The sequence below is a fragment of the Oncorhynchus nerka genome, linkage group LG22 (genome assembly GCF_034236695.1).
Source record: "Oncorhynchus nerka isolate Pitt River linkage group LG22, Oner_Uvic_2.0, whole genome shotgun sequence".
In the NCBI taxonomy this organism is placed as follows: Eukaryota; Metazoa; Chordata; class Actinopteri; order Salmoniformes; family Salmonidae; genus Oncorhynchus; species Oncorhynchus nerka.
The window spans coordinates 92968390-93088241 of NC_088417.1; the positions used below are offsets into that span (position 1 = coordinate 92968390).

Below are 119852 nucleotides of genomic sequence, written 5' to 3' on the forward strand. Positions count from 1 at the left end.
CAGCAGCAGTACCGCTACCTCCGCATTTGTGCAAGGAGGAGCAGGAGGAGCACTGCCAGAGCCCTGTAAAATGACCTCCAGCAGGCCACAAATGTGCATGTGTCTGCTCAAACAGTCAGAAACAGACTCCATGAGGGTGGTATGAGATCCCGACATTTGCCAGAGAACACCAAGATTGGCAAATTCGCCACTGGCGCCCTGTGCTCTTCACAGATGAAAGCAGGTTCACACTGAGCACATGTGACAGACGTGACAGAGTCTGGAGACAGCGTGGAGAACGTTCTGCTGCCTGCAACATCCTCCAGCATGACCGGTTTGGCGATGGGTCAGTCATGGTGTGGGGTGGCATTTCTTTGGGGGGCCGCACAGCCCTCCATGTGCTCGCCAGAGGTAGCCTGACTGCCATTAGGTACCGAGATGAGATCCTCAGACCTCTTGTTAGACCATATGCTGGTGCGGTTGGCCCTGGGTTCCTCCTAATGCAAGACAATGCTAGACCGCATGTGGCTGGAGTGTGTCAGCAGTTCCTGCAAGAGGAAGGCATTGATGCTATGGACTGGCCCGCCCGTTCCCCAGACCTGAATCCAATTGAGCACATCTGGGACATCATGTCTCGCTCCATCCACCAACGCCACGTTGCACCACAGACTGTCCAGGACCTGTCGGATGCTTTAGTCCAGGTCTGGGAGGAGATCCCTCATGAGACCATCCGCCACCTCATCAGGAGCATGCCCAGGCATTGTAGGGAGGTCATACAGGCACGTGGAGGCCACACACACTACTGAGCCTAATTTTGACTTGTTTTAAGGACATTACATCAAAGTTGGATCAGCCTGTAGTGTGGTTTTCCACTTTAATTTTGAGTGTGACTCCAAATCCAGACCAAATCCAAATTTGATTTCCATTGATAATTTTTGTGTGATTTTGTTGTCAGCACATTCAACTATGTAAAGAAAAAAGTATTTAATAGGAATATTTCATTCATTCAGATCTAGGATGTGTTATTTTAGTGTTCCCTTTATTTTTTTGAGCAGTGTATATCTTCTTCACTTTAATAGATTTAGTAAATATTTTCATAACTCTATTGCTTGAACTGCATTGTTGGTTAAGGGCTTGTAAGTAAGCATTTCACGGTAAGGTCTACACCTGTTATATTCGGCGCATGTGACAAATAACATTTGATTTGAAGCCGGAATCCTTCCAACCTGCTCAAAAAGGAACATCAATTACTGTAAATTATACTGTAGGAAGTATTATTCAGCATATTCATATGGTCATTTTTTTAAATAACATAAACCACTAATGATTCATGTTCATCTTTAGCCGGCAGGTTTGGAATAGGGAACAACAGGAGGGAAATATTCCACATTTGTAACTACCCCATAGGTGTTTATCACATGTCTGTGTAGCCTGTTTTATTCCCACTATACTCTGTCTTACTTGAAGCTCTTTTTTAAAAGGCCCTGACAGCAAAATGGATTAAATGGGGTTTGCAGACGGAATACATATCAAATCTGCGGCGTGCATTTGTGGCTCCATTCATTTGCAAGGCTTATGACATGCGCTGAAGCTTTGGATCAATCACACCTTTCCCCTCTCTTCTCCTCTGCCTCATGGATGGAGGGAGGGAGGGAGAGAGCGAGAGGGGAAGAGAGAGAGAAAGAAAGAGAGAGGGTGGGAGAGGGAGAAGGAGAGAGAAATATATATATAGAGAGAGAGAGGGTGGGAGTGGGAGGGAGAGAGAGAGGCGGATGGAGAGAGAAAGCTCTTGATCACCTGCTTTGTCTGAAGTGAGTCACCTTGCAAATATATGAATAGCAAATGTTCTAGAATGTAATCTGGTGGCTGACTGCTACTCCCTCCTATTTGCATACCTGCCAGCCCCTGTTGTTACCTACCGCATCTCAAGCCCCAGACCCCAGAATACGCAATGACATGCATATATTTCTCTCGTCTCCTCTCCTCTCCCCTCAGCCCTTCTCCTCTCAGACAGACGTCAGGGGAGAGATGTGTTTTTTCGGGCAGGATGCATGACAGGAGAGCAGGTGGAACGAAGAGCAAATTACACATCTCTCACTGTCCTGCCAGAGGCCCCCTCTCCTCGCCTCTCCTCGCTTCTCCGCTTGCTCTCCTCTCCCGCTCTCCCGCTCCTCCTCTCCTTTCCTCTCCTCTTGCTGTCCGCACTTCCTCCTCTTCTCTCCTTCCCTGCTCCCTGCTCCTCTCACGGACCCCCCTGGCACATTGATATTCAAATCTACACAGCATTCCATCCTGAGCCACCACACAAAGGGCTCTTCTGGCTGCTGCATACCTACGGAGGGGCAGGCAGGGTTAAATAATCCTCCTCTCTCTGATTCCTACCCTTCACAAAGCTCCCTACAGAGGTGGTACAGGGGAGGGACAGGGGAGGGCTCAGTCTGATCTGACAAGGAAAGCGTATCCTTTGAACTGGAATAAGTCCTCTGGTAATCTGGCATGTTGTTTTGCTGTCTGTCACCACCAGATTTGACGAACAACAAGTTTTTTTTTTTTTACCATTATTGCGTTTATTGATTTTTAATCATATACTCTCCCCAAGGTAAAAGAACTTTGTGGTGACAGAGTGTCACTGGAATGTTCTGGGATGTTCTGGAATGTTCTGTAGTTTTAGAACATACTGTCTTCACTGTCCTTTTCTATTGAGCTTCCCTTCTTGGCCAGGTCTACCTTGAGGAAGAGGTAAACCTCCTGGTTTAATAAGTGTTAAATACAACAAAAACACACAGTAAAATAAAGTTATTACTGTCATATTATTCATGGTCTGATTGTCTGGTAATGATTAGACCACATTCAAATGTGGCAATACGTTATAATGGTGTTTTACATGTTTCCTAAGGGCACTGCAACCCCATCAGCATCTTGTTAAAGCCTGTTATATTGCTCCTGGTAATGAGTGTAGGTTAATGAATGATTAATCCAAAGAAACAAGAGAGTTGAGAGACCATACAACAACAAACACAACTATGAAATTAGAACAAAACACACCAACCCCACTCACCTCTTGACTGTGAAACATGCTTGGTGGTGGTGCGAGGGGAGGGGGGGTAAGAAAGAGAGAGAGAGAGAGAGAGAGAGAGAGAGAGAGAGAGAGAGAGAGAGAGATATAGAGAGAGAGAGAGAGAGAGAGAATATAGAGAGAGAGAGAGAGAGAGAGAGAGAGAGAGAGAGAGAGATAGAGAAAGTTCACATCGTTACAACACTGTACATAGCCAATAATATAACATTTGAAATGTCTATATGCTTTGAAAACTTTTGTGAGTGTAATGTTTACTGATTGTTTATTTCCCTTGTTTATTTCCATTTTGTTTATTGTCTATTCCATTTGCTTTGGCAATGTAAACACATGTTTCCCATGCCAATAAAGCCCTGTGAATATAATTGAATTGAGAGTGAAAGACAGCGAGAGAGAGAAAAAGACAGAGAAAGACAGAGAAAGACAGAGAAAGACAGAGAAAGAGGGAGAAGAAGAAGAAGAAGAAGAAGAAGAAGAAGAAGAAAAGAAGAAGAAGAAGAATGAGAGAGGAGAATGGCCATGTTGTTGTTGACAGGGTCCCCCTGGAGCAGACCAATGGAGCAAATGTCTCACTCACACCGTCTATCACACGAGGCCACGAGCTATCATTATTTTTGTCTTCCTTCTCTGAAGAATTTGCCCTGGTCCTGGAATCTGCTGCCAGGGAGGAGCTAGCTGTGTTTAATGTGCTCTCTCTCAGCCATGGTTCTGCATCTCAAATTGCACCCTATTCATGGGCCTTGGTAAAAGATAGTTCAGTATATAGGCCATGGGTCCTGGTCAAAAGTAGCGCACTATTATAGGGAATAGGGTGCCATTTGGGATGCAACCAAGGTCCTCTCGGCAGAAGCCTCTTACAAACCCATTTAAGCAGGGTCTATGGATTTCATGGCTCCCAAGGCACTTTCTCCTATTTCAATAAGGTAAAGTCCAAGGCTTTTTCCATCCGTCAATAGAGCAGGGGAAGCAGTGGATGCAGCTGTTTTTAATCCTCAGAGCGCATGGCGCAGGTGGTGTCCACTGTCCTATATGGTCCGTTGGTTGTTCACTGATTGGTGGTCTTTGCTCATCTTCTCTCATCTTCATCTTTCTCCCTGAAGGATCACGTTTATCCTACCACACAGATCTAAGACCGCTGATCTAAGACCGCTGAAGTCGGCTCCTCTCCTTGTTTGGGCGGCGTTCGCAGGTCGACGTCACTGGCTTTCTAGTCATCGCCGCTCCATTTTTCATGTATCCATTTGTTTTGTCTTGTTCCCTGTACGCCTGGTTTTCATTCCCCAATCAATCTACATGTATTTATTCCTCTGTTCCCCATCATGTCTTTGTGTGAGATTGTTTGTGTTCGTGTGTTGTTGTGTTGACGCACCAGACTGGCTTGTTTTTTCCGTGTTATTTTCACAAATATGTTTATTGTTAAACATAATTATTGTGGCTGTTTTGCACTTTTGCACTTTTGCCTAAATAAAGTGTGCGCCTGTTCACAAATCTCTGCTCTCTTGCACCTGACTTCGCTACCAGTATGCACACATATGACAACCAGGCTAGTTTATCCTACTGCACAGATCTGGGACCAGGCTAGTTTATCTTCTCATGGGCAGGTGGGACGGTAGCGTCCCACCTGGCCTTCATCCGGTGAAATTGCAGAGAGACAAATTCAAACTACAGACTTATAAATATTTCACTTTCATAAAATCATAAGTGTAATACATCAAAATAAAGCTTACCTTCTTGTTAATCCAGCCGCTGTGTAAGATTTCAAAAAAGCTTTACGGCAAAAGCACACCATGCGATTTTCTGAGGACAGCGCCCCGCATACAAAAGCATGAAAAACATAGTTCAACCAGGCAGGTGCGCCATGAAAGTCAGAAATACCGATATAATAAATGCCTTACCTTTGATGATCTTCTTCTGTTGGCACTCTAAAAGGTCCCAGGTACATCACAAATGGTCCTTTTGTTCGATAATGTCCTTCTTTATACCCATAAAAACTCAGTTTAGCTGGTGCGCTTCAGTCAATAATTCACCCAGTTTCCCTCCATCAAAATGCATACAAAATGAATCCCAAACGTTACTTATAAACTTTTCCAAACAAGTCAAACAAAGTTTGTAATCAAACCCTAGGTACCCTAATACATAAATCAACAATACAATTTAAGACGGAGAATCTTTACATTTAAGTCATTTAGCATTTAAGTAATTTAGCAGACGCTCTTATCCAGAGCGACTTACAAATTGGTGCATTCACCTTATTTACATTTACATTACATTTAAGTCATTTAGCAGACGCTCTTATCCAGAGCGACTTACAAATTGGTGCTTTCACCTTATGACATCCAGTGGAACAGCCACTTTACAATAGTGCATCTAGGTCTTTTAAGGGGGGAGGGGGGGGGGTGAGAAGGATTACTTTATCCTATCCTAGGTATTCCTTAAAGAGGTGGGGTTTCAGGTGTCTCCGGAAGGTGGTGATTGACTCCGCTGTCCTGGCGTCGTGAGGGAGTTTGTTCCACCATTGGGGGGCCAGAGCAGCGAACAGTTTTGACTGGGCTGAGCGGGAACTGTACTTCCTCAGTGGTAGGGAGGCGAGCAGGCCAGAGGTGGATGAACGCAGTGCCCATGATTGGGTGTAGGGCCTGATCAGAGCCTGGAGGTACTGAGGTGCCGTTCCCCTCACAGCTCCGTAGGCAAGCACCATGGTCTTGTAGCGGATGCGAGCTTCAACTGGAAGCCAGTGGAGAGAGCGGAGGAGCGGGGTGACGTGAGAGAACTTGGGAAGGTTGAACACCAGACGGGCTGCGGCGTTCTGGATGAGTTGTAGGGGTTTAATGGCACAGGCAGGGAGCCCAGCCAACAGCGAGTTGCAGTAATCCAGACGGGAGATGACAAGTGCCTGGATTAGGACCTGCGCCGCTTCCTGTGTGAGGCAGGGTCGTACTCTGCGGATGTTGTAGAGCATGAACCTACAGGAACGGGCCACCGCCTTGATGTTATTTGAGAACGACAGGGTGTTGTCCAGGATCACGCCAAGGTTCTTAGCGCTCTGGGACGAGGACACAATGGAGTTGTCAACCGTGATGGCGAGATCATGGAACGGGCAGTCCTTCCCGGGAGGAAGAGCAGCTCCGTCTTGCCGAGGTTCAGCTTGAGGTGATGATCCGTCATCCACACTGATATGTCTGCCAGACATGCAGAGATGCGATTCGCCACCTGGTCGTCAGAAGGGGGAAAGGAGAAGATTAATTGTGTGTCGTCTGCATAGCAATGATAGGAGAGACCATGTGAGGTTATGACAGAGCCAAGTGACTTGGTGTATAGCGAGAATAGGAGAGGGCCTAGAACAGAGCCCTGGGGGACACCAGTGGTGAGAGCACGTGGTGAGGAGACGGATTCTCGCCACGCCACCTGGTAGGAGCGACCTGTCAGGTAGGACGCAATCCAAGCGTGGGCCGCGCCGGGAGATGCCCAACTCGGAGAGGGTGGAGAGGAGGATCTGATGGTTCACAGTATCGAAGGCAGCCGATAGGTCTAGAAGGATGAGAGCAGAGGAGAGAGAGTTAGCTTTAGCAGTGCGGAGCGCCTCCGTGATACAGAGAAGAGCAGTCTCAGTTGAATGACTAGTCTTGAAACCTGACTGATTTGGATCAAGAAGGTCATTCTGAGAGAGATAGCGGGAGAGCTGGCCAAGGACGGCACGTTCAAGAGTTTTGGAGAGAAAAGAAAGAAGGGATACTGGTCTGTAGTTGTTGACATCGGAGGGATCGAGTGTAGGTTTTTTCAGAAGGGGTGCAACTCTCGCTCTCTTGAAGACGGGAGGGACGTAGCCAGCGGTCAGGGATGAGTTGATGAGCGAGGTGAGGTAAGGGAGAAGGTCACCGGAGATGGTCTGGAGAAGAGAGGAGGGGATAGGGTCAAGCGGGCAGGTTGTTGGGCGGCCGGCCGTCACAAGACGCGAGATGTCATCTGGAGAGAGAGGGGAGAAAGAGGGTAGAGCACAGGGTAGGGCAGTGTGAGCAGAACCAGCGGTGTCGTTTGACTTAGCAAACGAGGATCGGATGTCGTCGACCTTCTTTTCAAAATGGTTGACGAAGTCATCTGCAGAGAGGGAGGAGGGGGAGGGGAGGAGGATTCAAGAGGGAGGAGAAGGTGGCAAAGAGCTTCCTAGGGTTAGAGGCAGATGCTTGGAATTTAGAGTGGTAGAAAGTGGCTTTAGCAGCAGAGACAGAGGAGGAAAATGTAGAGAGGAGGGAGTGAAAGGATGCCAGGTCCGCAGGGAGGCGAGTTTTCCTCCATTTCCGCTCGGCTGCCCGGAGCCCTGTTCTGTGAGCTCGCAATGAGTCGTCGAGCCACGGAGCGGGGGGAGGACCGAGCCGGCCTGGAGGATAGGGGACATAGAGAGTCAAAGGATGCAGAAAGGGAGGAGAGGAGGGTTGAGGAGGCAGAATCAGGAGATAGGTTGGAGAAGGTTTGAGCAGAGGGAAGAGATGATAGGATGGAAGAGGAGAGAGTAGCGGGGGAGAGAGAGCGAAGGTTGGGACGGCGCGATACCATCCGAGTAGGGGCAGTGTGGGAAGTGTTGGATGAGAGCGAGAGGGAAAAGGATACAAGGTAGTGGTCGGAGACTTGGAGGGGAGTTGCAATGAGGTTAGTGGAGGAACAGCATCTAGTAAAGATGAGGTCAAGCGTATTGCCTGCCTTGTGAGTAGGGGGAAGGTGAGAGGGTGAGGTCAAAAGAGGAGAGGAGTGGAAAGAAGGAGGCAGAGAGGAATGAGTCAAAGGTAGACGTGGGGAGGTTAAAGTCGCCCAGAACTGTGAGAGGTGAGCCGTCCTCAGGAAAGGAGCTTATCAAGGCATCAAGCTCATTGATGAACTCTCCGAGGGAACCTGGAGGGCGATAAATGATAAGGATGTTAAGCTTGAAAGGGCTGGTAACTGTGACAGCATGGAATTCAAAGGAGGCGATAGACAGATGGGTAAGGGGAGAAAGAGAGAATGACCACTTGGGAGAGATGAGGATCCCGGTGCCACCACCCCGCTGACCAGAAGCTCTCGGGGTGTGCGAGAGCACGTGGGCGGACGAAGAGAGAGCAGTAGGAGTAGCGGTGTTGTCTGTGGTGATCCATGTTTCCGTCAGAGCCAAGAAGTCGAGGACTGGAGGGAGGCATAGGCTGAGATGAACTCTGCCTTGTTGGCCGCAGATCGGCAGTTCCAGAGGCTACCGGAGACCTGGAACTCCACGTGGAGTCGTGCGCGCTGGTACCACCAGATTATGGTGGCCACCATAATCTGGTGGTACCAGCGCGCACGACCCACGTGGAGTTCCAGGTCTCCGGTAGCCTCTGGAACTGCCGATCTGCGGCCAACAAGGCAGAGTTCATCTCAGCCTATGCGGCCATGCGGTGTGGAGCGTTTGTATGGTCTGTGCAGAGAGGAGAGAACAGGGATAGACAGACACATAGTTGACAGGCTAGAGAAGAGGCTACGCTAATGCAGAGGAGATTGGAATGACAAGTGGACTACACGTCTCGAATGTTCAGAAAGTTAAGCTTACGTAGCAAGAATCTAATTGACTAAAATGATTAAAATGATACAGTACTGCTGAGGTAGGCTAGCTGCGTTGTTGACACTACCCTAATCAAGTCGTTCCGTTGAGTGTGAAGTTTCTACAATGCTGCTTTTCGGGGGCTAGCTGGCTAGCTAGCAGTGTTGGTTACGTTACGTTGCGTTAGGAGAACGACAATAGCTGGCTAGCTAACCTAGAAAATCGCTCTAGACTACACAATTATCTTTGAAACAAAGACGGCTATGTAGCTAGCTATGTAGCTAGCTACGATCAAACAAATCACACCGTTGGGACTGTAATGAAATGAAATGAAAATGTGATACTACCTGTGGAGCGAAGCGGAATGCGACCGGAATGCGAAAGTTCTATTCAGTAGACGTTGGCTGGCTATTGGCTAGCTAGGAGTGTCTCCTACGTTAAGGACGACAAAATAGCTAGCTAGCTAACCTCGGTAAATTAAGATAATCACTCTAAGACTACACACTCTAACTACACAATTATCTTGGATACGAAGACAGCAAAGACAACTATGTAGCTAGCTAATACTACACTAATCAAGTCGTTCAGTTGAGTGTGATAGTTACTACAGTGCTACGGTAGCCGGTGAACGTATGCTAGCTGGCTAGCTGCTAGGCAGATAGGAGGACGACGAAATACGATAATAACGCAATTATCACTCTAAGACTCCACACTCTAAACTACACAATTATCTTGGATACGAAGACAGCAAATACAACTATGTAGCTAGCTAACACTACACTAATCAAGTCGTTCAGTTGAGTGTGATAGTTACTACAGTGCTACGGTAGACGGTGAACGTGTTGGGCAGATAGGAGATGACGAAATACGATAATTACGCAATTATCTTTGATACAACGACGACTATGTAGCTAGCTAAGAAGAAATTGCAAAGATTAGACAAATCAGACCGTTGTACTATAATGAAATGTAATGAAATGTAATGAAAAAGTTATACAACCTGCAGACCGAAGCGCGGATGCGACCGGCTCGCTCCAACCCGGAAGTAGGAGCCGGTGGAGCAGCCACTTTACAATAGTGCATCTAAATCTTTTAAGGGGGGGGGGGGTGAGAAGGATTACTTTATCCTATCCTAGGTATTCCTTAAAGAGGTGGGGTTTCAGGTGTCTCCGGAAGGTGGTGATTGACTCCGCTGTCCTGGCGTCGTGAGGGAGTTTGTTCCACCATTGGGGGGCCAGAGCAGCGAACAGTTTTGACTGGGCTGAGCGGGAACTGTACTTCCTCAGTGGTAGGGAGGCGAGCAGGCCAGAGGTGGATGAACGCAGTGCCCTTGTTTGGGTGTAGGGCCTGATCAGAGCCTGGAGGTACTGAGGTGCCGTTCCCCTCACAGCTCCGTAGGCAAGCACCATGGTCTTGTAGCGGATGCGAGCTTCAACTGGAAGCCAGTGGAGAGAGCGGAGGAGCGGGGTGACGTGAGAGAACTTGGGAAGGTTGAACACCAGACGGGCTGCGGCGTTCTGGATGAGTTGTAGGGGTTTAATGGCACAGGCAGGGAGCCCAGCCAACAGCGAGTTGCAGTAATCCAGACGGGAGATGACAAGTGCCTGGATTAGGACCTGCGCCGCTTCCTGTGTGAGGCAGGGTCGTACTCTGCGGATGTTGTAGAGCATGAACCTACAGGAACGGGCCACCGCCTTGATGTTAGTTGAGAACGACAGGGTGTTGTCCAGGATCACGCCATGGTTCTTAGCGCTCTGGGAGGAGGACACAGTGGAGTTGTCAACCGTGATGGCGAGATCATGGAACGGGCAGTCCTTCCCCGGGAGGAAGAGCAGCTCCGTCTTGCCGAGGTTCAGCTTGAGGTGGTGATCCGTCATCCACACTGATATGTCTGCCAGACATGCAGAGATGCGATTCGCCAACTGGTCATCAGAAGGGGGAAAGGAGAATATTAATTGTGTGTCGTTTGCATAGCAATGATAGGAGAGACCATGTGAGGTTATGACAGAGCCAAGTGACTTGGTGTATAGCGAGAATAGGAGAGGGCCTAGAACAGAGCCCTGGGGGACACCAGTGGTGAGAGCACGTGGTGAGGAGACGGATTCTCGCCACGCCACCTGGTAGGAGCGACCTGTCAGGTAGGACGCAATCCAAGCGTGGGCCGCGCCGGAGATGCCCAACTCGGAGAGGGTGGAGAGGAGGATCTGATGGTTCACAGTATCGAAGGCAGCCGATAGGTCTAGAAGGATGAGAGCAGAGGAGAGAGAGTTAGCTTTAGCAGTGCGGAGCGCCTCCGTGATACAGAGAAGAGCAGTCTCAGTTGAATGACTAGTCTTGAAACCTGACTGATTTGGATCAAGAAGGTCATTCTGAGAGAGATAGCGGGAGAGCTGGCCAAGGACGGCACGTTCAAGGGTTTTGGAGAGAAAAGAAAGAAGGGATACTGGTCTGTAGTTGTTGACATCGGAGGGATCGAGTGTAGGTTTTTTCAGAAGGGGTGCAACTCTCGCTCTCTTGAAGACGGAAGGGACGTAGCCAGCGGTCAGGGATGAGTTGATGAGCGAGGTGAGGTAAGGGAGAAGGTCTCCGGAAATGGTCTGGAGAAGAGAGGAGGGGATAGGGTCAAGCGGGCAGGTTGTTGGGCGGCCGGCCGTCACAAGACGCGAGATTTCATCTGGAGAGAGAGGGAGAAAGAGGTCAGAGCACAGGGTAGGGCAGTGTGAGCAGAACCAGCGGTGTCGTTTGACTTAGCAAACGAGGATCGGATGTCGTCGACCTTCTTTTCAAAATGGTTGACGAAGTCATCTGCAGAGAGGGAGGAGGGGGAGGGGAGGGGGATTCAGGAGGGAGGAGAAGGTGGCAAAGAGCTTCCTAGGGTTAGAGGCAGATGCTTGGAATTTAGAGTGGTAGAAAGTGGCTTTAGCAGCAGCGACAGAAGAGGAAAATGTAGAGAGGAGGGAGTGAAAGGATGCCAGGTCCGCAGGGAGGCGAGTTTTCCTCCATTTCCGCTCGGCTGCCCGGAGCCCTGTTCTGTGAGCTCGCAATGAGTCGTCGAGCCACGGAGCGGGAGGGGAGGACCGAGCCGGCCTGGAGGATAGGGGACATAGAGAGTCAAAGGATGCAGAAAGGGAGGAGAGGAGGGTTGAGGAGGCAGAATCAGGAGATAGGTTGGAGAAGGTTTGAGCAGAGGGAAGAGATGATAGGATGGAAGAGGAGAGAGTAGCGGGGAGAGAGAGCGAAGGTTGGGACGGCGCGATACCATCCGAGTAGGGGCAGTGTGGGAAGTGTTGGATGAGAGCGAGAGGGAAAAGGATACAAGGTAGTGGTCGGAGACTTGGAGGGGTGTTGCAATGAGGTTAGTGGAAGAACAGCATCTAGTAAAGATGAGGTCGAGCGTATTGCCTGCCTTGTGAGTAGGGGGAAGGTGAGAGGGAGAGGTCAAAAGAGGAGAGGAGTGGAAAGAAGGAGGCAGAGAGGAATGAGTCAAAGGTAGACGTGGGGAGGTTAAAGTCGCCCAGAACTGTGAGAGGTGAGCCGTCCTCAGGAAAGGAGCTTATCAAGGCATCAAGCTCATTGATGAACTCTCCGAGGGAACCTGGAGGGTGATAAATGATAAGGATGTTAAGCTTGAAAGGGCTGGTAACTGTGACAGCATGGAATTCAAAGGAGGCGATAGACAGATGGGTAAGGGGAGAAAGAGAGAATGACCACTTGGGAGAGATGAGGATCCCGGTGCCACCACCCCGCTGACCAGAGGCTCTCGGGGTGTGCGAGAACACGTGGGCGGACGAAGAGAGAGCAGTAGGAGTAGCAGTGTTATCTGTGGTGATCCATGTTTCCGTCAGTGCCAAGAAGTCGAGGGACTGGAGGGTGGCATAGGCTGAGATGAACTCTGCCTTGTTGGCCGCAGATCGGCAGTTCCAGAGGCTACCGGAGACCTGGAACTCCACGTGGGTCGTGCGCGCTGGGACCACCAGATTAGGGTGGCCGCGGCCACGCGGTGTGGAGCGTTTGTATGGTCTGTGAAGAGAGGAGAGAACAGGGATAGACAGACACATAGTTGACAGGCTACAGAAGAGGCTACGCTAATGCAAAGGAGATTGGAATGACAAGTGGACTACACGTCTCGAATGTTCAGAAAGTTGAGCTTACGTAGCAAGAATCTTATTGACTAAAATGATTAAAAATGATACAGTACTGCTGAAGTAGGCTAGGTGGCAGTGGCTGCGTTGTTGACTTTGTAGGCTAGCTGGCAGTGGCTGCGTTGTTGATTACGTTACGTTGCGTTAAAAGAACGACAATAGCTGGCTAGGTAACCTAGAAAATCGCTCTAGACTACACAATTATCTTTGATACAGAGACAGCTATGTAGCTAGCTATGTAGATAGCTACGATCAAACAAATCAAACCGTTGTACTGTAATGAAATGAAATGAAAATGTGATACTACCTGTGGAGCGAGGCGGAATGCGACCGGGTTGTTGAGTTCTAATCGGTAGACGTTGGCTAGCTGTTAGCTAGCTAGCAGTGTCTCCTACGTTAAGGACGACAAATAGCTGGCTGCGTTGTTGATTCAGGGGCTAGCAGTGTTGATTACGTTACGTTGCGTTAAAAGAACGACAATAGCTGGCTAGGTAACCTAGAAAATCGCTCTAGACTACACAATTATCTACACAATTATCTTTGATACAGAGACGGCTATGTAGCTAGCTATGTAGACGGTGGGCGTTAGCTAGCTGGCTAGCTGCTGGGCAGATACGTTAGGACGACGAAATACGATAATTACGCAATTATCTTTGATACAAAGACGGCTATGTAGCTAGCTAAGAAGAAATTGCTAGGATTAGACAAATCAAACCGTTGTACTATAATGAAATGTAATGAAAAGTTATACTACCTGCAGACCGAAGTGCAGACCGAAGTGCGGATGCGACTGCTCGCTCCAACCCAGTGAGCAGGTGACATCTTTATTGTCTTTATCAGAGAAAAATACCAAAGAACTCGCTCTCTTCCATGCGCTTGGAAACACTACAGCCAAAATGGGAGCCACCTAGAAAAACTAAAATTTCTGGCTCATTTTTCCAAAACCCCGTATGAAACTCTTTCTAACGACTGTTGACATCTAGTGGAAGCCCTAGGAACTACAATCTGGGAGGATTTCTCCTTATAATAAAAGTGACAGCCATTGAAAACAGTGGTAGGCTGAACTTTTTTTTAGATGGTTTGTCCTCAGCGTTTCGCCTGCCATATCAGTTCTGTTATACTCACAGACATAATTTTTTAATAAGAGTCTTTTCTATCCGAATCTACCAATTATATGCATATCCTAGCTTCTGGGCCTGAGTAACAGGCAGTTTACTTTGGGCATGCTTTTCATCCGGACGTGAAAATACTGCCCCTACCCAAGAGAGGTTATCCTACCACACAAGATGGACCTGGAGATGGGATTCCGGAACCATCTCCTAGGCTTGCAGTGTCGATGTGGGAGGGATGCATTATGGTTCAATGCATAATATCAAACCATACTATTCCAAATTACCTAACATTTCTACATTCTCTGAGATCATCTAGACAGTTGCTAAATTTGGTTTCATTTTGGCTGGAGACAGAGTATGAGGAGATCATTTTGTTCTTTGGAATCATTCATATTCATCACATCACTCTAGAATCATTCATTTCTCCCCATCGACTGGCAGTATTGACCCAGTCACTGGTGGGAGAATAATGATCTACACTGTCTAACTGTGAAATATGTGTGTCATTGGTATGTCATCTCTGTACCTCAAAACCATAGACCATTGACATATCCATAAAAACATGAATTATACAGTATAGTGAAATGATTCAAATGCAACATACGTGACATCTTCTGGTCATCATTAGGTAACATTATGTGAAATTTGTATTTACAATACTAAGTCTAACATAATCAAATGGGTAAAATATTGATTTCGATATGTAGATTATAATATTGTCCTGGTACTGTAGGCTACATTTGCCATTGTCCTATAACCCAGACTAGGATCATAGATATTTTGAGGGCAAGAGAAGAGATATCTATTCTAATCCCATAAGTCTCTAAGAGCACAAGTCTTTAAGAGCACCAGTGCGTCAATCTAATTAGGGACAGTTTCGAAATTTACTAGGGTAGGGAGGATGGTCCAAAATAGGGGAGGATTGTCTAACTGAATTTTTGGGAAGGGTTGTGTGATTTTTTTATTGGGCACAGGGGAGGGTAGTGCATATGTGACTTGTTTCAGAAAACTAGACATATGTCGCTCAATATTTCACAGGAGAGCCATTTGAACACAATGCCATTTGAACAAATGCCTTCTAGAACATGTGAACTGTCTGTAAATACAAATAAAATTGTTATACGAGCCTAGTTGGTTTAGCCACGGAAAAGACAAGAACCTTCCGCTAGCCATGATTGGCTGAGATAATGGGTGAGCTGGACATGCCGAGAGATGAGTTCGGAATGGTCTGCCATGTAGCACGCTTCTGTCTATAACATGAGCTGCTCAGTATGTGTAGATAATCCTTTCTAACACAGCTTTTTTTTTTTAAGATATCACGTAGTAGAATTGCAAAAGTGATGCTCTCCAGTTTCTGGAGGACAGAGTTTTGTGGAATTAGAGTATGATAGGATATTCTGGAAGTTCTGGTGTTTTATTGCAAATATGCAGAGGGAGTCGAAAAGAGAACACACAGAAAGCTGTTGTATAAAACACCTGTCTCCAGATTACATCTTTAAACTAAGGGCAACCATGGCATCCGTGACAAAGAGGGAGAAGCGTCCATTCATGTATATGGGTAAGAGAGTCTAGCTAGCTACATTTCCAGATATGAAACATTTGTAATTTTGTCAGAAATCCGTTTTCACTGCATCGCAGTGCACGAGTCGTCACTACAGACCTGGGTTCGATCCCAGGCTGTCTCAGCCGGCCGCGCCCGGGTCACATAAAAACAGCCTAAGCAGTTCTGCTCTCATTTGTGTCTGGGAAGTAGTTAGCAAGTTAGCCAGTTAGCTGCGGTGCTTGACTGATGTTGTTAGGTCAGAACACAACATCAAACCTACTCCTTGGACAGAGTGTCCAGTGTGTCCGCTCTGAACGCCTCGAGGCTGAAACGTTCTGAATTTACGAATGGACAATCTAACAATGCTCTGAGTTTATGAATGCCCAGAGCGGACTCTGGCACTCCAGATTGAATTTACGAACACACCGGAAGCATAAACCAGCCTTTAGTCTTGAAATCTTTGATTGTTTAGTACATGGCCTCACATGTGAATCCTTAGAGATGGGTGGGGCTAAGGCTTAAGAGTGTGTGAACGATGCTGAATGGGTGTAGACAAAGAAGAGCTCTCCAGTACATTTACCAAAACATTTAAGGGCCATTTTCTCAAAAGTGAGGTTACAAGTTTATCAACTTTCAAAGCAGAATTACTTTCCCATTGTTCCTCAACTTTAGTGTACAATATACAATTTTCTAGCTCGGAGTCTCTACTTTTATCCAATGTAAAAAACACAATTTCAGTCACATTTTTTCCTTGGTTTACGTTCTCCATTTTGTATGTTTTACTATTGTATATAATGTCTTACTTAAAGCCACATTTTCTCATCTGCTTGCATGCTCCTCCCCTTTCAAGGTGTTTTGGTACTTCACTTCAGCACTACACTTTTCTGCATGCTATCCTGCCCTCTATGCATAGTGACAATGATAGTATGTTTGTCCAGAGCTACAGTAAGTTAACTAGCAATCATGCTGGTTATAAGATGACTACCATTATTCCTGTTCCCAAGAATTCTAAGGATTCATGCCACAATGACTACCACCCTGTAGCACTCACATCTGTAATCATGAAGTGCTTTGAGAGGCTGGTTATGGCACAGATTCACTCCACCATCCTAGACACCCTAGACCCACTCCAATTTGCATACCGCCCCAACACTATAGACACAAACTCAATTGCACGCCACACTGCCCTCACCCACCTAGATTAGAGGAATACCTATGTGAGAATGCTGTTCATTGACTAGAGATCAGTGTTCAGCACCATTACCCCTCCAAGCTCGTAATCGAACTTAGATTCCTGGGATCCACATCGAAGTAGCTGCAGTGGAACGGGTCAAGAGCTTCAGTTTCCTCTGTGTCCAAATCACTAAGGACTTCAAATGGTCCACACACACATGCGCAGCTGTGAAGAAGGCACGATAGTAGCCTTCTCCCCCTTTTATTTGTCCACTGTCTCTATGCGCAGTCACAGGGCCCTAGACACTCACAGGGCCCTAGACACTCACAGGGCCCTAGACACTCACAGTGCCCTAGACACTCACAGGGCCCTAGACACTCACAGGGCCCTAGACACTTACAGGGCCCTACACACTCACAGGGCCCTAGACACTCACATGGCCCTACACACTCACAGGGCCCTACACACTCACAGGGCCCTAGACACTCACAGGGCCCTACACACTCACAGGGCCCTACACACTCACAGGGCCCTAGACACTTACAGGGCCCTAGACACTCACAGGGCCCTACACACTCACAGGGCCCTACACACTCACAGGGCCCTAGACACTCACAGGGCCCTAGACACTCACAGGGCCCTAGACACTTACAGGGCCCTACACACTCACAGGGCCCTAGACACTCACATGGCCCTACACACTCACAGGGCCCTACACACTCACAGGGCCCTAGACACTCACAGGGCCCTACACACTCACAGGGCCCTACACACTCACAGGGCCCTAGACACTCACAGGGCCCTAGACACTCACAGGGCCCTACACACTCACAGGGCCCTACACACTCACAGGGCCCTAGACACTTACAGGGCCCTAGACACTCACAGGGCCCTAGACACTCACAGGGCCCTAGACACTCACAGGGCCCTAGACACTCACAGGGCCCTACACACTCACAGGGCCCTAGACACTCACAGGGCCCTAGACACTCACAGGGCCCTACACACTCACAGGGCCCTACACACTCACAGGGCCCTACACACTCACAGGGCCCTAGACACTCACAGGGCCCTAGACACTCACAGGGCCCTAGACACTCACAGGGCCCTAGACACTCACAGGGCCCTTCACACTCACAGGGCCCTAGACACTCACAGGGCCCTAGACACTCACATGGCCCTACACACTCACAGGGCCCTACACACTCACAGGGCCCTAGACACTCACAGGGCCCTACACACTCACAGGGCCCTACACACTCACTCACACTGACACTCCAGCACACACACAAACACTCACTCCATCATTTTCACACACACACAATATGAACATACATTTATACTGACTCTACAAGCAAGCTGCTGCTACTCTGTTCGTCATTCATCCCGATGCCTAGTCACCTTACCCCTATGCATATCTACATCTATCATTCCGGTACTCCTGCACATTGTAAATATGGTACTGGAACTGACTGACCCTGTATATAGCTTACTTACTTTACCTTATGTTATTTTTTAGTATTACACTGTTACAAGCATTTCACTACACCCACAATAACATCTGCTAAATATGTGTATGTGACCAATAAAATTAGATTAGATTTATTGATAACTGCATTGTTGGGTTGCAAGAAGAGCTTGCAAGAAAGGCATTTCTTGGAGGGTTCGGGTTCACGTTTTTTGGCTTGATGGTAGATTTGTCAACGTGCCCTTGAGCAGGGCATTGACCCTGGATGCTTCTGTGTGTCGCTCTGAATGGGAATCTGTTGGATGACTGGTATGATGTAGTTGTTGAGCGGCTTCACTGCAACTATATTGTATGTTTCGGATATTCAATAAAGAAATAAAGAAAAAATAATGGCATTTCACTGAATTGACATTCAAACTTAAAACTTGAAACATATCACATATAAAATAATACAAATCTGTACCAATTTTCAATATAACAAGAACATATAGGAACATCTGATAGGCAGCGGAGAGGCTGGTGGGTCATTGCGCATGAAAGAACAGTCAAGACATGAGACACGCAGCTCAAAAAAACTCTCCTATGGATCTTGTTCATACAAATTCTATTTAACGTATAACTGATTGCCCTCTCCAAATTTCTGAAAATAGTTGAACATTATATAAAATAGGGATTCATTTCATTTATATGAATCGATTCTTTTCAATTCAATCTTTTCAAATACCCTTGTAGTATTTGGGGTTTGGTAAAATTGCAGTGAATCAAATCATGGGAATCAAAATAATAATTTGTGAATAGCAAACAGTAAAAGGAAATAATTTAGCTCTAGCCTTCCTTTCGACTTGTGTCACTGTAAATCACATTTTGTAGATACTTTAATTTGATTTGGACACTTCTAAAGGTAACATATACAGTGCTTTCAGAAAGTATTCATACCCCTTGACTTATTCCACATTTTGTTGTGTTATAGCTTGAATTTAAAATATACTTTTTCTCGTACCCGATAATGACAAAGCGCAAATATGGTTTTAGAAATGTTTGCACATTTATTGAAAAGGAAATACACAAATATCAAATTTATTCACACCCCTGAGTAAATCAAACATGTTAGAATCACCTTTGGCAGCGATAACAGCTGTGAGTCTTTCTGGGTAAGTCTCTAAGAGCTTTGCACACTTGGATTGTACAATATTGCACAACTCTATCAAGTTGGTTGTTGATTATTGCTAGACAGCAATTTTCAGGTCTTGCCATAGATCTTGTGAATTTGTCTCTCAGTGTCTGTTGAAAAGCAGAATGAACCAGGTTTTCCTGAAGGACTTGGCCTGTGCTTAGCTCTATTCCATGTATTATATATATTTTTTTAAATGCACCTTTCAGCAGGACAAAAAACATAAGGCTAACTGTATACTGGAGCTGCTTAGCAAGATGACGTTGAATGTTCCTGAGTATCCTAGTTACAGTTTTGGCTTAAATCGTCTTGAAAATCTATGGCAAGACTTGAAAATGGATTGTCTATCAAAGATCAACAACCAACTGCCATTACAATGTGCCCATCCTCCTATAGCTCCTCCCACCAGCCTCCTCTGGGTGTAAGTGCTATGCAAATATGGAATGCATTCTGCGTGGCATCAGAAAAGGCAGGATCTGAGAAAGAGGATAGAGAGAGGGATCTTTTTTTAGCAGGTGCTACACAGTGTCTAACACCGATGCCGATGAGCTGATTCCAGGGAACTGGACATGTCTCTGCATGTGTTACTCAAATCTGTTTGCAAGGTGTTGGTGACGTGTAATCCCAGCGGGCAAAGATAGTTGAAAGGACCACTTCTGGTTGTTATGAGGTTGTACTGACATTATTTCAACCACCTTTCACACTAGGTTATGGGCGAGGTGACCACTGGTGCTCCTGCAACACCCTGGTTGATGTGGGGATTAGAGGGGGCTGGTGGAAGAAGATATAGTACACAGGGGTGGGCAATTCCAGTCCTCCAGGGCTTGATTGGTGTCACAGTTTTGCACCAGCCCCAACTAACACACCTGACTCCAATAATCACCTAATCATGATCAGGTCCCCGAGGACTGGAGTTGCTCACCCCTGCTATAGGAGGTCGGGCTCATTGTAATGGCTGGAAGGGAATGAATGAAGCCGGAGTCAAACGTGGTTTCCATATGTTTGATGTGTTTGGTACGTTCCAATCATTCCTTTCCAGCTATTACAATGAGCCCATTCTCCTATAGCTCCTCCCACCAGCCTCCTCTGCTGGGGAGTTCATGGCCTGATGAAAATAAGACCTGTGTTAAAAAAATAATATTCACAGGAATAGTTATTGATCTAGCTACAAATAATCTGTTTTATTTCATGTTCCTCCTAATTTCTTCTTGTCTTTGAGGAATGTGCTTCAAAATTCAAAAGAGCTATCTTTGTTTCAGGTGCATGGTAATAGTTGAATAAGATGAGAAAAAATAAGAAACCTGCACATTGCTCTGACGAAGGCCTTGAGACCGATACACAAAGCTTAATAAAGAGCAGTTATACTAGCAAGAGCAGTGTGCGGGTTTCTTATTTTTTTTCTCATCTTTGAGCAATGTGCTGAAAACGGAGTGTGATTTGCAAAAAATTCTTTATGTTTGCAGAGAAATAATTAGGGCACAGTGTTGAGGCCTTATCAGGTATATGCTTCGAGCCTGCATTTATCTACATTTACATGATAATATTTTCTGTTTAAAATTACCCTCGGTAGTCTGGTGCTTCCCTTGAAAAGTCATGTTGTTTTTTTTCACTTAAAATATTTCAAAATTGCATTCAAATTACACAGCAGGCACGGCGATTGTTCAGTTCATGGTTGCTTTTTTGTATTCATGCCTACTTGTCCCCAAAGCAGTTCCTCTAGTTTTGATTTGGGTAACAATTTGACTTGAAAATTACTTTCTGAAGACTCGAAACCCAATAAACGACTAGAGGCTTTGACAAACTCAACAAATCGCTCTCTAAGCTTTTTCAGACAAGACCAAGAACCTTGCAGACATTGTCAATCTTTGCACACATTTTGAACAAACTGTTTTCATTCTGTCTGTCTGTCTGTCTGTCTGTCTGTCTGTCTGTCTGTCTGTCTGTCTGTCTGTCTGTCTGTCTGTCTGTCTGTCTGTCTGTCTGTCTGTCTGTCTGTCTGTCTGTCTGTCTGTCTGTCTGTCTGTCTGTCTGTCTGTCTGTCTGTCTTAACAGCCCCAATGTTTTTTTGGGTAACAGTTCATTGAACCCTAGACACAGCCTGACATCAGCTTGAAACTGAGAGAAGAAATCAGACTTTGAGATGTGGATGTGATGGAACAGGTCGGGAGATAATGACAGACAGCTGAAGAACGTAGCTCCTTGAAAGGTGAACAATGTAAGCTGAGATTGTTGAATTGCTAATATATATAGTATTTCCTGTGTACTAATACCAACTACAAACATAAGATGGTTACTGGCACCCCACATAAGTTGTGTACACCCATAGTATTTATTTTAATAAGATTCACTTATTTAATCAATCTGTCTAATCACAATTGTGAATCCAATCATCCCCGTCAATAATACATGTACAATTATGATCCAGTATTGACCATTTATATATACAAGGAGGACCGTCTGAATATGGATCCATAAAGCTCTAGGTCATCTTGAATCTGTGCCTGTCCCCTCTCCTCTGTGCCTCACCCTCAGCCTCTCCTCCCCCTCCCCGTCCCCTCCCATCATTGGTTACTCAACCCTGCACCTTAGAGGCTGCTGCCCAATGTACACAGACATGGAATCACTGGTCCCTTTAATAATGTTTACATAGTGTTTTACTCATTTCATATGTATATACTGTATTCTAGTCAAGACCATCCTATTCAACTATTGATCTATATATACTATTCTATCCCATGTATTCTACAGATATACTAAATATTATATCCACATACTGACCATAATGTATATAATGTCTATACATCCCATCACATATATATATATTTATTTATTTTCTGGACCCCCGACATTGGTCATCCTAATATTTATATATTTCTTAATTCCATTCTTTTACTTTTAGATCTTTTACTTTTAGATCTGTGTGTATTGTTGTGAATTGTTAGATATTACTGCCCTGCTGGAGCTAGAAACACAAGCATTTCACTACACCCGCATTAACATCTGTCTAAATACATGTATCCGACCAATAACATTTGATTTGATTTTGATTTGACCTCCCACCCTCCCACAGTGGAACCATGTGAATCCGTGACGTCCGTCTGTCTGTTTTTAGCTGCCTGCGCTGGAGGAAGGCCTGGAGGCACAGAGGGGACATGGAAACGGTTGGTGTTTCCCGGTGCAGTCTGTCCTGAGTTACATCCCAAATAACAACCTATCCTTCATAGACAGTGCACTACCCTATGAGCCCTGGTTAAAAGTAGTGCACTGTATTAGAAATAGGTCACCATTTGGGACTCCGCCCACATTAACCAGATTTTCCTCAGCAGCCATATGTCGTATCAGCGTGATAGACCCAGCCACCTTTTCCAGCACCCCTGGGAATCACAACAAACTCTCAACCCTGGCCGCGGCTGTGTCTTTTACAAGGATCTCCTTACATATCGGAACACATTCCTACACTCCAAAGGCTATCTTAGGCCTACAACAAGGCTTGTGGATCTCTGTAATCTTCTCTGTGGTAAATGTGAAAAAGAAAAATAACTAAAGTCACAGAGGAGTGCTCAAAAGTGGTGAGGAGGTTGCCAAATTAGGATTACTCACTTTCACAACAACAATCTTGAAACCCTCATCAGTGCTTTTGACCATATGGATTCCTGGCCTACTGCGTAGGCTACAGGACGTTCACAGAGCTACACACGTCATCATGTTAGTAGGGATGAATTGTTTCTGTACACTACATGACCAAAAGGATGTGGACACCTGCTCGTCAAACATCTCATTCCAAAATCATGGCATTAATATGGAGTTGGTCCCCACTTTGCTGCTATAACAGCCACTCTTCTGGGAAGGCTTTCCAATAGATGTTGGAACATTGCTGCTGAGACTTGCTTCCATTCAGCCACAAGAGCAATAGTGAGGTCGGGAACTGATGCTGGGGGATTCGGTCTGGCTCGCAGTCAGTGTTCGAATTCATCACAAAGGAGTTCGATGGGGTTGAGGTCAGGGCTCTGTGCAGGCCAGTCAAGTTATTCCACACCAATCTCGACAAACCATTTCTGTATGGAACATGCTTTGTGCAAGGGAGCATTGTCTTGCTGAAACAGGAAAGGCTAGAATTGTCTAGAATGCTGAAGCGTTCGGGCCTTGCTCGAACCATGAATAACAGCCCCAGACCATTATTCCTCCTCCACCAAACTTAACAGTTGGCACTATACATTCAGGCAGGTAGCGTTCTCCTGGCATCTACCAAACCCAGATTTATCCGTTGGACTGCCAGAGGGTGAAGCGTGATTCATCACTCCAGAGAACGCATTTCCACTGCTCCAGAGTCCAATGGCATTGCGCATGGTGATCTTAGGCTTCTGCACAGCTGCTTGGCCATGGAAACCCATTTCATGAAGCTCCTGACGAACAGTTCTTGTGCTGACGTTGTATCCAGAGGCAGTTTGGAACCTGTAGTGAGTGTTGCAAACAAGGACAGATGATTTTTATGTGCTTCAGTGCTCCTACCACTTCGCGGCCAAGCCGTTGTTGCTCCTAGAGGTTTCCACCTCACAATAACAGCACTTACAGTTGACCAGGTCAGCTCTAGCAGGGCAGAAATTTGACGAACTGACTTGTTGGAAAGGTGGCATCCTATGACGGTGCCACGTTGAAAGACACTGAGCTCTTCAGTAAGGCCATTCTACTGACCATGTTTGTCTATGGAGATTGCATGGCTGTGTGCTTGATTTCATACACCTGTCAGCAACGGATGTGGCTGAAATAGCCAAAACCCACTCATTTGAAGGGGTGTCCACATACCATGTATATTTAGTGTATGTGTGATACTACAGTATGTATATAGTCATATCTGTTATCCCATCTGTGTGTGTATGTGTGTGATGATACAGTATGTTACTAGTCATATCTGTTATCCCATCTGTCCCTCTCTCTCTCTCTGTGTGTGTGTGTGTGTGTGTGTGTGTGTGTGTGTGTGTGTGTGTGTGTGTGTGTGTGTGTGTGTGATAATACATTATGTACTAGTCATATCTGTTATCCCATCATCATTCATCTGTAGTTATATAGACATATACAGTCAGGTCAATAATTATTAGCACCCTTGATAAAGCTTAGCAAAAAAAAGCTCTGTAAAACCAATAACACAAATACTGAGCTATATTGTATGCGCCAAAAAAATTGAAATGTTTATTATTTTATGCGAATACAATTGCTCAGAGAAAGATATTTTGTTTAAAAATTAATACAAAACATCTCTAAAAAGATATATTGTTAACAATTATTGTCACGTCTGTTTTCAATACTCTAGCATCGTCCCGCACTCTAGCACCCTCCCGAGGAAAACGACACGGACCCTTTCTCTAAAATGTTTTATGAGCTTGGAGAACACATTGGGAGAGCAAGGTTCCCCAACTGGTGGTTTATTTGCCCCCCCAAGTATTCTGAGCAACTATATATATATATATATATATATATATATATATATATATATATATATATATATATACTGTATATTATTTTTTAAATTTTCATTGTTGGCCATAATAAAAGCACCAGGAAATCAGCTTTTAATTTTGGAAATCTGTTCCCAAGTATTCTCACACATAATAGAGAGACACATGATCATATTCAAATTTAAGCACGATTTGAAATGATTATGTTTTAGTCAAATGTTATATCTGTTTGGTCTTCTTGCTGTCAATTTACAGCCTACAAAATATTTATAAATATGTTCCAGCCTCCTGACCATCCGCTCAATAATTATTTTTGTCCCCAGCTGATGATCCCGGTCTCAGACCATTCCTCCATACTAAATCTATCCAGATCCTTGATTTCCTTCATCTGCTCTTATGGACTGCCTTCTTCAATTCAAACCATAGGTTTTCAATGGGGTCAAGTCCGGAGACTGAGACGGCCATTGCAAAATGTTGATTTTGTGGTCAATAACCATTTCATTGTGGATTTTTATTAGTGGTTGGGGTTATTGTCTTGCTGGAAAAGCCTCTTATGGCCAGAACGGGGCACCCGGCTCCAAATCAAATGCAGTCAACGCTAACCCAGTTCACCCAGGGCATGCCTGGGGCATTATTGGAGTCCTCTCATTTCTGACCAAGATGGAGTCAAGATGGATCCTCCCATTTCATGACACACCTACTCCCTCTGGGAGATTCATAATTTGGCAAAAGTCCGTCCTCTCCTCGGCTCCTCCGTCCTCCTCTCCTCCTTGACCTGGAAACAAAAAAGTGGTCATGCGTCAAGGAGAGTATCAATTTGTTAGTTGGCGAATTATGAAGTGTCCTCCACTCCTCGATAGCCTCCTCTCGCCGAGGAGTCTCATGAATATCCTTTTGCTGGCGTGGAAGTGTTTTAAAATCAACCACATCCCACCTTTTGCCCTCAAAACAATCTCAATTCGTCGGGACACGGACTCTACAAGGTGTCGAAAGCGTTCCACAGGGATGCTGGCCCTTGCTGTGTCCAATTTTTTATTTTTATTGAACCTTTATTTAACTAGGCAAGTCAGTTAAGAATAAATTCTTACTCCAATGCTTCCCACAGTTGTCAAGTTGGCTGGATGTCCTTTGGGTGGTGCACCATACTTGATACAAATGAGAAACTGTTGAGTGTGAAAAACCCAACAGCGTTGCAGTTCAGTCCAAACCGGTGCGCCTGGTACCTACTACCATACCCTGTTCAAAGGCACAATTATTTGTCTTGCCCCTGAATGGCGCACATACATAATCCATGTCTCAATTGTCAAAAGGCTTCAAAATCCTTCTTTAACATGTCTCTTCCCCTTCATCTACACTATTTGAATTGGATTTAACACTTTCACTGGGGACATGTCCCCCCACATTCTGAAATTGCATTTTTGTTCCCCTTAGTTTTATCATTGGAATGTGATACAAAACGATGCAACGGTGTGCTTTAGGACCATGCGGACGCCTCCGGGCGGTTGGGTAGGCTGTTTGAAGTGTTTACCTGACAGGCTAAAAAAATATACAAATATATATATAAAAAGTTATGTCCCCCCCACTTCTATAACCAAAGTTGTTTATAATTCATGAATGACATGAAAACATTTCAAACAAAACATCATTAATCAATGTAGTATTTCTGTATCAGAAAGTCTCACAATTATCCATCATAAAATTATTATCATAACCAACATAACTCTATATACAATACTTATTACAATGTACTTAGAAGAATAATTACACGGTAATGAAAACACAACAGTAGAAAATGAGTCTAGACAATTGTTGTGGGTGTTAATTACATTGCTAAACAGCTTGCTACACTATAGGCTACCTGGACATTTATTATAGTCTCTGAGGGCTCTGGCAGAACTTAGAACGTGATGTTGTAACTCATCAGGAAATGTTTAACTCCTTCTATTTTGAGAGGTAGTTCATTCTTCTCTCTCTCACACACTCCACCAATACAGGATCAAAACAGGATGTCCTATTTTTTTACCTTTATTTAACTAGGCAAGTCAGTTGAGAACAAATTCTTATTTTCAATGACTGCCTATGAACAGTGGGTCCCTGATCTGCCTGGTCAGGGGCAGAACGACAGATTTTGTACCTTGTCAGCTCGGGGATATGAATTTACTAGTCCAACGCTCTAACCACTAGGCTACCCTGCCGCCCCTATTTGTTTCCCCTTGGTTAGCATCTTGATGGAAGAGCAACATTGACTACAGCAGCCAAGTGGATCATCATGGACTTTATTAGTCATATTTAAGCTACTGTGATTTTTTTAAAATGTGTCCTGAATCTATTTATAACATATACACATGCACTTTATTACACAATGGGAGACAAGGGTGGTGTGGAAGCCAATATGCTATTCTATTCTATACTACATTGTTCTATTATAGTCTCTTCAATTCTGTTATTTTCTGTCTGCTTGTCTGTCTGCCTAATCTAGTCTGTCTGTCTGCCTAATCTAGTATGTCTGTCTGTCTAATCTAGTCTGTCTGGCTGTCTGTCTGCCTGCCTGTCTGTCAGGTTGGATGTGGGATACAGTATACAGCATCATTACCCAGTTTCAGTCTGTGAACTGTTGATAACCCTCATGACGTGTGCATATGGATATAACTTCTATATTCATGCACTAGATTCCCTCTCGGGATGTTAACGACGCCCATTCGTGGCTGCCTGAGACTGGGGTTTAATTTGACTCGGTGAAGGATGAGTTGCTCAGAGGATACACGCGTTGTGACGAGTTGCTCAGAGGATACACACGTTGTGATGAGTTGCTCAGAGGATACACACTTTGACCATCATCCTGCTGCTGCTCCTTTCCTGTCGTCTCATCGCAAACTCTTGTGCACCCTCTGGTGCTTGCTAGTCTCCAAAACTTCTTTGTGTTGCCTGCTTTGCAGATTGTCTTCCTTGTCTCTGTGGTTGCTCATTATTCAGAGACAGGCGGATCTCAGGTCATCTGCAGCTGCAGCAAAGGAGAAGCAGGAAACATGGCGTTCATCCATTAGACCGGGCGAACGCATGAAATACAGGACAACTTTTATGTAGAAGATCGCTTCTCCACCAGAAGAAGACGTAACTGTGAGTGTATAATAAAATGTGCCAGTTTGTTCAAGATCACTGCTCGTTTGGGTTCATGGTTCACGAGTACGTCGTTGTTTGATAGATGGAATAATTTGGAGACAGAGAGAGCGCCTCGTGAATGACCTGGAAAGAGCTTATCTCCTTTCTTAGTTAGTGTAACACCAGACGTGGTGACTTGCTTGAGCCAGCCTGGGCGAGCGTGAATTAACGAGTGGACAAACGAATGCTCGAACTGGCTGGCGCTGGAAACCATGGTAGTCAAAGTCAACTAGCTTCTTCTACCAATATTCCACCAACCTTCCATTCGTGTAGCTATCTAGCTATCTATCGTTCGTGTTCTTGTCAAACTGGATAAGGAGGAAATAAGAAAGCCGAGGCTGCGCTAGGTCTGAAGAGTCAGGAGATTTAGCTGTCGGTCCCCCGGCTGTGTTGTGCGATTGCTCCAAGGAGAAGCCATTGCACGGACTGCTCTACCTCCTCTCCCACTCCCAGCCAGAGCAGAAAGAGAGAGCCCAGCCTCCATTAGCGACAGTCTGGTTGGCATAGCCGCTGGTACACGTCCAGACACTCCATGTCCACAATGTTATGCTGCCGATGGTTTATTCCTCCAATTACAATCTAATCTGATGTGGATTTAATATGGTTCTCCATATGATTGGAACTATCTAGCTACGAGTTTCTTGGATGAAATATCCGTATGATCAGTTTGACTTCTTTTTTAAACGTATTCTGAGTCTGATGTGTCGCTGTAAACAGAACTGTTAAGCAGAACTGTGTTGGATGTTATGCTGTCAGCCAAGGCTCTGAAGTCAGGTATGTCATTGGGGCTTCACCATAAAATGGAGGAAGGCAGATGAGTCTCAGAGGAGAGCCTGGAGTCAGACAGGAGCCTTCACGGAAGAACAAAGGTTGACTTTCTTCTCCTGTACAGCAGCCAATTCTGGGTTGTTACAGGGTTAATGTAGCTATAGTTTGGAGGTCTTTATGGATACCTCCAAGTATTGTTAGTTTTATTTATAGTGATTTATGAGAACAAGTCAAGGAGAAGATTATATTCTATTTTGGATTAATTTGATTAATTTCCTTTCCACCTGTTCTATGATTGTCATTGAGTTTAGGGGTAAATGTAGAGTACGTTAGGAGTGTTATTATGGGTCCCAGTGGTAGGTCTAGTCTGTGATGGTTTGGAGCTGTCAATGTGCTGGTGAGAGAAGGACAGTAGCAAACACACATGGATGAGATGGGAATTTTAATGCTTAATAATGTACTGGTTGTAGCTGCGGGTTGTTCATGCTCTACAAAGTGGTGGTCCCCAAACAGTACACACACACACACACACACACACAGAGGAGTGCAGTCTTACAAAGTTCTTGAGAGTAAAGTAGATAACTTTCAAAAGCTGTTTGCTACACTTCAACCGTCTCACCATGCAGGCTATGCCATATGGCTATTCGTCAATTTAGGCTACAGTAAATTAGATAGATAGAGCTATCCAAAAAGTGAAATTAACAATTTACATGTTTTATTTCACATTGTTTTGAGATTTAGAGTTTGAATAGTCGTTTGTTATTTATGTACTTATGTTCTCAGCATGTACAATACATCTAGTTCTCCTCAACCTCAGTTTAACTGGTGTGTACCGTATGGCTGAAGGAATGGCATTCCTTGTCATTCACTCAGTCAAGAGAAGGCAATGTGTGCCTGACTCTCCTGCAGACTCACTCACTCTGGCCACGGGGAAATCTTGCTGACAAGGAGACTGAACTATACACTCTGCGACAACTGTGGGCTAGGAGGCAATCAAAATGGTGGCGCTAGTCTCAGTCTCACATGTCAAGGGAAACAGGTTCTCAAGGAGGAGCTAGCTGGGATGTTTGGACTGAAAATATGTAGGCTAGATGGCTTCAGAGCAGGGCAGATTTAGGTATTTGCTGGGAAGTCATGCTGTAGTCTTGATCTTTTACAGATCAGTCATTCCTGTACAACGCAAATAGCTTCCACCTTGAAGAAGGATACTTACGACCCAAGTTAGCTGCATTATAGCCTACATATTATGCTATGATCACAATTGATCACTGATAGAACATCTCTGTGAACCTCATGTCTAGGCTATTTTTAGTCTCAACCAGTCTGGATGAAGTTAGCAGATCTCCAGCATTACACAGTAGCCCAATTCTGATGGATTGTCCAAGACCTCCAGAAGTTGTGTTTTGACACTCTGGGGTTTAAAGTGCATTTGCTTATCAAAGTAGTTTTGTTTTTCTTCAGCATTAATGCACAAATATTTAGTCTACTTCCTCATTGCACTGACTGACAATGCATTAGGCTATTACCGTGTTTATGTTTAAATATTTGTGCCCTGCTGTAGGAAGGATTAAGCCACCAAAAGCACCGCAGTCTTTCCAAATTAAACAAGGCGACTTTTACTCCTATACAAATATTGATATGAACCTAGATCATCTATACTCCACACACAGAGACGCATACAAGGCTCTCCCTCGACCTCCATTTGCCAAATCTGACCATAACTCTGATTCCTGCATACAAGCAAATTGGCAAACAGGAAGTACCAGAGACGCGCTTAATACGGAAGTGGTCCACTGAAGCAGATGTTAAACTACAGGACTGTTTCACTAGTACAGACTCCAATATGTTCAGGGATGCATCCAAAGACATTGAAGGGTTTACCACATCATTCACCGGCTTCATTAATAAGTGCATCGACGACGTCGTCCCCACAGTGACCGTACGTATCTCCACCAGAAGCCATGGATTACAGGCAACATTTGAACTGAGCTAAAGGCTAGAGCTGCCACTTTCAAGGAGCGGGACACTAATCCGGACGCTTGTAAGAAATCCCGCTATGCCCTCCGACGAACCATCAAACAGGCTAAGCGTCAATACAGGACTAAAATTGAATCCTACTACACCGGCTCTGAAGCCGATGTGGCAGGGATTGCAAACTATCACGGATTACAAAGCCGCAAACTGCCAAGTGACGCGAGCCTACCAGACAAGCTAAATGCTTTCTATGTTTGCTTCGAGGCTAGCAACACTGAACCATGCACAAGAGCACCAGTTGTTCCTGATCACGCTCTCTGTAGCCAATGTGACTAACACCATTTAACTTCTTATGGGCAGGTGGGACGGTAAGCAGAGCACGAAATTCAAAAATACGTAATTCAAATATTTAACCTTCTTGAAAATATAAGTGTTATACATCAAAATAAAGCTTAACTTCTTGTTAATCCAGCCGCTGTCAGATTTAAAAAATGCTTTACAGCGAAAGCAAATCATGCGGTTATCTGAGGACAGCGCCCCGCATACAAACACATGAAAATCATATTTCAACCAGGCAGGTGCGCCACAAAAGTCAGAAATAGCAATATAATTAATGTCTTACCTTTTGAAGATCTTCTTCTGTTGGCACTCTAAAATGTACCAGAAACATCACAAATGGTCCTTTTGTTCGATAATGTCCCAAAAATGTCAATTTATTTGGCGCGTTTGATTCAGAAATACACCAGTTTCAACTTGCCCAACATGCCTACAAAGTATCTAATAAGTTACCTGTAAACTTGGTCCAAACATTTCAAACAACGTTCCTAATCCAACCTCCGGTACCCTAAAATGTAAATAATCTATCAAATTTAAGACGGAATGAACTGTTTCTAATACCGGATAAAAACAACGTGAAGCGCGCTCCAGTTTACGTGCGCCAAAACAGTCCACCTGGAATGACACTTACAATAAATAGGACTACTTCTTAATTTCTCAAAAGAAAAACATCGAACAATTTCTAAAGACTGTTGACATCTAGTGGAAGCCATTGGAACCGCAACCAGGTTCCTAATAATAAGGGTATCCCATAGAAAACAATTGGCTCTATGCACTGGCTCTATGCACACTCACTGGACTCTACCGACACACTCACACATACTACACTGACACCCCAACACACACATACAAACACTACATACGCTAACACACACAAACATGAATATTGACACCACACACAGGCACTCCACACATACACACGCTTCACACTCTTCACATACTGTGCTGCTACTCTGTTTATTATCTATCCTGATTGCCGAGTCTCTTTGACTCCTAACGACATGTACATATAATCTGAATGACTTCAACTACCTCGTACCCCTGCACACTGATTCGGTACCGCTACTCTATGTCTATAATCTCCTTATTGTTATTTTATTGTGTTACTATTTCCTTTTGACATTTTTTGCACATTTTTCTTACTTTTTAACTCTGCATTTTTTGGGTAAGGGCTAATAAGTAAGCATTTCACATGCGCCGACTACAACTACACTTTGTTGTAGTCGACGAATGTGACAAATACAATTATATATAATTTAATGTTTTATACCCATTCTGTTGTAAGGGATTTACTGTTGTGAACATTAGTCAAGTTCTTATAATCATAAGAGACACTTTTATAAACATTTCATAACAGGATTTTAGCGAGGTATTTCAGTCTTCTGAAGAAAAGGGGAAGAATTAGACAACAGAATGAATGTGACCTCTTAGTTCAGTGACGGTTTGGACATATAGGAAGAATGAAGTGGAGCTCGGGCAGAGTGGCAGAGTGATGCACTCTAGTGTAGATACCTGGGGCCGTGGCAGGGACGAGAGAGAGAGGCACAAAAGCCAATTGAAATGGCCCAGTGAGTGCTTTCTTGACATGATGCATTGGCTCATAAGATGTAGGGCCTAGCCTACTGCAACGGTGAACACACTTTCTTTTAGTAGTTCATGCTATGGCCCTATTTCAGAATGGCTCCCTTTCTGTCAATATTGGATATTTTGAGTGTTTTTCTTTTGCCACCGCAAAACACAGCTGCTTTCTGATTAGCTTGCGTGTAAATCAAACCTAACCCACATTATAGTTCTTCTTGGCTTTATTTTGTATTTAGGTACAAGAGCACAGATCATGGTAGAATAAATTAAACTGTCAAAGGAAGTGATTTTCTTGTGGAAGTGACATTCTGGTTACTGTTGTCATGGTTCACAAATGGCATCTTCTCTCTATCTGTATACCAACTTTGGAAGGGGTTATGAAATAACATTACTTAACTGTTTTTTAATATTTTATAATATTGACTTTATATTACATAAGATGTTAGTGCCAGGGGTACATCCCTAGTAAGGTCAGCCTGTGTAAGGAGCTTCCTTGTTTGATCTGTAGTTGATCTGTAGAAACATCTTACACTATATACTGATGATATTTCTTTTTACTGCTCAGTATGTGACAGGGTGCACTTATATTTATATTTTTTGAAGCGATGAGGCACACAAAGTTAAGAATTTGTTCTTAACTGACTTGCCTAGTTAAATACATGTTGTTTTAAAACAGACACAGTGTCGATCATGAGACATGAGGCATCGTTGCACATGCATGCAGTCTCTGTGGACATCTAGGACTATTTTGAACTGAATTTAAGAAGCTCTATGTGCCTTTATGTGCCTTTAAGATATCTAGTAAACCATATTTAATCAGACCGATATAGGCTTAGCCCATAGGTTAGCAAGTCCGATCAGTCTCATCCACAATGCTTCATAAGTTTCTCAAACGAGACACAGTAAACCAACTCTGTCAGCCGAGTCGAGCTGAGCTGCGGTGGAAAAATGGTGAATTCTTTGGAGACGCCAGTTTGTGAGGCAGTCTAGTGGCAGGGGACAAGGCCCTCTTTGAGAGGGAACAGGAGTGGTCTTGTAAAGGGGATCCACTGGCCTCAGCCTACAGAGCAATGAAGCTGTCCAAGGCTGATTAAATATTTAAGGAGTTGGGAAGGAGGTCTCGCTGGTAAGTTAATATTAATGGGTCTTGTGTTGCTCTTCAAGAGGGTGGTTTGGCTCACCTGAAGAGGGACCTTAAGATACTTCTATACAAGTAGGAGAGACTAGCACACAGCGGAAACCGTTTCAAAACTGTTCCAAAATGTCACATCTAGAAAGTAATACTTCTGTTAGGCTTCCCTGTTTCCACCAGTGGGATCTGTATCTCTGTGCACTGTCTTTCTTCGTTCACTTCAAGACCTACCAGCTTGTAACCCCACCTTCACCCTGTAACTGGTATCTGCTATGTCAGGTAAAGGAAGACGACAGTAATGCTGAATGTTTTGGAAGACTTCCACAAAGAACGTCACTATGACAAATTTTGCTTACACCTCATAAAGAGAAATAATGTTTTAAGATCAGTCATGCTCTCGTTTATCTTTAAATTGAGCAGAATATATTCCAAATATGAAGAGAAAAAGATTAGGACACATTATTTACAGAGCTTTGAACTTAGATATAGATATAGATATAACAATAGAGGACGCCCAGTATGATGACCGTCACTGAAGCAAGGTAGAAAAACCACGTTCTTATGAAATGGTTTGATTCTGGAGATGAAAGCACTGAACGTAGTGGACAACCCCCAATGTGTGGAAAGAGAGAGAACTGATGTAATCTTGTAGTAGGCTAATCCTGTTACAACCGTGTTACAACCTATTCACAGCCTTTGTTTCACACCTATGTGGGTTTCTGTCATCAGTGACCAATAATAGTCATGCTTTCTGTAGGCCTGCAATGTGTGACCTCTCAGGGGAGAAATCCATGTGCCTCAAATCTATTTTGAATTGGACACATAGCATTGGCAGGTCGGCTCTGTTGGCCTAACTTTGGGAAATGGTGCCAAAGTCAAACAGAGATGGGTTATGGATTGCTTGGTTGTGTAGTGGAATGCTGAATGCATCATGGTTTGCTGAAGTTGGCCTTATTGTCTTTGTGGAAAAACACTTCCTGGTTATTCTCCAAGAATGTCCTTGGACATCCTTCTTCAGTTTTCTTTCTTTAACTCTACGTATTCATCCGTGACCCAGCACATTCCCTTTGGGAAATACAATCCAAGACGTTTTCAAAACAGAGCCACAGCTTGCGTTTTGCTTGAGTTTTGAGTTTGGGTTTGCTTGAGTTTTGCTTCAAACAGACGTTCTGGGCTTGTGGCTTTCCTATCCGCTGGTCACTACATCTAAGAACCTAATTTATGTAAGATATCATTACAGTGTTTACTAGTAGTAAAGAACTCAATAATTTCTTAATGGGCACATAGTAAATGTGGTTCAACTTGTTTGTATTTATGCAAAACTTTTTGGCTTTGTAATTGACCTTGAGAGAACTTTCGACAATCAGACCATTTTGATTGATTTTTGATTGAGATCTCTGGATTAGTCATTGTTCTGATTATTTCCACTGCCTTGTGAATGGCGAGCAGCAGTCAGCTGGGTAAGATAATGGAAATGTCAAATAGTGTGAGATGACTGTTTAATTATGTGGTGGTTTAACTGTTAGTGTGGGAGGCGGATATTATTATTGTTTCATATTGGCTGTGCCTCTGATGATGAATGATTGCTGAATGGTCGCTGAATGATTGCTGAATGAATGCTGAATGATTGATGAATAAATGCGGAATGATTGATGAATGAATGCTGAATGAATGCTGAATGATTGCTGAATGAATGCTGAATGATTGATGAATGATTGATTGATGAATAAATGCTGAATGATTGATGATTGATTGATGAATGATTGATTGATGAATAAATGTTGAATGATTGATGAATGATTGATGATTGATTGATGAATCAATGCTGAATGATTGATGAATGAATGCTGAATGATTGATGAATAAATGCTGAATGATTGATGAATGAATGCTGAATGATTGATGAATGATTGATTGATGAATAAATGCTGAATGAATGCTGAATGAATGCTGAATGATTGATGAATGATTGATTGATGAATAAATGCTGAATGAATGCTGAATGATTGCTGAATGATTGATGAATGATTGATTGATGAATAAATGCTGAATGAATGCTGAATGATTGCTGAATGATTGATGAATGATTGATTGATGAATAAATGCTGAATGAATGCTGAATGATTGATGAATGATTGATTGATGAATAAATGCTGAATGATTGATGAATGAATGCTGAATGATTGATGAATGATTGATTGATGAATAAATGCTGAATGAATGCTGAATGATTGCTGAATGATTGATGAATGATTGATTGATGAATGAATGCTGAATGATTGCTTCTTGAGGCCTTTGCAGTATGTTTTTTCTTCTTCTCAATACTACACAGATTTCCTTTACTATTAATGCATTTCTAGCAACTAATGTAGCCAGTAAGTGTGTTAATAAAAAATTATGATGAAACTCTTGACACGATGCCAAGCCAAGCACTGTGATGCAGTTTGAAAAAAGTATGAAAATGTATGCACTCACTACTGTAAATCACACTGGATAAGAGCATCTGCTAAATTACTAAAATGTAAAAATATAAAACTGTGATATGGCCTCAGGGATTAAATGACATGAATGGCATTTGAACAAAATAGGCTGTATAATTTGACACAGTGACACATTGACGGTGCTTACCTGAGCCTGTATGTATTCAGAATGTTTTACCTTGCGATTTAACACTCTAGACCAGGTGTTTTGAGCAGGAGCAATATCAAAGAGAAGTGAGGTTTGCGTCATTGGAGAAGTTGCTAAGGTACATGTATCAGCTCAGACCATGGAGAATACTCTAACCCAAAGGGCAGAGACACCAAGTGAGAAGTACCTCCACCGATTTAAAAAATAAATAATGTTTTTTTAAATAATTGTGCTGAAGGCTTGCAATTAGTTTGTGCACTTAATACTTTTTGGGGATGGCATATTTAATTAACCTTATTGCTGTGAGCCTAAAAGCCTGAGTTGTGTGGTTTTATCAGAAATAAAACCCAATTACCTAAATTTGAAAGCACTGCAAATGTATGTTTGTGTTTCATCGTGTTATCAGTAAACCCTTCTCACGGCCTTCTCTGGAAACCTTGGTTAACCTACAGCATGACTGCTATCTCAAAGGGAGATTAAGTTCCATATTTGGTGGTGGCTGAACTGTGATCCTCAAATCTCTTCTGTCTACCTGTCTTCTGAAGAAGACCTTGTGGTGACAAGGCAACCACCGAGCAGAGAGAACATTTCACTTCCCCTTTCTCTGGCAGTAGAAATCGAGAAAAGAAACTGGTCCAGGTCTGTGCTCCTAGCTAAACAGTCCCATCTGTGTAACAAGATAGCAGGGTATAGGCAGGCAGGGCAGGGAGGGGGACTGGGTTGCCCATGCAGACCTTGAGGATCACAAAATGGTGGATGACCGTCCAATGCCACTGAGCCACTGATTCTCTCTGTTTTGCTCTGCAGTGGGTGCTCTATGAAATGGAGTTCTCTGTGTCTGCGTAGCTAGCTCTGTTCACCCAATCTCTGCTCTGCTGGTCTCTCTGTGATGCAGAAGATAATTCTGTCAGGCCAGAGGGAGCAGCCAGCCAAGTGAGGTGACTCTGTTAAAGCAGGTTGAGCAATATTCTGATTAGACATTGAACCATAGCCATGCATGGCAAGAAGGATCCAGAGTGCTGAGACTTATCTAGCTTAGCTGCCTTCAAACCAAACCTAAATGGTTTTAAGGATTTAATAGGCTATGTTTTGTTGCTTTTGTTGATTGCTTTTCCTTTCGGTTTGAAGGTTTGAAGGTCACACAGTCAGATGGTGAAATAATAATGGCTGCACTTTTGATTAATCCAGAAATGTTTGTTATTGAATGTAACCTCTTGTATAAGGTACTCCCTGACGAAGGCCATTTCATTATATGAATAGTTCCTTGGTTCTCCTTTCTTTTTGAAAGCCAACTGTACTTTTGCTTCAGGAAATGTTAATGTTAGCAGAATATTAAACTAGCACATTGTATATGATTAGATCGTATCAGCCATGTTTGTGATGCTTTCTAACATGAGGAAATACCCAGCTTGCTAGATGACATTAGAGGGACAGCTATGGGAGAACATTCTTCTTGATCTGCAGTTCCATTGTCTCCTGCTTGTGCAAGAGGGGCCATTGTCTCCTGCTTGTGCAAGAGGGGCCATTATCTCCTGCTTGTGCAAGAGGGGCCATTGCTCTTGAGTGCTCTGTCACAACCACCCTTTTTAGAATCAGTGGAGCAACAATAGAAGCTTTCTATAAGAGACAAAGGCTACGCTATCCTCGGAGCAAGGTTGTACTGTGCCATGATGTGCTCTTTGATGGCTTTGATGGAAAGACAAAATGGGAAATAGTTTGGTCGGCAGGCAGGCAGTAGGCTTGGCTGGCCCCGTAAAGAAGAAGAAAGCGATGTGGTGATATTAAGTAATAATGCTAGATGAGCGTTAGCTAGCTCGGGTGACGTCAGGTAACCATCTGTCATCTGAGGCTGACTGGCGGTAAATTGATTTGTTTGTTATTACTCCAAGATCCATTCAAATGTTGTTGAACAAGAAGATTGAAGATAAATATTTCTGGGGACGGAGAGCTGTTGCTCCATAAACATAGGCGTGTATGTGAAATGGCGCCCTATTCCCTTTATAGTGCACCCTTATTAACTAGGGCCCATTCATACATTAGCTAAGGTCAGTCAAACAGTGAAATATCTACCCGTGTAGATTAGAAGCGGGGCTTCAGTTGGGTGTTCTCTGTCTGAGAAGCTTCGTGTTAGTTCGTTAATGGTTGACCTAGTTCAGCTCCATATGCCATATGCTTCCTGGAACACATTTCATCTAAAATAAAAGCCATTATGGTGGTGTTGGTGGTGGAGAAGATTACTGTAATATACAATCATCTAATTTAGTAATGTTTCAAGCCAAGGCATCATAATAAGAAAACACTTTGCAACTCATTTAGAAAATGATATTGAATTCTGATGATCCTGATCTATCCATAGTGGTTGATTGATTTATCATCCAGCCAAACGGTGGTTTTAACATTTAGCAAGTCCTTTTAATAGATGAATCACTAAATGGTTCATTTATGTCACCACGGTTCAGACTAGAGGAGACATCTCATACTCGAAACTATGTCACCTCCACCACAACTAGCAGCTGCCCCACCGGGTAGAGAGAGATTCACTGGGAGATGACTATGTCTGGCTGATGTTACCTCATATGGCCCATGATACCAGCAGTGCTGTGTCTGTAATGGCATACTATTCCCTATAGGGCACTACTGGTCAGTTTAGTGCACTACATAGGGAATAGGGTGCCATTTTGGACACACCCTAGTTGATATATGTTGAACGACATGGTGCTTTTTCTACTGAATATTTCCCCTGTTTTGAATATAATAATAGGGCCGGCTGCCTCATCGATCAGCCAGGTGGAATCAATGCTTCATGTCTGTGTGTTTTCAGACACTCCCTCCAATGAGCAGAGCCACATGATCAAATCCTTTAAGGAAGGTTTGTCCTCTTATGACGATGAGTGAATAGAACAGAGGGAATAGAATAAACAGTAATTGTTTTCCTCACCGTTGTGAACCGTGTACTGGCTAATCCACAGAAATGTGGAATATTGATAAATGGATATAGGAGAACAATTTGTGTATATTATGTTTTTTTCTTCTTCGGGTAAGTATTTTGTTTCAAAAAGGGTTCGCACAAGTTGCTTGATGTAGTTGAATTTGGAACTCTGAAATTCAAGTACTGGAATACCTTGAAAATCAGACATTTTCTCAAGTTGGTACTTTAAAAGTACTTGAATTAAAAAGAGAGAACAGAAAATTATCACATATGTTAATATGAAAAATAGTAGAAATGTATTGGTCTTGTAAAGCAGATGTCCTCACGTGTTTCGCACTCTGGTTTCCAGGCGAGCTTGCTCATTCCACCCACACTGCCACTCAGCCAGGTAGGTACAGAACTGACTGATTAGGCGCGCTCCAAACATCACATCGATAGCTAAAATTCCAGTCAAATGTAGATTCAATTTTGCCTGGCAGGATATTGACATTTATGAATGTTTTTTTCCAGATTCAACCAGGGATGTAGTGGAGGGTAAACACTGTTTACACAGCTTTTTATTTGTGAAATAGCATTTACTCACCTTTTTATTTAGTTGATTATCGTTTACCCAAATATTATTGCATTCCCAACGTTGATCAACGCCCAGAAGGCTTCTTGATCTGAGTTATAATCGTGCCGACCTCTGCGAACGAGTTGAATCATGAATGCTCGTTATGTTTGCCTGCTCCCCCTGGATTTGCCTTGTTAGCAGCACATTCACTCTTCACTCTGTCCAACGGGAAATTCCGCACACGACATAGGCCGAGAGGTGAAACAAACTACCTCAGCCCAGATCAGTGGCAAGTAGCAGAGACACCGCTGACAGTGGGAATTATTTTAACATCTCTCGACCTCTGCCGTGAAACACACTTCCCTTTTGTAAGTAGATATTTCAGTCAGATGTCTAGCTAGCTAGCTAGCTCAAGGGCTCTGGCTGTTAGCCAGGTAGCTAGCTATAACTAGCTGGCTAAAAGGATGACGTTAGAAGCTAATGTTGAACGGAGCTTGACCTCAGCAGGAGCAGTTGACTGAAATTAAGCTAGCTATAGTCAAAAAATGGACAACTATAAGTTCTCATAACAAAATACCTTTTCTTTATAGAGAGCAGTGAGACAGACAGTGGTGAGTCAGGCTGCAATGAAGAAGGCAAAGGAGATACACAAAGAGAGGAAAAATTGTAGCAAGCAGGGAGAGAAGTTATTAGTACAGTGGTTCCCAAACTTGGGATCCGGGACCCATGTGGGGTCCCCTAAAATTTAAATTGGGTCCCAAGAGGGAGTCTTTAATCTTATCAAACACATGAATAACTTGTTTATCTTCAAATGGGTATAGAATACAACATTTTAGAGTCAAGTAAGGGCCTTTGTCAGAATTCACTTTCATGTCATATCTTAGGACAGCCTGTGGGGCCTAAAATGTTGTGAAATTTAAAGACAATTTAACAAATTCAGCAAAAAAGAAACATCCCTTTTTCAGGACCCTGTCTTTCAAAGATCATTTGTAAAAATCAAAATAACTTCACATATCTTCATTGTAAAGGGTTTAATCACTGTTTCCCATGCTTGTTCAATGAACCATAAATAATTCATGAACACGCACCTGTGGAACGGTCGTTAAGACATTAACAGCTTAGAGACGGTAGGCGATTAAGGTCAGTTATGAAAACTTAGGACACTAAAGAAGCCGTTCTACTGACTCTGGAAAACACCAAATGAAAGATTCACAGGGTCCCTGGTCATCTGCGTGAACGTGCCTTAGGCATGCTGCAAGGAGGCATGAGGACTGCAGCTGTGGCCAGGGAAATCAATTGCAATGTTCGTACTGTGAGATGCCTAAGACAGCGCTACAGGCAGACAGGAGGACAGCTGATCGTCCTTGCAGTGGCAGACCACGTGTAACAACACCTGCACAGGATCGGTACATCCGAACATCACACCTGCGGGACAGATACAAGACGGCAACAACAACTGCCCGAGTTACACCAGGAACGTACAATCCCTCCATCAGTGGTCAGACTTTCCGCAATAGGCTGAGAGAGGCTGGACTTGTAGGCCTGTTGTACGTTCCTGGTGTATCACCGGCAACAACATCACCCATGGGAATAAACCCACCATCGCTGGACCAGACAGGACTGGCAAAAAGTGCTCTTCGGTGACAAGTCGTGGTTTTGTCTCACCAGGTGTGATGGTAGGATTTGCGTTTACCGTAGAAGGAATGAGCGTTATACCGAGGCCTGTACTCTGGAGCGGGATCGATTTGGAGGTGGAGGGTCCGTCATGGTCTGGGGCGGTGTGTCACAGCATCATCGGACTGAGCTTGTTGTCATTGCAGGCAATCTCAACGCTGTGCGTTACAGGAAAGACATCCTCCTCCCTCATGTGATACCCATCCTGCAGGCTCATCCTGACATGGCCCTCCAGCATGACAATGCTACCACGAGCAGTATGGCTGATTTCCTGCAAGACAGGAATATCAGTGTTCTGCCATGGCCAGCAAGAGCCCAGATCTCAACCCCATTGAGTACGTCTGGAACCTGTTGGATCGGAGGGTGAGGGCTAGGGCCATTCCCCCCAGAAATGTCTGGGAACTTGCAGGTGCCTTAGTGGAAGAGTGGGGTAACATCTCACAGCAAGAACTGGCAAGTCTGGTGCAGTCCATGAGGAGGAGATTCGCTGCAGTACTTAACCTCTGTGGGATATGTGGGACGGTAGCATCCCACTTGGCCAAAAGCCAGAGAAAATGCAGAGCGCCAAATTGAAATAAATTCCTATAAAAATCTAACTTTCATGAAATCACACATGTAAGATACCAAATTAAAGCTACACGTGTTGTGAATCCAGCCAACATGTCAGATTTCAAAAAGGCTTTTCGGTGAAAGCAAACAATGCTATTATCTGAGGATAGCACCTCCATAAACAAAAGAGAGAAAACATATTTCAACCCTGCAGGCGCGACACAAAACGCAGAAATAAAATATAAATCATGCCTTACCTTTGATGAGCTTCTTCTGTTGGCACTCCAATATGTCCCATAAACATCACAAATGGTCCTTTTGTTCGATTAATTCCGTCCATATGTATCCAAAATGTCCATTTATTTGGCACGTTTGATCCAGAAAAACACTGGTTCCAACTTGCGCAACTTGACTACAAAATATCTCAAAAGTTACCTGTAAACTTTGCCAAACATTTCAAACTACTTTTGTAATACAACTTTAGGTATTTAAAAAAAGTAAATAATCGATAAAATTGAAGACGGGATGATCTGTGTTCAATACAGGAAGAAAACAAACTGACGCATGCTTTCTGGTCATGTGCCTCTATCAAACAGTACACATGCAGTGACCCTCGTTCAAGATGGCCGTACTTCTTCATTACACAAAGGAATAACCTCAAACAATTTCTAAAGACTGGTGACATCCAGTGGAAGCGGTAGGAACTGCAAGCAAGTCCTTTAGAAATCTGGATTCCCATTGAAAAGAGTGACCTCAAAAAAACAAAACAAAATCTGAATGGTTTGTCCTCGGGGTTTCGCCTGCTACATAAGTTCTGTTATACTCACAGACATGATTCAAACAGTTTTAGAAACTTCAGAGTGTTTTCTATCCAAAACTACTACTAATATGCATATCTTATCTTCCGGGGATGAGTAGCAGGCAGTTGAATTTGGGCATGCTTTTCATCCAAAATTCCAAAAGCTGCCCCCTATCCTAGAGAAGTTAATGCAGCTGGTGGCCACACCAGATACTGACTGTTACTTTTGATTTTGATCCCCCCCCCTTTTTGTTCAGGGACACATTATTCCATTTATGTTAGTCACATGTCTGTGGAACTTGTTCAGTTTGTCTCAGTTGTTGAATCTTGTTATGTTCATACAAATATTTACACATGTTAAGTTTGCTGAAAATAAACACAGTTAACAGTGAGAGGATGTTTATTTTTTTGCTGAGTTTATTATGTACACTGAACAAAAATATAGACTCAACATGCAACAATTACAAAGATTTACTGAATTATTGTTCATATAAGGGGTGGCAGGCCAGCAGGTGGCCTATTGGTTAGAGCGTTGGGCCAGTAACCGAAAGGTTGCTAGATCGAATCCCGAACTGACAGGGTAAAAATCTGTCATTCTGCCCCTGAACAAGGCAGTTAACCCACTGTTCCTAGGCCGTCATTGTAAATAAGAATTTGTTCTTGACTTGCTTGCCTAGTTAAATAAAGGTTAAGTAAAACAATGAAATAAGGAAATCGGTCAACATCATCAGTCCTGACTTACCACTCATGTATATAGTAAATAAGTAGTGAAACATGTATTATTGAGTAGAACTTGTAAGGTAGTGATGAATAGTAAGTTAATTGGTTAGAGGTTTTGGTAATATATTGCTATATGTTGGTAACTAGAAACAATTGCATAATAGGAACTATTACAAATTGATGGTCCATGGAAATAAGTATTAACCCCTGTTCAAAGCGGTCTACTTCTCAACAATCCCAGAATGGACTTAGTATTAGTATTGGTATTAGTATGGATTTGGTATTAGTATGGGGTTAGTGTTATTATGGGTGTAGTATCAGTATGGGATTAGTATTAGTATGGGTTTAGTATCAGTAGGGGTTTAGTATTAGTATGGGTTTAGTATTAGTATCAGTATGGGTTTAGTATTAGTATCAATATGGGTTTAGTATTAGTATCAATATGGGTTTAGTATTAGTATCAATATGGGTTTAGTATTAGTATCAATATGGGTTTAGTATTAGTATCAATATGGGTTTAGTATTAGTATCAGTATGGGTTTAGTATTAGTATGGGTTAAGAATTAGAATGGGTTCAGTAGTAGTATAGTATTAGTATGGATTTAGTATCAATATGGATTTAGTATTGGTATGGATTTAGTATCAATATGGATTTAGTATTAGTATGTGTTTAGCATCAGTATGGATTTAGCATCATTATGGATTTAGCATCGGTATGGGTTTAGTATTAGTATGGATTTATCATCAGTATGGGTTTAGTATTAGTATGGATTTATCATCAGTATGGGTTTAGTATTAGTATGGATTTATCATCAGTATGGGTTTAGTATTAGTATGGATTTATCATCAGTATGGGTTTAGCATCATTGTGGATTTAGCATCGGTATGGGTTTAGCATCGGTATGGGTTTAGTATTAGTATGGATTTATCATCGGTATGGTTTAGTATTAGTATGGATTTATCATCGGTATGGGTTTAGTATTAGTATGGATTTATCATCAGTATGGGTTTAGTATTGTATGGATTTATCATCAGTATGGGTTTAGTATTAGTATGGATTTATCATCATTATGGATTTAGCATCGGTATGGGTTTAGCATCATTATGGATTTAGCATCGGTATGGGTTTAGTATTAGTATGGATTTAGCATCGGTATGGGTTTAGTATTAGTATGGATTTACCATCAGTATGGGTTTAGTATTAGTATGGATTTATCATCAGTATGGGTTTAGCATCGGTATGGGTTTAGTATTAGTATGGATTTATCATCGGTATGGGTTTAGTATTAGTATGGATTTATCATCGGTATGGGTTTAGTATTAGTATGGATTTATCATCAGTATGGGTTTAGTATTAGTATGGATTTATCATCAGTATGGGTTTAGTATTAGTATGGATTTATCATCAGTATGGGTTTAGCATCAGTATGGGTTTAGTATTAGTATGGATTTATCATCAGTATGGGTTTAGTATTAGTATGGATTTATCATCAGTATGGGTTTAGCATCGGTATGGGTTTAGTATTAGTGTGGATGTATCATCAGTATGGGTTTAGTATTAGTATGGATTTATCATCAGTATGGGTTTAGTATTAGTATGGATTTATCATCGGTATGGGTTTAGTATTAGTATGGATTTATCATCAGTATGGGTTTAGTATTGTATGGATTTATCATCAGTATAGGTTTAGTATTAGTATGGATTTATCATCAGTATGGGTTTAGTATTAGTATGGATTTATCATCAGTATGGGTTTAGCATCATTATGGATTTAGCATCTTTATGGGTTTAGCATCATTATGGATTTAGCATCGGTATGGGTTTAGTATTAGTATGGATTTAGCATCGGTATGAGTTTAGTATTAGTATGGATTTATCATCAGTATGGGTTTAGTATTAGTATGGATTTATCATCAGTATGGGTTTAGCATCGGTATGGGTTTAGTATTAGTATGGATTTATCATCAGTATGGGTTTAGTATTAGTATGGATTTATCATCAGTATGGGTTTAGTATTAGTATGGATTTATCATCAGTATGGGTTTAGCATCATTGTGGATTTAGCATCGGTATGGGTTTAGCATCGGTATGGGTTTAGTATTAGTATGGATTTATCATCGGTATGGGTTTAGTATTAGTATGGATTTATCATCGGTATGGGTTTAGTATTAGTATGGATTTATCATCAGTATGGGTTTAGTATTGTATGGATTTATCATCAGTATGGGTTTAGTATTAGTATGGATTTATCATCATTATGGATTTAGCATCGGTATGGGTTTAGCATCATTATGGATTTAGCATCGGTATGGGTTTAGTATTAGTATGGATTTAGCATCAGTATGGGTTTAGTATTAGTATGGATTTATCATCAGTATGGGTTTAGTATTAGTATGGATTTATCATCAGTATGGGTTTAGCATCGGTATGGGTTTAGTATTAGTATGGATTTATCATCGGTATGGGTTTAGTATTAGTATGGATTTATCAACGGTATGGGTTTAGTATTAGTATGGATTTATCATCGGTATGGGTTTAGTATTAGTATGGATTTATCATCAGTATGGGTTTAGTATTAGTATGGATTTATCATCAGTATGGGTTTAGTATTAGTATGGATTTATCATCAGTATGGGTTTAGTATTAGTGTGGATGTATCATCAGTATGGGTTTAGTATTAGTATGGATTTATCATCAGTATGGGTTTAATATTAGTATGGATTTATCATCGGTATGGGTTTAGTATTAGTATGGATTTATCATCGGTATGGGTTTAGTATTAGTATGGATATATCATCAGTATGGGTTTAGTATTAGTATGGATTTATCATCAGTATGGGTTTAGTATTGGTATGGATTTAGCATCAGTATGGGTTTAGTATTACATTTACATTTAAGTCATTTAGCAGACGCTCTTATCCAGAGCGACTTACAAATTGGTGCGTTCACCTTAAGACATCCAGTGGAACAGCCACTTTACAATAGTGCATCTAAATCTTTTAAGGGGGGTGAGAAGGATTACTTTATCCTATCCTAGGTATTCCTGAAAGAGGTGGGGTTTCAGGTGTCTCCGGAAGGTGGTGATTGACTCCGCTGTCCTGGCGTCGTGAGGGAGTTTGTTCCACCATTGGGGGGCCAGAGCAGCGAACAGTTTTGACTGGGCTGCGCGGGAACTGTACTTCCTCAGTGGTAGGGAGGCGAGCAGGCCAGAGGTGGATGAACGCAGTGCCCATCAGTGTGGGTTTAGTAATAGTATGGGTTTAGCATCGGTATGAGTTTAGTATTAGTATGGATTTATCATCGGTATGGGTTTAGTATTAGTATGGATTTATCATCAGTATGGGTTTAGTATTAGTATGGATTTATCATCAGTATGGGTTTAGCATCGGTATGGGTTTAGTATTAGTATGGATTTATCATCGGTATGGGTTTAGTATTAGTATGGATTTATCAACGGTATGGGTTTAGTATTAGTATGGATTTATCATCAGTATGGGTTTAGTATTAGTATGGATTTATCATCAGTATGGGTTTAGTATTAGTATGGATTTATCATCAGTATGGGTTTAGTATTAGTGTGGATGTATCATCAGTATGGGTTTAGTATTAGTATGGATTTATCATCAGTATGGGTTTAATATTAGTATGGATTTATCATCGGTATGGGTTTAGTATTAGTATGGATTTATCATCAGTATGGGTTTAGTATTAGTATGGGTTTAGCATCAGTATGGGTTTAGTATTAGTATGGATTTATCATCAGTATGGGTTTAGTATTAGTATGGATTTAGCATCGGTATGGGTTTAGTATTAGTATGGATTTATCATCGGTATGGGTTTAGTATTAGTATGGATATATCATCAGTATGGGTTTAGTATTAGTATGGATTTATCATCAGTATGGGTTTAGTATTGGTATGGATTTAGCATCAGTATGGGTTTAGTATTACATTTACATTTAAGTCATTTAGCAGACGCTCTTATCCAGAGCGACTTACAAATTGGTGCGTTCACCTTAAGACATCCAGTGGAACAGCCACTTTACAATAGTGCATCTAAATCTTTTAAGGGGGGTGAGAAGGATTACTTTATCCTATCCTAGGTATTCCTGAAAGAGGTGGGGTTTCAGGTGTCTCCGGAAGGTGGTGATTGACTCCGCTGTCCTGGCGTCGTGAGGGAGTTTGTTCCACCATTGGGGGGCCAGAGCAGCGAACAGTTTTGACTGGGCTGCGCGGGAACTGTACTTCCTCAGTGGTAGGGAGGCGAGCAGGCCAGAGGTGGATGAACGCAGTGCCCATCAGTGTGGGTTTAGTAATAGTATGGGTTTAGCATCGGTATGAGTTTAGTATTAGTATACATTTTGTATTATTATGCACAGATATTAATTATACAGTATGAGTCACTGGGTCTGTATTTTGGGGCGTGGGGCACTGGGCCTGTGTTTGGGCGTGGGCACTGGGCCTGTATTTCGGAGTGTGGGCACTGGACCTGTATTTCGGAGTGTGGGCACTGGGCCTGTATTTTGGAGACTGGGCCTGTATTTCGGAGTGTGGGCACTGGGCCTGTATTTCGGAGTGTGGGGATTTTAGGGTGTGGGCACTGGGCCTGTGTTTTGGATTGTGGGGAACTGGGCCTGTGTTTTGGATGTTGGGGCACTTGGTCTGTGTTTTGGATTGTGGGCCACTGGGCCTGGGTTTTTGGGCATGGGGCACTGGGCCTGGGTTTTGTGGCATGGGGCACTGGGCCTGGGTTTTGGGGCGTGGGCCACTGGGCATGGGTTTTGGGGCGTGGGCCACTGGGCATGGGTTTTGGGGCGTGGGCCACTGGGCATGGGATTTGGGGCCTGGGTTTTGGGGCGTGGGCCACTGGGCATGGGTTTTGGGGCGTGGGCCACTGGGCATGGGTTTTGGGCGTGGGCCACTGGGCATGGGTTTTTGGGCTTGGGAAACTGGGCATGGGATTTGGGGCATGGGTTTTGGGGCGTGGGGCAATTGAGTTTTATGTATAGCTTACCTACATAAGTAACATTTAACGGAAAACGCAGTGCAGGTTGTTTATGACGTAACTACATACACTGGAAAACAAAGGCCCTGTGCAAGGTTGTTTATGAAGTTCTTACCTTTGGAGAATTGTTGTGTGATGTTAACTGTCACTGTCTCCCATAGATGGAGAGGAAACAGTTGTGAAAGGAAAGTCACAGGCCTAATGAAAGGAAGTTTAGAGAGGGGTCAAATATTATCCTGGTTCCAACGGTATCCACACCCAATAGATCTCAGTTGTTCAAACACAATTCTACTTTAACATTATGGGGTATTGTGTGTAGGCCAGTGGGGGAAAAATCTGAATTTAGTCCATTTTAAATTCTGTCTGTAACACAACAAAATGCAGAAAAGGGGTGTGAATACTTTCTGAAGGCACTGATCTTCCATATTTAAAAAATATATATTTTTACCGTGGGGTCATAGAGCAAAAGAGAGAGTATCTCCTTTCCATAAGATCGTATTAGTTTGTAGCCCAAATGGTTTGGAATCTACAGACAGAAGTTGGCACGTTGGCGCTACTGAGTGCAGATGAGTCCCGTGGGGCTTGTGGGGGTCGTAGAGAAAAACGGAGAACGTTCTGACGCTAAGGACGTTTTCGTGAGAAGATACTATGTATGTAGTATAGCCAAAACGATCCGTTTGAACTAGAGATTAGTTAGTTATTTTGGTTGCTTGCATAACCTTTGTGTGCACAGTGGGGGGCACCAGTCCCATTTTGAACCAAAATAACTAGCAAAGCATGCATTTGGAGATCCTTTGGAGACCCTTTTTAGGTAACAGGCCCATGACATACTCACCACAGACTTACCAATGCTAGCTAAGGTGATATGTGATTTAGGAGCTTCTCTCCTCAGGTGTGCAACTTAGAAACAGGAGCAGCCCTGGGTCTGATAGTCTGGTCCGCTCAACATAAATAATGCACTTAGAATGTGATTGTAATTATATCAAGAATGTAAGGGGTCAAGTGTGAAAAATGGCATCCCATGCCACAGCCAGAAATAAAACACAGTGCAGCCGATTCCCTAACAGACTGGTGTCCGTTGGGCCTTTCTTTTATACCAAGGCACAGTGATGCATAATGTATTCCCTGTTCTCTTCCCTCGTCATGGCACCAGGGACACCTCTGACATTATAGAATAGAGACCTACACTAGGCCTACCTAACGATCATGTCAATTATTGTCATAAAGGCTGTGCTGGCCTGTTTTTATATTTATTATAAAACAGTAGCCTAATAAACTGCATGTTTTTCCGACTCGTAGTGGGAGGACCAAAAGCCATGTATTTACGTCCACAGGAGATCATGGATTAGGGTGTGGTTCAATACAGTTTGACCCTTTCAACACAACCTAACATCATTTAAAAAACAATTTTTAAATTTATTTCACCTTTATTTAACCAGGTAGGCTAGTTGAGAACAAGTTCTCATTTACAACTGCGACCTGGCCAAGATAAAGCATAGCAGTGTGAACAGACAACAACACAGAGTTACACATGGAGTAAACAATAAACAAGTCAATAACACAGTAGAAAAAAAGAGTCTATATACATTGTGTGCAAAAGGCATGAGGAGGTAGGCGAATAATTACAATTTTGCAGATTAACACTGGAGTGATAAATGATCAGATGGTCATTTGCAGGTAGAGATACTGGTGTGCAAAAGAGCAGAAAAGTAAATCAATAAAAACAGTATGGGGATGAGGTAGGTAAATTGGGTGGGCTATATACCGATGGACTATGTACAGCTGCAGCGATCAGTTAGCTGCCCCGATAGCAGATGTTTAAAGTTGGTGAGGGAGATAAAAGTCTGCAACTTCAGCGATTTTTGCAATTTGTTCCAGTCACAGGCAGCAGAGACCTGGAAGGAAAGGCGGCCAAAAGAGGTGTTGGCTTTAGGGATGATCAGTGAGATACACCTGCTGGAGCGCGTGCTACGGGTGGGTGTTGCCATCGTGACCAGTGAACTGAGATAAGGCGGAGCTTTACCTAGCATGGAATTGTAGATGACCTGGAGCCAGTGGGTCTGGCGATGAATATGTAGCGAGGGCCAGCCGACTAGAGCATACAGGTCGCAGTGGTGGGTGGTATAAGGTGCTTTAGTAACAAAACAGATGGCACTGTGATAAACTGCATCCAGTTTGCTGAGTAGAGTATTGGAAGCTATTTTGTAGATGACGTCGCCGAAGTCTAGGATCGGTAGGATAGTCAGTTTTACTAGGGTAAGTTTGGCGGCGTGAGTGAAGGAGGCTTTGTTGCGGAATAGAAAGCCGACTCTAGATTTGATTTTAGATTGGAGATGTTTGATATGAGTCTGGAAGGAGAGTTTACAGTCTAGCCAGACACCTAGGTACTTATAGATGTCCCCGTATTCTAGGTCGGAACCATCCAGGGTGGTGATGCTAGTCGGGCGTGCAGTTGGAGGCCACGGAAGGAGTGTTGTATGGCATTGAAGCTCGTTTGGAGGTTAGATAGCACAGTGTCCAAGGAAGGGCCAGAAGTATACAGAATGGTGTCGTCTGCGTAGAGGTGGATCAGGGAATCGCCTGCAGCAAGAGCAACATCATTGATATATACAGAGAAAAGAGTCGGCACAAGAATTGAACCCTGTGTCACCCCCATAGAGACTGCCAGAGGACCGGACAACATGCCGTCCGATTTGACACACTGAACTCTGTCTGCAAAGTAGTTGGTGAACCAGGCAAGGCAGTCATTAGAAAAACTGAGGCTACTGAGTCTGCCGATAAGAATATGGTGATTGACAGAGTCGAAAGCCTTGGCCAGGTCGATGAAGACGGCTGCACAGTACTGTCTTTTATCGATGGCGGTTATGATATCGTTTAGTACCTTGAGCGTGGCTGTGGTGCACCCGTGACCGGCTCGGAAACCAGATTGCACAGCGGAGAAGGTACGGTGGGATTCGAGATGGTCAGTGATCTGTTTGTTGACTTGACTTTCGAAGACCTTAGATAGGCAGGGCAGGATGGATATACAGTGCCTTGCGATAGTATTCGGCTCCCTTGAACTTTGCGACCTTTTGCCACATTTCAGGCTTCAAACATAAAGATATAAAACCGTATTTTTTTGTGAAGAATCAACAAGTGAGACACAATCATGAAGTGGAACGACATTTATTGGATATTTCAAACTTTTTTAACAAACCAAAAACTGAAAAATTGGGCGTGCAAAATTAATCAGCCCCTTAATTTAATACTTTGTAGCGCCACCTTTTGCTGCGATTACAGCTGTAAGTCGCTTGGAGTATGTCTCTATCAGTTTTGCACATCGAGAGACTGACATTTTTTCCCATTCCTCCTTGCAAAACAGCTCGAGCTCAGTGAGGTTGGATGGAGAGCATTTGTGAACAGCAGTTTTCAGTTCTTTCCACAGATTCTCGATTGGATTCAGGTCTGGACTTTGACTTGGCCATTCTAACACCTGGATATGTTTATTTTTGAACCATTCCATTGTAGATTTTGCTTTATGTTTTGGATCATTGTCTTGTTGGAAGACAAATCTCCGTCCCAGTCTCAGGTCTTTTGCAGACTCCATCAGGTTTTCTTCCAGAATGGTCCTGTATTTGGCTCCATCCATCTTCCCATCAATTTTAACCATCTTCCCTGTCCCTGCTGAAGAAAAGCAGGCCCAAACCATGATGCTGCCACCACCATGTTTGACAGTGGGGATGGTGTGTTCAGGATGATGCGCTGTGTTGCTTTTACGCCAAACATAACGTTTTGCATTGTTGCCAAAAAGTTCCATTTTGGTTTCATCTGACCAGAGCACCTTCTTCCACATGTTTGGTGTGTCTCCCAGGTGGCTTGTGGCAAACTTTAAACAACACTTTTTATGGATATCTTTAAGAAATGGCTTTCTTCTTGCCACTCTTCCATAAAGGCCAGATTTGTGCAATATACGACTGATTGTTGTCTGCTAAATGACTTAAATGTAAATGTCTCCCACCTCAGCTGTAGATCTCTGCAGTTCATCCAGAGTGATCATGGGCCTCTTGGCTGCATCTCTGATCAGTCTTCTCCTTGTATGAGCTGAAAGTTTAGGGGGACGGCCAGGTCTTGGTAGATTTGCAGTGGTCTGATACTCCTTCCATTTCAATATTATCGCTTGCACAGTGCTCCTTGGGATATTTAAAGCTTGGGAAATATTTTTGTATCCAAATCCGGCTTTAAACTTCTTCACAACAGTATCTCGGACCTGCCTGGTGTGTTCCTTGTTCTTCATGATGCTCTCTGCGCTTTTAACGGACCTCTGAGACTATCACAGTGCAGGTGCATTTATACGGAGACTTGATTACACACAGGTGGATTGTATTTATCATCATTAGTCATTTAGGTCAACATTGGATCATTCAGAGATCCTCACTGAACTTCTGGAGAGAGTTTGCTGCACTAAAGGGGCTGAATAATTTTGCACGCCCAATTTTTCAGTTTTTGATTTGTTAAAAAAGTTTGAAATATCCAATAAATGTCGTTCCACTTCATGATTGTGTCCCACTTGTTGTTGATTCTTCACAAAAAAATACAGTTTTATATCTTTATGTTTGAAGCCTGAAATGTGGCAAAAGGTCGCAAAGTTCAAGGGGGCCGAATACTTTCGCAAGGCACTGTAGGTCTGTAACAGTTTGGGTACAGGGTGTCTCTCCCTTTGAAGAGGGGGATGACTGCGGCAGCTTTCCCATCCTTGGGGATCTCAGACGATATGAAAGAGAGGTTGAACAGGCTGGTAATAGGGGTTGCGACAATGGCGGCGGATAGTTTCAGAAATAGAGGGTCCAGATTGTCAAGCCCAGCTGATTTGTACGGGTACAGGTTTTGCAGCTCTTTCAGAACATCTGCTATCTGGATTTGGGTAAAGGAGAAGCTGGGGAGGCTTGGGCGAGTATCTGCGGGGGGGCTGAGCTGTTGGCCGAGGTTGGAGTAGCCAGGAGGAAGGCATGGCCAGCCGTTGAGAAATGCTTGTTGAAGTTTTCGATTATCATGGATTTATCGGTGGTGACCGTGTTACCTAGCCTGAGTGCAGTGGGCAGCTGGGAGGAGGTGCTCTTGTTCTCCATGGACTTTCCAGTGTCCCAGAACTTTTTGGAGTTAGAGCTACAGGATGCAAATTTCTGCTTGAAAAAGCTTGCCTTTGCTTTCCTGACTGACTGCGTGTATTTGTTCCTGACTTCCCTGAACAGTTGCAAATAAGTTTGATTTTAGTTTTTTTTCTAATAAAACATTTTTAATTTGCACATTTTCCCAGCGGTGGTGTTTCCACCAAACAGACTTGTTTCAGGTCAAAATCAATGTGTGATGACGTAGTGCACACAAAACTGACTTTATCGCTTACATTTTCACATACAGATTGAAGTTCAATGTGTTTCCATCGCATTTTCAACTCTACCGATTAGTTTTGTCACAAAAACTGTTGTGTTATATAGGAAATGTGCCTACTCTGGTCTTGGCACCTGTGACCTAGCCCACATCTCCTATATACGATGTGGGTAGGCTGTGCAGGTTAGCTATCTACATGAGATGATGATGGATAAGAGCCAGAGTATTTGTATTTGTCAAACGGCAGTCACGCATCGATCACCATGTCACCAGAATAAGACCCTCTATTTATTGGAAAGCAGCATCAAGCTTCTCACCGTGCAGTTCCACCACCCTTCATAACTTATTTCATCTGTAGCCTAATAAACTATTGTTTACTGAGTCGTAGTGGGAGGACCATACACCATATCGTCGCGTGACTCCAAATTTACTTTGATATATCGGTTACCACCGCCGTTTCCTGCATAATTAATTTTACAGACAATATCTCACCATGTCGAACAAACAAATGATCTGTCGTCATTTATAAAATTACACAGCTGTCGTTATTTAAAAAAAATACTATGACTTTACTCGCATTAAAACTGTGGATGGGAACGTGGTCAATGACATGAAATGAATTCAAAATGACATTCTAAGCTAAGCTAACTGCAGGCTAACCTAGACGGAGCATTGCATTATGGGAGACGTAATGCACCATGGGAATCGTAGTATACTGTAGACGAGGGCAACACAGAAGCTTCAAAATGACAAAAACAAGGAATTGTGCAGTATGACTAACAACAACGATAAAAGATTAAAATGTGTATCAAATCTTAAAGTACTGCGTATATACTAACAGGATAATAACTGGTTCTAAAGTGGCGGAATTGACCCTTTTATAGCAAGTTGTTTCATCGTGTCAAAGCTTCATCTCCTTGCAGCTGGAGATGAAACTGTACACTTAAACGAGACTCGCCCCAACCGGCGATGACGTTATCGATATACAATGACACAACACAAGCTCTGACAGTTATGGTAAAGAACATATAGGCTACAGTATCACAACATGCTCTTAGAGTTATTATGGAAAATAACATGTATCACAACATGCTCTTACAGTTATTATGGAAAATAACACGTATCACAACATGCTCTTACAGTTATTATGGAAAATAACACGTATCACAACATGCTCTTAGAGTTATTATGGAAAATAACATACAGTATATGCTACTAGAGTTATTATGGAAAATAACATGTATCACAACATGCTCTTAGAGTTATTATGGAAAATAACACGTATCACAACATGCTCTTACAGTTATTATGGTAAAGAACATATAGGCTACAGTATCGCAACATGCTCTTAGAGTTATTATGGTAAATAACATACAGTATATGCTACTAGAGTATCACAACATGCTCTTACAGTTATTATGGTAAATAACACATATCACAACATGCTCTTAGAGTTATTATGGAAAATAACACGTATCACAACATGCTCTTACAGTTATTATGGTAAAGAACATATAGGCTACAGTATCGCAACATGCTCTTAGAGTTATTATGGTAAATAACATACAGTATATGCTACTAGAGTATCACAACATGCTCTTACAGTTATTATGGTAAATAACACGTATCACAACATGCTCTTAGAGTTATTATGGTAAATAACATCCAGTGGGGTCCGGAACACTGAGGTATAATCAAAACTGGAGACTGCATCCAAGATGTTCGACCATTGTTTCAAAGGTAATCTACTGGTATTCGCATATGCCGATTCATGGACCATCTATGTCCGGGTTGCACTACGTCATCACACATTGATTTTGATCTGAAACAAGTCTGTTTGGTGGAAACACACCACCGCTGGGAAAATGTGAATATTAAAAATGCTTTATTAGGAAAAAAACTCAAATCAAACTTATGTTAGGTTGTGTTGGTCAAACTGTATTGAACCACACCCTAATCTATGATCTCCTGTGGATGTAAATACATGGCTTTTGGTCCTCCCACTACGAGTCGGAAAAACATGCAGTTTATTAGGCTACTGTTTTAGAATACATATAAAAACAGGCCAGCACAGCCTTTATGACAATAATTGACTTGATCGTTAGGTAGGGCTAGTGTAGGTCTCTACACACTTCTTGTTAACAAACTATAGTTTTGGCAAGTCGGTTAGGACATCTACTTTGTGCAATTGTTTACAGACAGGTTATTTCACTGTATCACAATTCCAGTGGGTCAGAAGTTTACATACACTAAGTTGACTGTGCAACAGCTTGGAAAATTCCAGAAAATTATGTCATGGCTTTAGAAGCTTCTGAAAGGCTAATTGACATCATTTGAGTCAATTGGAGGTGTACCTGTGGATGTATTTCAAGGCCTACCTTCAAACTCAGTGACTCTTTGCTTGACGTCATGGGAAAATTAAAAGAAATCAGCCAAGACCTCAGAAAAAATAGTAGACCTCCTTCATACAGCTCAGGAAGGAGACAAGTTCTGTCTCCTAGAGATGAACATACTTTGGTGCGAAAAGTGCAAATCAATCCCAGAACAACAGCAAAGGACCCCTTGAAGATGCTGCAGGAAACAGGTACAAAGTATCTATATCCCCAGCCAAACAAGTGCTATATAAACATAACCTGGAAGGCCGCTCAGCAAGGAATAAGCCACTACTCCGCTACAAGACCATGGTGCTTGCCTATGGAGCTGTGAGGGGAACGGCACCTCAGTACCTCCAGGCTCTGATCAGGCCCTACACCCAAACAAGGGCACTGCGTTCATCCACCTCTGGCCTGCTCGCCTCCCTACCACTGAGGAAGTACAGTTCCCGCTCAGCCCAGTCAAAACTGTTCGCTGCTCTGGCCCCCCAATGGTGGAACAAACTCCCTCACGACGCCAGGACAGCGGAGTCAATCACCACCTTCCGGAGACACCTGAAACCCCACCTCTTTAAGGAATACCTAGGATAGGATAAAGTAATCCTTCTCACCCCCCCCCCCTTAAAAGATTTAGATGCACTATTGTAAAGTGGCTGCTCCACTGGATGTCATAAGGTGAATGCACCAATTTGTAAGTCGCTCTGGATAAGAGCGTCTGCTAAATGACTTAAATGTAATGTAAATGTAAACTACTCCAAAACCTCCATAAAAAAAACAGACTACGGTTTGCAACTGCACATGGGAACAAATATCATACTTTTTGGAGAAATGTACTCTGGTCTGATGAAACAAAAATAGAACTGTTGGTCATAATGACCATCGTTATGTTTGGAGGAAAAGGGGGGATGCTTGCAAGCCAAAGAACACCATCCCAACCTTGAAGCACGGGGGTGGCAGCATCATGTTGTGGGAGTGCTTTGCTGCAGGAGGAACTGGTGCACTTCACAAAATAGATGGCATCATGAGGATGTAAAATTATTTGGATATATTGAAGCAACATCTCAAGACGTCAGTCAGGAAGTTGAAGCTTAGTCGCAAATGGGTCTTCCAAATGAACAATGACCCGAAGCATACTTCCAAAGTTGTAGCAAAATGGCTTAAGGACAACAAAGTCAAGGTGTTGGAGTAGCCATCACAAAGCCCTGACCTCAATCCTATAGAACATTTGAGGGCAGAACTGAAAATTGTGTGCGAGCAAGGAGGCCTACAAATCTGACTCAGTTACACCAGCTCTCTCAGGAGGACAACTTGTTGTGGGAAACTTGTGGAAGGCTTCCCGAAATGTTTGATCCAAGTTAATACACAAGAGTGTGTCTATATATAGAAAAATACAAATTGGGGTAATTGTCTTGCTGGAAAATTCATTTGCGGCCAAGTTTCATCCTCCTGGCAGAGGCAACCAGGGTTTTGGCAAAAATGTCCTGGTACTTGATAAATTTCATGATGCAGTTGACCTTAACAAGGGCCCCAGGACCATTGGAAGCAAAATAGCCCCATAATATCAAAGATCATCCCTACTGTAAAATATGGCGGTGGAAGTATTTTTTGCACATGCATTGTTATTTTGAAGGCCAAACGTCTCTATTTCATGTCATCTGACAATTGCACCGCCTGGAGTTTGATACACTGTATTGGCACTAAGATTAGAACCGGTGCTATGGTTATATGACATGGAAAAAAAGAGCTCTTTGGATACGCACACCAATGGTGGGTTTTGCCTTCGAAAGAACAATGCATATACAGACAATATTAATATTCCACTTAATTCCATTGACCCATGAGGCAATTTTATAGGTGGCAGACTCTTGCTTGTAACATATTCATTCTGGTTTAGAAAGGACAACATGTTGAACCATTAGGTCTGAAGCTGTCTAGTGGTAGTCTTGTTTTTTCCATATTCATTCTGAAAGCCATGGGTTGAATATATAAATATTTGACCCATAAGGTCTGAAGTAATAAGCCTGAAGCTCAAAGTCTAAATCTAGTTTTGTGTTGACATTGCCGAGTCTTCATTGTACCATATTCATTCTGAAAGTTACATTTTGAATATATGACAATTAGCTTAACAAATGAACCCATATGATGTTCTGAAGAATCTGGATCTGTACAATGTTGACATAGATAAAGTGGCAGCTGTGAGAGAGATCTTCTAGAGGAAGTGACAGAGAGCTGTGGGAGAGTGCTTCAACATGAAGTGTCCGAGATTTGTGGGAGAGAGCTTCTAGAGGAAGTGTCAGATCTTCTAGATGAAGTGACAGATATCCTAGATGAAGTGTCAGAGAGCTTCTAGATGAAGTGTCAGAGAGCTTCTAGATGAAGTGTCAGAGAGCTGTGTGAGAGAGCTTCTAGAGGAAGTGACAGAGAGCTGTGGGAGAGTGCTTCTACATGAAGTGTCAGAGATTTGTTGGAGAGAGCTTCTAGAGGAAGTGTCAAGAGAGCTTCTAGATGAAGTGTCAGAGAGCTTCCAGATGAAGTGTCAGAAAGCTTCTAGATGAAGTGTCAGAGAGCTTCTAGATGAAGTGTCAGAGAGCTGTGGGAGAGAGCTTCTACATGAAGTGTCAGATTTGTTGGAGAGAGCTTCTAGAGGAAGTGTCAAGAGAGCTTCTAGATGAAATGTCAGAGAGCTTCTAGATGAAGTGTCAGAGATCTTCTAGATGAAGTATCAGAGAGCTGTGGGAGAGAGCTTCTAGATGAAGTGCCAGAGATTTGTTGGAGAGAGCTTCTAGATGAAGTGTCAGAGAGCTGTGGGAGAGAGCTTCTAGAGGAAGTGTCAGAGATCTTCTAGAGGAAGTGTCAGAGATCTTCTAGAGGAAGTGTCAGGAGATCTTCTAGAGGAAGTGTCAGGAGATCTTCTAGATGAAGTGTCAGGAGATCTTCTAGATGAAGTGTCAGGAGATCTTCTAGATGAAGTATCAGAGAGCTGTGGGAGAGAGCTTCTAGATGAAGTGCCAGAGATTTGTTGGAGAGAGCTTCTAGATGAAGTGTCAGAGAGCTGTGGGAGAGAGCTTCTAGAGGAAGTGTCAGAGATCTTCTAGAGGAAGTGTCAGAGATCTTCTAGAGGAAGTGTCAGAGATCTTCTAGAGGAAGTGTCAGAGATCTTCTAGAGGAAGTGTCAGGAGATCTTCTAGATGAAGTGTCAGGAGATCTTCTAGATGCAGTGTCAGGAGATCTTCTAGATGAAGTGTCAGGAGATCTTCTAGATGAAGTGTCAGGAGATCTTCTAGAGGAAGTGTCAGAGAGCTTCTAGATGAAGTGTCAGAGAGCTGTGGGAGAGAGCTTCTACATGAAGTGTCAAGAGATTTGTTGGAGAGAGCTTCTAGAGGAAGTGTCAGAGAGCTTCTAGATGAAGTGTCAGAGAGCTGTGGGAGAGAGCTTCTACATGAAGTGTCAGATATTTGTTGGAGAGAGCTTCCAGATGAAGTGTCAGAGAGCTTCCAGATGAAGTGTCAGAGAGCTTCCAGATGAAGTGTCAGAAAGCTTCTAGATGAAGTGTCAGAGAACTGTGGGAGAGAGCTTCTACATGAAGTGTCAGATTTGTTGGAGAGAGCTTCTAGAGGAAGTGTCAAGAGAGCTTCTAGATGAAGTGTCGGAGAGCTTCTAGATGAAGTGTCAGAGACCTGTGGGAGAGTGCTTCTACATGAAGTGTCAGAGATCTTCTAGATGAAGTGTCAAGAGAGCTTCTAGATGAAGTGACAGAGCTGTGGGAGATTGCTTCTACATGAAGTGTCAGATTTGTGGGAGAGCTTCTAGAGGAAGTGTCAGAGAGCTTCTAGATGAAGTGTCAGAGAGCTGTGGGAGAGAGCTTCTACATGAAGTGTCAGAGATTTGTTGGAGAGAGCTTCTAGATGAAGTGTCAGAGAGCTGTGGGAGAGTGCTTCTACATGAAGTGTCAGAGATTTGTTGGAGAGCACTTCTAGAGGAAGTATCAGAGAGCTGTGGGAGAGAGCTTCTACATGAAGTGTCAGAGAGCTGTGGGAGAGAGCTTCTACATGAAGTGTCAGATATTTGTTGGAGAGAGCTTCTAGGTGAAGTGTCAGAGAGCTTCCAGATGAAGTGTCAGAGAGCTTCCAGATGAAGTGTCAGAGAGCTTCCAGATGAAGTGTCAGAAAGCTTCTAGATGAAGTGTCAGAGAACTGTGGGAGAGAGCTTCTACATGAAGTGTCAGATTTGTTGGAGAGAGCTTCTAGAGGAAGTATCAAGAGAGCTTCTAGATGAAATGTCAGAGAGCTTCTAGATGAAGTGTCAGAGAGCTGTGGGAGAGAGCTTCTAGATGAAGTGACAGAGAGCTGTGGGAGAGAGCTTCTACATGAAGTGTCAGATTTGTTGGAGAGAGCTTCTAGATGAAGTGTCAGAGAGCTTCTAGATGAAGTGTCAGAGAGCTTCTAGATGATGTGTCAGAGAGCTGTGGGAGAGTGCTTCTACATGAAGTGTCAGAGATCTTCTAGAGGAAGTGTCAGGAGATCTAGATGAAGTGTCAGGAGATCTTCTAGAGGAAGTGTCAGGAGATCTTCTAGATGAAGTGTCAGGAGATCTTCTAGATGAAGTGTCAGGAGATCTTCTAGAGGAAGTGACAGGAGATATTCTAGAGGAAGTGTCAAGAGATCTTCTAGAGGAAGTGTCAGGAGATGTTCTAGATGAAGTGTCAGGAGATCTTCTAGATGAAGTGTCAGGAGATCTTCTAGAGGAAGTGACAGGAGATATTCTAGAGGAAGTGTCAAGAGAGCTTCTAGATGAAGTGTCAGAGAGCTTCTAGATGAAGTCTCAGGGAGCTGTGGGAGAGAGCTTCTACATGAAGTGTCAGAGAGCTTCTAGATGAAGTGACAGATATCTGGTTTCTGTCAACATTTGGTTGTATGTTTGTTATTTGTAAACCTTTTCAAATATTAAATAATAATTTATGAATCTCTCTTGTGTTGTGTCATCTCTCATGGACAACAATAGATTGATGTCCATGAGAGATGACACAACACAAGAGATCAATAATGTTCTCAATCAATCCAGGATTAATAATTGAGGATCTCTACACCACCATAACATGTCTGTAGTGTGTTATCAGTTAAATGTGGCCACATAATTTAATCTGCGGCTTCCCTTGCCTGCCTCTCCTGTATACTGCAGGAGATGGTGGATTGGTTGAGACCAGACCGACCAACGGCTAAGAACAAAACCTCTGTACTCTTAATCAGCTTAATGCTGGCTTATTCAAAGGCCTCTTTCAGACAGGGCAGCTGCTGCCGCCAGGCCGGGCCCAGTTTGAGTAGAGGGTGTGACTGCTGGCAGGCCTCGCCGATGCAGAGAGACTGGTTGGTGATTAACAAATGTCAGTAGACTTTGGAATCTGGGGAGCAGAATCAGGTGGCAGGGTCATGCTGGCCTGTTTTCCCTATCTTCCTCCCCTCTTTCCTCACTCTTCTCTTCCTCCCATCTTCCTCTCCCATCTTCCTCTCCTATCCTCTCGTCCTCCCTTCTCTTCCTCACTCCTCTCCACTAGAGGTCGACCGATTATGATTTTCCGATACCGATTATTGGAGGACCAAAAAAGACGATACCGATTAATCAGACAATTGTTTTACATTTTATTTGTAATAATGACAATTACAACAACACTGCCAGTGTAACAGTATAGCTTCTGTCCCTCTCCTCGCTCCTCCCTGGGCTCGAACCAGCAACACAACGATAACAGCCACCATCGAAGCAGCATTACCCATGCAGAGCAAGGGGAACAACTACTAGAAGGCTCAGAGCGAGTGACGTTTGAAACGCTATTAGCGCACGCTAACTAGCTAGCCATTTCACTTCTGTTACACCAGCCTCATCTCGGGAGTTGATAGGCTTGAAGTCATAAACAGCGCTATATAACAGCGCAATATTTTTCCCTTCCCAATTTGTTTTAAAGAAGCTGATGTGGTGTCATTCCAAAGGCCTGACCCTCTTAATTATTTGGTTATTTTCAAAGTAATTTTTTTTGTCTCCAATAAATGTATTGTCATCAATGAATGAAAGGGCTAAGTCAGGAAGGCTGGCAAGTGCGAGGTGGTTTTGCTGAGCTACATTGCAGGCAAGGCAGGCAGGCTGAAGGACTTGAGACACAGTACATCTGGCAGATAGATTTCTGTCAGCAGCTCTCAAGTGACTGTCTGGGCTGTCTCAGGACCCGTCACAAATGGCACCCTATTCTCTATATAGTCCACTACATTTGACCAGAGCCCTATCGTTTGACCAGAGCCCTATTTTGACCAGGGCCCCATAGGGATCTGGTCAAACGTAGTGAATAGGGAGCCATTTGGGATGCAGCCTCTGTGAGGAGGATCTGATCTGTGGAGCCATGTTGTGCAGTGAGAGCACTGGCTGAACACCTAAGCACACATAGCTGGCTGGCTCCTAAAATGGCTGCCCTTGAAGCTCAAAGGATCTGCTGCACAGCTCAGTGCCTGACTGTCAGAGCGCCGACAGAGCAGATAAAAGCATTACAAATACCGTCCATTAACTTGGTGTGGCTGGCATGGAGTCACTAAACTGACACCAAGGGAGATAGTAGCAGGAACGTTCTTGATATCCATGTCAAGGATCCTGGCATTAGAATGCATCTTTGTTTTGTATTCCATGTTCCGAGTTCCGACGAGAGAGCTGCCACAGATCAACTTGACCCTGGACAACAATGAGGGAGCAGGAACTGGCTTCTCGGTACCCACTGGCAGGCTGCAGGGGCTGTTCCAGTGGAGATTGGTTGGTTACTGCACGGACGTTAACTGCTATGGTTTTATACCAGAGGTCTGCTGAACCTGCAGCCAAAAATAAGCTACATAGGGGCAATACCAAAACAAATGGACAGATGACTGAAAATAATGTCCCCTTCTACCACAGTTAGCCATAGGAGAGGAGAAGTCACTGTGTCATTGGAGCTCTGCACCAGGTTACACTGTTCAACCTGTTATTTTGTTGCTACTATGGTGTATGTTTACAGGACCAGGTAAAGGAAGAGTTTGTGCTCAAACTCAAATTGACATTTACTGGCCACCATTTTGCCACAGGTGCAGGAGCTTCAGATAAACAGGATATATATTGGCCTTGTGGTGGTATTGCAAAGATCCTCCTAGGACAGGAATGCTGGTGGATGGCTCTGTAAGATAGGGCCAGGGAGTCGAATAACAGAGGCTTTCTAAAGTCAACAGCTTTTTAGTGCTCTTCTTTCTACCTTCTACTGTTCTGAACAGTATATATTTGAATATGAACTTGTGCTGGTTGTATAGACTATTGCCATAAGGGCTGGTCAAATTCTATAGACATCTTACCAATAAATAACCCCCAGAATGCTATGTTATGATTGTTCTGCCAAGACCAAAGGATTATACAATACGATGCATATTTCACTGGGCTACACTGTGCTAGTAGAGGGAAGCAATAATCCTCTTTGAATACATGCAAATATTAATGTCCTTGGTCTAGACGAATGCACAGCACAGATGACCTGTGGCAAATGTATTAAATATGGCCTGTTCTGCTTTCTGCAGAATTAGTCCTGGTGTTTTAGTTCAGCCTTCATTTAGAAAGTGTTAATAATAAAAAGAGTGCCCATCACGCTGTGACGAGTTTGAATGTTAATGAGTTACATTTCAAGGTAATGCCGTGTGTCTCTCTGTGTGTCATCACACAAAGAAGTTTGGATAAGAGGCGAAACCCCTTTTGATGAAATAGCTGTCATAACTGCCACATAAACAGCCATTTTATGCCCCACTCATGTTTCACTCTCTGTGTTTTTTTGCTTTTTAACTGACACGGACTGTAGACAGAGATGGCTAATTAAGATTGTCTTTTGTGATGCTCTAAAAACTGCCCGGTGCTATTTGTTTACCATCCATAGTTTTGGAAACATGTTTTAGAATGGGAAGCGGGTTACATTTGGAGTTGTGTGGTTTTTTGCCACACTGTGTAATACTTTATTCCTCTTGGGACTAGTCTGTCCACAAGTTTGGGATTTATGTTTGTATCGTAACAATACACACCAGTGTGTGTTTATGTGGCATTGGTCTACATTGAAAACTGTCTATTTGAAACAGAGAAATGTCAATGAATGGCATATCGGTGTATTTATGTGCAGCAAGTCAGTTTGACCAACAAGCAATGCCATTGGTTAGTTAGAATGTCGAGGTCAGAGGTGACAGGTTATTATCAGTTGGTCCTCGCTATCCGTGAACCTTGGGACTTCTCTACCCCGTTTAAAATGTTTAAGGTAAGGATTATGGTTAATGTTAGGGTAGGGGTTAAGGATTAGGGTCGGGACGTCCCAAGGATACCAGATAGCACTGACCATTATCAGTTACATCAGTTGTGTGTTTCATCATGGAACAGAATAGCACTGCGGACACAAAGCTTTATCTTTCTCTCTGTGTGGATTGATTTAAGTCTTATTTGGGAGGGACTTGATGCAATCTGAGGGAATTGTGTGTGTGTGTGATGTAAATATTGGGACGCAGTCTGACGGTTATGCGTCCCAAATAGTACCCTAGTCCCTTTTTTAGCGCTCTACTTTTGACCACCGCCCATAGTGCCCTGGTCAAATGTAGTGCGTCATATCAGGAATAGGGTACTATTTGGGATGCATCCTGATGGCGCTGCTCTCCAGCTGTAGTTTATCCCAAGGTAATAAAAATGGAACAAATCAACTCAGTAATCCCTCCTCAGATTGCCCATTGTTCTTGGAACCATGCAGCAGCAACAACAACAACAGATCTTCTTAGTATGCGCTGCAGTGATGTCAGAGCTGAAGAATCCAGCCGTCTGTAGATGTCTCTAATGTTGACGTGTGAGACCGAGGCAGAAACTGACCAATTCTCTTGTCTTGCCTTCTCCAAAATGGCTCTACTGTTGCATTTCTATCCCAGGGTTTTAGCCTACACTAATTTCTATACCAGGGTTTTAGCCTACACTCATTTCTATCCCAGGGTTTTAGCCTACACTCATTTCTATCCCAGGGTTTTAGCCTACACCGGTGCTAGACCTAAATACTTTTGTGTTTCCACCCATGTGGCCTAAATGTGACATGTTTTTTGACTGAGACTGAGGCATCGTCCCTTCACTTTATTTTCTTTCCCTACTCACCCATTCTCTTCTCTTATGTTTTTCCTTTGCCAGGTTTCCCTGATTTTCCAGGGAGTCCTCAGCGATGGAGGTGCTACAGTGCGATGGCTGTGACTTCCGTGCTGAGTCATATGACGACCTCAAGGCCCACATCCAGGATGTCCACACAGCCTTCCTGCAGCCCACGGACGTCGGAGACGGAGAGGGGGGCGGGAGTCCCTGCCAGTCCAGGTCAGACTCTCTTAACTCCCCCAGCCAGACAGAGGGGGAGGAGGAGGATGAGCAGAATGAATCTCCCCAAACTGAAACGGGTAAGGGCACTCCATCGACTGTGTTGTGTATGGACAAATGATTATGATTCATTATTATGAATGATATGTCTTATACTTTACATATTTATACTTTACATATATTTCTTATACGTACATATTTTATATATTTATATAAAGATGCATATAATTATTAAAGGAAAGATTGATTCAAGTTTTACACTGGTCTCTTTTTTTCTTCTTTCTTTCCCACAGGCCACTGCTTCGAAACAGACTTTTCCAGCTCGAACCAAATGCCATACAACAAGTCAACAAACCAGTCCAACAAGTCAGCAAACCAGTTATTCCAGTGTAAGATCTGTGTCCGTTACTTTAGATCCAAATCTCTCTTGAGTAAACACACCAAGAAGGTACATGGAGCCACACTAAGTGGTGGGAGCTCACCAGCCTCCCAGGCGTCCAAACAGTCCAACTACAACATCCTTATCCATGACAGTCTCGGGAAAGTGTTCTCCTGCCAGTATTGTACATACAAGTCTCCACGCAAAGCCAGGATCCTGAAACACCAAAAGATGTATCATAAAGGGAAACTTAATCTGGACCCCTCAGAATCTCCGTCTGAGGCTGTTGAAGAATCTGAGGCATTGTCGTCTGAGGAACCCAGTGAGGAACTAGAAGAGGATGTGGTGGAACGTGGCATCTCGGAGTCCATGGTTAAACCTCTGGGAACGTCCAGGGGGAACCAGGCTCTTCGTGGTGAATGGTGTGATAACATGATGAAAAACAACAACGTGGCGAAAAGGATCTCAGCCATCCACCCAGGTGGAGAAGGAGAGGGAAGCGCAGGCTCTTCTAAATCGGATTCCCCCTCTTCCCCAAGAAGCCCTCCTAACTCCAATATGGTTTCCAATGACCAGAGTGTTAATGAAGGCTCCTCAGTAGCCAACTGCTCAGTTTTCAAGCTCAGCAAGACCGCCTCTGGGATATCACCCTATCAGTATTCACAGATCCAATCGGTAGCTCCCAACAGCACAGGATCCTCCATTTTGTCTGAAAGGTCCACCTTCGTGATGTCTGATGTCTCCAACTCTGCCATAGAGATGGATTCAGGCATGCTGGATGACCCTAGGAGCACCTCTGAAGACGACGATGAACTGGGTGACGAGGATGACCCCAAATACACCGACCCGTCAGCCGGTGATTCTGCTAAGCAGCTTCTGTCTGAGGAGGATAACAAGATGCTGGAGACTAAAGGGATACCATTCAGAAGGTACATGAACAGGTTCCAATGTCCCTTCTGCTCTTTCCTCACCATGCATCGTAGAAGCATCTCCCGTCACATCGAGAACATACACCTGTCTGGTAAGACTACAGTGTACAAGTGTGACGTGTGCCCCTTCATCTGCACCAGCCCTCTCAAGTTAGGCACGCACAAGCAAAGCCACTCCTCAGACTGGGACACCATGGACTTGACCAGTGAAAGCCCAGGTCCTCAGAACGAGACTCCAGAACCAGTGAACGGAGGAAATGTTTCTGCTTCCAAAGTCAATGGGAAAAAGCTAAACAGTGTGCTAAATGACCTTAATCAGCAGAACCCTCACCGTTGTACTCTTTGTAGCTTCTCGACCACCACCCTGAAAGGTCTGAGGGTCCACCAGCAACACAAACACTCCTACTGTGACGAAATGCAAGCTGTCGTTCTGGAGGAGTCAGCAAATGAGCAGCAGGACACTGAATTAGAAACTCTCTCCAATTCTCAGAGCTTTGTACAAAAAACCCAGACTTCGATTCTTGGACTTGGATCCAAAAAGCACTTAACCGGGAAAACAGCAAGAAAGTCCATCAACGACCTACCTTTGGATCTGTCTCCAGTCAAAAAGAGAACTAGGATTGATGAAATCGCCAACAACCTTCAGAGTAAGATCAGTCAACAACAGGAGGATCTGGTGATTAATCTGGAAGAAATTGATGATGAAGAGGAAGGAGAGCTCAACATTGATGAAGATGCAGGCCGAGACAAGGAGGAGAATGACAGCGATAGTAAAAATCATGGCTACGTTTACAACAAGCTTTACGAAGGCCGGGTGGGGAAAAGAAAAAGAACTCTTACGTCAAAGCTAAGAAACATTCCCATTGCGCTGACACTCTCTGAGGATGAGGACAACGACTCTGCTGATCCTAAAGCTGATCTCCAGGACCAGAGCAGCCAAGACAGCCGGGACACTTCTTTCCATGAGAACCTGGACTATTCAGAGGTCTCTGGGGTCGCACGCTTCTATTGCAAGCACTGTGACTACCACAACAAGTCAGCCCGCAGTGTAAGCACCCACTACCAGAGAATGCACCCTTATATCAAGTTTAGCTTTAGATACATCCTTGACCCCGAGGATCAGAGCGCAGTCTTCCGTTGCCTGGAGTGCTTCATCGAATACACCAACTTCAACGATCTTCACGATCACTACATGGATCACCACCCAGAAGCCAGCAATGTGCTGAACTTCAACCAGCCAGATCTGGTGTACATGTGCCGCTTCTGTTCGTACACAAGTCCAAACGTCAGGAGCTTGATGCCCCATTACCAAAGAATGCACCCTGAAGTGAAAATAAACAACGCTATGATCTTCTCAAGCTATGTGGTGGAACAGCAACACAAGGGTGCAGAATCTCAAACTCTGAGAGAAATATTAAACTCCGGTCCCAAGAGTTTCACCTGTAGCTCTTCCACTTCCACGCCCAAGTCCTCATCCAGTCCTGCCCACAAAAATGCTGCAAAGACGCAAGATACAACTGCAGAGACGGAAGCCCTGAAAGAGGGTGGTAACGTTGTGGTGTATGACTGTGAAGTATGCTCCTTTGCTAGCCCTAACATGCACTCTGTTCTAGTTCACTATCAGAAGAAGCACCCAGAGCAGAAGGCCTCGTATTTCCGCATTCAGAAAACTATGAGGGTTATCACAGTTGATAGGCCACTGTCAGCAGGCAGCTCTTCCTACAACGTCAACATACCCACCCCTGTGAAGTCATCCAGCGCCACAATGCCATTTGGTACGGATGAGGAGATCTACTACTGTAAACATTGTGTTTACAGCAACCGCTCTGTTGTGGGTGTTCTTGTCCATTACCAAAAGAGACATCCAGAGATAAAAGTGACAGCGAAATACATCAAGCATGCCACTCCCACCCCTGGGTTGATGAAACTAATGGATGAGCTACAGATTGCACCTCCAAAGCAGTTCCTCAAACAGTTCAACAACAACGGATTCGATGGATCCAGTAATTCCCACGGTAGGGTTGGCACAGAGAAGGGAGAAGCAGAGATGCTCTTCTTCTGTCAGCACTGTGACTATGGGAACCGCACTGTAAAAGGAGTGCTGATTCACTACCAAAAGAAGCACAGGGACGCAAAGTCGAATGCTGACCTTGTACGCCGGCACACTGCAGTGGTCCGCAGTCAACGAGAGCGAGCTCAGATGGGCCAGTCAGGCACTGCAGCCTCTGCCATAGCCCCTGCTGCTCCTGCTGAGATAGAGACGTCCTCCGAAACCCTTCGCTCATTGAAGTGCAGGCACTGCTCTTATACATCTCCATACGTGTATGCCTTGAAGAAGCACCTGAAGAAGGATCATCCTACTGTGAAGGCCACAGCCATGACCATTTTACACTGGGCGTACCAAGATGGCATCCTGGAGGCTGGTTACCACTGTGAGTGGTGCATCTATTCCCACGGAGAACCCAACGGGCTGCTCTTGCATTACCAAAGACGGCACCCAGAGCACAACGTTGACTACACATACATGGCCAGCAAGCTGTGGGCAGGGCCAGATACTACGGCCTCCCAGCCGGGAGGGAACGCTGGGGACACTAAGCACTACCAATGCAGAGATTGTGCCTTCGAGGCTTGTTCCATCTGGGATATCACCAACCACTACCAAGCTGTCCACCCCTGGGCTGTCAAAGGGGATGAGTCTGTGCTACTGGACATCATCAAAGGTCAAAGGTCCCAAGTGACACTCCACCCGTCGATGGCTAAAGGACCACCTTTCACTTTTCTTCCGATTGCGCACGATGAAGGCTCACTGGATATCCCTACGCCACCTCAAGAACACCTCCAACACCATCCCAGGCTCTCCCACACAAGCAGCTCTATCTCAAACAGCCCGTACCAGTGCACGGTATGTCTGTCTGAGTATAACAGCCTACATGGACTTCTGACACACTATGGCAAGAAACACCCAGGCATGAAAGTCAAGGCGGCTGACTTCGCACAGGAAGCTGATATCAATCCAAGTTCGGTTTACAAGTGCCGCCACTGTCCGTATGTGAACTCACGCATCCATGGAGTTCTCACTCATTACCAGAAGAGGCATCCGTTGGTGAAGGTCACCGCGGAGGACTTCTCAGATGATATAGAGCAGGTTAAAGATATAACTGAAGTGGATGACAAGTGCAAAACCCAAAGACAGGGCTATGGTGCGTACAGGTGCAAAATGTGTCCTTACACTCATGGGACATTGGAGAAACTGAAAATTCACTACGAGAAATATCACAATCAGCCAGCTTCAGATATGTTCAAGACTCCCCACATGCAATATTCCACAGTGAAAGATGAGCCGGTGGCTGAATGCAGTGCCACGAGTCTATCGTCAGAGGTACAAGAGGTCAGCGAATTCGAACTCGCTCTCACCCAGTTCCCCATCAACAAAGGAGAGGCCCATGCTGTATTTAGGTGTCAGCTCTGCAAGTACTTCTGCTCGACCAGAAAAGGCATAGCTCGACACTACCGCATCAAACACAACAATGTCAGAGCTCAGCCGGAAGGCAAGAACAATGTCTTCAAGTGTGCTCTCTGTTCGTACACCAATCCCATTCGCAAAGGCCTGGCAGCTCACTATCAGAAGCGTCATGACATTGATGCCTACTACACACATTGCCTGGCAGCCTCCAAGATGTTGACGGAGAAGCCCAGTAAAGTGGTGGTGCCCTTGGCGTCGGAGGCGGAAGGGTCGGAGCTGACCGAGGAGTTACGATTGGCCGTGGAGAGGAGAAAGTGTTCGCTCTGTGCTTTCCAGGCCTTCAGCAGGAAGAGCATAGTCTCCCACTACATCAAACGCCATCCAGGAGTCTTCCCCAAACGGCAACACTCCAGCAAACTTGGACGCTACTTCACTGTACTCTATGCCAAAGAACCCGAACCTATCGAAGAGGTGAACAAAGTGGTGGAGGTTGAACCGAAGCCCGAGCCAGAGGGAGAGGTTGCCGAGTGGCTGCCGTTCAAGTGTCTAAAATGCTTCCAGCTATCCTTCAGCACGGTCGATCTGCTCTCCATGCACTACAACGACCATCACAGTGGCAAGGACCTGAAGCGGGACTTCGTCATCCACCCCAGCCTTACGGAGGATGGGACGGAGACAGAGCTCTATCAGTGTGCCCACTGTGAGCTGAAATTCCTGGGCCTTCCTCTCCTCAGCACTCACCTGATGAACCATAACGAGGAGTTCCAGAAGAGGGCGATGAGGCAGGAGAGGAGGAGGCAGCTCCTCAGCAAGCAGAAGGCATCTGAGCCACCGGAGACAAAGACTGAGAAGGTGAGTTGTACAGTTCAAGGACAAGTTATTTATCATCTCAGTAAAATACCTGATGTGGTCAGAGTCGAATGAGACAGGCATAATAAGCAAGACTATAGGGAGCGTTTATCTTAACTCTGCATTGTTGGAAAAGGACTCGTAAGTAAGCATTTCACTGTTAGTCTAAAATGTAATGGCTAAAATAGCAATGTTACCCATTGAATAACGAATATGAAATATTTTAAGTATTATTTTAAGAAATTTCATCAGCAATAGAAAATATAATTGCAACTAGTCTTGTGAAAAGCAACTTGTTTACAATTTTGTCTGACCCCCCCCCGTTTCCCCTTTCTTTTAGCTGGTGAACAATGCTGACAAAGCTCCGATCGGCTACAGGTGTAACTTCTGTGTGGAGGTCCACCCCACTCTCAGAGCCATCTGTAACCACCTGAGGAAACACGTCCAGTACGGGGAGGTCAAGGAGGGCCATGTCAAGGTAATGATGATCACATAGCCAAGGGTTTGGTAACATACGGGTGTCACACATACTCTTGACAAGTCTTACAGTGAATTATAATTGCATCATAATGCCTTCTACCTGCAGCTGCAGGCTCTAAGTATAGGGTTTTTTATCAGTATTCAGTCACTAGTTCATTTAGACTGTAGAGTTAGTAGGTTTATTGCTTATATAAATGCTTTATATGCATATTATTAATGTACGTGCATTAAGATAGTTAAATACATTCTTACAAATAGAAGTATAATTTATTATTATGCGTGTTTTTATCCCATAACACATTTTAGCCCTTTACCTCATTAAAACATGATCTCAGCTGAAACTGAAAGGTTACTTCTGAAGCTGTTTTTTAAATGTTTAAAATTCCCCTAAAACGTATCTCTAAAAGCCACTGTGTCCCCCGTTTTCTTTGGTTCAGAGTCCGTCATGACTTCTGACTCCTAGCCCTCAGAGACCCCCACAGTGCTGAGGTCGGTTTTTAGGGGGCAGCAGGGTTCTGTTTTTGGGTAGACAGTCTGTCAACTTCCCCTGGAGAAAACAAGTGAGGTAGTCCCTCCCTTCCATTGCAGGGCAGGCAGGCACCTGGGTAGACAGTCTGTCAACTTCCCCTGGAGAAAACAAGTGAGGTAGTCCCTCCCTTCCATTGCAGGGCAGGCAGGCACCTGGGTAGACAGTGTCAACTTCCCCTGGAGAAAACAAGTGAGGTAGTCCCTCCCTTCCATTGCAGGGCAGGCAGGCACCTGGGTAGACAGTCTGTCAACTTCCCCTGGAGAGAACAAGTGAGGTAGTCCCTCCCTCCCGTTGCAGGGCAGGCAGGGGGAAAAGAAGCCATAACTTTGAGTGCAGCGGATAACCGCTTGGACATTAGTATTCCACTGAGCTTGCCAGGGACTTGGCAAAAGGACGACAGGCCTGAAGATTTAAAGCCTCACCCAAAAAGGAAGCCAAATGAATGCCTGGTTGATTCTGCGGGCCATGCCACTCCAGGCCGTTGTAATGGGGCGGCAGGGTAGCCTAGTGGTTAGAGTGTTGGACTAGTAACCGAAAGGTTGCAAGTTCGAATCCCTGAGCTGACAAGGTACAAATCTGTCGTTCTGCCCCTGAACAGGCAGTTAACCCACTGTTCCTAGGCCTTCATTAAAAATAAGAATTTGTTCTTAACTGACTTGCCTGGTTAAATAAAGGTAAAAAAAATAAAATAAAATGCTGCATACAGAAGATGGCATGGCTGAAGTCCTGTCAGAAAGAGCGAGAGAAGCCATCTCTGTGATGGCACCAACTATTAGGACTAGAAAACTAAACTAAACCACTCTGGAAATTTGCCCCCGACTAAGTGTGGTGGAAATATTTTGAATATGAAGAGAAAGTCAATCAGAGAAACACAGCGTATAGCACATATTTACACTGCATATTTGTTTCATATGAACATCTAGGCTACTACATGTTTCTGTAATAGTTTGTACTAGATCTCTTGTCATTTACATTGGCCCTGGCCTGTCCCCTAGCTCTCCCAGAGGGTGGGTGAGAATAGGCTGACGATGCAAGGCTGGCCAGTTCTGCGGACGCCCATCTTATTTATGGTCCTATGAAGTGCGGGGTCAGGTCCTTGAGCAGAAATAGTGAGCTTCCTGTAGGCCATAAAAAGCCACGTTGGTTGTCTGTTGGCCGTCATGTCAGTGTGAGAGAGCAAGAGAGAGAGAGGGAGAGTTTGCGAGGGGCCTAGGACAGAAAACACTTTGTGCTGCCTTTCCCAGATCAAGGAAGTGGGACATGCAGACCAGGACAGACCGTGGTCTTATTCATTAGGCGCCAAACAACGGAAAACGGACTGAAACCGGGAGGGACTACATGGACTTGCCCAGTCAGAAATACTCATTTCTGTTTCCTGTTGCAAAGCATTTAAAAACGTTTTTTCTTTCAATGGGCCATTGAATATGTCTCAGGCTGTGGTCTCTGGTCGCCTGGTCTCTGTCGTGGCGTCTTCAAGGTTAATGTCCACATAATCAACTACAGTCACAGGAAGGCAAAGTTAGTTCTCTTTGGCTAATAATGAGGAAGATCTGTTAAAAAACAGATCCTACTTTAACCATCACCAACTGTCAGATTAAAGAAACCACACAGAAGACCTGGTTAGTGTTAGTGGTAACAGCAGTAGTAAGAATTTAGTAGTTCATTTTGTAGACCTTGGGAATTGGCTCCACTTTCACGGGACGTTCTAAACGTTGACTAGAAAAACCAATCAGTGTCTTAAAGCCCTACTTTTACACCTAAACCATTTTGCTGTTCTCTACGGTATGTCTAATTTACTGTTCTCTACGGTATGTCTAATTTACTGTTCTCTACGGTATGTCTAATTTACTGTTCTCTACGGTATGTCTAATTTACTGTTCTCTACGGTATGTCTAATTTACTGTTCTCTACTGTATGTCTAATTTACTGTTCTCTACGGTATGTCTAATTTACTGTTCTCTACGGTATGTCTAATTTACTGTTCTCTACGGTATGTCTAATTTACTGTTCTCTTCAGCAAGTCTAGGCAATGGGCGGCCCGCGGGCCAAAACCGGCCTGCAAGTGATTTGTTTTTGGCTTGCAAAAAAAATATTTGGTCAAAGAGGACCAGGAATTCAGCAAGAAATTAGTTTAATTTAGGAAATATGTTCCCAAGTATGTCCACAAATGAAAAAAGAGACTTATGCGATCGTGTATCAATGTAGTCAAGGTAGGAAATAATTGTTCTTTTCACATACAATATCGTTTTGAGCTTTGTTGCGGTCAATTTGCAGTGTAAAAATGTTTATGATTATGTTCCTACCCCCTGACCATCCACTCCAACAAAGAAAGGCCCGCGGCTGAATCTAGTTGGCTATCCCTGCTCTACAGTATGTCCATGCCAGTAGGGAGGTTATTCGAATTTAACTTCAATCACAGCTAGCAATATTGGTTTAAATAAAATTCAGGAATCAAATAACATATTCGACCATGATGGTGTGACTGACTAGGCTCAATCTCAAGTTCTGTACGCACCACGAGACTGTTAACCCAGTGAGCCAAAGCCTAAAGCAAGGTTAGTTTGGTAGAATGAACAGTTTGGAGTACATTAGTCAGGACGACCTGTTAACTGCCAAAGCATATGGAAATGATAAATAAATATAGCTGCTATAATGCTGTTCTCCCTCTGTCCTTCACCTCAGCAGGAAGTCACAGATGTACCATTGTCCACCATCCCGGGAGAGAGCAGCATCACCAACGGAGAGGTGGAAGAGGTGACCGACAACTCCATCATGGAGACATCCCCCAAGGACATGACGATGGTCGCCGGGGATGCGGTTGCCATAGAAACGACGGAGATGGCAGTTGGAGAGGGGGGGGTTGGGGTAGTGGCGCCCGTCGGCCAGCAGGTGAAGGAGAGGCTTGTTGGGGGACACCCGTGTGCTCAGTGCGACCGCGTCTTCATGTCGATGCAGGGGCTGAGGTCCCACGAGAGGAGCCACTCAGCCATGGCCATGTTCACCAGAGAGGACAAGTACAGCTGCCAGTATTGCCAGTTCGTCTCCCCCTTCAGACACAAGTAAGAGGACATAATATAGACTTCAAGAGATAATATAAATGATTGATTCACTGCTTGTCACACACACACACCAAAGGGCATACAGTACATGTATATACCATAGGCATTCTGGGATTTGGAGTTCACTTTCGTAGGCCCTCTGAATTGTTTAAGATTGAGTGTGTTGCTGTTTCGATGAATAGTGTCCTCTAATGTCTTGGTGTGTGTGTGTGGCTGTGTTCTGTATGGCGTTTATTCTACTGCACCTGTCTCCTTAGCTGTGATTTATTTCAACATTCTTTCTGGATGGAATGGAACCTAAGTGCCAGTCTGTTGGCGATTGACAATGACAGCAATAGAGAAGGAAAGAGCACAAACAGATCTGGCACCATGCTAGATGAAACACACATTGCCTCCCAATCTCACTCCAGTCCACTCCAGTGAGACACTGCAGGCATGGCAGTCATTTTGATTTTAATTTGTCTTCTTATCCAAAGCTGAAAGACTTCATCTTTGTTGAGCTCCATTGTGTAATCCCACTGTACTGCATGTGCCCTGACCCAGAAAGGAAATGCGTTCCCATGCCACCCAAGAGGCTTGGATGAAAACACACTAATATTCCCCAGATACGTTCTATGTGGTTTGCAGTCAGACACAAAGAGATACACCAGGGATACAGGGACTGTGGTAGATGTTTTCCCCTATGGCCTCTGCTCTATAGTCATTGGAAATTGTGGTTTTGAAAAGGGAAGCAGTATGGAAACAGATTCCCTCTGCTTCCCTGAAAGCATTCTGTTGTGATGTGTTGGAACATGTGTGAAGATATTTCTTTCTCTATATCTCTCTTTGTCTCCCTCTCTGTCTCCTCTCTCTCTAACCCTCTTCCTCCTACTTCCTCTCTGTCTCCATCTCTTCAGTCTGGACAGACACGTGCAGTCCCACCATGGGCACCACAAGCCTTTCAGATGCAAGCTCTGTCCCTTTAAGTCTGCCTACCTGAGTCGCCTGAAGAGTCACCTACACAAAGCACACGCAGGTAGAAAACAACCACAACACACCTCACTGAGCTCTATACAACTACCTGAAACGGGCAGTGTTCATGGGGGGGTCCGAAATAGAACTCTATTCCCTATACACCCACGTAAAGAAATACTATATTATACTATGGTGCAGATTTTTGTCTGCAAGAACACTACAGTGAATGCTGTATTATACTGTAGTATTTACTGTAGAATACTGTATTATACTGTAGAATTTACAGTTAACTATAGTATAAATTCTGTAGTAAAAGAAAACTGAAGTATATACTATAATAATTACTGTAGCGTTTTTGTGGACTGTACTATACTGTAGTATTTACTGTAGTGTTTTTGTGGACTGTACTTTACTGTAGTATTTACTGTAGTGTTTTTGTGGACTGTACTTTACTGTAGTATTTTTGTGGACTGTACTATACTGTAGTGTTTTTGTGGACTGTAATATACTATAGTATTAACTGTAGTGTTTTTGTGGACTGTACTATACTGTAGTATTTACTGTAGTGTTTTTGTGGACTGTACTTTACTGTAGTATTTTTGTGGACTGTACTATACTGTAGTATTTACTGTAGTATTTACTGTAGTGTTTTTGTGGACTGTAATATACTATAGTATTAACTGTAGTGTTTTTGTGGACTGTACTATACTGTGGTATTTACTGTAGTGTTTTTGTGGACTGTACTTTACTGTAGTATTTTTGTGGACTGTACTATACTGTAGTATTTACTGTAGTGTTTTTGTGGACTGTACTATACTGTAGTATTTACTGTAGTGTTTTTGTGGACTGTACTATACTGTAGTTTTTGTGGACTGTAATATACTATAGTATTAACTGTAGTGTTTTTGTGGACTGTAATATACTATAGTGTTCACTAGTGTTTTTGTGGACTGTACTGTAGTATTTACTGTAGTGTTTTTGTGGACTGTACTATACTGTAGCGTTTTTGTGGACTGTAGTGTTTTTGTGGACTGTACTATACTGTAGTATTCACTGTAGTGTTTTTGTGGACTGTACTGTAGTATTTACTGTAGCGTTTTTGTGGACTGTAGTGTTTTTGTGGACTGTACTATACTGTAGCGTTTTTGTGGACTGTAGTGTTTTTGTGGACTGTACTATACTGTAGTATTTACTGTAGTGTTTTTGTGGACTGTACTATACTGTAGTGTTTTTGTTTAATTATCTTTGACATGGAAGTGGAGGCTTTCTCCTTCAGGAAACCTACTGGAGAAATGCTAAAACAGCACATTTTCCATAAGCTGTAGGTAGGTAGTTAAGACTGGGATCTGAACGGATAATTCAGGGCTTCTGCTCTTTTCTATCACCTGTAGGGAACACGTTGGGCTTCACTTGGTATGTAGGTTTCTCACTCATGGGTGGCACAAATTATGAAATGGGGAGGGGAATTTTTTTTCTCCCTTTATTTAACTAGGCAAGTCAGTTAAGAACAAATTCTTATTTTCAATGATGGCATAGGAACAGTGGGTTAACTGCCTGGTCAGGGGCAGAACGACAGCTCAGGGATTTGAACTTGCAACCTTTCGGTTCCTAGTCCGATGCTCTAACCACTATGCTACCCTGCCGCCCCATGGGCAGGTTTATGCAAAAAAGATACTGTAGTGTTTACTGTAGTTATATCAAAAGAAGTGTTGCGTTTTTGTAGACTGTAGTGTTTTTGCGGACATTACTGTAGTATTTACTGCAGTCTTTTTTTTTATAATACTGTAGTATTTACTATAGTATTCTACAGTATACTACAACATTCCATAGTAAGTACTGCACATGATCAAGGGATACTACAGTATGTAGTATAGTATTCTACAGTATAATACAGTTTCCTATAGAATACTGTAGTATGTACTGTAGTATTGTATACTGTCCTTCACAAGCAAAAGAGTAGTAACTGCACATTTGGTCAAAAAATGTGTTACTGACATTTTTGATACATTAAATACATGCTTTATCATGTGGACAAATATCCTACCTCCATTGTGTTGTGTTATGGACAGAATGGTGTGTCATGTTTTCAGTAACTGCAAAAACCAAGGAAGAAAAAAAGACAAGGAAAAAAGCATGCCAGTTACTGCCTTTTACCTTGGTGTCACCAATCTGCAGTGTGTACGGTTTACCTTGGTATTATTGATTCTTCTTTGCTGATACAAGTATCAAACTATATGAAACTGATAGCCACATACAAATAAATGTATGAACACAAGTTTGTGTTTAAAAAAAATAATAATGGAAATGTATTCCAGTGGGTGCAAGAAGGCAGTAACTGCAGTCTAGGGTCAAAGGTCATGTCAGAGTCAATATGAAAAGAAAAAAAAGGCCTTATAGTAAGACAACAGATGTTCAGTGATCTGCCAACTCATTTGGCTGGACAATTAAAACTTTAAAGCTATTTTTCCCAGTTACACTCAATGAGTAGTTATTGCTCTTTTACTTGGTAGGGCAGTATAGTAAACTGTAGTATTTTTTCATGTGGGTAGTGCACTACCTTTACAGGGCTGTGGTTAATAGGATGACAATTCAGACGCAACCCACGTGTACTGTAACATGGTATGTTATTAGCCTGCTGGTCCCAGATCTGTTCATGCTGCCAAACATGACTTAATAGGAGCTGGCTAAACAACACAAACTGATCTAGGACCAAGCTAGTGGGTTATTATTGTCCACAGCTGTGTATTGGGTCTGTGGCCTAGTCTGAATGTATGACTTTACCAGAGCTGTTCGAGGATACTAAATCAACACTAATATCAGTAGTCTCTTAGATGTCCCCTATGGGAATATCTTAAACTCAGCCTGTCATTTAGTGCAGTGAATATCTGTCATACAAGTGGCTGTGGACTTGCTCTGTGTGTGATGTTGTTGGATATGTACTCCTATAGGCTGCACTGGTGCAGCCAGGGAACCAACTCCAGAACAGAGGCATAGATATGATAGCCAATCATCACAAATGACAATGCGAGAACATAGAAGAACCATCTAAAAAAACTAGACATGAATGTTGTCTCAGTTATGATTGGAAAAGAACACAGAAAGAAGAGTCAACAACAATCAACAATTGCTTCAGATAATCGCCTCCAAAGCAGAGCCAGTTAATATTTGATTACATGTTGAAAGTGTTCTAACATGGTCTGTTGGTGGTGGTTTTCTTCAAAACGCCTTCTGTTGTTTACAGTATATTATACCACAGCAGTGTTGAAAACTAGTTTCTGATTTGTTGGAAGGGCATTCTAGAATGGACATTAAAACCAGATTACAGGACAGTTGAAAAAGATTGGGTTTGGATTGCTGCCTTGGTAATGGATCATGTGTATGCGGTGGAATCCATAGCTTGTAGCATGTGAATGCTGCTTCTCTCGATAAGGTGCAAAAGTCATTGAAGGGTAGAGCAGTAGAAAATGAGTGTCAGCACCCCTCTTTTCAGGTCCGTTGGCTGCCAAAGGCACTGGCTCTGTCAGTCTAGCTGAAAGCTTTTGGCCTTACAATATAGTATCAAGCCAATCGATTTGCCCTTGAATAGATTCGGGGTTCTCATCATAAAAAGTGTCAAAAAAAGAAAATTGTCAGACGAGCGGCAGATTGTCGTGTCTTGAGTGACTCGGTGTCTAAAAACCGACTGGCGTGTTCGACTCCATACTAAGTTGGACAAAGCCGCTCTCAAAAGAGAGCCGCTCTGACCAACGTTTCTGCTACTTTGCCGAAGAGAGAGAGTCCTTTCTTTTACACTATCATAGTTTTTTTATTTTTAGTTGTTTTTTTACTGTGACTTTAATGAAATTATATTTAGTGAAATATTATCATCAAACTGCAAAAGATACATGAAATATTGATATGATCTTTATTTATTCTTGACACATACAGGTGTCTTTGGGTCCTTGAGAATCTCTAACGGTTACATAAAACCCATGTTTTATTATGAGCCATTCTGACTCTGGGTTACTTTACTTGCTATTATTATTATTATTACTATTTTACAGGCGAGAACACCTATAAGTGCTTGTCCTGCCCCTTCTCCTCAATGACTATCAGCCAGCTGAAGGAGCACTCTCTGAGGGACCATGGGGAGGCCCTGACCCTCCCCAGGCTTCGTGCTGGCGCTACCACCCAGGGCCCCCAGACCAGGCCCCTCAGGCTGGGCTCAGACCCTCACCAGACACCCCTGACCTCTAACCTTGACGGTAAGAGCTCCATCTGTATTACCAAGCAGACTGAGATGGAAGACTTTTATTGATCGTAGATTGTTTTTAGTTTGATATTTTTTATTATTTTTTTAACCAGGAAGGTAATTGCGATTAACATATCTTATTCAAATGAGCCCTAAGTTATTCTCTGATATACCGTTTATTTTAGGGTGTTTTTATATATAGACTGGCTTGCGAAAGTATACACCCCCTTGGAATTTTTCCTAGTTTGTTGCCTTATAACCTGGAATTAAAATGTATTTTTGGGGGGTTTGTATCATTTGATTTACACAACATGCCTACCACTTTGAAGATGCAAAATATTTTTTCTTGTGAAACAAACAAGAAATAAGACAAAAAACAACATAAGCGTGCATAACGCTGATTAGTTATGAGCGTGCATAACTAATCACCCCCCCCCCCCCAAAGTCAATACTTTGTAGAGTCACCATTTGCAGCAATTACAGCTGCAAGTCTCTTGGGGTATATCTCTATAAGCTTGGCACATCTAGCCACTGGGATTTTTGCCCATTCTTCAAGGCAAAACTGCTCCAGCTCCTTCAAGTTGGATGGGTTCCGCTGGTGTACAGCAATCTATAAGTCATACCACAGATTCTCAATTGGATTGAGGTCTGGGCTTTGACTAGGCCATTCCAAGACATTTTAAATGTTTCCCCTTAAACCACTTGAATGTTGCTTTAGTATGCTTAGGGTCTTTGTCCTGCTGGAAGGTAAACCTCCGTCCCAGTCTCAAATCTCTGGAAGACTGAAGCAGGTTTCCCTCAATAATTTCCCTGTATTTAGCACCATCCTTCATTCCTTCAATTCTGACCAGTTTCCCGGTCCCTGCCAATGAAAAACATCCCCACAGCATGATGCTGCCAACACCATGATTCACTGTGGGGATGTTGTTCTTGGGGTGATGAGAGGTGTTTGGTTTGCGCCAGACATAGCATTTTCCTTGATGGCCAAAAACCTCAATTTTAGTCTCATCTGACCAGAGTACCTTCTTCTATATGTTTGGGGAGACTCCCATATTCCTTTTGGTGAACACCAAACGTGTTTGCTTATTTTTTCCTTTAAGCAATGGCTTTTTTCTGGTCACTGTTCCGTAAAGCCCAGCTCTGTGGAGTGTACAGCTTAAAGTGATCTTATGGACAGATACTCCCATCTCCGCTGTGGAGCTCCTTCTGAGTTATCTTTGGTCTCTTTGTTGCCTCTCTGATTAATGCCCTCCTTGCCTGGTCGGTGAGTTTTGGTGGGCGGCCCTCTCTTGGCAGGTTTGTTGTGGTGCCATATTCTTTCCATTTTTTATAATGTGGTGCTCCCTGATCAGTACTTCTCCCTGACCTGTTTGGAAAGCTCCTTGGTCTTGGTGCCGCTTGTTTGGTGGTGCCCCTTGCTTAGTGGTGTTACAGACTCTGGGGCCTTTCAGAAGAAGTGTGTATATACTGAGATCATGTGACAGATCATGTGACACTTAGATTGTACACAGGTGGACTTTAACTAATTATGTGACTTCTGAAGGTAATTGGTGTCACCAGATCTTATTTAGTGGCTTCATAGCAAAGGGGTTGAATATATATGCACCCACCACTTTTCAGTTTTAAGTCTTTTTTAAAAAATTTCACTTCATCAATTTGGACTAGTTTGTGTATGTCCATTACATGAAATCCAAATAAAAATCTATTTAAATTACCAGTTGTGTAACGATCGTCATGTGAAGGAGTGGACCAAAACGCAGCGTGCTAAGTGTTCATGATAAATCTAATACTCAAAACACTCGAACAAAATAACAAACAGGGAAAACCTGCAGACACTAAACAGAAAACAACTACCCACAAAACCCAAACGAAAAAGGACAATATATATATATATATTATATATGATCCCCAATCAGAGACAACGATAAGACAGCTGCCTCTGATTGGGAACCACACCAACATAGAAATAAAGAAACTAGAATGCCCACCCTAGTCACACCCTGGCCTAACCAAAATAGAGAATAAAAACCTCTCTATGTCCAGGGCGTGACAGGTTGTAGTGCAACAAAATAGGAAAAACGTCAAGGAGGTGAATACTTTTGCAAGGCACTGTACAGGAGAACGCCTCTTTTAAAATAGATTATCTCAGTCCTGTTTAAAGTGAACTCTGGGGTTAAAAAAAAACCCGGAAGAACACTCCCCTTGCCTTTTGATTGAGGAGAGGCGAAGGTCAAGAGCCATGCATCCTCCAAAACAACGACTCTACCAAGCCGCACTGCTTCTTAACACACTGCTCACTTAACCCAGAAGCCAGCCAATGTGTTGAAGAAAACCCCGTACAACTGTCGACCGTGTCAGCGTGTATGCGTCCGGCCCGCCGCAGGAGTGGCAGTCTGACGGACAAATCTGGGTTTGGTGGATGCCTAGAGAACGCTACCTGCCCCAGTGTGTAGTGCCAACTGTAAAGTTTGGTGGAGGATGGCTTTTTCTTTGCAACTCTGCCTAGAATACAGACACTGGACAGAGGAACTCTGCCTAGAAGGCCAGCATCCCGGAGTCACCTCTTCACTGTTGACATTGAGACGGATGGTTTGCATGTACTATTTAATGAAGCTGCCATTTGAGGACTTGTGAGGCATCTGTTTCTCAAACTAGACACTAATGTACTTGTCCTCTTGCTCAGTTGTGCACCGGGGCCTCCCACTCCTCTTTCTATTCTGGTTAGAGCGAGTTTGCACTGTTCTGTGAAGGGAGTAGTACACAGCGTTGTACATGATCTTCAGTTTCTTGGCAATTTCTCTCAAGGAATAGCCTTCATTTCTCAGAACATAAATAGACTGACAAGTTTCAGAAATAAGTTATTTGTTTCTGGCCATTTTGAGCCTGTATTTGCCATTTTGAGCCTGTAATCGAATGGGTTGAACAGCTCATTAAGCTCTACTAGCTTATACTGTAGATCACATATTGAAAACAAATAATCTGAACATTGTGTCAGTACAAAACTCTACACATATTTTGGAATTCCTTTGCATCCTTGACAATCTCTAATCAATGTCCAAAAAGAGCATACATTTCTTTTGTGCCACTATTATGAGGGGTTATGTCAGGGGAAACAGTATTGCAGTAGTCTAGTGCGTGGTTCTGGAATAATGACAAGAGAACCTGGGCAGCTTTGTGGAACAGGACTGTGGAATTCCAGCGAACCGAACTCAGACCACGTGAGATGGTCTCAGTTTGATTCACTTCCAGCGAACCGAACTCAGACCACGTGAGATGGTCACAGTTTGATTCACTTCCAGCGAACCGAACTCAGACCACGTGAGATGGTCTCAGTTTGATTCACTTCCAGCTAACCGAACTCAGACCACGTGAGATGGTCTCAGTTTGATTCACTTCCAGCTAACCGAACTCAGACCACGTGAGATGGTCTCAGTTTGATTCACTTCCAGCTAACCGAACTCAGACCACGTGAGATGGTCTCAGTTTGATTCACTTCCAGCGAACCGAACTCAGACCACGTGAGATGGTCTCAGTTTGATTCACTTCCAGCTAACCGAACTCAGACCACGTGAGATGGTCACAGTTTGGTTCACTTCCAGCTAACCGAACTCAGACCACGTGAGATGGTCACAGTTTGGTTCACTTCGGGGGCTCTTTTGAGGGGTCGGAGTTCTGTAGGAGTGTTCACACTGCACAAAAAATTAAGCGAACTGCACTGAATTCACAAAAATTGTATGAAAAGGACCAAGTGTGAAAACACCCTTTACAAAAGGCCTCAAGTAGTAGTATTAATAGGTTTTATAAGTTTAATGCAATCATGGACTGAATTGTACACAAATGTACAACACAGTTAACATCAAATAGTAAAATTCCTAAACGAACACAATATATACAGAACAATAATACTACAAACACAATATTTGGGGTTGGGTGCTGTTGACACAAATACACATTTTCAATTACAACCAGTACAAGCCTCATTCATTTCAAGTCTGTCGAGCATCATAACTCAGCAGGGCAGCCCTTCTCACCGCTAGGAGAAACACTGGGATAGGAGCTAACATATGGTCTCCTTCTGAAATCCCAGGATTCACATTGTTAGACCTGATCAAACAGAATCCACCTTTTTTTTTGTGCCCATGACTGGTTCCAGGAGGTGTTAAACTAGCATATCAGGTGCCTGGCCCTCCAACCGACCGCCCCGCTCTGTTCTAGAATGTTCTTGGCAGGTGTCATCTAGCTGCGGGCACAATGGAATGTTCCCTCTAGGTGGAAGTGGAACACCGAGAGCAGAGCAGAGAAGCACTGTGGAATCCAACTGCCATGTCACCCTTGGCTACAGCAGACCATTGAGGGGGAACAGAGCAGAATGTTAGCAGTTCTAAACGTTACAACTAGTGTTTGTGCTGCCTTGTAGTTAGGTGCAGGGTTTTCCTATGAAAGTTATTGACTGTTGAATATCTGTGGTCATCATGATACTAGTGTAAAAATATTTCACTTGGCTGATCTCCTAAAGTCCCCAAGGAGTCTGCTGCTTCCTTCCTGCCTCACAGTGGTTCAGCACGGTTCAACAGCTCTTGGGCAGAACTATTGGCTTCTGTTACTACCATTTAAGAAGACAGATTACTACTTTCTCAAAGAATTTGACTGTACCTGCCATCTCATCTACATATTCACTGGCTTCGTCTTGCTACTGTGCTGAATGAGGCATTTTTTACATGCAGACATCCACTGTGGTTGTGGTGCCAATCACATGCACAGTTCTGGGATGGTACAGTACACACTAAAAACAAATGATTCTATATAGTGCCAAATAAGGGTTATTTGGCTTGTTACCACAGAGGATCCCTTTTTGGAGCTACAGTGCCTTGCGAAAGTATTCGGCCCCCTTGAACTTTGCGACCTTTTGCCACATTTCAGGCTTCAAACATAAATATATAAAACTGTATTTTTTTGTGAAGAATCAACAACAAGTGGGACACAATCATGAAGTGGAACGACATTTATTGGATATTTCAATTTTTTTTAACAAATCAAAAACTGAAAAATTGGGCGTGCATATAGAACCTTTTTTGAAGATTATGTAAAGAAACATGTTCATAAGGTTCTAAATGGCACCTCTGCGGTGCTATAAAGAACCCGTTCCTAAGGTTCTATAAAGAACTATTAATAAAATATTCTATATACAGTGGCAAGAAAAAGTATGTGAACCCTTTGGAATTATCTGGATTTCTGCATGAATTGGTCATAAAATTAGATCGGATCTTCATCAAAGTTACAACAACAGACAAACACAGTCTGCTTAAACTAATAACACACAAATTATTGTATTTTTCTTGTCTATATTGAATACATAATTTAAACATTAACAGTGTAGGTTGGAAAAAGTATGTGAACCACGAGGCTAATGACTTCTACAAAACGTAGCTGGAGTCAGATGAGATGAGATTGGAGATGTTAGTTAGAGCTGCCCTGCCCTATAAAAAACACTCACAACATTTGAGTTTGCTAGTCACAAGAAGCATTGCCCGATGTGAACCATGCCTCGAACAAAAGAGATCTCAGTAGACCCAATTGTTGACTTGCATAAAGCTGGAAAGGATTACAAAAGTATCTCTAAAAGCCTCCATTTGCTCCGTTCCAGCCATTATTATGAGCCGTCCAAATTGTCTATAAATGGAGAAAGTTCAGCACTGTTGCTTCTCTCCCTAGGAGTGGCCGTCCTGCAAAGATGACTGCAAGAGCACAGAGCAGAATGCTCAATGAGGTTAAGAAGAATCCTAGAGTGTCAGCTAAAGACTTACAGAACTCTCTAGACCATGCTAACATCTCTGTTGACGAGTCTACGATACATAAAACACTAAACAAGAACGGTGTTCATGGGAGGACACCACGGAAGCAGCCACTGCTGTCCAAAAAAAACATTGCTGCACGTCATAAGTTCGCAAAATAACATCTGGATGTTACACAGCGCTACTGGTGAAATATTCTGTGGACAGATGAAACTACAGTTGAGTTGCTTGGAAGGAACACAACACTATGTTTGGAGAAAAAAAGGCACAGCACAACATCAAAACCTCATCCCAACTGTAAAGTATGGTGAAGGGAGCATTATAATTTGGGGCTGTTTTGCTGCCTCAGGGCCTGGACAGCTTGCTATCATCGACGTAAAAATGAATTCCCAAGTTTATCAAGACATTTTGCAGGAGAATGTAAGGCTATCTGTCCGCCAATTGAAGCTCAACATAAGTTGGGTGATGCAACAGGACAACGACCTAAAACACAGAAGTAAATCAACAACAGAATGGCTTCAACAGAAGAAAATACGCCTTCTGGAGTGGCCCAGTCAGAGTCCTGACCTTAACCCGATTGAGATGCTGCGGCATGACCTCGAGTGGTTCACACCAGACATCCCAAGAATATTCCTGAACTGAAACAGATTTTTTGTAAAGAGGAATGGTCCAAAATTCCTCTTGACCGTTGTGCAGGTCTGATCTGCAACTACAGAAAACATTTGGTTGAGGTTATTGCTGCCAAAGGAGGGTCAACCAGTTATTAAATCCAAGGGTTCACATACTTTTCCCACCCTGCACTGTGAATGTTTACACTGTGTGTTCAATAAAGACATGAAAACGTATAATTGTTTGTTTGTTATTAGTTTAAGCAGACTGTGTTTGTCTATTGTTGTGACTTAGATGAAGATCAGATCAAATTTTATGACCAATTTATGCAGAAGTCCAGGTAATTCCAAAGGGTTCACATACTTTTTCTTGCAAAAAGGGTTTCGCTGTAGTTACAACCCTTTTTGGGGCTATATAGAACACTTTTTAATAGTTCTTTACAGAACCTTTATGGAGAGTGGTTCTATAGAGAACCTTCCTCAATCTCAAAGGTTCTTTATTGATCATTTTGAAGAATCATACAAGGTTTTTTATTCTGGTTAGCCATATTGTTAAAATTCCATGGGTGTCATTATTGTGTTAATTGACAAGTTGAATCAGCTGTACTAACGACCAGGGCCAGGGGTCGCTGAGAAGAGAATTGATAACCACTGATTTAGTCAACAGTTCTCAATTGACACAAGGCCTTACTTGATTCTTTCACAAGACACTGTTACTGGCACCTGTCATGTATAACATCTTACGGCATAAAACAACAGATTAGATCAACTGGAATGACACTCTCACTCATGGTTGCACAAAAACAGCTGTGCGTAAACCACGCCCCAAAATATTATATTGAGCCACTTCTCCTACATTTTAATTAGCACTAAAAGAGCAAAGAACCCTTTTGTGAACTGTAAGGAACCATTGAAGGGCTCGAAGTGTTCTTTGAGTCATTATGGTTCCTCATAGAACCATCACTCTTCCCAAAGAACCCTTGAGGAACCCATTCTTAGTGTGTAGAGCCGTGGTGGGTTTGATTTCCATTCCGGAATCCTCTGGCATTCTATAAGTAAAACCCAACACACTCCAGATCCAGATTCTGAAGCAATGTTTACTTTTATAGCTCTTTGGGTGAATCCTCACAGCCAGTTTGAGTTCTTGACAGGGTGTTTTCTCTGTTAATAACTAGTAGATGATTAATTACTACAGTATAAAAAAGGAAGTTACTGTAAGGCAGTATTTCTTCATGGTTTTTATCCATATGGTACTGTGTGGCTTAGTTTGCATTAGCGTGGTACTAGCAATGCCATGGGTGTGGGTTCAATTCCCAGAGGGATCACACACAAAAAAAATCACTAATTGTACTGTAACTGTGCTGTGAGTCATTTTGGATAAAAGTGTCTGCTGAATGGTAGTGCATTATACGATATACACACTCAGCCCCCACTCTCTCTTCCCGCACTCTAGACGCTGGGTACCTGCATGAGACGGCGGACGTACGGCAGCAGCTCAGTCACTATCAGCTAGCATCTCGTAGTCATGTGACCTCCCCCACCGCCCCGGCCCAGGGCGCGACCTCCGACACGCGTCCGGATGGCATCCTGACCTGTGAGTTCTGTGAGTTCAGTTCGGGGTACATGCAGAGCCTGCGCCGCCACTACAGAGACAGACACGGAGGGAAGAAGCTGTTCAAGTGCAAGGACTGCTCCTTTTTCACCTGCTCCAAGTAAGAAAATGAATGATACTGTGACAACAAATTTGTCTTTCCTTGAGTCCTCACATCCTCTTTCCTCCTTAAACCGCATTGGAGGAGAGGATCCAAGGTCCCTCACAAATACATGCTGACAAAATGGAGAGGAGAGTGGACATGAGGAATCAAGGAAAGACAAATGGTCTTATTTATCTTATTTTTTGGGGGGTTTATGATGGTTGCTTGGCAACTGATTGTGCTTGTTGTTTTCTTCTGTCCGCTGTGCCTCACTGCATCTGTTCGGTTCCTCTCAGGTCAGCATTCACCATGCATGTGGAAGCAGGACACACCGTGGTTCTTGAGGAGGGTCACAAAGACCTGCGCTGTCCACTCTGTCTCTACCACACCAAATACAAGAGCAATATGATCGACCACATCATCCTGCACAGGGGTATGCCATAGTTTATCTGCTCAAATATTGATAAGACAATTCAGAGGGAAATATCTCTTAGTGCCAGGTGTCATGATCTTATTGAGCTTAAAGTCACAGCTGTACTAGCCTCGGAGTTCCGGGACATTACACTATATTGTCACAAACCAAAGTGATTAGCTACACTTACTAAGATACAGTGGAGGCTGCTGAGGGGAGGACGGCTCATAATAATGGCTGGAACGGAGCAAATGGAATGGCATCAAACACATGGAAACCATGGAAACCATGTGGTTAATGTATTTGATACCATTCCACTGATTCCTCCCCAGTCATCACCAGGAGCCCCTCCTCCCCAGGTCCCACCAACCTCCTGTGCTAAGATATGACTTCACAGTTGTAAGTGTTATGGTGTTTACACAATAGTCATTATCTCTTTCTTTCTCTCTCCCCCCTCTCCCTCACCCCCACAGAGGAGCGCGTGGTACCCCTGGAGGTGTCCCGCTCCAAGCTGTCTCGCCACCTGGCGGGCGTGGTGTTCCGTTGCCACAAGTGCACCTTCACCTGCTCCAGCGACCAGAGCCTGCAGCTGCACATCACCAAGCATAACGAGATGAAACCCTACCAGTGCCAGCTGTGTTACTACGACAGCAGGCAGCGTTACCAGCTGGAGGAACACCTCCGAGACGAGCACAAGGTAAGTCAGACCCCAGAACTACAACTCCCATCATGCAGCCTGTCTGGCTGGCACATATGCAAGAAACTTCATCCTGTCAGTATGGGAAGTGTGTTGATATTATAGTATAGTCTTGTTTTCACTCTGTGGCACACACCCCTCCACGATGTGGTCTGAACTCCAACTCCCATCATACTCTGCCTTGACCCATGCTCTTCCTGTTCATCTTTTTATTTATTTTTTACTTTGGGGTAGCCTACACATCAATCTTTAATTCAGCTGTACGTGTCCTGGGCATGGGTCGGCTTTAAAAAAATCCTAAATGACCTACTTGCTTTTTAAGATAGGCAGTTTTCTAAGGATGTCATCCTGAGAATATCACAAGATCGTGCCAACTTGTATACAATTCTGTTTTGGCATCCCTTCCTCTCAGAGATGGCTTCAAGAGGTCTCAGTGCATTTTATATCCGTGTCTAATAAGTTCTGAGTTATTTCAGTACTTTATCATAGAATTTATTAAACCTCCATTACATGCAGATAAAATGTGCTTATCTGGAAAAAGGATCTGAAGTCATACAAAGTAAACCAAGCAAGATGATTCACATCCCACACACATACATCCTGCTATCTATTCTGAGTGCATATCACAAAGAATAGGTTTCATTTCCCATAGTCCCTAAATGGGGATAATGCATGAGATGCTGAACGAGTGCAGATGGCCTTTCATGAGGTTGAAGTGACATTAAAAGGGCTCAGACGACACTAGCTGTTTGTTAAGGGAAGACTAAGAAGCTCCTGTTCCTTGAACTCATTTTTTGTACTAAAAGCCAATTATATCATTATTTTATGACATGATACTTATCAATCATGGTTTGTGGTGCTCGTAAATTATAGAAATTGTGCTTCACGTTGAATCATGGTGTTATACAGTATCGTTAAACATGAATAGATGCAAAAAAAAACGTCACATTTAATTCTAATAAAGTCAATCCAATAAGCTGAATTCATCCCAGAGGGGCCATTTTTCTGGGTTTTACGAGGAGACAAGTAAACAACAACTTGACAGCAGTAAGAACATACTGCTGATACCTCTGTCTTTCTCTTGTTGATCAGGTGATCCGTAACTTTGAGTCGATGGGGCGGGTCAATCTGGATCAGTTGGATGCTTTAAATGAGATTCGCAGTAGCGCCGAGGAGGAAGAGGAGAGAGAGGAGGATGGAACGGTCATGGAAGAAGAGATGATGGAGGAGTGTAGAGATGAAGACCTAGAGGAGGAAGAGGAAGGGGGAGTGGCAGAAAAGCATTTTCCTAAAGGTAAACAAGAATCTTTGAGCTGTGTTCATTAGGCACCAAACAGAAGAAAATTGACTGAATCAGGGAGGGACTGTTTCATAACGTTTTGTTACATGTGCCCTAATGAACACAACCCTGTTACTGGCCCTGTCACTGATCAGTAATGTGATGTGACTGGGGGCCTGTTATATCTGTGTTTGCTGTATGTCTGATATTAACCCCTCATCATGCTGATCGCTGTCTGTCCCCCAGATGTCCCTGTGGTTTCCCCTAGCAGCAGCAGTGTGTCTGCCTCCGCTGAGAAGCGTTTCCCCTGTGAGTTCTGTGGTCGTTGCTTCACCAACAACATAGAGTGGGAACGCCACGTCCTCCGACACGGAATGTGAGTCCATAGAGATACATTATAATATCTTATATTAGTATTTAGTTCTGTGCCCCCCCGCCGCTAAGCATTTACCAACAGCAACGTCAGTCTGCAGTCTGGCCCGGCCTTGATTTTCATGTCCAAGGATGTAGATTTTTAGTCCAGACCAGACAAATCTGAACCAATCATAGACGTCTATGTTTGATTCATAACTGGTCCGGTCTGGCCTTTATTTGGCCCAAACGTAGACATCTATAATTGGTTCAGATTTGGTCCTGACCAAAAAGCAATCATAGACTTCTATGTTTCATACGTTTGGAGAGTACGGTACAATATAGTAGAGTAGAGCACAGCAGAGTACAGTACAGTAGAGCACAGCAGAGTACAGTACAGAGCACAGCAGAGTAAAGTACAGTACACAGTACAGTAGAGCACAGCAGAGTAAAGTACAGTACACTGTACAGCAGAGTACAGTACACAGTACAGTAGAGCACAGCAGTGTATAGTACACAGTACAGTAGAGCACAGTACAGTAGAGCACAGCAGAGTACAGTACAATATAGTACAGTAGAGCATAGCAGAGTACAGTACACAGTACAGTAGAGCACAGCAGAGTACAGTACACAGTACAGTAGAGCACAGTACATTACAGTACAGTAGAGCACAGTACAGTACAGCAGAGTACAGTACAATACAGTACAGTAGAGCACAGCAGAGTACAGTACAGTACAATGCAGTACAGTACACAGTACAGTCGAGCACAGCAGAGTACAGTACAATATAGTACAGTATAGGACCATAGAGTACAGCAGAGTACAGTACAATAAAGTGCACAGGACAGTAGAGCACAGCAGAGTACAGTACAATAGTACAGTAGAGCACAGCAGAGTACATTACACAGTACAGTAGAGCACAATACATTACAGTAAAGTACACAGTACAGTAGAGCACAGCAGAGTACAATACAGTACAGTACACAGGACAGTAGAGCACAGCAGAGTCCAGTATAATACACACAGTAAAGCACAGTAGAGTACAGTACAGTAAAGCACAGTAGAGTACAGTACAGTAAAGCACAGTAGAGTACAGTACAATACAGTACAGTAGAGCACAGCAGAGTACAATAAAGCACAGCAGAGTATAGTACAACACAGTAGAGCAGAGTAGAGTACAATACAGTACACAGTACAGTAGAGCACATCAAAGTACAGTATGGCACAGCTTAGTACAATACACAGTATAGTAAAGAAAAGTATAGTACAATACAGTACAATACAGAAAATTATAGTATAGTAGAGTAAAAATAAATATATATATATATATATATATATACACTGCTCAAAAATATAAAGGGAACACTTAAACAACTCCAAGTCAATCACACTTCTGTGAAATCAAACTGTCCACTTAGGAAGCAACACTGATTGACAATCAATTTCACATGCTGTTGTGCAAATGGAATAGACAACAGGTGGAAATTATAGGCAATTAGCAAGACACCCCCAATAAAGGAGTGGTTCTGCAGGTGGTGACCACAGACCACTTTTCAGTTCCTATGCTTCCTGGCTGATGTTTTGGTCACTTTCGAATGCTGGCGGTGCTTTCACTCTAGTGGTAGCATGAGACGGAGTCTACAACCCACACAAGTGGCTCAGGTAGTGCAGCTCATCCAGGATGGCACATCAATGCGAGCTGTGGCAAGAAGGTTTGCTATGTCTGTCAGCGTAGTGTCCAGAGCATGGAGGCGCTACCAGGAGACAGGCCAGTACATCAGGAGACGTGGAGGAGGCCGTAGGAGGGCAACAACGCAGCAGCAGGACCGCTACCTCCGCCTTTGTGCAAGGAGGAGCAGGAGGAGCACTGCCAGAGCCCTGCAAAATGACCTCCAGCAGGCCACAAATGTGCATGTGTCTGCTCAAACGGTCAGAAACAGACTCCATGCGGGTGGGGGTTGTGCTTAAAGCCCAACACCATGCAGGACGTTTGGCATTTGCCAGAGAACACCAAAATTGGCAAATTTGCCACTGGCGCCCTGTGCTCTTCACAGGTGAAAGCAGGTTCACACTGAGCACATGTGACAGACGTGACAGAGTCTGGAGACGCCATGGAGAACGTTCGGCTGCCTGCAACATCCTCCAGCATGACCGGTTTGGCAGTGGGTCAGTCATGGTGTGGGGTGGCATTTCTTTGGGGGGCCGCACAGCCCTCCATGTGCTCGCCAGAGGTAGCCTGACTGCCATTAGGTACTGAGATGAGATCCTCAGACCCCTTGTGAGACCATATGCTGGTGCGGTTGGCCCTGGGTTCCTCCTAATGCAAGACAATGCTAGACCTCATGTGGCTGGAGTGTGTCAGCAGTTCCTGCAAGAGGAAGGCATTGACGCTATGGACTGGCCCGCCCGTTCCCCAGACCTGAATCCAATTGAGCACATCTGGGACATCATGTCTCGCTCCATCCACCAACGCCACGTTGCACCACAGACTGGCCAGGAGTTGGCAGATGCTTTAGTCCAGGTCTGGGAGGAGATCCCTCAGGAGACCATCCGCCACCTCATCAGGAGCATTCCCAGGCGTTGTAGGGAGGTCATACAGGCACGTGGAGGCCACACACACTACTGAGCCTCATTTTGACTTGTTTTAAGAACATTACATCAAAGTTGGATCAGCCTGTAGTGTGGTTTTCCACTTTAATTTTGAGTGTGACTCCAAATCCAGACCTCCATGGGTTGATATTTGATTTCCATTTATCATTTTTGTGTGATTTTGTTGTCAGCGCATTCAACTATGTAAAGAAAAAAGTATTTAATAAGAATATTTAATTCATTCAGATCTAGGATGTGTTATTTTAGTGTTCCCTTTATTTTTTTGAGCAGTGTATGTGTATATATATATATATATATATATATATATATATATATATATATATAAAAATAATCATAATAAAGTAGAGTGAAGTAGAGCCATTTTTTACATTCAGCATCACTTCATCAAGGGAAATATAGTATTATTTCTAATAAAGATATCTACACATATTTCAGGATATTGTGTATCCCTGGAAAAAATCTGAATTCTTGTAAACATTACTGTTTTGAAAACATAGTTTGTCCAAAAAAAGGGGAATGGGGTAAGTTAAGCCGCCTACACATTTATGTACTGAATGAAATATTACCACTACCTTTTAAAAACTATATTCAACACAAACACAATTCAACAAAATTCAACACAATCACTTGTTTTGTATTTTAATCATTTTAAGCATCTTTGAACAAATAACAAAACACTTTGTACTTTTGTAAACACTTTTAACATTGGCCAATATATCCCAGTGATAATGCCTTTCATTACACTTGGGAAGAAAACACTTGAATTTGCTCAACTTGCCATTGGCTCAACTTACCCCATGGCCATTGGCTCAACTTACCCCATGGCCATTGGCTCAACTTACCCCATGGCCATTGGCTCAACTTACCCCATGGCCATTGGGTCAACTTACCCCATGGCCATTGGGTCAACTTACCCCATGGCCATTGGGTCAACTTACCCCATGGCCATTGGGTCAACTTACCCCAAGGCAAACATTTTGACTATTAGCCAGCCACAGCTACAATGAAGCACTTTCATGCTAGTTTTATGACCTTATTTATATTGAAGCTTATATAGATTATATACATTATCTAATTTGGTTTCGATACAAGCATCACAAAACCTCGAACACAATAAATTCATTTGACTTTGACAATTGACAATAAATTTGACAATACATTCATTTGACTTTTTTTACGAAACTTGCTTACCAATTTTTCCATGCGGTTTCTTCCTTCACAGACTAAATGAAAGGATGACCTTGTTCATTTTATGTATGGTTTCCTAGAAACAAGGGTGGCTCAACTTACCCATTTGGTTCAACTCACCCCACCCTCTCTACTGTATTGTACCCTACTTTACTCTTAATGTACTCTACTCTATTGAATTAAACTATACTGTACTGTACTCTTCTGAATTAAAGTTTACTGTACTGTACCACACTGTACTGTGCTCTACTGTACTGTAATGTTCAAATTGATGAAACATAGCATAGACATCTATGATTTCTTCAGATTTGGATCTGGTCCATACTGACCAAATATGTACTTGTTTGGGGCGGGACTCATTAGAATAATACCCGGCATGCTTTGCAAGTGTTTGTTTTTACATTTACATTTTGGTCATTCAGCAGACGCTCAGTGCATTCAACTTAAGTAGATAAACCACAAAATATCAGAGTCATAGCAAGAATAGCACATTTTAAAGCTTTTGAAAAAGCTCACATACATAAGTGCATGTGACAGAATAAATATTCTGTTGTAATCTTGAGTTCCTTTTTCATATAATAAAGAGGCTTGAAAAATATTGTGATATAATGCATACTTTCATTGAGAATGTACACTACCGTTCAAACGTTTGGGGTCACTGAAAAATGTCCTTGTTTTTGAAAGAAAAGCAACATTTTTGTCCATTAAAATAACATCAAATTGATCAGAAAACACAGTGTCTGAGTTCTTTGCAGAGTTCAATATCTCAGACTGCCCAATAAAAAGAAAAGATGGTCAAAAGAACACAGACAATGGACAGAGGAACTCTGCCTAGAAGGTCAGCATCCCGGAGTTGCCTCTTCACTGTTGACGTTGAGACTGGTGTTTTGCGGGTAATATTTAATGAAGCTGCCAGTTGAGGTCTTGTTTCTCAAACTAGACACTAATGTATTTGTCTTCTTGCTCAGTTGTGCACCGGGGCCTCCCAATCATCTTTCTATTCTGGTTAGAGTCAGTTTGTGCTGTTCTGTGAAGGGAGTAGTACACAACCTTGTACAAGATCTTCAGTTTCTTGGCAATTTCTCACATGGAATAGCCTTCATTTCTCAGAACAAGAATAGACTGACGAGTTTCAGAAGAAAGTTCTTTGTTTCTGGCCATTTTGAGCCTGTATCGAACCCACAAATGCTGATGCTCCAGAGACTCATCTAGTCTAAAGAAGGTTTGTTTTATTGCTTCTTTAATCAGAACAACAGTTTTCATCTGTGCTAACATAATTGCAAAAGGGTTTTCTAATGATCAATTAGCCTTTTAAAATGCTAAACTTGGATTAGCTAACACAACGTGCCATTGGAACACAGGAGAGATGGTTGCTGATAATGGGCCTATGTAGATATTCCATTACAAATCAGCCGTTTACAGCTACAATAGTCATTTACAACATTAACAATGTCTACACTGTATTTCAGATCAATTTTATGTTATTTTAATGGACAAAAAAGGTTATTTTCTTTCAAAAACAAGGACATTTCTAAGTGACCCCAAACGTTTGAACGGTAGTGTATATGCATATGAAAGTTGGCCATAGAATCAATGTCTGAAAAAATACGTATTTTAACGTCTTTTCAATGTCTGTAATTGAAGCCTTTTCAACGTCCGGGAAATACATATTTTCAACTTTGATTCAGCAACTAGATGTCTAAAAGACATATTTTCAACGTAATTTTGTTTACTAAGATCTTGCATCCCTCTCTTCTCCTTTCCCTGTCCCATCTCTCTGCCGTCTCTCTCTAATTCCTACTTATTTCCCTCCCTCTCAGCCTCTTCCTTCGGCATGTTTTCCCCCAGTATGTTCCTATGGTGATGGACACTGACCTTTCACCCTCTCATCCCCATGCAGGACTGTTACCAACAGCAGAACAACAGACACTAGCACCACTCCAGCAATAGAAACCTCAGCTCAGCTTCTTATTGGCTCGTTGGATGTCGTGACAATGACCGATAGAGGGATGGACCTATCCAGCAACGGCATGGAGGTGGAGAGAGGATATGCCTCTGACCTATCACAGAGTAGTAAAAATCAGAATGAGGAAGACAAAGAAATACTTGAGACCAAAAATGACCTATAGGAAGAGATGGAAGAGAAGAGAACTGTGGCCTAACATTGTAGTCACTGTGCTAGAGACCATAACATTAGGTTGTATGGATATTGATGTTGGGTTGGGTATCAAAAATAGGCTGCAAAAAAAAAGAAGATGTAAACATAAAAAACTAAGTCAAAGGAATTGTCACCTTTTGGAGCATTGTTAGCTTTTAAGTGTAACATATTGGAAACAATAGGTTGTGTTCAATGATTTATATATACACTAGATGACTGACAGGGAGCGCTGTTTTGAAGCCGCCGTACCTCCATCTTGGAACTCCCCCACCGTTGAAAAAATATTTTGGAAGCTATAGAAATGCATTTATAAAGTCTACATTTCTTTTTGCCATGTTTATTCTATACTGTACAAAAATATAAATGCAACATGCAACAATTTCAACGATTGTACTGAGTTACACTTCATATAAGGAAATCAGTCATTTTAAATAAATAAACTAGGCCCAAATCTATGGATTTCACGACTGGGCAGGGCCCAACCACTTGGGAGCCTGCGCCACCCACTGGCGAGCCAGGCCCAGCCAATCAAAATGAGTTTTTCACAACAAAATGTCTTTATTACAGACAGAAATATTCCTGTTTCATTAGCTGTCCAGTTGGCTGGTTTCATATGCTCCCGCAGGTAAAGAAGCCAGATGTGGAGGTCCTGGGCTGGCGTGGTTACACGTGGTCTGCGGTTGTGAGACTGGTTGGACATACTGCCAAATTCTATAAAATAACCTTGTAGGCATCTTATGGTAGAGAAATTAACATAACATTCTTTGGCAACAGCTCTGGTGGACTTCTGGCAAAAGCTCTGGTGGACATTCCTGCAGACAGCATGCCAATTGCACTCCCTCAAAACTTGAGACATCTGTGGCATTGTGTTATGTAACAACACTGCACATTTTAGAGTGGCCTTTTATTGTCCCCAGTACAAGGTGCACCTGTAATGATCATGCTGTTTAATCAGCTTCTTGATATGCCACAGCTGTCAAGTGGATGGTTTATCTTGGCAAAGGAGAAATGCTCACTAACAGGGATGTAAAAACAAATCTGAGAAAAAGCTTTTGTGCATTTGGAACATATAATTTATATCAGTTCATGAAACATGGGACCAACACTTTACATGTTGCATTTATATTTTTGTTCAGTATATTACAGACATGTTAATGCATATTTTTGTTATTATATTATGTGAGCTAAACATAAAAATAAAATTTGAAAAAAAAAATATATATAAACATTTTCATTAAAGTATAATGTTTTGAAAGTGCTAATGTTACTTTCCCAACTACAGCAACAAAAATACTTAAATACATTTAATTTTGACCTTGAATCATTCTATTTTAATACTGTAGAATTCCATTCATTTCTATGGACTGCTTCTTCTGTGGAGGGCCAATATGGCCGACCGGTGGCTTCAAAGCCTCTCATTGGCCAATACATAGCATCAGCAATCCAGGGTTTATATACATCACCGTTTGTGTTACATCCCAAAAAAATGTAAATGGCTGAACTTTAAAATTAGTCACTGGTCCCATAGAATAGATGTTAATATATTGGTAACCAATAGTGAATGGTACTGTAAAGCATACATTCAGGTCAAATCGTCAGTTTCCACAGGTTAAGTCCTAGTTCACGTCTACTGAACTAAGATATTTATTTTGTTTAAAGAAAGAGTGGGTGACATTTCCCCAAAACATGTTTGAAATTGGAGAATTCAGTTTTGAAGCCTATACAGTGCCTTCAGAAAGTGTTTATACCCTTTGATTTAATCCACATTTGGTGGTTACATCCTGAATTCGAAATATATTAAATATTATTTTTTTCTCACCCATCTACACACAATACCCAATAATGACAAAGTGAAAACATGTTTTTTAGATTTTTTTGAACATTTATTGAAAAGAAAATATAGAAATATTCTAATTTCCGTAAGTATTTACACCCCTGAGTCAATTTGTTGGAGATACAAGCATCTTTGGCAGCGAGTACAGACTTTCTGGGTAAGTCTCTAAGAGCTTTCCACACCTGGATTGTACAACATCTGCCCATTATAATTTTCAAAATCATTCAAGCTCTGTCAAATTGGTTGATGTTCATTGCTAAACAACCCTTTTCAGGTCTTTCCATAAAGTTTTAGGTAGATTTAAGTCAAAACTGTAACTCGGCCACTCGGGAACATTCACAGTCTTTTTGGTAAGCAACTCCAGTCTAGATGGGGCCTTTTGTTTTAGGTTATTGTCCTGCTGAAAGGTGAATTAATCTCCCAGTATCTGGTGGAAAGCAAACTGAACAAGGTTTTGCCAGTGCTTAGCACCATTCCATTTATTTTTTATCCTGAAAAACTCCCCAGTCCTTAACAATTACAAGCATACCCAGAGCATGATGCAGCCACCACTATGCTTGAAAATATGGAGAGTGGTATTCAATAATGTGTTGTATTGGATTTGCCTCAAACATAACACTTTATATTTAGGACAAAAAAAGGTAATTGCTTTTTTTGGGGAGCACATTTTTTGCTTTTTTACTTTAGTGCCTTATTGCAAACAGGATGCATGTTTTTGATTATTTTTATTCTGTACAGGCTACCTTCTTTGCCCTCTGTAAATTATGTTAATATTGTGGAGTAACTACAATGTTGTTGATCCATCCTCAGTTTTCTCCTATCACAGCCATTAAACACTGTAACTGCTTTAAAGTCACCATTGGCCTCATGGTGAAATCCCTGAGCGATTTCCTTCCTCTCCGGCAACTGAGTTAGGAAGGACGCTTCTATCTTTGTAGTGACTGGGTGTAATTAGTGTAATTAATAACTTCACCATGCTCAAAGGGATATTCAATGTCTGCTTTTTTTTACCCAACTACTAATCGGTGCCCTTTTATGCGAGGCATTGGTTGGTCTGTGTTTGAAATTCACTGCTCAACTGAGGGACCTTACAGATAATTGTATGTGTGGGGTACATAGATGAGGTAGTCATTCAAAAATCATGTTTTTTTAACTATGATTCACTATTATTGCACTAGAGTGAGTCCATGCAACATATTATGTAACATGAACCTATTTATGCTTGTCATAACAAAGGGGTTGAATACTTGTTGACTCAAGACATTTCAGCTTTACATTTTTTATTAATTTCAAATCATTTCTAACAACGTGCAGTACCAGTCAAAAGTTTGGACACACCTACTCATTCAAGGGGTTTTCTTTATTTTTACTATTTTCTACATTGTAGAATAATAGTGAAGACATCAAAACTATGGAAATAACACATATGGAATCATGTAGTAACCAAAAAACTGTTAATCAAATCAAAATATGTTTTAGATTCTTCAAAGCCACCCTTTGCATTGATTACAGCTTTGCATACTCTTGGCATTCTCTCAACCAGCTTCACCTGCAATGCTTTTCCAACAGTCTTGAAGGAGTTCCCACATATACTGAGCACAGGACAATGACCCAAAACACACCTCCAAGATGTGTAATGGCTATTTGACCAAGAAGGAGAGTGATGGAGTGCTGCATCAGATGACGTGGCCTCCACAATCACCCCCTGCTTTTACTTCACTCTTTGGTCCAACTCATCTCAAGCCATCTCAATTGAGTTGAGGTCAGGTGATTGTGGAGACCACGTCATCTGATGCAGCACTCCATCACTCTCCTTCTTGGTCAAATAGCCATTACACAGCCTGGATGTGTGTTGGGTCATTGTCCTGTTGAAAAACAAATGATAGTCCCACTAAGCGCATATATTTGGGCTGCAATTTCTGAGGCTGGTAACTCTAATGAACTTATCTTCTGCAGCAGAGGTAACTCTGGGTCTTCTATTCCTGTGGCAGTCCTCATGAGACCCAGCTTCATCATAGCGCTTGATGGTTTTTGCGACTGCACTTGAAGAAACTTTCAAAGTTCTTGACATTTTCTGAATGGACTGACATTCATGTCTTAAAGTAAAGATGGACTGTCATTTCTCTTTGCTTATTTGAGGTGGTCTTGCCATAATATGGACTTGGCCTTTTACTAAAATGGGCTATCTTCTGTATACCACCCCTACCTTGTCACAACACAACTGATTGGTTCAAACGCATTAAGAAGGAATGAAATACCACAAATTAACTTTTAACAAGGCACACCTGTTGATTGAATTGCATTCCAGGCGACTACCTCATGAAGCTAGTTGAGAGAATGCCAAGAGTGTGCAATGCTGTCTTCAAGGCAAATGGTGGCTACTTTGAAGAATCTCAAATATAAAATGTATTTTGAATTGTTTAACACTTTTTTTGGTTTCTACATGATTCCATGTGTCATTTCCATAGTTTTGATGTCTTCACTATTATTCTACAATGTAGAAAATAGTAAAAATAAAGAAAAACCCTTGAATGAGTAGGTGTGTCCAAACTTTTGACTAGTACTGTAATTCCATTTTGACATTATTCGGTATTGTGTGTCGGCAATTGACAAACAAATCTACATTTAATCCATTTTAAATTCAGGCTGTAACACAACAAGATGTGGGAAATAGTCAAGAGGTGTGAATACTTTCTGAAGGCACTGTATATATCAAAGCACCTTTGACACCATGGAAGTTCCAAACAAGGGGTTCTTTAAAGATATATAATCTACTCTATGACCCCACCTTTAACCTACTGCTCCCTGATCCCCCTTTAACCTCCTACTGCTCCCTGATCCCCCTTTAACCTGCTACTGATCCCTGATCCCCCTTTAACCTCCTACTGCTCCTGATCCCCTTTAACCTCCTACTGCTCCCTGATCCCCCTTTATTCTCCCACTGCTCCTTGATCCCCCTTTACCTCCTACTGCTCCCCGATCCCCCTTTAACCTCCTCCTGCTCCCTGATCCCCCTTTAACCTCCTCCTGCCTGATCCCCCTTTACCTCCTACTGCCCCCTTTATCCTACTGCTCCCGATCCCCCTTTAACCTCCTCCTGCTCCCCCCCCTTTTACCTCCTACTGCTCCCTGATCCCCTTTAACCTGCTACTGATCCCTGATCCCCCTTTACCTCCTACTGCTCCCTGATCCCCCTTTAACCTCCTACTGCTCTCTGATCCCCAATTACATCCTACTGCTCCCTGATCCCCCTTTAACCTCCTACTGCTCCCTGATCCTCCTTTAACCTCCTACTGCTCCCTGATCCCCCTTTAACCTCCTACTGCTCCCTGATCCACCTTTACATCCTACTGCTCCCTGATCCCCCTTTAACCTCCTACTGCTCCCTGACCCCCCCTCACCTCCCTGACCCCCCTTCACCTCGACTCCCATTTAACCTCCTACTGTATGGGGTAACACATTTAACTGACCCCCCTTTAACCTCCTACTGTATGGGTTAACACATTCAGCTCACTGACCCCCATTTAATCCCTGACCCACCTTTAACCTCACTGCTACCATCCAGATCCTCATGTCCTTATCCTAATAATCCCATCGTCTAGTGTTGTCGTTGTCACAGAGTTAAGAATGTGCCGTAAGGTCACTCCACAGCTAGCTTGAAATGTCGTCGATGGAGCCATCCAATTGGATCCTTTTGTATAGCTCAATCGGCCGGTACGTTGTCAAGGAGGATGGTCACTGGTTTGAGCCCGTTATGGGGACACGGGCAGTGGAGGACGATATACTGTGAGCAGCTGACTGCCGTCAGTTTCATGATGTTGAGAGATGGACAGTAAATGAGAGATGACTCTTCTTGACCTGTGCCTGTATTCAAGAGTCTCTGAGTAGGAGTGCTGATCTAGGGTCAGTTTAGCCTTTTAGATCATAATGAAGAAGATTATATGGACAGTGTGGACCTGATCCTAGATATGCCTTCTCAACGTGTCACTCTTCACCCATCTATACTAGCTGTAAAACAGTAGGACATTTCTGTGATTTGACCCGAATGATAACTTTACAGTAGTTTTTTTTTTTTTGCATTGTGTAAATCAAGTAGAATAATTCATTGAGGAATAGTTGCACCTTATTTATCTTTAGTATATATCCAACTTTTAGAATATTGTCTTGGCTTTTGCCCTAATATGGTTTCCTTGAATATGATGTGATGCCTTCAGCCTTAGGCATTCCCATCACTTCCACTCTTTATAACTGCATTTATTGTCTATAGTTCAACTTCTGACAGTTGAGATTTTGACATTTGAAAGTGAACTGACACAACCGTGTTCCCACAACATGATAACCAGCAGCTTGACTTAATTGGTTAAGTTCCCTTGCTATTTTGTCTATCGATAGCGAGCTACACTGTACTCTGGTGATATATATATATATATATATATATATCTTCAACGTCAGAAGACAATAGAGGGAATAATGTGTGGAAAATAGCATGGCGTTAGCAGCTAATTCACCTCATCAATAGAGAATTGTGACAGCATTTGAAAGACAACCAACTTGTATGCTAAAGAAAAAGGATTTTAAATGTGACTGACCAGCAATGTGAAAGTAGAACACTGGGGTGTTTAACTAATGTTCTCCAGTGCATTTGTGCTGTATTCTATGATTCTGTCATTGTTGATGGAGATAACTAGGAGAGCCTGCTCTTCTGTATGCTTCTTTTTAGACTAGGCTGTTTTGACAAACAAGGCAGAGATTGTATATGTTAGAAGTTGCTGCTCAAATACCCCAAAGCCTTATTAGAATTATGAATAGCAATTATTTCAAGCTTCATCAAAACAAATGTTTTCTTTCCAACAGTGGTTGGTTGGAACCAATACAAAAAAAACGATACAATACAAAGTGATTGACAGTTATTGGTATAACTCATTTGAGCCATCAAAATGACAGAAAAAAACATGTTTTCTTGGTACCAAAATATTTAGCTGGCTATGTTTGCTACAAATGTCTTTCCTGGGTAAAGAACCATTGTTGCATAGGGGGAAGAACCCAGAGACATATATATATACAGTATTAATGTATATATGGCTCTGATAGAATCCAGTTCCCCTATAGGGTGTCCTGCATGTACGTATGTGACATGCAGCCGTGTATAGAGAAAACAAACTGCTTGTTAAGTGTTTGAAACTGTGGTGTTTCAGAAAGGATACTTTAACCTTTTTCCTTTAGGTGTTGGTCTCAAATTAAACAAATAAATAAAACAAAAAATGTAAAGATAAAAACCTTTTGGAGTGTTTTTCAGACTCCCAAATCAAAATGTTAATAATAAGCTGTTGTACAACGTCTGGTTGATAAGAAATATCGGTTATTTTTTTGTACCTTAAAAACAACTTGGGGGGGTGCTGAGTCTTTTACCCCTTGTCCTATTAGCCTAGCTTTTTAAACATTAACCCGTTAGAGAAATGTTTGTTTGAGGAAATAAGCTTTTAAAGTGGCAGCCGCTCCACTGAAAACCAGGGGTTAAATATGGATTTTGTAAGGTGATGAAACTGTCCTGTCTCTCTTTCCCCCAAAATTGGTAAATTTTTCATATAAATCTATTGAACTGTCACTGTACCCTGAAGGTGGTGGGACTATTGGTTTGTTGGTCACACCCCTTCCTCCCACCTCCCAATTTAATCCCTGCTCGTCATAACACACTGGATACTTGTATGTGTGTGTGTGTAATATATATATTATATATATATATAATATATATATTTAGTTTGTCTTCATTACGTTTCTCTCCTCTCTTCAGACTGTTCTCTATAGTTTTACTACTTTAGATTCTCCATTTTGCCTTTTCTCCTGTGAAAATCTGATTCCTAAAGGTGGGCCTAGAATGATTGTTTACAATTGTATTCCATTTGATCTCTGGATATTCTGTAAATATTGTAATTCATTGTCTTTTTTTAACTTGTTAATAAAGTTATCAGATAACGGTATATTGTGTTTGTTGTCATGGATCATAGTTCCACTTTGTGCATCTGTTGTTTCCAATCAGATATATCTGGTGTCTTTTGACACCACAGGATCAGTATATTCTCCATTGTCACAAATTCCCAGAAATTACAGGTCAATCCACCCAATACTTTGAATAGGACACCATACCATTGTTTCAGGTTATTGACACTCCAAAAACAGCACTTTGTACAGGCGTATCTATTAGTATGCTTATCACGACAGATGTCATGAATTGTAAATGAATAAGCTCTAAGGGGCTCCGGAGTGGTGCAGCGGTCTAAGGCACTGCATCTCAGTGCTAGAGGCGTCACTACAGACCCTGGTTCGATTCCATTCCGTGATTGGAAGCCCCATAGGGAGTACCCAGCGTCGTCCGGGTTTGTCTGCGGTATGCCGTCATTGTAAATAAGAATTTGTTCTTAACTGACTTGCCTAGTCAAATAAAGGTAAGCAAGCTCCCAGGAAAGCAATTTGCAAACATGAATGCTTGGCTTTCAAGGGCAGAACAGATGCGATTCAGTGAGATAAAATAATACTTAAGTGTTTCACAATCACGGCTATGCCAGCCAATCCTTGCACTGATCATTCATTATTTACATAGTATTTACTCATCCCAACCCTCATGAGTTCTCATCACCTTTGAGTGTAATTATTGTTTTTGGATGATTGCCAAGACATGGATAATAATACCAAATACCTTTTTATTTGCTGTAGTTGTGGTAGTACATGTGGCTTGTTTGAATGTGTCTGTCAGAGACGGTGGCAATCTTTTGTTAGATCAAATGTCTTTATGCATCGTCAATCTTGTGTTAGTGGAGGGATGCAGCCACCCCTGGGCAGCAGAGGACAAAGAGAAGGTTGACAGGAGAAGCCGTAGTGAGGATGCATCCAAAATGGCACCCTATCCCCTATATAGTGCACTACTTTTGGCCAAGGTACATAGGTGCTCTGGTCAAAAGTAGTGCACTACGTAGGGAATAAAGTGCCATTTTGGGACGCAAGCCTGAATCCCTCACCTCAGTCTCAGATAAAAGAATGTGACAGACAGTCGTTTAGGCTTTGAAACCAACGGACAAAGCCAGGCTGGGGCTCCCTCTTTATCTGTCTGAGAGAGTGGCCAGAGAAGAGAGAAAGGACAAAGACAACAGCCAGTACTGTAGCTACCAGAAATATGAGCTGTTCTTGGACAGGCGAGAGTTCTTAGAACTATCTGTTTGTATTAAACAGACATTGTTTACTACTCGTCTTTGGTGCAAACACCACTGACACATTTTTTGACTGCGACATGATCACATCAACTGACCTTATCGAAGTGATAGTAAAATATGAGAGTGAAGTCTTGTGCACTTTGAAGTATATATCAACCTTAAATACAGAATTTTCATTGAACCCTTCTAATATTTTGATGAACCAAATACCAATACTAGATATGCCAGTCTCAACCCCATATTGACCACTTCTGCTCTGCCTCTTGTTGATGTTAATATCTATCATAGTTTTACTCAAAATGCATTTGATTTTACCATGCTCTATGTAGGCTGTCCTCTTGGATGGTTGCCATGGAGAGTCTACACGCAGAGCAGCCCATATTTGTCAAAACAGCTTGTCCACAGGAAATAGCTCTGGAGTGAGGCGACATCCCAGTGGTCTGCAGCTCTGTGTTCCACCCTTCCACCCATTACATGATCATGGCTTCTCTCTCTCACTCACTCACATCTCGCTCATCAACTCTGTGGAACTGAGTTCAACTGATCCAAACCACGATCCCAGAGGAACGCAAGACTGCTAGTCGTGTACATGATAAACAACAGCGGATACATTTGGGACACAGAAACGGTGGGGAAATGTAGGCCTATGTAAAAAAAAAAAAAAAAAAAAAAAACGAATTAAAAAGTAGCCTTTGGCATTTTAGAATATGATATACTTGTAGTGTTAAAAGACAGCTGTTATTCGTCAATGAGTCACTCGTCAAACCACCTCGTTTAAAAGCGTTGGGTTTCTTTTCTTACTACATCCAAATCAAAGTCTTACTCTCAGCTTAGTATTTCACAGGTCTAACATCATCTTTAAAAATATCTCCAAGACATGGGGGATCAGGAGTAGTAATCTCTGAAGCTCACCACTTCTGAGGGGCCGACAGCAGACTGACGACCCCTAGAGACAGACAGAGAGGGATAGAAGGAATCCTGATGCTTTAAGGCACCGCTATCCAATGACTGGACCAGAATGAAACAGGGGAGTGTGGGGGGAGAAAGAGAGAGAGAGAGAGGAAGTAAGAGAGAGTGTGTGTGTGTGTGTGGGGGGGTTCTTGTATCCAGGGATAGTTAAACATGGAAAAGTCTCCCTCGTGGGGACATTTCCCCCGTTACAACTAGGGTTAGAATTGGTTTAAGGTTAGGGTTACGATAGACCGCTGCACCACTCAGGATGCCTAAGGCAACAGCCTGGGATCGAACCCAGGTTGTGTCACAACCGGCCGTGACCAGGAGTCCCATAGGCCGGTGCACAACTGCCCCAGCATTGTCCGGGTTAGGGGAGGGTTTGGCCAGGGGGGATTTACTTGGCTAATCCCGCTCTAGCGATGCCATCTGGCGGGCTGGGCGCATGCAGGCTGACTTTGGTCGTCAGTTGAAAGGTGTTTCCCCCGACACATTGGTGCAGCTGGCTTCCGGGTAATGTGGGCGGATGTTAAGGAGCACAGTTTGGCGAGTCATGTTTCAGAGAATGCATGACTCAACCTTCGCCTATCCTGAGGTCTATACTGTGTCTCTAGTGGGTCTATACTGTGTCTCTAGTAGGTCTATACTGTGTCTCTAGTGGGTCTATACTGTGTCTCTAGTAGGTCTATACTGTGTCTCTAGTAGGTCTATACTGTGTCTCTAGTAGGTCTATACTGTGTCTCTAGTAGGTCTACACTGTGTTTCTAGTGGGTCTATACTCTCTAGTAGAAATATACTGTCTCTCTAGTAGGTTTATACTGTCTCTCTAGTAGGTTTATACGGTCTCTCTAGTAGGTCTATACTGTCTCTCTAGTAGGTTTATACGGTCTCTCTAGTAGGTCTATACTGTCTCTCTAGTAGGTTTATACTGTCTCTCTAGTAGGTCTATACTGTCTCTCTAGTAGGTTTATACTGTCTCTCTAGTAGGTTTATACTGTCTCTCTAGTAGGTTTATACTGTCTCTCTAGTAAGTCTATACTGTCTCTCTAGTGGGTCTATACTCTCTGACTGAAATATACTGTCTCTCTAGTAGGTCTATACTGTCTCTAATAGGTTTATACTGTCTCTCTAGTAGGTTTATACTGTCTCTCTAGTAGGTTTATACTGTCTCTCTAGTAAGTCTATACTGTCTCTCTAGTGGGTCTATACTCTCTGACTGAAATATACTGTCTCTCTAGTAGGTTTATACTGTCTCTCTAGTAGGTCTATTCTGTCTCTCTAGTAGGTTTATACTGTCTCTCTAGTAGGTTTATACTGTCTCTCTAGTAGGTTTATACTGTCTCTCTAGTAGGTTTATACGGTCTCTATAGTAGGTCTATACTCTGACTGAAATATACTGTCTCTCTAGTAGGTCTATACTGTCTCTCTAGTAGGTTTATACTGTCTCTCTAGTAGGTTTATACTGTCTCTCTAGTAGGTCTATACTGTCTCTCTAGTAGGTTTATACTGTCTCTCTAGTAGGTTTATATGGTCTCTCTAGTAGGTATATACTGTCTCTCTAGTAAGTCTATACTGTCTCTCTAGTGGGTCTATACTCTCTGACTGAAATATACTGTCTCTCTAGTAGGTCTATACTGTGTCTCTAGTGGGTCTATACTGTGTCTCCAGTAGGTCTATACTGTGTCTCTAGTGGGTCTATACTGTGTCTCTAGTAGGTCTATACTGTGTCTCTAGTGGGTATATACTGTGTCTCTAGTAGGTCTATACTGTGTCTCTAGTGGGTCTATACTGTGTCTCCAGTAGGTCTATACTGTGTCTCTAGTAGGTCTATACTGTGTCTCTAGTAGGTCTATACTGTGTCTCTAGTAGGTCTATACTGTGTCTCTAATGGGTACATACTGTGTCTCTAGTGGGTACATACTGTGTCTCTAGTAGGTCTATACTGTGTCTCTAGTGGGTACATACTGTGTCTCTAGTGGTACATACTGTGTCTCTAGTGGGTACATACTGTGTCTCTAGTGGGTACATACTGTGTCTCTAGTAGGTCTATACTGTGTCTCTAGTGGGTACATACTGTGTCTCTAGTGGGTACATACTGTGTCTCTAGTAGGTATATACTGTGTCTCTAGTGGGTACATACTGTGTCTCTAGTGGGTCTATACTGTGTCTCTAGTAGGTCTATACTGTGTCTCTAGTGGGTACATACTGTGTCTCTAGTGGGTACATACTGTGTCTCTAGTGGGTACATACTGTGTCTCTAGTAGGTCTATACTGTGTCTCTAGTGGGTACATACTGTGTCTCTAGTGGGTACATACTGTGTCTCTAGTAGGTCTATACTGTGTCTCTAGTGGGTACATACTGTGTCTCTAGTGGGTCTATACTGTGTCTCTAGTGGGTACATACTATGTCTCTAGTGGGTACATACTGTGTCTCTAGTGGGTACATACTGTGTCTCTAGTGGGTACATACTGTGTCTCTAGTAGGTCTATACTGTGTCTCTAGTGGGTACATACTGTGTCTCTAGTGGGTCTATACTGTGTCTCTAGTAGGTCTATACTGTGTCTCTAGTAGGTCTATACTGTGTCTCTAGTGGGTACATACTGTGTCTCTAGTGGGTCTATACTGTGTCTCTAGTAGGTCTATACTGTGTCTCTAGTAGGTCCATACTGTGTCTCTAGTAGGTCCATACTGTGTCTCTAGTAGGTCTATACTGTGTCTCTAGTGGGTACATACTGTGTCTCTAGTGGGTACATACTGTGTCTCTAGTAGGTCTATACTGTGTCTCTAATAGGTCTATACTGTGTCTCTAGTAGGTCTATACTGTGTCTCTAGTGGGTACATACTGTGTCTCTAGTGGGTACATACTGTGTCTCTAGTGGGTCTATACTGTGTCTCTAGTGGGTACATACTGTGTCTCTAGTGGGTACATACTGTGTCTCTAGTGGGTACATACTGTGTCTCTAGTAGGTATATACTGTGTCTCTAGTGGGTCTATACTGTGTCTCTAGTAGGTCTATACTGTGTCTCTAGTGGGTACATACTGTGTCTCTAGTGGGTACATACTGTGTCTCTAGTGGGTCTATACTGTGTCTCTAGTAGGTCTATACTGTGTCTCTAGTGGGTCTATACTGTGTCTCTAGTAGGTCTATACTGTGTCTCTAGTGGGTACATACTGTGTCTCTAGTGGGTACATACTGTGTCTCTAGTGGGTCTATACTGTGTCTCTAGTAGGTCTATACTGTGTCTCTAGTGGGTATATACTGTGTCTCTAGTGGGTACATACTGTGTCTCTAGTGGGTACATACTGTGTCTCTAGTGGGTTTATACTCCCTAGTAGTTTTTTAAAAAGTTAGGGTTAAGGTAAAGGCAATGGTCATGGTTAGAATTAGGGGTTAAAGAAATCAATTTTAGGTCCCCACAAGGATAGAAGAACATAACTGTGTGTGTGTGTGAGAGAGAGAGAGAGAGAGAGAGAGAGAGAGAGAGAGAGAGAGAGAGAGAGAGAGAGAGAGAGAGAGAGAGAGAGAGAGAGAGAGAGAGAGAAAAACACAGAATGTGTGTGTGAGCTGAGACCTTGGCCACACCCTATTTAGGCCCCCCCAGATCAGACCTATTGCCCTTCTGCCCCCGCCCCTACAGCAAGGACCTCAACATGGCAGCTGCACATGCCCAGACCTTGAGTAGAGCAACAGGTCCAACCTCCACTAATACACCCACCCAAGCCCCATCCTGCGACCCAAGAGGCATGCACCAGACACCCAGCATGCTCTGCTCACACCTAATGGTCCGGGCCTAAACCACACAAATGGCAACACTAGACACTATGGAACACAAAGCTTTTACTATCTCATCCTGGAATATACAAGGTCTGAGGTACTGACTGTTACTTTTGATTTTGACCCCCCCTTTGTTCAGGGACACATTATTCCATTTCTGTTAGTCACGTGTCTGTGGAACTTGTTCAGTTTATGTCTCAGTTGTTGAATCTTGTTATGTTCATACAAATATTTACACATGTTAAGTTTGCTGAAAATAAACGCAGTTGACAGTGAGAGGGCGTTTCTTTTTTTGCTGAGTTTAGTTATATGCAAAGGTTATTGTTCAGCATCTGTAATGCAACTTAAATAATGAAATAAATAAAAAAAACATAACAAAAAACAACTAAAGAAAAGACTCAAAGACCAAAATATATCATCAATGGACAATGAGGTTAAAACCATTCGGAGTAAAGAAATCATACCGGCTGTGATGACATCAGCTTTGTCAGTCCAAGACGTCTTGAACTTTGGCAGAAGGATTTCAGCAGCAATAAGCTGTGGCTACTCGATCATTTCTCCAAAGCGCTTTTGGAGACCGTTCTGAATGGCTCTGATAAGTGGTAGGCACATTTGGCAAGATGCTTCCAGCCTTTGAAGTTTTGTTTTTAGTAAGATCACTGGCAGCAGCCACCCCATATGAGTGTCAAATCAAATCAAATCTTATTGGTCACATACACATGGTTAGCAGATGTTAATGCAAGTGTAGCGAAATGCTTGTGCTTCTAGTTCCGACCGTGTAGTTATATCTAACAAGTAAACTAACAATTTCACAACTACCTTATACACACAAGTGTAACGGAATGATTAAGAATATGTACATATAAATATATGGATGAGCGATGGCCGAACGGCATAGGCAAGATGCAGTAGATGGTATAGAGTACAGTATATACATATGAGATGAGTAGTGTAAACATTATATAAAGTGGCATTGTTTAAGTGACTAGTGATACATTTATTACATCCAATTATTAATTATTAAAGTAGCTAAAGATGAGTCTGTATGTTGGCAGCAGCCACTCAATGTTAGGGATGGCTGTTTAACAGTCTGATGGCCTTGAGATAGAAGCTGTTTTTCAGTCCCAGCTTTGATGCACACATACTGACCTCGCCTTCTGGATGATAGGGGGGTGAACAGGCAGTGGCTCAGGTGGTTGTTGTCCTTGATGGTTTTTGGCCTTCCTGTGACATCGGGTGGTGTAGGTGTCCTGGAGGGCAGGTAGTTTGCCCCCGGTGATGCGTGGTGCAGACCGCACTACCCTCTGGAGAGCCTTATGGTTGTGGGTGGAGCAGTTGCCGTACCAAGCGGCGATACAGCCCGACAGGATGCTCTCGATTGTGCATCTGTAAAAGTTTGTGAGTGTTTTTGGTGACAGGCCACATTTCTTCAGAATCCTGAGGTTGAAGAGGCGCTGTTGCTATCTGTGTGGGTGGACCATTTCAGTTTGTCTGTGATGTGTACGCCGAGGAACTTAAAACTTTCCACCTTCTCCACTACTGTCCCATCGATGTGGATAGGGGTGCTCCCTCTGCTGTTTCCTGAAGTCCACGATCATCTCCTTTGTTTTGTTGTTGTTGAGTGTGAGGTTATTTTCCTGACACCACACTCCTGTAGAATGTTCAAAGCTGAGACCAAACTTTGCAGTACACATTCAAGAAGGACATTTCTGCCGGGCTCAGCCTGAAAGATAAGGTAAGGTAAATGTAATTTCATAACATTTCATGGACCATACATATTACTGTAATAGGAAAACATTACATTGATTCAAAGAATTGCTACTCACATGTTCACTTTTAATTCTTCACACACATTTCTTCTGGCATCCTCCCCCTTCTCTTGTATGATACCTGTGATCCTCTCCACAGCCAGGTAAGTTGAGTTCCAACGTGTTTGATTTGGACGGATCATCTGCAGTTTGCACTCATTCTCTACAACTTCAGCAGCTAAGGTTGACCGCCAAGTTTTATTCCACATGGCATTTGGCAAAAGACAACCTGGACAAACTTTTTTAGCTATCACTATTTGTTTCTACCAACACAGAATCTGTTGTTGCAATCAGGTTCAGCAGGTGACGTGCACACCGTTGATGCTGAGGGAGTTGATATTCTAGGCCAGTCATTTTCCAGGATGGAATAGGTGTCTTGGTATTCAACCTGCTCTGCTGGCTCTTCAGCATCTGAGTCTCGGTCTGCTGACTCGACTGCCTGGCTCTGCTCACCAAAAACATTGCATGCTTTGATGAAGTTTGATCCAATGTCTGTTGTGATTCTTACCACTTTCCCCCTGATCCTGTATGCATAATGGATGTCATCGAGGGCACCTGCAAGCACATCACATGTGTGGGAACCTTTCAATCTCCTGCAAGCAAGTGCAGCAGAATGTCTCACCAGAGTTTCTTCATCTATCCAGTGACATGTGATCCCTATGTAACTCCTTTGATGAGCTGTCCAACAATTAGTGGTGGTGGCAACATAATAAAACCCTGCCATGTTGTGTCATAACCGTCTTCTTCATGTGATTGGCAGCTTCATGTATTCTTGAACGAACAGTAGGTCTGGAGATGACTTTGCATTGAGGATGCAGGGTGGTTACCAACTCTTTAAAAGCTGCTTGTATGACCAAAGAGAATGGCTGTCGGCCATCACAGATCAAATGAATGACAAGCTTGTCAACGGTTGCCTGTGAGATGCACCTGGCTCCTCCCACTGCCATCATCAGACATCATTGCTTGCTTGTAAGTTGAAGAGGTGTTTGATAGTTCCTTGGTTCGTTTGTATGTGGTTGCAGAGGTGAACATATTGTAGTTGTCATCTTTAATGGATGTTTCCTCTGTGGACAAAATGACTGAATCAGTCTGGGCAAAATGTATATAGCCTGACCAGTTTGGTTTTATACAAATTAACTTAAACCAGCACTTAAAGTGCAATCTCTACGTATTTGGGCAATGACAACATTTTTGTTTTGGCTCTGTAGTCCAGCACATTTGATTTTAAAATATACAATGACAATGGGGTTAAAGTTCAGACTGTCAGCTATAAGAAGGTGTTTTGGATAATGTCACTCTCCAAATACATACAGATATTGGGGAATATTGTTCTTTCTTTTCCCCAGTTATAAGAACTATAGTTTTACCAAACATGAATTTTGGCTATTATTTGAAACTCAGTGATCCAACCAGATATAGCTAGGTAATAAGCAAACAAAAAAAAAGAATGCACACACCTACAAATCCCAGGTCTCAAAATGATTTATTTATTTTATCTTCACAAGTTCATTAATTTCACGTTTTTTTATTTCACCTTTATTTAACCAGGTAGGCAAATTGAGAACAAGTTCTTATGTACAATTTCGACCTGGCCAAGATAAAGCAAAGCAGTTCGACACATACAACAACAGAGTTACACATGGAGTAAAACAAACATACAGTCAATAATACAGTAGAAAAATAAGTCTATATACAATGTGAGCAAATTAGGTGAGATAGGGGAGGTAAAGGCAAAAAAAGGCCATGGTGGCGAAGTAAATACAATATAGCAAGTAAACCACTGGAATGGTAGATTTGCAGTGGAAGAATGTGCAAAGTAGATATAGAAATAATGTGGTATAGCTATCACCAACATCTTAAATTATGGGGATGGCTAGCTACTAGCCCGCACTACAGCTTATATATAGTTCCTTCAGCTGTGTAAAGACATTGGTCAGGGTTAGCTTCTAACTAGCTAGCAACAGGATGAGCTAGCTACCGTTAGCATTATGCTACAGATTGAATGCAACTGGCTAATAGCAACACTTTGTTAGCTACATTACATAGCCTATACAACAAACGACATTCATGGCGATAAAATATATTTATAACTTTACTTTTCGTACCATTAACTTACATGTTTCCTCAAGTTTGAAGCAGAGTAAATGTAGGCAGCCACCTCCACCATCTTTGGTGAGCAGAGTTTACATTCCATAGTTACACTGTCTCCTCTTCTCTGCTTGTGTTTTTTGAGATGGGGTCAGAGATTTCCTTCCTCGTGGTCTTCAGAAGAGCCGGCCACTGTCTCTGTATGTGTCTGTATTGTCTCCTGAACCTGCTCAATTTATTTTTCAAGTTGATTAGACAACCTTCTTTTTTTCATGGCATGTAGCTACGTTTTTTTTTTTACTGTTACACAATCCTGCTACCGATCATCATTTGGTTTACATACACAGCTGTGATTGGGCCGTTTTGGTGCGATGCGTGAAATTGAATTATATTGGTCCATCTGGTCATGTAACTTGTCACTGACAAAGAAGTGAACAGTTCTACCTGCTACAAAATAAAGAAGTTTAAGGAAAACATCAACTCAAATGGTTCCTTTTGTAATGACCACTAAGAAACAGTGTTGCATCTTTTTTTGCCATTGTAGTCATATAAGAAAACTGTGGTAAGACATCAGTAGATTTATAATTGAACACATTTTCTATGAAGATCTTACACTATTGTGGAGAGATGTACCGCTTGGATTCTTTACCTATGATAGAAATAAGCTGAAATATTTTTATGTAGTTCATTTAATTATTATTTTGGCCACATTTCATATTCACAAATGTAAATGTACAAACAAAAAAACAAATTTTCTTACCTTGAACTGTATTTTAAGACAATTAAATACTCTGCTAACAAAAAAAGCTGTTACAATTATAAGTGTATGTGTATGTGTCACGACTTCCTCCGAAGTTGGTGCCTCCTTGTTCGGGTGGCATTGTGTATGTATAGAATTTCCTGAGTTTTCCCAGCATAAGGCGCTAGTAGATTCATGCGCAGCTGGGATCTTTATTGACCGGTCATTTGCACTTAGATTAGGGATCCCTATTGTTCCTGTTGATGTGCCCTTCCCTGTACATGCCTTAGATAGTTGTCCTTTAGGGTCGGGGCTGATTAGGGAGGTCACAGCTCCACTATGTATGATTACGCAGGAGGGTCATGAGGAGAGAATTCGTCTCTTTCTGATCGATTCTCCTGTGTTTCCTTTGGTGTTGGGGCTTCCCTGGTTGGCCTATAATGACCCCACTATTTCGTGGCAACAGAGGGCTCTTAAGGGATGGTCACGTCAGTGCTCAGGGAGGTGTGTAGGTGTTTCCATAGGTGCGACTACGGTGGAAAGTCCAAACCAGGTCTCCATCCTCCTCTGAATATGCCGATTTGGCTCTCACCTTCTGTAAGAAGAAGGCGACTCAACTACCACTCCGTCGACTGGGGGATTGTGCAACAAATCTCCTGGTAGACGCAGCACTTCCCAGGAGTCACATGTATCCTCTGTCACAGGAGGAGACTGCGGCTATGGAAACATATGTCTCTGAATCTCTGGGACAGGGATACATTCAGCCCTCCACTTCACCTGCCTCCTCGAGTTTCTTTCTTGTGAAGAAGAAGGATGGAGGTTTACGCCCGTGCATTGACTATAGAGGTATAAATCAGATCACGGTTAAGTACAGTTACCCACTGCCTCTCATTGCCAGTGTGACAGAGTCATTACAAGGGGCGCGCTTCTTCACAAAATTGGATCTCAGGAGCGCGTACAACTTGGTGCGTATCCGGGAGGGGGATGAGTGGAAGACGGAATTTAGTACCACCTCTGGGCAATATGAGTACCTCGTCATGCCTTACGGGTTGATGAATGCTCCATCAGTCTTCCAATCCTTTGTAGCTGCGATTTTCGGGGACCTGCACGGGTAGGGTGTAGTGGTGTATATACTCCGCTACATGCGCCCGAGCATGTGTCCCTGGTGCGCAAGGTGCTTGGTCGACTGTTGGAGCATGACCTGTACATCAAGGCTGAGAAATGTCTGTTCTTCCAACAGTCCGTCTCCTTCCTAGGATACCGCCTGTCAGAGTCAGGGGTGGAGATGGAAAATGAACGCATTTCAGCCGTGCGTAATTGCCCGACTGCAGCGGTTCTTGGGGTTTGCCAAATACTACCGGAGGTTTATCTGGGGCTTTGGTCAGGTAGCGGCTCCCATTACCTCCTTACTGAAGGGGGGATCGGTGCGAATGCAGTGGTCAGCTGGGGCGGACAGGGCTTTTGGTCACCTGATCCCTCCATGGCATTTATAGTAGAGGTGGACGTGTGGCTGGGATAGGAGCTGTGCTGTCTCAGCGCTCGGGTATGCCACTTACAGACCAGGTTCCCAGAATGCTAAGGTAGACACACTGTCCCAGATGTATGACACAGAGGAGCGGTCCACGGATCCCACTCCCATACTTCCGGCTTCTTGCCTGGTGGCACCGGTGGTATGGGAGGTGGACGAGGACATAGAGTGGGCGTTACGTACAGAGCTCACGCCCACCCAGTGGCCAGTTGGGGGTCTGTACGTTCCGTCTGATGTCCGCGATCGTTTGATCTGTTGGGCCCACGCGTCACCCTCCTCTGGTCATCCTGGCATCGGTCGGACAGTGAGCTGTCTTAGTGGGAAGTACTGGTGGCCCACTTTAGCTAAGGATGTGAGGGTTTATGTTTCCTCCTGCTCAGTGTGCGCCCAGTGCAAGGCACCTAGACACCTGCCCAGAGGGAAATTACAACCCCTACCCGTTCCACAACGGCCGTGGTCACACCTCTCGGTGGATATCGTGACGGATCTTCCTCCGTCACAAGGAAACACCATGATCCTGGTCGTTGTGGATCGGTTTTCTAAGTCCTGCTGTCTCCTTCATTTGCCCGGTCTCCCTATGGCTCTACAGACTGCGGAGGCCCTGTTCACCCACGTCTTCCAGCACTACGGGGTGCCTGAGGACATCGTTTCTGATCGGGGTCTCCAGTTCACGTCTAGAGTCTGGAGGGCGTTTATGGAGCGCCTGGGGGTCTCGGTCAGCTTCACCTCAGGTTTTCACCCCGAGAGTAACGGGCAGGTGGAGAGTTAACCAGGATGTGGGTAGGTTTCTGTGGTCCTATTGCCAGGACCGGCCGGGAGAGTGGGCGGCTTTCATCCCCTGGGCAGAGATGGCCCAAAACTCCCTCCGCCACTCCGCCACTCCTCCACTAACCTTTTCAGTGTGTACTTGGTTATCAGCCGGTCCTGGCACCGTGGCATCAGAGCCAGATCGAGGCACCTGCGGTGTATGAATGGTTTTGGCGCTAGGAGGAGACATGGGACGCTGCCTATGTGCGCCTGCAGCGGGCCATCAGGCGGCAGAAGTCGAGCGCCGACCGCCACCGCAGTGAGGCCCCGGTGCATCCGGGTCTGGCTCTCAACTGCTCCAGCAGTCTGAGGTAGGGGAGGTTCCTCCGCCCCCTCTGGACATCGAGGGGGCCCCGGCATATACTGTGCGAGCCATCATGGACTCAAGGCGTCGGGCGAGGGGCCTTCAGTACCTCGTGGAGTGGCAGGGGTATGGTCCGGAGGAGAGATGCTGGGTGGAGGACATCCTGGACCCTTCCTTAGTGCAGGAATTTCACCGTCTCCACCCAGATCGTCCTGCGCCTCGTCGTCCCCAAGGCCGGTGTCGGCGCACTGCTGGAGCCTCGGGTCAAGGGGCGGGGGCTACTGTCACGACTTCCACCGAAGTTGGTGCCTCTCCTTGTTCGGGCGGAGGTCGATGTCACCGGCTTTCAAGCCGCCACCGATCTACGTTTCTTTTTCCATTTGTTCTGTCTTGCTTGTACACACCTGGTTTCCATTACGTTTGAATTTATTCCCTAATTAACCCTCTGGTTCCCACATGGTTTGTGCGTGTTTGTTCTTTGTTAAGTAGTCGCTCTGTTGTGTCGAGCTGGAATATTTTTCCCTGTATGGAATTTGTTTGATTTTCAGAGTAAGTACGTTGTTACTCAGTTCTGTGTCCTGCGCCTGACTCCGTCCTACCTGCTGTACACGGACTCTTGACAGTATGTCCCTTAAGGTCCTTGTGTAATGTGTATTGTACCCCCTAGCCCCGCCCCTAGACCAATTGTCCATTGTATATTTTTCATATATACTTGTGTTCCCACATGTACTTCCTGTATTGAGTTAATAATAAAAATGAAATAAAAGTTCTAGCTGCTACAAAAGGCGCAAATTTTATGTGCTTGCCATGATGTGTATCCTTTTTCTAGATTGTACTCTGTAACAGATGGTTTTGAAAATGTACTTTATTAAAAATGTAGTTAAGTAGAAGTACAGCCTTTAAAAAATACTCAAAAGTACAAGTACACAGAAAAGCAACTCAATTACAGGAACGTGAGTAGTTGTAATTCGTTACTTCCACCACTGGGTATCAGCCTTCTCAATGACTCCCACAGAACACAACACTGTAGAGTTGAAATTTGGGTATCAACCTACTTGTTGAGTGAGACCCATAGTAGAGTGACGCAAATTGTGCGGGACAGTCCTCTATTTTGGCCCTTTATTCCACGTCCCGCAACCAAACAATGTCCCGCATTTTATCAACAAATTCATACACCACAAATGTAGAACAAAAGGTAAATTGTCCCGTATTCCAGTCAGACATTCCAACCTGTCTCTTGCATTCATGTTGCTTGTATGAAAATATATATAGCATATAAGGATGTGGTACTGGTGATTAACACTTGTCCCATTATTGTTGAGATCTAATATTAGCGGAGCGCAAGACGAGAAGTAGGCCAATGTCACAGGCCTATAGTCAACCAATCACATTTTTTAAATCATTTCGGGCTCAAATTCCAGCTAACCTTGAAGAGGACAGTTAGTCCTGACTACTTCTGCTGAAGAGCAAAAGTAACTAAATAGCCAAATTAGACTGAAAGATATAAGATAATTTAATCGAACTTGTCAGGTTCTCCAGTCTCAATGCTCATTAGTTGCTCATTCAACACATTTGCCGCT

At 43.1% G+C, this 119852-nt stretch overlaps 1 protein-coding gene across 3 annotated transcripts; it reads left to right on the forward strand.

Annotated features, from left to right (window-relative positions):
- The first annotated feature begins 27602 nt into the window (after positions 1-27602).
- On the forward strand, positions 27603-99921 carry LOC115106007 (zinc finger protein 462-like). 3 transcript variants are annotated; one of them, XM_029628570.2, is made up of 13 exons: positions 27603-27774; positions 65393-65649; positions 65863-71192; positions 71530-71667; positions 74881-75257; positions 76154-76272; positions 80255-80455; positions 88296-88554; positions 88833-88969; positions 89422-89645; positions 90738-90939; positions 91171-91300; positions 96974-99921. In XM_029628570.2, the coding sequence occupies exons 2-13, from the start codon at positions 65424-65426 to the stop codon at positions 97200-97202; spliced, it is 7572 nt and encodes a 2523-aa protein (XP_029484430.2). In that variant the 5' UTR covers positions 27603-27774; positions 65393-65423; the 3' UTR covers positions 97203-99921. The 3 variants fall into 3 exon arrangements, with proteins under 3 accessions (XP_029484430.2, XP_029484431.2, XP_029484432.2); XM_029628571.2 differs by having other exon boundaries at positions 74884-75257; XM_029628572.2 differs by lacking the exon at positions 80255-80455 and having other exon boundaries at positions 27604-27774.
- The last annotated feature ends 19931 nt before the right edge of the window (positions 99922-119852 follow it).

Bases quoted from the DNA above. Each gene is read 5' to 3' on its own strand.
- LOC115106007 (XM_029628570.2), top strand. From the start codon at position 65,424: ATGGAGGTGCTACAGTGCGATGGCTGTGACTTCCGTGCTGAGTCATAT. The intron at 75,258-76,153 runs GTAAGAGGACAT...CCATCTCTTCAG, and splicing joins GTCTCCCCCTTCAGACACAA to TCTGGACAGACACGTGCAGT. The intron at 80,456-88,295 runs GTAAGAGCTCCA...CCCGCACTCTAG, and splicing joins CCTGACCTCTAACCTTGACG to ACGCTGGGTACCTGCATGAG.